The sequence below is a fragment of the Anas platyrhynchos genome, chromosome 2 (genome assembly GCF_047663525.1).
Source record: "Anas platyrhynchos isolate ZD024472 breed Pekin duck chromosome 2, IASCAAS_PekinDuck_T2T, whole genome shotgun sequence".
Classification (NCBI taxonomy): domain Eukaryota; kingdom Metazoa; phylum Chordata; class Aves; order Anseriformes; family Anatidae; genus Anas; species Anas platyrhynchos.
In genome coordinates this window covers 69,571,236-69,714,263 of record NC_092588.1, presented here as the reverse complement: position 1 = coordinate 69,714,263, position 143,028 = coordinate 69,571,236, and the positions used below count along the sequence as shown (strand labels likewise).

At 40.3% G+C, this 143,028-nt stretch overlaps 2 protein-coding genes and 2 long non-coding RNA genes across 8 annotated transcripts; 3 read left to right on the top strand and 1 right to left on the bottom strand.

Annotated features, from left to right (window-relative positions):
* Positions 1–21,541: 21,541 nt before the first annotated feature.
* RPRD1A (regulation of nuclear pre-mRNA domain containing 1A) lies at positions 21,542–63,250 on the top strand. 3 transcript variants are annotated; one of them, XM_005025655.5, is made up of 7 exons: positions 21,542–21,832; positions 32,633–32,762; positions 33,471–33,577; positions 33,660–33,754; positions 34,744–34,870; positions 34,969–35,144; positions 58,574–63,250. In XM_005025655.5, the coding sequence occupies exons 1-7, from the start codon at positions 21,682–21,684 to the stop codon at positions 58,721–58,723; spliced, it is 936 nt and encodes a 311-aa protein (XP_005025712.1). In that variant the 5' UTR covers positions 21,542–21,681; the 3' UTR covers positions 58,724–63,250. The 3 variants fall into 3 exon arrangements, with proteins under 3 accessions (XP_005025712.1, XP_071891002.1, XP_071891001.1); XM_072034901.1 differs by lacking the exon at positions 58,574–63,250 and adding an exon at positions 36,918–37,003; XM_072034900.1 differs by lacking the exon at positions 58,574–63,250 and adding an exon at positions 36,906–37,003.
* Positions 63,251–66,455: 3,205 nt separating this feature from the next.
* On the bottom strand, positions 66,456–71,374 carry C2H18orf21 (chromosome 2 C18orf21 homolog). 2 transcript variants are annotated; one of them, XM_072034902.1, is made up of 5 exons: positions 71,151–71,374; positions 70,890–70,912; positions 70,410–70,609; positions 67,121–67,329; positions 66,456–66,702 (listed from the first exon to the last, which is right to left on the bottom strand). In XM_072034902.1, exons 1-5 carry the CDS (start codon positions 71,345–71,347, stop codon positions 66,549–66,551), a joined length of 783 nt encoding a protein of 260 aa, XP_071891003.1. In that variant the 5' UTR covers positions 71,348–71,374; the 3' UTR covers positions 66,456–66,548. The 2 variants fall into 2 exon arrangements, with proteins under 2 accessions (XP_071891003.1, XP_027307592.3); XM_027451791.3 differs by having other exon boundaries at positions 71,042–71,173.
* On the top strand, positions 66,603–67,275 carry LOC110353824 (uncharacterized). Its single transcript, XR_002404876.4, has 2 exons — positions 66,603–66,733; positions 67,016–67,275. It is a non-coding gene; the product is annotated as an uncharacterized lncRNA (long non-coding RNA).
* A 990-nt stretch (positions 71,375–72,364) lies between the features above and the next one.
* Positions 72,365–122,688, top strand: LOC106018988 (uncharacterized). 2 transcript variants are annotated; one of them, XR_005263628.2, is made up of 5 exons: positions 72,365–73,183; positions 90,985–91,108; positions 113,952–114,188; positions 121,089–121,167; positions 121,766–122,688. It is a non-coding gene; the product is annotated as an uncharacterized lncRNA (long non-coding RNA). The 2 variants fall into 2 exon arrangements; XR_002404878.4 differs by lacking the exons at positions 121,089–121,167; positions 121,766–122,688 and adding an exon at positions 117,106–121,080.
* Positions 122,689–143,028: the final 20,340 nt, after the last annotated feature.

The following is a 143,028-nucleotide window of genomic DNA, read 5'->3' as shown; positions in this document are numbered from 1 at the left end:
AACTGCACTTGGAATCAGTGAGTCTCATTGTATTAACGTTACGCAAAAATATAACTGTGCATGACTGTGAATTGGTCCGCAATCAGAGAAATGGATGAAGAATGAAAGGTCCTATTAACTTTGCCATTACAGTCCAAAGAAAATGTGTGTTGATTACATCTGTTACACCCAGGCTTTTCTAGATGAATGAACAGGATTAAATCAAGCTACGTTTCGGAAAGCTACACGTGTATGTGATGGCAGGAATGCCTCTAATCATGCATTTTCATTGCCAGAAGGATTTTGGAGTTCTGCCATTCCAGAAGGGTCATCAGGCAGTATACCATAAGGACAAACTGAAAACTCATATAACTGAATTATTATAATGCTTTAGCAGTTATTTATCACTATTCCTGTCAGGAATTCACAGCAAGACAATTTTGATTGCAATATGAACACAAAAATCCATGGAAAAATGTGGCGAGAACAATCTAGAAATCAAAACAAACTGTGTCTGGCTTTCGGCGCAAATAACTTTGTCTGCAGTCTTCTTTCTTTCTTGTAAATAATAAACGTATTTCTAACACTTGTAGTATTTGGATTCCTGTTGATACAGAGCTGTAACAGCAAGCTGTGTGTGCCTCCAACAAGACATGATAATATTCTGTCAGCTCATCAGTTGGCCCTTTATACTGCAAATACCTGGCTCAGTCACTGTGAGAGAAATCATGCCAAGGCATGAAAATAATGTGATTCTTTTAAAGACAAAAGTTGTTTAAAATGTCCTATCTTGGTTTATGAGCCAAATTCCTGCACTAAACCATCCAAGAATAATTATAATACATTGGAGCTATTGGGAGGCAGATAACCTGAAAGCGTGTTTATTTTTAAATGGTATACTATGTAAAAAGCATCACACGTCTCAGTAATTTTGACACATTCCTGTTTATTTTGAGTAATCCCTTTTGCAAATTGCTTTGTAAATGCTAATGAGTGTGATGTTTTGAAATCAGTCAGAGCCAGAAAATCTGACAAAGAGTTTCAAACTGTCTGAGCGTACATCTAACAACATTTTGTGACAATGTGACTTTAGTGCATGTCAGCTGGATGCAGTTGGCTTGTGTTGGAGCATTTTTCAGGAATATGTTGATTCTCCTATTTACCTAGCTCTGTGTGATAGCTAACAACCAGTATTAACACAGTGCAGTACTCCAGATGTTGTAAGCAATGTGTGACGGGACACTGACATGGTCAGCACGTTGGTGTGGGTCTGCATCACAGGGTGATATCTACCCAAAAAGTCCTAAAAGGACAAAGTAAAGCCTGGACTGTTTCTGTCCAGCTCTAACTGATTAGACAATTGAGGTTCACACTGGAAAAAACAAGGAAGCATAGCTGGTGACCACATGGCAGGTCTTACCTGAAAACTCCCTGAAAAAATAAGACCCAAACTCCAGCTGCCCTCTCCAGTGGCTATGAATGTACTGGCAGAACCAAAACAGCACAGTGGAGCTGTTAGCAACTTCCCTTTCTTGTAACACATTTTGGAAGAGAAGCTAGAAGGTGGCAATAACTCAGGTGGTGACCAATAGTTGCCTTTAGATATGGAGGAAGAGAGTGGCCTGAAGCTATGTGACCAATGAATCCATGCATGGCTTATGGCACTGGTTAGAAAGAAAGAGATCATGAAGGGAAGGGGATGTACAGACATTCAACACCAGTAGATGACTGAGCCCAAGGCAGAACCAAGCTGACAGGCAGGACTCAGGCAAAAAGACTCATGAACTTGTGAATTTAAATTACTTTATATTCAGCTGTCTTCAGAGTGGTCTTCCAGTGTGGTGCTCTGAATCTCCCCTGGTTCACGTGGCAGGTGTCTGTAATTTCCTCAGCTCGTGTTGCCTTCTAAACCTGAGCCTGAGTTTCAGACACCTGGTGTTGCTGTGGTTAGTTCCTGCAGCCTCAGGAAAATGGCTGACTAAGGATCTATCCTCCTCACTCCTAGGATTTAAAGAAGTTCTTGCCTATCTGTCTTCAGGATGTACCCATCAGGGATATTGTCCCACATTCACATGAATTTATTTATCAATATTGTTGTTTTCAGCTATTTTCCTCTGCAGATAAGTGTCACGTAAGTTTTATTACAGTGTTATTTGTACTTCTTCTTTAGCCTTTTTCAAATTTTACAGTTGTGCTGTCAATCAATCATTGATTTCTTAAGAAGGGACTCCATTGCTCCAATCCAGTTCCTTGGACCCATTTTAAGCTGTTTGTGGTTTTCTGCTTGATCTCCAGCTGTTGTCCCAAAACAGACAGGTTTCCTATAAGACCTGTTTTGTATCTTCCAGGCCTGCACAGATGCCATAGGAGATGTCAGGTAGCACTGGGTCCCCCCATGAACCCCTGAAAGCAGGGATTCTTGCTTTCAGTCCTTCATTGAAAATAGACATCCCAGGCTTCTTGGGTGCTGTCCTATAAGAGCACTAAGTTCAAACCAGATGCAACCCTTTCTAGTCACACTTTTGTCATGATTTCCCAACAATCCAATAGACTGCCAAAAAATGGAGCAACCTCATGGTTCATAACTTGATTTTATACTTACCTAAGTCAGTGTGAGTTATTAGTATACCAGATACAACACATCAGTTGAAAATATAGCCAAAGTGCATTATCACGTGCTTACTGGTAGTGTCTTCTGGTAGGGCTGAAACGAGAATAGTCAACTAGAACAAATGCATTGGATTTTTACAGACAGATTAGGCAATTTAACCTGTGACACCTGTATGTGTTCTTCTGAAGTTTTGAGAAGTGTTGCTCTTTTGAAGCATTTGAGATGAACATTAGCATCTTCCAATGTCTTTGTCCTTCTGGAGCCACTATACATTATCTCTTATCTAGATTCTTCCGTTTCTCACCAGCCTGCTGTCTTTTAACATTTTATTTTATTTTATTTTATTTTATTTTATTTTATTTTATTTTATTTTATTTTATTTTATTTTATTTTATTTTATTTTATTTTTTATGCTTATAACTTAAAAGTCATTCATTTGGCATGTTTGTACCTCCCACTTCTGCCAAACACATGTTTTGTAGCACCCAATGAATTGAGGAAGGAGAATGCTTTGGCATTTCAGAACCTTGCTGAAATGCATTCACATAGTATTCCCTCACTATTTCTCTCTGTTCTACCTCCTCCACTTCTTATATGGGATTTATTGAAACTTTTTGAGTAAATTTGAAAAGAAACTAAAAGCTGTTATTTTTACAAATGTCCATATAATTTCAGCAGAAGAACACAATAAATTTGAATTAATAATTACACACTATTATAGCCCGACATTGACGATATCTGCAGTTACCTTCATGGTGAAACATTGTTGTATGAAATTTACCATGTATCTTTAATCCTGATACACAAATAGCATGAGAGGTGGAATGAAAAGGACTTTATTATTATTATTTGTTAATTATTAAAGAAACACTGGCCACAAAATATAGCTGAAAACTGTCTGTTCTTTCACTCCCTTGGAAATTAATTGTTTTCTGGTTGTATATCCTTATACTTAGATAAAATTAACAGGGAATAGAGAAATATGTTTTTTGTTGGTGGTGGTGGTTATTTGTTTGTTTATTAAAAATACAACCAAGCATTCTTCACACACCTAGGCATGAAATCAATTGTATAGTTCACATAAGAAATCTTAGGAAGTTCTGGCACCCAACTGTCTATACTGGTAAAATCAAATTTGTATGTCAGCTGTGTGATTCAGCATCAGACATTCTGTCATTACCCTGTACATCGATCTGTCATGGACAAAGACGGGATACGCTCATTGGAAGTCGAGTACGCAATAGAAAATTGCCTCCATTAAGATAGTTCTTTTTCACTTCTGTGTAGTCTCACTGAAATTACTAGAAATTTTACATAAGCAAACGATAGACTATTTTGACTACAGCATCACAGAGAGGAATGTTTTGTGAATGAGAGAGGAAGATATTTAACTCTCCCAGTCAAAACACAGTATTTATGTATTCTAAAGCAGACGGCATTTTAAAAATAATATACTTTTTTTTTTTTTTTTCATTTATAACTGTGACATTTTTCCTTCAATATTTTTCTAGAGAAAAAGATCCAGCTATGGATATTTAGGAGAATGATTATTCAGTATGTTGTTACCAAATGATTTATTTTCAGCTGAGAGCTAATACAGAGCTTGTTTGTGAAGAATAAGGTAGTTTCCCTAGTGATGGTAAGCCTGCAAAAGCTCTTTGTGTCATGCTTTTTAGCAACTCAGGTATGTAAAGTCTTAGGATTGAGGACAGGATGTCTCTCTCAAATAGACTGTCCTAGAATAACAGCAGAGTACACTGTCTTCGGCTTTCAAGCTGGCAGATATATCTTGTAGTGTACTTCACACCAGCCTTGAGTGCTAACAGTAGCAACACAGGAGCAAGTGTGAGCATCTAAAGTGATGTTATTGTTCGGGAATGAACTACAGGCCTTGGATAATGTTGGCATTAGCAATTTTTTCAAACAGAAGAGGTCATATTCTGAGAGCTTAAATAACTGCAGTTGTTAAAGGGAGTGACTTATTTAAAAATAACTTAGGGTCTCAACTGTAAATGAGTCGGAATTAGTCTGCCAGGTGGTTTGTGCAGCGTGAGTTATTTAGGTTGCAGAGGTTTAGTATCATTACAGCTTTTATGAAGAAAACTGCTGTACCAGATGCATATAGACGGGGATTTGCCAGCCTGGAAAAGTGATGACAGAGTGGTGATAACAGAAGTCTGCAAACAGCGGTGGGTATGGAGAAAATGAGTAGGAAATGATTATTTATGGCTTCTTCCAATATAAAAAATATGGGGGAATTAATTGAATTAATCAGCAACTTAAAAACAAACAAAAGGAAGTAATTCTTAACAGACAGTAAACTTAAACTGTGGAATCCATTCTTATAGGATAATTGTGGAGATCAAAGCAAACCACAATTTAGAAATAAATTAGAAATATTCATGGAAGAAAATCCTTCAAACACAAGGATTTAACTTGAGACTGAGGAAGGAAATATTTTGTTACTGAAATGGCACTTACACACACTATTTCAGTAATAGAAATTTGTTTTCTATTTGTTGTTAGAATATAGCTATTTCTAAAAATGGTTCACATTGTCTTCTAGATATTTTTGTATCATACATTTTTAAAGATCACCAGTTTGTATTCTGATTTCAGGTATTTCTTAAAATTGACTTTTGGGGACAGTTTTTTTGCCCTCCTCTCTTTTTTTTTTTTTTTTTTTACTGATTGTAAAGAATAATATTTCTTGCTCTTTCTTCCCATTGATTTTTACCATTTTATCTCCTCCTTTCTTAGTTTTGGTTTGGTGTGGGAGTTTTTTGGGCAATTTGATTTTTTTTTTCCAAAAAAAATTTAACTGGTGAAAGCTACCACAAGGCAAAGAAACAGGAATGTTTTTGTTGTTGTTTTGTTTGGTTTTGTTCTTGTTTGAAAACTGGATAAAATTACAGTGGAAATTGAAAAAGGAATGGAACAGATGCCAGGGAAATGTCCTAGTGGACCATTCCTAACTGTAGCAGGAAGAGCAATGCCTAAATCATAGTCTACTCAGATGTTGACAGAGAAGGAGAGGAGAGACAGACACAGTCAAAAAAGAATCTCTGAGGAAGATGATAAAAGTCTGTGGCTTGACAGGGTCCTGATCTCAGGCTCTTGGCCTTTAAACCTCTCGCACTGTAGTTAGTCATTAGTAAACAGATTGTTCAGAAGAAGCTGAGGAGGAACACGACAAGAACAGGGCTGCGGGAGCCAGAAACACAATGATTAATGATGTTCTGCAGACATGCAAAAGAAAATGCATTCCATGCTCACGGCATCAACCTCTGCTGCAGTCTAACAATGATTCCTTAATTGTTCTCTTGGCATACAGCACGTAGCTGTTTTTCTAAAAATTATTTTATATTAAAATTCCCAGTAAACCTTTTATCCAGACCAGAATGAGCTGAGTAGTGAAGCTTGCCCTGAGGAAAGAAAAAAATAACTTTGAGCAAAATGGCTGGAGAAGGGATGGAGGAGAAGAGTCAGGCTGGAACAAAGACTAAATATCGTGCTGTAGCCAACTGCACCACTGAATTGCTGGAGGAGGATGTGAACCTCACACTGAACCTCACACATGCCCTAACTAAGCAGAGCATCTTTCTGCCAGTGAGTGTAAGACTCTGGCTAGAGCAAACTTTTCTCCTGGGACAAGCATGAAGAGTAAGGTTAGAAGTGGCAGGGCAGAACCTGAGGTACTTTCCCGATCCCTAGCAAGTAGCATGATGCTATCGAATCCTCTGGTATAAAATCACAGCCCTGCAATGGTGCTAGGCTGGAGTTGAGCTCTACTTTGGGAGAAAGCTTATAAATGCTTAGTTTTACATTTGCATCCACCTTTCCTGAAAATATCAAAAAATCTTGTACTTTTGCTGTCTTTTTGTAAGTCATACTCCACCAAGTCTGTTGATAGTTGATGTTCATGGCAGAAAAAGAACTTCATCATTTTCCTGTCATGTCCCTCACCAGCATGGCTATCTCCCTATAGTTTTAAGGTGTTTGAGTGGTTCCTTTCTGAGGAATAAATTGGTGGGCTCAGGCACAGCTTTCAGATTGGGACTCACTTTTACCTTTCCCTAGTCTAGCTCTTGGAGTTCCTACCTCAACAGGGCACAATTCCAGTGAAGAAATTTAACACATAAAGCCTTAAAATATGAAAACAATCTAGATGCAGACTAGTTAGTCAGTAACTGAGCCTTTTAACTATGTCATCTTTTATTACACACCTTCATCCCTAGTTGAGGAACAAAAAAAACTCACTTTTGTGTCTGCTGTCTTCAGATAAGTGTTGCTTGTTAGCTCTTGGTTTTCTTCTGGGTTACTTTGTCCAAAGACTGCTTTGGTGTTCCCTGTTCTAATGTTCCACTATGAGAGCTTTTCTCTAGAACAGCTTTTCCCTTTCTTAAAATGTAATTTTGCATTGCTCTGCCCAAGACACAAAGGTGAAGAGAGACCCTGAGGTGTGTTGCAGGTCTAACACCCAGCCATTCTGCCACAAGGGTTAGATACGGAGGGAATGGGTTGGAGGAAACAAGGTGAAAGTACAGCTCTACCAGATGGTGTGATCAAATGTTCATCTCAGAAGATGTTATTAATGGAAAGGCTGTAAGGCTAGCAAAGCTGTAACCACAGGTACCTGCAGGCAGCAGAAATGGTCTCACAGTTAAGTTACAGGGAGCCACTCAATTCTGTGCTTCTCTGAGGTGGATGCTTTGTTTTGGCACCTACTTTCCTCTTGGACTGAACAGGACTTCTGGATTGACTTTCCAGGCATGCTGCAAGATCAACCTAAGCCTTGGGAGGGCTGTGATAGGGTCTGGAATTTACTGGTGAAGGTAATTACAGCTTGAGATTGATTTCATCTCAGTCTCGTTGGTTTCTTATAGCCATTGGTGAGAGAATAAAGCAGATGGTTTTTCTTCAATGCTGTTTTTCTCTAGCACTATAGAAAAGCACTTATAGCCCAGAAGGGATCCAATTTTTATTAATGGAAAAAGGTAAATAATTGATAAAAAGGTAAAAACTTACAATCTATAAAACAGTATTTGCAGAACAGAATGAAATTCCAACCAGTCTTCCTATAGAGATCAACCTTCCATCTAGCAGTCCTCAATGAAAATAAAATCCAGTGGACACATCTTACCTATCAAATGATAACTCCGAGCTACAACCAGAGATTCTACCTGGCTAGAAACTGGCTGCACAAAGCATTTATCTGAGATGTGCCATCAGAAACTCCTCCTTACCACACACACACACAGAGCAAAAAGCAGTCGTTAAACAAATAAAAGGAGGAATGAGAAGATTTATTCTGGAGACCCTTGAAAGCCTAACAGGAAGGCAGATTTTATTCTTATCAGCTGGGAAAACAATTGCAAAATATAATTTTGTTTTGCCTGGCTTGCAATTCACTCTCTTTCTTTTCATTTTTAAGATGATACCAGCTCTGACTTCTGTGCAACATTTTCATTTGTTTCACAGTCCATTTTTTGTTCAGAAATCCTTTCACTGGCAGGTATCTGTATGTCACTTTCAATTTCGAAGCTGACGCTTAAAATCCATTCTGTGGCACCAATACTATTAGTGGCATGTTGACTGCTATTCCTTATTTTTTTATTATTATTATATTATTTTTTAGCATTGTATCAGATAAATTTCACAGTCCAAACAGAAAATATAGAGCTAAGTGGATCTTTTTACAGCAGGCTAGAAGTACATCGTGAGCAATGTTAGTTCTGACAATATATGTAGTGTAATACTAAGGCTGTCTGTTAATCTGAGAGTATAATTTCATTTATAATCAAGACCAAAGGTAAATCTAAAAAAAAAAACAGTGAATATCAGTTGCTTGTAATTTGTTCCTTTGGATAATATTTCTTAGATTAAGCACAGTGTAACTACAAAATAGGAAAGAAATTGTTCAAACCTAAGGACTCATTAGAAAATCTTGTGCCTTCTCCCTTGGAAGGTGCTGGCATCAACACAAGCAAAAGCAGGACCCAGTGCACCTCCACGTGCAGTTCAGTGCACTGCATTGTTCACAGCATGACATGCCTATCCACATCCAGGTCAGAGTAATAATCTTCAGTGTAGGGAAAGCTCTAGTTTAAATCTAGTGGGCAAGGAAGATATACGCTTGCCAGCAAGCAACTGCACACTGATATCAGTGAGAGGCATGGGCTGTACAAACTAAAGGTGAACTCCAAACACTCCTGTAGGCCCACTATACATTGTTGATGTCTGCTGAGGTCACTGATGGTACTCCTTCATGGGTACCAGTATAAGGTGAGAACTGCCTTTGCTGTAAACAGGAAATTCAGATTGTGAGTTTAGGAGGGAATAGGTCTGGAAACCTCAGTTAGTCTTTGCCATGCTGAGAACAGATTAAAATTTCACTTGCGACAAAGACCTCTTCCCCATTCTTCCACAAGCCTGATGGCCTCATGATGCCAAATACTACTTTCAGTGGTTTACCAAACCTCAAGGTATAGTAATACTGAAAGCATTTGGATGTGCATCTGAACATCATGGGGATTTATAAAATTTGCAGCACTTCTCAATTGTTAACCTAATTCCTATGCATTAGGGTGAAAATGGACCTGCAAGACACGTTTCAGTGCCTGTATGATTCCCACTCCAAGCAGCAGATCTGTATTAGGTTGGTCAATTTTCAGCTCTAAAAGGAAAGGTCAAAGTTTGAGGGTGGAGAGGACAGCATCTTCTTTCTGGTATTTTTCATGCTGAATGGGAGATGACCCTTAGGAATTTTTAGCAGGACTTTTTAAGCTCCATTCCTGAAGCTCTGCCAGTGCACAGCTGACAGGTGGCAACTGGTAAGGAGTAAGAGCCATGATGGCAGATAGGAAAGACAGATACATCAGAGTGAGAACATTTGGCAGCCATGCACTGAATTTTGACAGCTATTATGCAGTCAAATGAGGAGCCTACAACACAGACACGGGAGATGTCAACTCAGGACAATTGTCTATGTTGTGTGGTTACCCTCAGTCCACATAACAAGTTTCAGATTTCCAAAAAAAGACAGGCTTGCAGTCATTGCAGGGGGGGATTTCAGGTCATTTTCAGTACAAATCATACAGTAACTGGAAGCGAGCATTGACTACTTAGAGTGAGCCAAATTTCTTGATGATATCATATGAAGTCTGTTGGCATGGTCCTGGTACCCTATGAGACCAATGGAGCTGATGCAGCTCAAGGCTGCTGGAGCTCTTTCCTTATGAAAGAAGCAATACAGGCAGTTCTGGCAATCAATACTTCCCTATCCTGCCATGATCTTCTGAGGCCATTTCATGTTCATAATGCCCAGATGATTTTCTTGTGCTTTTTGGAATATTCAGAGTTAGAAGGTGTGGTGGTTTTACCATACTGGGCAGCTAAACCCCACAACCGCTCTCTCACTCCCCCTCCTTTAGATGAGGAGGGGAAGAAGTAAAGCAAAGAACAACTCACGGGTTGAGATAAGGATAATTTAATTAAAGGGAAATAATAATAACAATTAAATAAAGACTACCATGAACTAAACAATTTAACTAAGGGGAAATAAAAAGGGAAAGGGGAAAAGGGAGGGGAAAAGGGAAAAATAAAAAGAAGGGAGGAAAACAAACAAACAAAATAAATGAAGGCTATATGGAAGTGCAGAGGAAAGAAATTACTCTCTACTTCCCACAAATGAGCGATGATTGACCACACCCTTGAAGCAAGGCCTCAACGCTCGCAGCTGGTGTTGAGAGGAGGACCGACGTTTTCCCAACGAGAGCCCACCCCTCCCCTCTTCTTCCTGTTTCCACCTTTTATTGCTGAGTGTGACACCACATGGTATGGAATATCCCTTTGACTGGTTTAGGTCAGCTGCCCTGGTGATGTTTCTCTCCGCACTTTTTGCCCACCCCCTAGGAGGGTTAGAGAAAGGCCCAATGCTGTGCCAGCACTGCTCAGCAGTAGACACAACACTGGTGTGATAACACTGCTGTTCCAGCTACAAGTACAGAGTACGGCACTGTATGGGCTGCTGCCGGGAAAGTTAACATTCCAGCCAGACCCAGTACAGAAGGGATGCTGAAAAGATGGTTTGTTGAGTACCAGCAAACTGTCTTAATACAGAAGAATTACCTACTTTACATGACCTTTTTTGTGTGTGCATTTTGAGAATAATATGCCTCTAAAGCTTTGTTTCATCTTAGTGTACTTATCTGTAGAAAATTTTAACTACCCATGCCATGAGGATTGTGTTCAAACACAGATTTGATCATACTTCTTTCTTAATGTGCTCTGAGAGATGCCTAGACCAGACAGTTGGATTGTTTCATTCCTTTTTTCATGAAACAAAAATGACTTTGATCACAGCTAAATAAGTCTGATTTAAAATATCAAGGAGTAGCCAAAAACTATAATGCAGAATTGCTTTTATATTATTTAAATATGCTTTAAAGTCTTTTTATTCTCTTGTGCTTCAGCCCAGACCAGAGATGAGAGGAGTATAATGAAATTAGTTCTGAGTTGATGATGATCAGCATGACTTGGAGAGCTGAAAATGTAAGGAAATGCTTAAACTTACATCACTGAATAAGGGCTCCCTTGGGACACATTCCTTCTGTCCTCTCTGCCTGGACCGCAGTGGGAGCCATATTACTGTAGCCAGGCGATAGCAGAAGTTTTGTGGTACAGAAGTTTACTCCAGATACTTCATAGCAGTGGAGTTCTTTCCTGCAAAGACAAATTATATTTATTTTAACAGTGTGAATCTTTAGTGTGCACCCACCCCCTGATCACTGAGAATAATGCTGTTATTATTCATACTGTCCATGTCACTGTTGTGTACTCTATTGAATCTGTGTATTTTCACTGAGAAGCATTAAAAATTAATTTCTAACTGCACTATGATACTCACTGAAGGAATCTCAGTAAACTATGTTTACCTGACAAGTTCTTGGCTTAAAAGAGCTGTGCAGGTCCTGGATTTCTTCTATGTTCTGATTTTTAATGATCCTCAATACCTACCTTGAAAATACGAATAAGTTATATAATATTTTTGAGTTTCAGCATCATATAGTGCTATCATTACTGTATATCTTCTGGAAGGGTAATACAGCAGGGTGCAAGAATGTAGGAAATTTCTGGAGCTTAGATACAATTCTTTAGTGCAGGTACTTATAGGTCAGCCATTGGAGGTGCTCTGCTGGATTCCTTACTTGTGAATGAGGAAGTACTGATTGAAGATGTGGTTATTACCAGATGGGTTTCCCACTGTATCTCTGTAGGAACTCAGTGAGAGTTGTAGGAACTGGAGAAGCTGATTACTAAGTGGGTGGAACAACGGCTGGATGACAAGGCTCCAGGGTTTGTGATCAGTGGTACAAAATCCATCTGATGGGCAGTTACTAAGTACGTCCCTTAGGAAGGACCTGAAGCAAATACCATGACCAAAGCTGGTTAATGCCTACTAAAGACCTAGGCAAGGAGACAGCATGCACCTTCTGCAAGCTTGCAGCTGAGAGTGTGTCGGAGAGTTGGTAAAGAAGTGGGAGGAAGGCAGTCAATGACCTGGAGGGCAGGGCAACCATTCTGATGGGCCTCAAAAGGCTGGAGAAACAGGCTGGCAGAAACACCATGAAGCTCAAGAGAGGAAAATGCAGAGTCCTGGAGCTCAGAGGCACGGGCACAACAGCATCTTGGGGCTGGGGCTTGACTGGCTGAGGAAGGGCTCTGTGGAAAAGGACTTTTGGGTCTTGTGGCAGCAAGTGAAACAGGCATGTGTGCTGAGCCCATGAGACTGGAGGACCATCCCTTACTGCAGTATTATTGCCCATGGGCAGGTCAAGGGAAGCGATTCTTGCCCTTTGCTTGGCACTTGTGAGAGCATGCCTGGGTGACTGTGTCTGCCTTTGTCTTCCTTAGTATTAAGAGAAAAGCATAAGTCTGAGAAAATCTCACAAAGACACATCATGGTGGTTAAGGTGACACACATACAGGCAAGGGAACTAGGTTTATTTGTCTTGATGAAAAGAAGAGTACAGAAGGATCTAATTTCAGCCTTCAGTTACAGAGCAAGCAAGCTCCACACTCTTTTTGAAGGTGCACGGGGAGAAGCTGAGGGGCTGTAAACGAGTTCTAGCAAAAAGAACAAGATAGGAATAAAAATTTATCTGGCATTTCTAAACCACTACTGACACCTAGTTTCCAATATAACTATTGGCAGCTACATTAGCACTGCAACTTAGTAAATGGATCTGACTGTTTACAATGCTGCTAACTCAGTAATTTGAATGAACTGTATAGCATAGTCCCAAACCTATAGATCTTGATAATAAAAACATGAACACTAAATCTCTGCTCTAATAACAGACATGAAGTTTGAGGATGTGGCTTCTTGGTGGAAGGCACTGACACTGTTTTATTGCACATCTCCAAGCCTGTGTCTGTGTTGTCAAGCTAAACCATTAATTGCTTATTAAAGACTAACTTCTTGATTGCCCAAGCATATTGACATGCACTCAGATGACCTTAAGGATGCTACTACCTGGCTCCTCAGGTAAGAAATCTTGGACTTGATGTGGAAGGCACTGTCTCATGTGAAAGCCTTCTCTCTCAGGCAAGAGAGATGTAATAGGTTTGTCTTGAGCTGCTGTGATTTGTAGTAATCCAAAGATGCTGGAGTACTACAGAGGCCTTGAGCCCTCTTATTTGGCTCCAGTTCTGACCTGCCACCTGTGTTTCCTTATTAAATGAACTTCACAGCAACATTTTTATTTCTTGAGTAACTCTTGTACTATACATGGGTAACTCTTGTAGTGCTATACTGGCTGTCCAGGTGGGCAGTTCATGACTTCCCTTCACAGCTGGGTGGCTTCAGAGAAAAGAACCTTCACTCAGGAGAACAAGAAACAGATCTCCTTGTAAGCTAAAAGAAAATCAATGAGAATGACCCCTTTGGGTCCTGGAGGACTGCAGCCATGATCTCTTCTTGGGGACGAGCACAAAGCCCTGGAACAAATGCTCATTTGGAAAGTCTAATGGTAAGGGACAGAAAGTCACAGATGAAGGAAGATATGGAACAGCATATCTGACAGCAAAAAGATGGGAAATGTCAGATGACAATGTATTTGAGCAGCCAGTTTTCCAGAATTGCTAAAGCACCCTTCCATCCTTACCTGTTTTCACTTTCCTGCCTTCTGCCCACCATTTCCCAAGAGAAATGAGTCCCTCTTCTCTAGAAATTAGGGTCATTTTCTCTAATTGCGCAGCAGCTTTGGCCAGATGTGACAGGATGGGGGAATTACCCAATGACAAAGCACGTTTTGGCCACCATCAAATAATGACAACATGTGTGTTCACCACATTATAAACAGCAGAGGTCTGAAGAAACACAGCCTTTCCATTGCATTCACAGCTGACTCCCACACAAAACTGTTAGCCCATCATCACTCTGACTAGGTTTTGAGTCGCATATGGAAAAATGATACCATAGAGAACAAGTACAGCAGAGGACCATATCACTAACTATTGGTAAAATAGAGCCATATTTGAGTCATGTTCCTGAGGATGTTGCAAAAGCAACCTAAGAACTCCTATCGCTTGCATAAGCTTCCTTTCTGCATAGCCCTCTCCGTATTTACTGTCCTTAGCTCAAAGAGCAGGCTCAGCAGTTTTAGGGTGAACAATTAAACATTCCTGGGAAGGAGCCATCTAGCACTCTGGCAATTCTCAAGTGTGCTTTCAGTGTGAGGAAGAGAGAAGAGCTGTTAAGCATCAGAAAACGTGGATTTTACCTATCAGCCCCCATACATTTGGGGAAACTGTGGCTACTGAAGTCATTGATGTTTTTGGCAGCATAACTGATGGCTAGCATGGAGAAGATATGGCTGATGGCTCTTCACACCTGTGTAGTAAAGACTGTAATAGCAGGCTTTTCCATATCTCACTCTTCCTGCTCACTGTTCAGTAGGAGTTTGGGGTGAGGCACCCTTAAGAAGACAACAGATACTCTCTTGGAGAATCAGGGTCTTCATGATTGCCTGCTACAGTTGTAGAACTGATGCCAGCTGACAGCAAAGCTCATTTTGAGAAGTCCCTTTCCTCCTAAATTTCTCTGACAACATTGCTTTGGTTTGGGTGGGGAGATCAAATATCATGTGTCTTTCTTCTTTCAGTAAGACAAGACTGGAAAAATTGCTTAGCCCTCTGCCAGCTGGTACACCTCTACCTGTTACAGAAGAGGCAGCTTGTTCTAAGGTGGATCTACTGCCTATTGTTCAAAGCATCATTGGCCTTCTCAGCAAGATGTGTATTATGGAAATAGCTCCATGTGGTCACTGATCAGCTAGAATGGACCAGTTCCCATCTGCAGGGAATACTGAAGGATCACACAGGCACACAAGTTATCTGAGATGCTTTACATGAAGGACAGTAATGTTGCATAGTTGGACAGCTATCACGCTCTGTGGATCCAACTGATTCAAGACAAACAACCTAAGCCCTACAGTGTGCGCACAACCTTTCTGGGCAACCTATTCCACTGACTGGTCATGTGGCAAGGAAAAAAAAAAAAAGAGAAGAAGAAAAAAGAAGGAAAAGGTTTTCTTTATGTCTAGTCGAATTCTTCTACTTCAACTTATGACCTTCGTCTGTCAGCCTCTCACTGTGCATAACCATGAAGAGCCTGATTTCATTTTCTCAGCAGTCTCCTTGCAGGTAATGGAAAGTTGCTAGTAGGTTCCCCCAAAGCCTTCTCCAAGTTAAACACACCCGGTTCATTCAGTCTCTCCCTTTGGATTCTGTGCTCTAATCATCTGACTGTTGTGGTAGCCTTCTGCTGGACTTGCTCAAGTTTATAAACATTTTTCCTGAAGTAGGGGACACCAAAAGTGAGTGCACTATTCCAGATGTGGTTTGATGAGTGCCAAGTAAAGGTGAACAGGCACTTCCCTCAACCCTCTGGCTAAACTTGTGCTAGTACAGCACAGTAAGCTGGCAGCCACCATCTCCAAAAGCATGAGCTGAGTATACAGAAATAAAAAGAAAAAAGTACAGTCTGATCCCTACACAGGAAAACAAAGCAAAACACCAGTGTCTGCTCCCTACAGTTGAATAGTCTCAGTTGAATGTGATCCTCTACTGGATCACAATGGTGAACTAGCCCATTTCCTTTGATTTAAAATAAAATTTAAATTTGCATTTTCCAAAATTTTGAAGGATGTTCTTCACATAGTATATCAATACATCACAGAGTTTTACTTTGGCTTGCAAAGATAACATTATTTATTGTTAGGAATGTGCTTTACAACTTTTATGCTGTGACTAAGAGCTATATGCACTTTAGGGCACATATTAATGATCCATTAATATATTGCTCAGATGTTTAAAATTACTCAGCCTAATGTTTCATGCCTTTCTGCACACCTGAGTTAATACATACCCTGGAGTGCTTTCTTGCCTAGTTACAGCACTCCCTCTACTAAGGAAAACTGGGACTTGATTGCACCCATATATTAATCACAGGGTATGTTTACACAGTATGACTTCACTTAAAAGCGTAATGATGAAGAAGCCGGATGTACATAGCTGCTCTGGCTGAATGCCTGACTTGGGAAAAGGGAAGGTTTTCTGCAGACGTCTTTACATCTCCACCACAGAAGACCAAAGAAATCACAGAAATGCTAGGGAGAATATTTTTGGATTTTACAATCTATCTTTCTGCATGAAATATGGGGATCCCTTGCTGTATCATATATACGTATCTCAGTAAGTGGTTGTTGTTAATCTCCTCAGTAACAATTAATTGCTGCCTTTAACAAATTACATTAAAAGGTGAAGTGCTTTGTGGTGGGAACTTGTGGAAAAGAACCATTATTCACCCCAAGGCTTCTGGCTCCAGTAGGCAGATCCTGTGAGTGACTTCAGCAGGCTTCTTCCTTCCATTTAAGTTTTTTTTTTTGTTCTCTGCCTGCAGGACTTAACACTGATTTTTTTTTTCTTTTTAAAAAAATTTCTGCCAGGGATATGCCATCTTGTTATACGGTTAGCAAATTGGATTTAATGTTTCTGAAGGAATTACTCAGATGAATTACCACCACTCAGTCAGGAATCATTTTACAGCTATATTTCAGAGACTTCATTTTGTGTTCCTCTGTCTTTCATGCCCTTATTGGGATATGCAAGCAGGATCATTTGCACCAAATGGTGTTGTGCACAAGTGTACTGACAGAAGAAAATATTTTGAAGTGTGAAACTTCAGAAACCATTATACTGAGATATGTTAGAGATGGTCTGGACGCTTGGAATATTAAAAAAGAACAGATAAGTCAGTGATGTGTTTTTGAGATCCAGGTAGCAGTCGGTGTGCTGACTAATAGAAATACGCAGGCAGGAAATAAGACTAGAGAAAAACCATTCCTCCTTTAACAGTGTTGCATCTCCTGGGAGGGACTATTTGAGAAAAAGCTACAAAACAAAGATAAAAATGACAAAAGGCCAGCCTCACACAGGTCAAGATCTGATCCGTTCTGAAATAAGATCTGGTTTCAATTTATAACAGGGAGTCAGTCACCAGGCAGGAGGGGGAATTGAGGAATAGATGTCCATAGCTTCTCAAATTTGTACACGGCTGATGAACAGCATCTAGTAAACCAGTATATACACAGATTGTTTTACTTCTTTATGTATTGAAGTAAAATAAGGTTTCCTAAACAATTCCCGTGAAGTATAGAATATTCCCAAAGACAAATGAATCATCCAGCTACATCTCTGGACTTCAAGAGAAAATGACATATAAAGGTGACAGCTATCTGGGGGGAATACCTGAGAAGAAAGTGCCCTCAAGGAAACAACCAAAGCTAAAATTGCCTCTGGAACTACAACACGACCATATCAATAAACCATGAAATGAGATACTTAGGCTCTGTGAACAGCAAAGCAGTAGGTGGTGCCTATATATTTTTTACATAGTATATACCTCTTGGATATAGTGGAACAGTGCTGTTCTACAGAGCAATACCACTGAATTCATGCTGACCTATGTGAATGCTGAAGTACAGACAATGGTAAATTGCTCTGGAGCTCAGTGATTACATCTGAATCTCCTGAGGGAAGATGATTTCATTTATTTGTTGCATAACTACTTTGGATCAGCTAAATAGGACTCTCTTGATCAAAGCACGTATGGATTATACAGTTCAAAAGACAACTTGTGAACCAAGGTAAACAGAGCAGCCCCCAGTGTATGTGAAATAATATTCTGAGTGACATGTGAAAGCTGGGGGCATGAGGTGTGTCAGGCCCTCCCTGCCATGGGAATGAAGGGAAGAAGTGAAAAGACAGAGCTGGGACAGAGACCCTGTGGGGGTATATCTGTCAAATCCCACCACCAAAAGAATAGAAGAGCTGGTGACTTGCTTTTGTGAGGGGCAGCTCTGCTTCTTCAGCAGTGCCCCAACACACTCAAGGGTGTGTGTTTGTGTGTTGTGACAGCGGCTGAAGTACTGCAGGCAACAGGGCCATCCCCATTTTGTTGCTCTGGGCACTCTTTTAACCAAAGCAAACTGTGTTCTTGGCCCACTCCTTTGGCCGTATCTGAGAGTTGGTACAGACCACCTGCCTTACCATCTTAATGCTATGATCTCTTTTGAAATTTTGCCTTTTCTTGCCAGTTTCATAGAAAAATACCTAAATCTGTTTTACCTTATCTCTTGTTTTTCTACCTTTTAAATGTTTGGTGTTAAAAAAATAAAATAAAATGCTCCTGTCTTGTGGCAGTTTCATGTTTGTCATGGCTCCAAGAGCACCAGGAGCTAAGCCCAGTAAGATCTGTTGAAGGGCTGTCCAAGAGTGGGTTCAGTGCTCTGATGAAGAGCTGGGGCGATTCAGGCAGATGAGGTGCACAAATACAGGCCTGTGCCTTGCAATGATTGCTTTTGGGACATCCCTACAGCAGAGTCATGATGCTGTGTGTCTCAGCACCATGGCAGAATGAACCCTTCTCTTCAAATTGACTGGAAGACAGCAGTATCCAGGTATTTATACTAAAAAAAAACATGCACCATAAACATTGCTATTTTAGAGACAAATCAGCCCTTCTAGTGCTTAAGCACTTCCCAAGGTTCCCTCAGGGTAACAGAACTTAAATTTCTCACTCGCTACTGGAGTAAAATTCCACTCTTAAGAAAGGTTTCAGGTGAATATCCTTGGCTGAGGGGAAAGGAGAAGCATGAAATCTGCTTTATGTATAAGTAGAAGTATTTTTAAGTAAAAATACATGATTTTATTAAACAATATATTTCAAATAAACATTTAAATACATATTTTATCTTAAATGTTTTTATTTATAAGTAAAAATAGCACATGTGGTGTAAGAATGCTCTAGAGCCTCTTGGTGATTGCAGTCTGAAATGTAATTACAGGTTTGAAGTACCTAGAGCCTCCTGATCCCTTGTTCTAATAAAACATCTACCAAGTAATTGCTTCACAGCCATCATCTTAAGTGTACATGGGTCTCACTCTGCTAGGAGCAGGAGAACACAGCAGACTATCACTAATCCATGGTGACCAGACAGAAGGGAAGCAGTGCATACATAATTTTGTTTTTCAGATATCAGAGGAAATATGGTTTTAATTTGAACACAGGAATTGGTGGAATAAAATTTGACATCTGTTTGCAACTCTCTGACCCTATGGATGTGGGTAAATTTTTTACAGGTAGGTGAATAATTTGTGCATCATTTCTGAATTAAAGCTGAGATTTTCAAAGCTCCACAACAAACCAGTGCTCCATTGTGAATATTTCCTGTTTGAGATTTACTTTACTTCGAGTAAGTCTCATGGTAAATTTCCATGCATTGACTGGGAAAACATAGTTTTAAAATTAGATTACTGATGTAAACATTTATTATAACAAATTTAATATGTTCTACAAAGATTTATGGGGGGAAATAAAATCTCAGTTTTGCTGTATAATATATTGTGGACTATATTATACACATAATAAATCAATCCCTTGGTATTTAAATACATTAATTTACAGAGTAAATACCTATCTGAGAGGATTTATTCCTGTTTGCAAAATGTTCAGAGAATCTGGAATGAAAGAGGAAGAGTAAACAGTAACAAAAATTGCTACAATTACTACTAAAACACTCTATTATTTTCCTCTTCTTTTTCCTTATCTTTCTGGCTATAACTTCTGAATTTTAGTTTGTTCCCAGATCATTTTTAATCCAGTCTTGTAGGTGAGATAAATGCTGATTCTTCCATAGTTACCCACAAGATTCCCATGTTAATGTCAGAATTAACATGAATGTTTGGGGAGAATACATGCCTCCCCCAAAAAAGGTATTTGAACGGTAGGTACTAAATTACCATTCGTATTTCATTTTCCTAATGCGTGCATCTCTGTCAACTCCGTATTAATGCTACTTCACTGGCCAGTTCTACTTAACCAGAGTGTCCTCTGCTGTACATAACAAAAATAGCAATGTATTACAAGTTCTCCCATTCATGATGATCAAAATGCAGTGAATTGAGAGTATATGAATCTCCTTGGAGACCTGTAAAGCTTATCACTTAAATTTTTCCATCAAGATCATTTCTGCAAAATCCCATCTACTTTCTCAAATGTCATCCATGCCACAGATGATTTTGGGGAATAGAATTCAAAGGAAAACATCTTAACACTCCCCTTTTGCTCCTACCAATATTTTTTGTTTGAAATGGAGTATTTCATCAAGAACCACTATCAGGAAAATTGCCTGAAAATAATGCTCTGTGCCATCTTATCCGAATGTCAGAATGAATTAGGGAGAACATCTCGTAAAGTTTTAAGAATACAGATTGTTTCGTAACTAGCTTTCTGCTGTTTGGTGAGGACAAACTGGATGGGTAAAAGTTTATAGGAATACTACAACCTTGTTGTAAGGGTGGATACTTAACCATTGTCAGGATGTCTCAACAGTTCAGCATATGTGAGGGAGACTTGTTGCAGTTTAAGTGCACATAAGTGCATTTCAGTGTTATCTGAAAATGTTACTCTGTAATTTTTCAAATAAGAATTGGTATAAGGCATTATTAGGTGAGAAACAAGCTAGAAATGCTCATGAAGCTGCACCTTGAGTACTGTAGTACTGTTGAGTACTGAACAGCTTTGGGCCCCTCACTACAAGAAGGACATCGAGGCCCTGGAGTGTGTCCAGGGAAGGGCAACGAAGCTGGAGAAGGGCCTGGGACGCAAGTCCTGTGAGGAGCGGCTGGGGGAACTGGGGGTGTTTGGTCTGGAGAAGAGGAGGCTCAGGGCAGACTTTATTGCTCTCTACAGCTACCTGAAGGAAAGGTGTGAGGAGCTGGAAGTTGGCTTCTTCTCGCAGGTAACTAGCAATAGGACTAGAGGGAATGGCCTCAAGTTGCACCAGGGGAGGTTTAGGTTGGAAATGAGGAAACATTTCTTCTCAGAAAGCGTAGTTAGTCATTGGAATGGGTTACCCAGGGAAGTGGTGGAGTCACGGTCCCTGGGGGTGTTCAAGGAGAGATTGGACGTGGTGCTTAGGGAAATGGTTTAGTGGGTGACATTGGTAGTAGGGGGATAGTTGGACCAGGTGATGCTGGAGGTCTTTTCCAACCTTAATAATTCTACGATTCTACATTAACACTAGAAACTGTACATATTTTCTGGAGCATAGCACATCTTCCGTGGAAGCAGGTGCTGAACAGCCTTCCACCCTTCAGCTTGAAACATCACTGAAGACGGTAGAACAGAAAACCTTTGAAGCAGGGCAAGATATTTATAAAAGTGAATCTTTTATACCCGCCACTCTCCCCTCGCCACACCCCACCCCCGCCCCATGACGGCTCCGCCTCAGCGCGGCCGGAAGTGAGGGCAGGAGGAGAAGGGGGGCGGCGCCGCGCGGCTGTGGGGCCGCCGCCATTTTGTCAGCACCGCCGGGCCGCGGGGCCGGGGTTCGGCCGGGCTCAGGCGGCTCCTCCCTTCCCCTCCCCTCCCTTCCCCTGCCGGGGCGGAGCGGCGGGGCCGTGCCGGGTGAGGGGTGAGGGTGGTGGTGGTGGTGGTGGTGGTGGTGGTAGTGGTTCCCGGCATGTCGGCGTTCTCGGAGGCGGCGCTGGAGCGGAAGCTGTCGGAGCTGAGCAACTCTCAGCAGAGCGTGCAGACGCTGAGCCTGTGGCTCATCCACCACCGCAAGCACTCGGCGCTCATCGTCAGCGTGTGGGAGCGGGAGCTGCGCAAAGGTGAGCTCCTCATTATTTTATTTTATGTTTATTTTTTTTAACCGGCTCTCCTCTGGGCCCTCGGTGAGGGGCTGGGGGCCTGGCGTGGCCCTCTCCGCTGTGGAAAGGGGAGGGAGGCAGCGAGCACGGGGTTTTTGTTTTTAATATTAATAACGGTGATAAAGGTTCCTCAGAGAGCTGCGTTTAGGCAGTGCCTCTCGCCAGCCGTAGTGTTGGTGGCTGCTGCCTGGCATTGGCTTTGTCCAGTTATGCAGGCTGCTGAGGGTGGGCATGCTTCTGGGGATGAGCAGTTCAATGCATCCCAAATGGTGTTTCCACAGTTCTTACCCAGTCACTACTACCAATTAGCATAGTAAAGACTCATGTTCCTTCACCTGTCTTCAATATTTGATGTTGAGCGTGCGTACTTAGATTCTTACGTGACTTTCCTTTTAACAGCACTGTTCTGGGGTTGAAAGGCAGAAATGGCCATGTGAAGGTTTATCTGACCTGACTGGAAAATAACTTGATCATAAGTTGACACACTTAAGTATAAGCAAATAACCTGCTGGAACTCCGCCTTGCTCTGGAACATATCACCAGAGCAGAGCTTCCAGTAGCTCCCTTTGGATCCCCATTATTATATGGTTCTTTAATGGGAAAAGTAGATATTTTTCAAGGTGGAGAGGAAAAATGGAGCAGAGTCACTTCAGAACCTACAAAAGAGAAACCACAACTTTAGTTTTGAAGAACTGGAGTGTTTGACCTGCAGGAAAGACATGTAGTAGAATACAAAGGGTATAGCTGGATCATAATTACTTCTTGTTTGGAGTGCATAAGTTCATAACAAACTGAACCACCCTTAAAATAAAATTCTTGTGTGTGAAACAATACTGAACTTTAGAGTATGTAATATGGAAATTGATTCCTATGTGCCCTGTAGATTTTCAACTGACTATTGTATTTAAAATAAGCTTTTTGCACAAAATGATTTTTTTTATTTTCAGGCCCAAGTTAAATGTTTTTCATTCTCTAGAAGAAGGAATGTCATGTTAAGGGATATATTAATCCATAAATAGAATTATTTAAATCTGTTACAGATGAGTTCCTCAAAAGGAATACATATTTGGTAGCATATTTGGTCTTATGAAATAAACTTTTTTCAGTACATGGTTGTTAGCAAGTTGTTTTTTTTTTTTTTTCCCAGTGTTCTGAGAGCAATGAATGTGTCTGCCATTTAAACCTCTGGTATTCCTGGGGGTTCGAGACAAACAGTTTGATCATCTGGGGTTCTGAATGATATCAGAAAGGTGTTTTAAACTAATTGGCACTCAGCTAGAGGTTTGGTTGCTTGTATTGATAACATGCACAATTCTAGTTCATAATAATCTATAATATCAGCTCTCAGTTCTGAACTTCTGAACTAGTATTGGCATAATTTGAATAATTGGAGAAATGAATTGCTCAAAACACGGGCTGAATGTTTGGAGGTGGCATTAAGAGGCAGCGATAACGATCATCTTAAAGAAAAGCATTTCCATGAGTTAATTTCTCAGCTTTCAATGTCTGGCGTCCGCTTTTACGCCTGTTCACAGGCTTAAAAACTTAAAAATGAGGATGTAGTTCAGGAGCTGCAGATAAGCATAGCTGCTGTAATTGTCTTTGTCTTCCATTTCTTGAACTGTCTTCCAGCTTTTGCTGCTTCAAGGTACAGTTTTTCTGGTGACCTCTTTGGAAGTCAGCCTTCGAGGGTGTGTGGAGAGCATGTGATAATCCAGCTCTGGTAGGAGAAAGTTAGCTGCTTTCAAGGTTCTGATGGGCTTTTGTGCTTTGAGGCCGGATGCCTAAAGAGTTTTTTTCATATGTTCCTCTACCACATCATCTGAAGCTGACATGGCTAAGATACGTGAAATATATTTTAATTTTCCACCTCTGACAGTAGTACCTAAGCTTCATAAATGTTAGCTTACACGTACCCAGTACTAATCTTTGCAAATTGCAGCACAGAATTTTAAGAGAGTCTCAAGTCACTGTGTTTGTACGCTAAGCAGACGGCATGTGGAAGGGGAGAAGGAAAACCAGCATGTTGTGCTGAAGTGACTTGCATGTAACACCATGAAGTAGAGTGCTGGCAGTGAGGCTGTAAGTGGACTAAGTTTAATGCTCTTGACTTGTCTATTCTGGGGAATACGGACAGAAAAATTTTTGGTTTTGTCCGCTGCTGTTGCTACCCAGTGTTGTTCTGGAACTGTATGTTGCCTTTCTGGAGTTTTAGTTTGATCACCTTTTTTTGTTACTCCCTTCTCTGGACCTTCCTTTCAGGCTAGTGGAAGATTTTGCTGCAACGTGACCTAGTTGACTGAGTTGAACAGAATACAGCATGATACTAAGTATTTCTGGATGCTTTCATTTTTGGTAAAAGTTCTCTTGTTTCAGATGAGATTGCAGGAACTTTCTAAGATGGCTTTAGATATTGATGAAAACAAGCGCTAGGATCACAATTCTTTTGTTCCCAAGTGTATGGTTCTGATTCTTCCACTTTTAAAATAGTCATTGCCTTTATGTCATCTTGTATTAGAGACAGAGGTAGCGTACCTAAAGTGCGTACGATACAGGCAACATAGATGTTGGGCAGTGTAAAATCATAGTCCCTGTTTGTCTACCTGGATAATGGCTTGCCTTCAGGTCCTGTGTTAGGGTGTTTATCTTTACAGATCATCAGTTGTATATGCCTTCATGCACAGGTTTTACACAGCTGAACTTAGAGTGATTCTCTTGGTAAAATCATGTACTTTGATGTAAACACAGATTACGGGCAAAGCTTTCACATCTTTGGCATAACTCGGAGGAGTTGGGGAACACTGGATTTGGGTAACTGAATTCCAGCGTTGCTCTGGTTGTATCATACAGGACAGTTGATGCAACTGATTGCTGAGTATGCGTTACATGCGTCTTCCCTGATACTGCTATAACTTTTATATTAAGTTCTTCTTTAAAATACTGGCAAGTATAATTCATAGGGTCATTCTTAAAAAATAAATAAATAAAGGAGTAATGTATTCTAGAATCAACTGTTTTGCCAAAATATTGAGAGCTCTGGATTGCTGAGAGACTCCTAGTAATCTTCACACACACAAAAAAAAAAAAAAAAAGTAAGGAAGGGATATCATCATCAAAATAAAGATTATAGAAGAAATTTGCTTTCAGGGCCTGAGTGTAGAGAAGGGCATGCTGTTTAATGACTGACCTCAAATATGTGCTAATGAAAGATCTACTTAGGAACTGCACTGCTGTGGTGAAGCTCAGTGCCTTTGCCTGAGATAATAAGTATTCCCAGCTCTACCTCTGTGCAAAATCACTCAGGTGTCACCCCAGGTACTCCATGTTTTGCTGTATGTAGTTGTGTTTGTTTGCTTTCATTTCTGCAAGGTATTGACTGTCTGTTGCTGTGATTAATGGAGAATAGGTCCTGTAGTTCAGTGATCTTTTGTTTGTTGTGGAATGATGATAAAAGATGCACCGAATGCATTTAACTTAAATTACTACTGTAGTGATATAACAAAGATTTTTCCTGTTTTGACAGATTAGCAGAGGTCTTCAGTGACAAGAGAACAGCTTGTTTTCTGCTCTGATGGTGGTTAAATATTTGTTGCTTTTTTGCTGACAGTTTCGTGTGCAATGCAAGTGCTGGAAATCTAACAAACCCAGTAATTAGTTTCTAAATAGATGAGTTCCCTGATGGAAAGCGGGTGCTGGCGCAAAGGAGACTGAGGACAGTGTTGCAAGCTTAGGCCACTGCCTGTGTTAGTACTGGTGTATGCTGATCGTGAGTCTGCATTATTTTGAATTTCATAATTGATTTATGAAGTAAATATTTTGGTCAGGAGGATGCTCTTTCAGTACCGCATTTGTACTATGTCTTGCTTGAATTTCTGTTCTAGAAAAAGTGGGAGATTTTTTTCTGGTACTTGGCAGTTGCGTGATTGTTTCACTGTAATGGGTGTGAGTTAACTTGAGTGATAATGTTGCCACATCATCTAATTATTTTTATGGAGACTATTTGATTTGGGGCTAGGGAGAATTTTGTAAAGGCTTGGAAGGTGTGTCCACTGAGGGAAAAGATCCTGCTTCAGCTGTATTTCAGATGAAATGTAACAGTTGAAGTAACATAGTTAATTACATAACTAATCAGTAAGCTTATGGCTTCTAAGCGGTACTAATTAATTAACCAAAATGTGAATACTACAGTCAATCTCAAAATGCAAATGGTGGGCCTGTTAAAACCTTTTCATGTTTTGTCCATAAAGAGATTGTCTTGCAGGGAGTTTCTTAACAAGGTAGTGCATTTTTATAGTTGTTTTAAGCCTGCAGCAACTGAGTGGCTGCTAAAAACAAACAAAACAAAAAAAAACAACCACACCACACTTATGAACAACACATAAGAGTCTCTTCTGAGATGGAGACTGACTTTTTTTGTATTTGCAAATTAGGTATGTTCTCTCGCATCCATCTGTTGCTCCTGGATTTCAGGATTCTTTGCACCTGCAGGTTTTGTTTTGTCTATTTTCGTAGTGTTTTATTTTTGGGCTTGTGGTGTATTTATTTTTGTGTGTGTGGTTGTTTGTTTTTTTTTTTTAATGAAAACGTCAATCCCATAATTCAAAGCATCAGCCTTCCAGGAGGCTCCATCTGATACTCATTGTGATGGGTTAAAAATATGTTCTGTTTAAAGTGGGGGAAATTAAGCGTTTGATTTCTGTGAACAGTAATATGGTGCTTTTTATTTCAGGCTCCAGTTAGTTGAACTTCATTTCTCCTTTTTACCTGTCAACTCTCTCTGTTAGCTTTTCCGTGTCCAGTTATCACTTGGAATTTACGTGCTAGTGATTTCTTAATAGGCCTGTCGTGTGGTGTCTTTAATTTCACATTCAGGTACCTGTTTCCTGAGAGCTTGACATAGCATCTTAGGGATAAATCAGTCTCAGAAACTGGTGCTGAAACCCCATGTAAACACCTGATTTCTTGTTTTGGCTGTCACCTCTGTTACCACCTGTGTCACACCATTCTTTGTCTTCACTGCAAAGCTTACCCAGGTTCGCAGAGTCAGTGTATATCATCTTTGAGACAGCTACAATAATGTGAGTACACTTGTGCCAGTACATCGGGATATATTTTTAGCACTTGACTGCCATTTAACCTGCTGTTCCAGCTTATTCTGCTCAAAGCTCTTTTCTTGGTATGAGTTGAAGCCATTCAGTGGAAGAAGAAGCAAGTATTTTTGCTTATTTGTAATTTTTTGTTTTTCTGTTTGTCTATAGTGTTTGGGCCCTCACTCGTTCTAGCTGTTGGCATTGATGCAGTGCATTTTTCTGATCCTTGTGGTTGTAGCACTTGCTTGACGCTACAGAAAATTGTAAGATAAAAGATCTTGGTAGGCAGATTGAGAGGGCCTGGCGATACCAAAACTGCATTTGAAATTTGTTCTGAATTGCTCAGAGTCAGCTGCTTTGGTGCCAGGCCACAGACGAAAGTGATGGAAATACTTTGCCCTGCAGATGTGAAGTATATTTCAGGAAACAGGTTGCTGATTTTAAAGTGGTTGTTTTCAGTAGTAGGTAGTGTAGTTTTTCTTCCAAGAGAGGGAATCTTTCACTACTGATGGTTTTAAGGTTGCTTTACCTAATGGTGGCATTGTATCATTGGTTAATGTGGTAGGCTTAAGAAAATAAATGGATTTTTGCTTTCTTTTATTAAAAAAAAAAAAAAATCTGATCATAGTGTACTGATTTTCACTGGTTAGTAGGTGATATTGAGGAGGTAAATAAGGTACTTAAGATGGTGTTGCTTGTGGGAGTCCAAATGAAGCTTCCCTTTGCAAAAAGGTTCAGAGATCAACCAGAATCAAATGTTCAAGATGAATACAGGTTGTTGAATTAGAAAATCATATTTGTAACATGTGCTTTATAAAATGACCTGTGTTCGTGAGCAACAGGTTGCCAATGTAAGAAGCTTTTGCACATTTGGATGTGTAATCCAACCTGACTAGTTGAATCTCTAATATAAGTTTCTGTATGCTGTGTTCCCTTCCACTGATAGCTTCCAAACCCAAAGTCAGGGTGCCTGGACCATCAAACCTTGAACATATTGTGTAGGTAATCTCCTTGCCCTCTTTGATAAAGAAGCACAGGAGTTCTCAAACCTTGGTGAAATTCAACAGGAGAATTAGGTTATTGTGCGATGTTGAATACATGACCTAACTTTTCCATGACAGAAGGTTAATGAATTTTCGCATTGTACAATGGCACTTTTATGGGTAATCTTATCTCTGAATTGTCTTCGGATGGTAGCCTCAAGTTACTTTTTACAGATGTACTTGTAGTCATGTCACCAGAAATCATGCACCTAATCAGCTTGCATAAATGCTTGGTTAGAGCGAAGGGTCAGTGATATTGCACTCAGGTTTCAGTGCTGCTTTGCTTAGATAACACCGGGACTTGTAATGAAAAGCTTGAAAGCTTGCCAGGTTTGTACAAAGATGTCACGTAACTTACAGGTATGAAGCATGTTATGGCACAGGAGGTATCTAATGGGTTTTGGGAGAAGTGCTGACGCTCATACTCTGCTCTTTGTAGACTAACGTAATTCCAAAAGAAAACTGAATCAAATTCTTACCTAAATCCATATTAGGGAACTTAACTTAAAAAAAAAAAACAAAACTGTTTAGAGCTGGTAACCAATGCAGGATTTTAACCTATTGATGCTCATTTTCACAAAACCTCTTGTTCAGTATTACTTGCATTTGAGGTCTGGTGATGCAGCAGAGCCGGTCTGTAGATATTTAAAGCCTGACTTGATGTTTTTCAGGTGGGTCAGTGGTCTATTCACTTGTAGTGGGATGTAAGTGAAATCCCTTGTTGCCTGCATGTTTTCTGAAGTTTCTTGCAAATATTCATGGATGCACTGGAAAGAGCCCAATGGAGGGCCACCAAGATGATCACAGGACTGGAACAGCTCTCCTGTGAGGAAAGGCTGAGAGAGTTGAGACTGCTCAGCCTGGAGAAGAGGAGGCTCAGAGAGGATCGTGTCAGTGTGCACACGTTCCTGAAACGCTGCCAAGAAGACAGAGTCAGGCTAGGCTCCTCTCAGTGGTGCCCACTGTCAGGACAAGATGCAGTGGGCACAAACAGGAACGCAGGGGGTTCATTTTGAATATCAGGAAGCTCTTCTGTACTGAGCACTGGCACAGGTTGCCGAGAGGCTGTGGGGTCTCCTTCTCTGGAGATATTCAGAAGCCACCTGGACACAATCCTAAGCAGTCTGCTTTAGGAGGCCCCGCTTGAACAGGGGGTTGGACCAGACAGCCTCCAGAGCTCACTGCCAACCCCAGCCATTCTGTGTGTGTGTGAAACATCCATCACTCCTAGGGTAGGGGTGTGCAACTGCGTGACACTAAAAGGCCTGCTTCTGGTAACCTCCATGGGAGCTCAATTTCTGGTGCCAGGAAGTAACTTGGAGAAGAAGAACCTGGGTGATTATGCTTGCCAGAGTTAACCTCGGTGAAATAACAAGCTTCCTGCATTACCAAGTAGTCCTTCCCAGGCTGATAGAGTTTCTTGCACTAAAGTGGTGGTGACTCTTGGGCATTAGAGTTCTCTAAGTACTGTGAACTCAAGCACACGATTTCAGGGTATCTATGTTGGACTGGAAGAGAACCAGGAACGCTCAGATCAGATTAAACTGTGCTCGCAAGAGTCATAGATTTCCAAAAGCTGCAACTTGGTAGTGAGGATGCTAAGTCAGGCACGGTAGATGCCTGATTGTCCTAGCTGCAGGTGAAATACCATGAGTTACTGCAGAATATTCAGTGCAATTGAAATGTCAGATGCATTTGTGGAACAGACTAAGTTTCAGTTTGTCAGGTGCTGAGCCCAGTTAGCGTCATTATGGATGCTTTAAGGGGAATCTTATTATGGCCCTTAGACCAGCCAGCACTGTGGACATGGTAAAACATTTCAGAATCTGATGTTTCTGGGAGCTGCTTTGGCGACTGTGGAAGCAGATTAATAATAAATTTGAGACAAGCAGAAAAGTTGTGTGAGCACTGCACAGAGCTTTCGAAAACCGGAGTCAGTCCAACAGGGATACTGAGCAATTTCGTGTTTGCAGCCTGCACTGTTAGTGTACCGGTGACGCTACCAGCTAGCTACTTCTAACAGCGCTCTGGCAGTACCTGCACCTTTCAGATCCTCCTTTAGCCTAAAATCAGGCATACTTTGCTTTCAGTTTCTTTTGATGGTGCGTTTCTAATAACCTTGCCCAGCACTGAGGACACTTCTTTTTGCTTAATTTGTCTGACTGCCGTGTGATCCATCTTGGTGTTCTGATGTGTATCAAAGCCCAGGGCTGGAAAGTTGGTGCCACTGCTGCTGGAGAGAGATGCTTGAAACAGAATTTTTCAGAACAGGTCTGGAATTGAGCTTTGTATTTCAGGTTCAGTAGTTAATTTGCAGTCCTAATAGCAGTAGGACACCGGGGTTCTTTGTCAGTTCAGAGTTGCAAGCCTCATTTGCTAAAGGTTATGTTGCTCTGGAGGCTTGTGCGTAAGGTGGGATGGTAGGAGGCCAGTGTGTGACTCCTGAAGACTTGTGAAATGGAAAGGAACGGTTCTTGAAGGTAGGCAGGATATTTAACTTTGGTATTGTGTGCAGAGCATTCTTGAAGCAGGAAGAATTAAAATGTACCTTGCAATATTTTTATGAACATAAAGGCAGTATGTTAGTTGAATTTCTTACCAAAGCCAGAGATGACTGAAGTGCTTTAAGGATTTTTTTTTTGTTCATTAAATGCATCTTCAGTACTGTTAAGTAGCAGAAGGAGGCTGAAAAGGTAATGTTAGTGGAAACAAGGTCAAAAGTGACTTTGAGTTTTAGCATGCTTTTTCCAAATGTTATTTGTTGATCTCTTTATTGTAGTGAACAGACAAAATCTGGGCTTTGTGGGAATTGCTATCACCTGACTTGGTGGCACTGCATACGTCTCCAGATTTTGTGACTCAGTTGATTCGTTTCCTTGCTGGAAGCATGAAAGTTGAGATCCATCACATTCACTGGAACTGGAGTCCTAATTTGGGGCTCCTTTGAGAAACTGGGGGCAGCGGGGTCAGGTCTGCTGAGAGGCCTGGTCTGGTTCGTTTTGGTGCAGCCATAAGACAAGCTGTTTTTTCAGATTCCCGTTCTTTAATAATTCAAACCTTTTTGTGTTAGAACTAAGTTACCTGAAGCATGGGTAGGAGATGTGTTGCTATATTATCAATCAGTTTTTAATACAGAAATAAGGTAGCATACATCTATAAAAATATACATTTTACTTTAAGGAGATTTTGACCTAAATAAATGAATGTGCTGGGTGCTGATGTGTAGTGACTTGCCTGATTGGGGGAAACCTTTAATAGATCGACCTGTGTCTAGCACTTCCAAACTAGTTTCTCTTTGCCACTTGTTAGTTTTCCTCATTTCTGAAAGATGGGTGTATTTTTACTTTTAATACAGGTGTTTTTCACTTTGTTCAGACTTGTTTTAACTTCTTGGGTATGTCTGTCCAAGATGAATTCAGTATTCAAAGTAGAAGTTCTTTAGAGGATTTCTTCTGTAGCGCAAAATTCATATTCAGAAACACTACTTTAGAGTGGAAATACCTCGACACTGAGTGTGTGTGTGTGTAAAGGGGGGTCACCCTCTGGCATGTTTAAGAGATGGGAGTGGAAGTGAACAAAATGAAATCATTTGGGGAACTGAGTACAAGTTTAGGATGACAATAATACAAATTCCTAGACTGGATTTATCGTGGTACTCCTTTCTCTAAGAGGACAGAAAATAATAAGTCTTTTCATTCAAGAGGAACTTCTTTTTCAAGTGAGAGCATACACACTGAAGCTGTGTGGCTGTTGCAGATACTGAAGATTTTTCTGGTATTAACGCAAGATTAGAAGAGTTACAATAAGAGCTGCAGCTCTGAAATTCATAGACTAATAAAGACTAGATGAAGTGTGAATGGCAATTTAAAATTGCTGAGTAGCAATGCGGGATACAATTTCAAAAATAACCTGTAAGGTGGAAACTTTAATTATATTGCAAATTGATGGGATTGGGGTAAAATGCTTAAGATGCTTGGAGAAGAGAACTACAGCAGACAAAGTGATTTTTGAAAATGTGTTTTGTGAGATGCCAGCTGCAGGCACATGAATATTTTAGTGATTGGGCAATGAGGGGTGTAACAAATTGGTGTGGAGAGGTTGATTAGGAATTGGCCATTTGGTTTGCTCAAATCTGAGGAGTTAGGTCAGAGTGAAATTCAAACCAAAAGAACGAGGTTCTTCATGTGAATGATAGCAGACCTGTGAAGCTCCTTGTTAGAGGACTTTGTGGGAGTAAGGAACTTATGTAGACTCCAAGAGATGCTGAAATACTTGGAACAAATCCATGAAGGTTTCCAAATAAGTCAGTCACATCAGGCTCAGAAAAACACCTGAAAGTATGAAGAACACTTGGATATCATGTTTTTATATAATTGCTTTCAAAGATGGGGCTAGAGGGAACTTGTGTCGGCTTATGAAGGAGGAAGAATCTGAGCAAAGAGTTACAGCACAAGAGAGGGAAAAGCCACTGCACAGCTTTAAATACAAAATTAAAGCAAAATATAAGTGGTAATGAAAATAAGAAAAACATATTTAATTCGTCTTTTGCATTTACAGTAGATATGGAAAACAGTGTTAGTTAGAAGAACTTACATTTCTAATTATTCTGGTTTGTTCTTTTTTATTAGCAAAACCAAATAGGAAGCTGACATTCCTGTACTTGGCCAATGATGTCATACAGAACAGCAAAAGGAAAGGACCAGAATTTACAAAAGACTTTGCTCCAGTAATAGTGGAGGCTTTTAAGCATGTTTCAAGGTACAGTAACTGTTACATGCAGTGTCCTTCATCACACTCGATTTGAGGGGGATTTAGAGCAGCCTTCAGCTCATCCCTTCTGGTCTGGCTAGTCCTTGTGTGCTAATTCTGTGTCTGAAGTCATGTTAATTTATTTAGTGTTCATTTGATCTTGGAGAGTCTTAATGCTATTAGATGAAGTTACGCTGTAAATTCATCTGTATTCAATCATTTTTGCCTTCAAGTGTTAGCTCTGCCTTAAATTAGGTCTTACTTCTCAGTCTGCATTTATATGCTACAGCAGTTTGGTATGTCTTGTTACTAGTATTCATGATTTGTTTTTCCCCAGCAGACATCCCTCTTGTTGTATGACAAGGACACTCAGGTCTTGATGCAGAATTGTTTTCGTATAAAGCTTTAGAGCTGATAAAGCAATGCAAAACTATTTACAGTGTTTATATAATAAGGGTACAGACCTAGTATGGATTGAGCAAACAAATAGAAATGAGGGATTGGGCGCTGACTTTTTACTTAGTTGTGCTTGTGAAGACATCTTGAACTGGTCTCTTCTCTGTAAAATGTAGTTTTGTTATTTTCTGAGGTTATTAAACTTACTTTGATGTTGATAAAGTATGCCGACATCCTTCAGTGAAAGATAGTCATGCTGTAGTAGTCTGATTGTGCTGTATTTTTACTTGGTGCTGATCTCTGCTTTTTTCCTTGTAACAGTGAGTCTGATGAAAGTTGTAAAAAGCACCTTGGCCGAGTGCTGTCGATCTGGGAAGAAAGGTCTGTTTATGAAAACGATGTGTTAGAACAACTTAGGCAAGCATTGTGTAAGTATTTTGTGTGTGTATGAAAACTCAGCCTCTTGTTTGAGGAGTCAGAGAAATAACATTTGAGTTTGTTTTCATTTAGATGGAGACAGAAAGGTGAGGAAGCGTACATATGAACAGATAAAAGTTGATGAAAATAACTGTTCACCTCGAAGTTCTCCCACTGACCCTCCACAGGTAAAATAACATCTATAGAACTCTTTATTTACAAATGTTTTGATACAAATTATTAAGCTGCTCTTGTTTTTTTAGTGGGTCTCTGCTTTTCTTTTTAATTAGTTACTTTTTATGAGCAAGGGTGACTAGACCCCTTTCTTTAGTCCAAGTGACTGAACTTTGCCCCAGTAGGATGCAAGATTACCCCAGTACTGTGCTCAGTTATATTTTATGACCTGTATTAGCTTTGTAAGGAGAGACTGCTGTGCTTTTTTACCTGTCCCTACAACCTTCTCATACCAAGGTAAGATGAATCTTATTGGCAACATAAGTTTATTTCCTAAAGATACCTCATACTGGGAATCTTCATTCTTCTATGAAAAGGTAGTTTAACATTACATTGATTTTTTTTCTTTTTTCTGGACTACAAAGGATCTGTTGGCATTGCAACACTTTCTAGTTACAGTTTCTGAGCAGTAGTTAGAAAACTATCCTGTCATTTACTATCCGTTTGTGAGGTGTAATCCACCAAAGAGTTGTAGACAGTATTCATCTTCAGCCCTTGTCAAACTTTTTTTTGAAGTATTTCAGGCTAGAAGTTGGAGTTCAGACATTGAGCATGCTGTAACTTCAGTCAGTTTGACACTAAAGCAGAATGTATGTACTATATCTTGCTTTGCCTGTACTAGGATTTTAGCATTAGTTCTGATTGGTTCTCATTTTATGTTGTCATTTGGTTTCCAGTGTGGGAACAAAGATAAGTAGAATTTCAAAGAATTTCAGTGAAAAGTCTGTTTTAGGAAAGTGGTCTTTAAAACTAGGAACACTGAAACATTCTTCTGAGAACCTGTATCTTTTTTTGTCTGAGGGGATAGAATGTCAATATGATGCTGATGCCATAAATGTTTTTAAAAATGCCATCAGATTGATTCCATAAGCTTGTGATACACTGCTTTTTTACTAGAATTTGTTTACTTAAACTAGTTCTTGATCTTCCATGCTTTTTTCAGACCACAGATCTCATTAGAGCGTTACAAGAACTAGAAAATGCTGCCTCTGGGGATGCAGCAGTTCATCAGAGAATAGCCTCTTTGCCTCTAGAGGTCCAAGATGTGTCCCTATTAGACAGGATAACAGGTGAGGGTTGGGGATCTAGTAAATGAAATGCTGTTATGCAAACTGAACAACATAGAATGAAATCATGCTTTACCTCTTTCTCTCTGCTTGCTTTTTAGATAAGGAATCTGGAGAGCAACTTTCCAAAATGGTAGATGATGCATGTATGTTGCTGGCGGATTACAATGGCAGGTTGGCAGCTGAAATAGATGATAGAAAACAGCTAACTCGAATGTTGTCAGACTTCCTGCGATGTCAAAAAGAATTCCTTGCAGAGAAAGAACATAAGCTGGAAGTGCGTAATGTTTTGTTTTAGTCCATTCTTTACTCTAGCTTGATCTTGCAAATGTTTTCAGTTTGCCTAAACAGCTTTTTTTTCTCCAAAGGTAAATATTTAATTGCCAGTTAGGTCTTTGTTTCCAGCATGTTATTAATGAGACTTATTTGGTTCTAGGATTCTAAATCTATTAAACCAGCTCAACTTTAGGTAATATTACCACTTCAATCACTTCAGTGTTCGTCTTTTTGTGTTTTAGGATGTTTGGTCTGCGCAGTATGTGAAGGCTTAATTTTACTTGTGCAGGTAGAAAATCTTACCCTTAATGGTACAAACTTTACTCCATGCAGAATTAACTTTTTCTTGTTCTTTTTATTTATTGTTGTAAGTCTTAACTATGTATTACATGGTATAATATCCTTTGTGTGAAAGGGCTTGATCTTTCTGGTAGTCAAAGGTTTGTGAAGTCATGTAAAGGATAAGAATTTAATTACTGGCTTCTACATAACTTTTTAACCTGACTTGGGTATCCATTAATCTTAGTAAAACATAACTTTAGGTTCTATAGCCTCTAATACAACTGATTACCAGCATTTTTAGCACTGGCACCAGTAGGATAGGACAAATCGTTAATAAAAGAGGGAAGCCGAGTGAACAGCTCACTGTGAGTGGGTGATCTACTGAGTTACCCCATTCCTCACTATTACCAGTCGCTTGTTTTGTTTTCCTATTGAGTAATACTGCCAAAACCCCTGGTGAACATTCTGCCTTTCTTAAACAGTTCTATAATTTCACATCCATTGCTTCCCAAATCCCTTCTCTAAACTATGAGACATAGATTCAAGCCCTGACTTGGGTAATAGAGCAATAAAATTGAAGCTGCCTTGTTTTGCAAGGGGGAAAATAGCTGTACAGTGCCCTGTAACTGCAGCATATGTGCATAATCTTTATGTTCACGAATTAATTGCTTTTCAGGTTTCATGTCATACAGGCTTATCATGAAAACTTTTTTCACTTTGGTTTCTTCATGCTTTTGTAACCTCATAACTTGAGTTCAGTCAGGTGCTGTGTCCTGGCTTGGGAAAATGCTGTTCATGATGCATCTGAAGTTATTTCTAGGCTGCTCTTGTTACCTGACTTGCTTTGCTCTGTGCCTCACAGAAAAGGAATTGATGAAGCTTTTTCCTGCTAACTTCACTGTATTTATCCTCACCCAAGGGGGAAGAATATCAACCAACTTCACATAAGATAGATGGCACTCATGGTAGCGTTGATCACACTAGCAACTGATCCAACTGCACAAAGGAACCTGAAAGAACAGGAAACCTTAAATGATTGCATTCTTAGTGAAACCGAGAGATGTTACCTACTGTTGACCTGGTTTAATAGGATTTGAATTTCCAGAGAATTCTTGGTGTCTTTAAACTCTAGACTGGAGCTTTAGACCTAAATTTGCAGGTCTCTTTTCTTGTGAGGAAAGTTTACAGGTGAGTAACTTGGAATAACCAATCTTTGCATTAGTACTTTTTTTTTTTTTAATAGTTGTTGCTATAATAGTTATTTCTAAACAGAACTTAATGATTCCCACCAAAATCAAGGTAACATATGCATTAGCATTGAACCTTGACAGGAAATTTTGGCAACAGATAAATAATATGAGCTATTATGTCTACACCAGAAGCTAACCATACTGCTTAGTAGGTGACTTTCATAACTCTGCTCTGGGTAAGTAGTGTCGTTTTTAACTCTTAAATTATGTTTTCTTTAACATCTGTCTAGCTTCTGTTGCAGGTGGTGGACATGGACCTATCTCCTAATGATGTCACCATCCATTAGTACACACATCCTGCTAAAAATAAATTTAAGAATCAAAATCTTGTATTGTCTGTTGTTTTTGAAAACTGAAGGGGAGGAATCCTGTAACTACTCATACTAAACCTCTGCTATTGTCATCTATCTTCTCACAAACATTACTGAATTTATGCCTGAGATGGATGAGCGTTTATCCAGTGCCATTCCTTTTTCTTCAAACGTAAAACTTTCACGTGGTTGTTCTTAAAATTCACAAGTCCTTTTGGTTAAATCATTCCAAGATCCAAATGCAGGAGTCTGGGTGTCACTTGCATTGAAGTTGCCATAACCAAAAGCAAAGAACTGTGAAAACGAGACTTTGTCAGACTTCAGCTTTTTAACTTACACTGTAGTTACTGGTCTTATATGAACATCAGAAATGATGGGTGGTGGATATAGAAGTTGTCCTTCACAAGTGCAGTAAAGAACTTTGAGGTAAATCTATGCAGGTAACAGAGGAGGTATATTTTATAATTGCTCTTATGCCCCTTCAGGAACCCCCTCAAATTTAGGATTGCCCTAAAGGGCATTTTCCCTTCACGTTTGTAAGTTTTAAAGAAGTATAAATATTTGAGATTCAGCGTACTACAGTTGTATCTGGAAACTTATCTGGGATTTATAGCTAGGTGTATTTCTATCTTAGAGAAAACAGACACTTTTGCAGAAAGATTTTGTAGGAACATATTTTTTCCAGAACCTCGAGGATTAATGTTTTCTATTTTCTACTTCGATTCATTCCTTTCTCTCTGCCTCCTTGTTGCACCCCTGTCCTGCCCCTTTGCCCATTCTTTAGTTTTTGTTGGTTAATCTGTCGGTCTCACTGAAGGCTGGGGAAGAGATATTTATGTTGTGCAGGAACAGAGAACTAGCTATACACAAATCAAGGTGCCCTTATGTCTGTGTGATAAAGACCGTGCTGTAGGTTTTCTAGAATGAACGTGACCTTAAAAATACAGGGATGACATAAACAAGAGAAGTACTTGATTTACTATTGCTTTGCTTTTGCTACTTCACAGTCTTATTGTAGGCTCTTACTAAATTTCAAATAAAGGCTTTGGTAGTGTGGAATCTTACATGACTTACAAGCGTGGGCGGGAGGTAATACTACCTTTTTCTAGAAAAATGCTTCAAGACAGCCTGCTCTCAACTTTGTTTGTTAGAAAAAACATAGCGTTGCTACACTTCGCATATGCTGGGTGACTCAATTTCTTACATAAGGTTTATAACTACTTACCACCTTAAATTTGGCAATATTATTCTCACAAAATCTGAGTTTTTATGGAGGAAATGCTATGCTAGGAGGCCTGCTGTGTTTCAGCAGCTTGCATTTAATTAAGATGTTTGATGTTTTCTTGCATTCCTTATTTTATACAGCTATATAAACAATATTCACATCCCTGCACTCTCACATCTGGTTATAATTGTGGTTTCTTAGTATGTTTAGAGAATAGAATACGTTCAATGCACTTTTATTTAATGGTTGAGCTTTATGGCTCAATATAACTTAACTTGTCTTCCTAAAAGTTTTAATTCTGTTGTTGAATTTTATGGGTAAACAGCAAGCAGTTTCTCATCCCAGCCTGCAGCCCTGGAGTTGAAGGCGCTTTGCTTTGTTCAGTTCCAGCTTAATGGTTTCAAATACCTTAAAGAAGTCAGGGGTGGTAGTGGTATATCGTAACAGGCCTTTGATGTTCAGGTTTTGTTTCTTAGTGCGAGACTGGACTGATGCTACAGTCTGTTTTCACCATGGCTTTGGCTAACAGTAAAGGCATCACAGGTAGTGTAGTGCTTTCATTGCAGTTTTTTCTTTAGACCCCTTATATTCACCTAGTACATTTTTGCCAGCTTGTTTCATGCAGTGCCACATGAACTTAGGGTGATAGATTCAGTCATTAACTTCTTAAGTCCACTTGAAGTAATTGGAATTAATTTGTAACTTGCAGCTGAACAGCTGAAGTCTTTTGCTGTGTTTTGCTCGAAGTTGAGGAAGATTAACTTGTTGTATGAATCCCACGCTGCTTTTTGTTTTAGGATGGAGTTTGCTGTGCAGCATTGTAGGAGATCTGCAAATCTCTATGCATGGCAGAACCACAGGTTAATCTTGAATTGGAACCAAGCTGTACTGTAACTGTTGTTAGTAGTGCAATGATTACAAAATGGTTAGCTGGGAAATAGCAGGGTGTTTTCAAGAAGGCTTATCCATACTGGATCTGGGGATTTAAGGTCCTCTGATACTATCTTGGCAACCGAAGTCTAAGTAGGGATACCAAATAGTTGTTCTATACTGTGGTCTCTTTTGACGTTGTGAATCATCATGTTTATTTCTATTCAGGATTAAAGCTGAGGGAATTGAATCTGGATTGAGAATGCTTTCAGTTCAGGGTAGTACGACTTCTCCAGAAAGAGGTGGTCAATTCAGATACTCATGGGCTGAGGAGAGCATGAATTTGGATCTCTATAAGGAAAAAAACGAGGAGACGCTTCACTAGGACTCTTGTGGGCCAATGTCAAGTCATCTTCACTGTTTTTCTTTGAGAAATGTATGTTACTGTTATCCATCAAGAGAGGATTGTAGACTACGAATCTCTGGTGAATGGATTCACTTCATTGTAGTTACCATACCCTGTACAAAATGAAATAGGACTCAGAAACAGACCCCTGTGCTTGGAGATTGGTGTAGACCTGTTCAAAGCCCTTCCTCGTACTGACCACTTGAGATCTGTCATGTGGTGTAAATGTCTTGAGGCTCTATTCCTCTTGAGCTGCACAGTGCAAGTCCTTTACTGAATTTATAATCACTAATGTTCAGTGATCAAAAAAGATAAAATATCAAGATCAGTGAGTTCGCATTATCTATCTGAAGGCGATTGGGCAGAAATCAGCCATCACAGCTGTACTCATCTCTTTTTAAGGTTTAATAGATTAGAAGTTAAAGAACGGGAGGGAAATGATCTCTTATCTGCGCTACAATTAGGCTTGCTTAGCATGTTCACAGATTGATAATCTGTTTTTCAAATGTAGCTGTTCGTATGTTTCCTTTCTATACGAAGAAATGGCAGGACATCCAGTTGTAAAGGTTAACTTTTGTAGAAGTAATTTGCTGGACTAGAGTGGAGGACTGCAACTCTGATGTCAAATGCACCAAAGTCAAGCCATCAGTGAATTTTGTTCTTCTGTGCTGTGCCTGTTTTATGAGAGTAGTATTTCTTAGCTCCATTTCTCATAACCACCTTATAACCTGTCTGTGCTTGACCAATAAAAAATGTTTTTATATTAACCAACGACTGGAGTCTGAGATACCATGATGCATAGTTTGTCGATTTGTAGCCGAAAGTGTTAGGCTTCAGAGTTCTGTCACTCAGCACAACAGACATTTGAAGACTTCTACTTTTTAAATTGAATTACCAGTAATTTTGAGTATAAATCCTTGGCTTTTTTTTTTTTTTTAACAGATTGGACAGGTTGTAGGTTGTACTTTGCTCATCCTTGTAAAATAAGAATAATCTTTTGATTATTAGGGTGGTTTTCTAGAACTTCACTCTTTAGCTTACACTTTATTTAAAACAAACAAAAACCAACCACCAACAACAAAAAAACAAGTACAGGTACTTATACTCTGAGATGCTTCTTGAATTCCACACTATAAACATACAGGGGGAAGATAATGGTCATACCTAGGTAGGACTTGCTGTTTATGACAAGTCCTTTAGACAATGTTCCTGGCTGTTGTAAGCCAAAACCTTGATCCTGTTAACCAAAATGAATGGATCTATTTGTCATCTTCAGAAGAACAATTTTGCAGGTATGTAATGGATTCCTTTTTTTGTGCAAATAAACACCTGAGAGGATGGGAAAGTGAAAATGGAATAATCAGTGCAGTGTGTTCCAGCTAGAACTTCTCCTTCAGTGTTGGAAGGACAGCTGGAGACTGGACAATTCTGGGTGCTTTCTTCAGCAGATGTTTTGTGTTAACCAGCTACTTATTTGCTGGAAGAAAAAACAAAACAAAACATTTAAAGATTGAAACTGTAGTGCATATTTCTGTCAGTGCTGGCCATGTAGTTCTTGTAGAAAACGTGTAGTCTTAACTACAAGTTTTAATTTCCCACAATAATACTTTTTTCAGATGTTTTTCTCAATAGGGCTGAAACTTTTAGGAGCCTTTTTTTTTTTTTCTTTATTGTAAATATGAAGTGAACAGAACTAGAAACCCTGCTTGCCCACCCCTCCCCTCCCTGTCCCTGTCCTCAAGTGTCTATATGCTGCAGTTGAAAAGGAAGCACTGTACTCGAGTTACTCTTGACTGTGACCTCATGTTTCACTGCACTTCTGATAATGATCTGCTTGGCTGTAAGGGCTGATGAGAAGTGCTACTAGGTATCTCTGACAGAAGAAAGAAGATAAATGGCTAGAACATCAGCTTCCTTTCTCTGTCAGCCTTGCTGAGACAACAAAAAGCAGATTTCGTTCCATCTTAGATCCAAACTTGAGATGTTTCCACTTAAAAGCAGTGTGGTGTTGGGTACAAAAAGTGTTTCGCCTAAAATCTGATTCAGAGCTTAAGAGTACTCACGTTTGTGGACGGGGCTAGTAACTCTTTGAAGAATTGTGCCCAGCAAGGAAACAGTCTACAGTCTGTGCTTGAGATGGCATTTTAAAGAAAACTTGCATCCACTTTAGATCTTGGGCAGGGTGGTAATATTTATGTGTCTTCACATACACATAGAAGCAAACGGATTATTTTCCTGTGAGAGCTAGAGATGGCAAATAGCAAATATTTTCAAAGCCTATAATGAAATAGGGAATTACCTCATATTATTGGGCACATCCCCATGTCTGCGTAGTGGGAACTATTTGTGTTCTTGTTCTAGAATACTTCATTATGTTGTGGTGTCAATGGACAGTATAGTTTCCCTGTGTTGTTTTTTTTTTTTTTTTTAAATGCTGGGCATCAATTGAAATTAGTCTGTCACTCAGTCCATCAGTTATGTGCAACCTCTCACCAAAAATAAAAATTTCAAAGAGCTCATTTGAATCTTGCATGACACAGATAAGGATCACATGTAATAAGGATCAAATTATTTTGAACTCATGGTTGACCTGTTTTAACCGTGTACCAAAACTTTTGTTTTCCTGGTTCAAATTCATGACTAAACTACTGAACTAGTCACAAGGTTTCTTGTGACCATTTCATACATCTTTTATGGTCTGTATGTGCTTTTCAAATAGCTACTCATTTTCTGAATGACACCTTCAACTTTGCCATCACTAACTAAAAAACCTAACAGGTAGTTTAAGACATAATGGTACTGGGGTCGTCATCTTAGACCAGTAGCTCTCCAGAGGGCTTTTGTTTAGGAACAAATTCCTCTGCTAATTCCTTTAGTAGCAGATTGTGGAAGTTAGTACCTTCTGTATTCTTTCAGCTAGAGTTCAACGTAGAGGGCAGAAATACTGTTTAGTAGGATTCAAAGCAATTTTTATAAATAAAAACCATCACATTTACACCAATGTCTAAGTCGCTGTTACCCCTGAGACATTTTACTTAAGTAAAACCCATGCGTGTAATAAAATAATCTCCTGGTGCTTAAGGAGAGTTCAAAGAATAGTGCTGATGAAGTGGGTCAGTTCATGAAGCAGTAGGCTGAGGGTGCCAGCTGTGAAGATGAGAACTCTTAGGGCATGTGATGGTTCCCCTAGCTGGGCTCTTGCTGAAAAATCCAGCTCTTAAAATCTGCTGTTATCTTTCTGTTAAAGCTTGCAGATGAAATAGTTTTGAAGAATCTCTCTTTTTAGCTTGTTGGTAGCAACTGGAGTTTAAGACCGACCTGATTTTGAAAATCAAATTCCAAGAATGATAGTCTTTTTATCCTCTAGAAAAGTGCATCTGGAAGTCTTACCTTCTTACTGGAAATGCACACAACACCTATTCTGAATCAATGCTGGAGGAGGTGGCCTAGGGAGGAAGAGAACTGCAGGGCTTTCAGTGTTGCTGCAACTACCTGGAACAAATGTTCATTTTTGCCTTGATTGCAGTTGGAAGCTGAGATTTTTATGATGATATTTATGTTTATCCATACAAGCATTTTTCCTAGCATCTTATTTCAAAATGTGTTGCCTTAGGTGAATTATTTTCTCCATACCTGTGTTTGTATGGTTGGACTTGGTCTAAGAGGTCTTTTCCAACCTAAACGATTCTATGAGTTCCCTGATCGAGAGGAGTATATACCATACAGGAGGGAGAGTGGGGAGAACAACTTGGAGGCTATGAATTGAAATGTGGTTGAGGACCATGTAAAAATACCAGCACTCATTACTCTTGAATAGAGTTAAACTCATCCTGTACTCATTACTCATTGTCTTGAAGCTGTATGTATTGGTTACTCTAGCGGATGTAATGAACAAGTAAGACAATTTCAGCAGCAATGAGGAAGCCATATATTCCACAAGAACACTTGCTAAGTTAGTTTCACAGCCTGGCTGCTGTGTAAAGGGAGATATTGGAGCCTTTTTTCATAGGAGTGCTCCCCAGTACCTGGTAAGGGCATAAAATGGTCTTTATGCTTGCCTTAAAATTTAATTTTCGACCAAAAGAAAGGCCAGAGTGCATTTGCCTCTGCTAAATCAGTTGAAACGTGTTTCAGTTTTGCTAAAAGAAAGCTGAATTAGTCTACTTCTGAGTTGTTCCAGCTTTTCCACTGTCAGAATCTGGAATGCTGTGGGCTAATGGTGAAATAAGGCAAAACAGAATACAGGGAAATAATGCAGGATGACATACAAATTCTGTACATTGTCTTGATTTTTTTTTTCTGTTACATAGTATGAAGAAGTATTTCCCAGATAAAAAGCACATGAAGTTGACTTGGTTAGAGAGTACAAAGCATTTTTCTAGCACATTCCAGCTGGTGTTGGCAGTACATGCTGGACAAGGGAAGTGTGTACTGTTATTATAGTAGGCTTGTAAGTGTTGATTTCTCAGGAGACTAGACCAGAGCAGTCATGCGGACAGTCCATCAATTCTTCTTTCATTTGACAGGGAAATAAAAATAGTTTATTTCCTTATGTTTGGCAAATTTATTTTTGTGAGTAGTAGAGAGGCCCAAAGGACTATCACAGTAGCATTTCTCTCTTAGTTTCCTCTCCAGGCATTGTGTGTAGCTTAGAACCAGCCATAGTTTCTGATGGTCTTTGCCAAAACAATCCTTATGGGATGTAGAAGACATCAAGAGGTTGGGTTGAGGAGGGTTGGATGGGGCACACTGGCTGGGAATAACGGTGGGATGGAGAGCTGAGCTAACTTGTGTGGGATTAGGAGGGTTAGCTGTTTGTTTATAGGAATCAAAAAACATCATCAGTCACTAAACATCCTTTTACCACTGTGCTGTATCATCTTGAAAGATAGTTCAATTGAGGGCGAAAGTGTTTGCATGCAATAGGATGGAAGCAGTATTCCTCTGACAGCGTTAGTCTGAAGAGCTGGTGGTTTGAGCTGCTTTCTCATGCCTGTTTTCAGTATTAGCTGAAATCTTGTTGTTTTTGTTTAGTTTAGTCTTTATTTTAGTGTATTTTCACAAAACCCCTTTCTGATTAATTTTCATTGTATGTGAAGTTGACCTCACAGCGTGCTCTCAGTGCTGTGGTACTTTAGAAATACATCATGTATTCGAATCGACTTGGAGAAACTTTCAAGCAGCTATCAAATCCATTCCACTGGTCTATCAAGAAAATGAAGGAAAATAAGTTGTAGCTTTTTCTAAATGAAGAAAAGCTTTGTTATGTGAAGTGGGATAGTACATATTTAAATGGGAACATCCAGGGGACATTTGAATGTCTAAGTGTTACAAAGGAGATTTTAATGACTTGGGTTTTGCACTTGTACACACAAACAAAAACCAACACGAACAACAAACAAAAAGAAAAGCACTTCTTAGGCCAGTGAGAAGGGTATTTTTGAGGTGCATAGGCAGAAGAAGAAGGTAATGTGACTTTTTAGACAGAAAACTACATTTTTGATAGCAGTCATAATAAGTACTCTGAAATATAAATGACTGTTTAGAAACATTATCTGGTTCCAGATTCAGAGTAGTTTCTTGGTGCAAAAGTGATCATCAGTTCTCTCTACGTAGTTGGGCATGCTTGCCACAGCGTTTTTAATCTCATTTTTAAGTGGGGGTGAGGGGGAAAACAAAGAAAGCAGAAGAATGCACATACTTTTAAAAGAAATGTTAGAAGTTGCAGTAGATGCACGTTGGAGGGCTGGAATATTAATCAGTATCATTAGCACAAGTCCTGAAGTTTTGAAGGTAGTCCTTGAGTCCTCGATTTAGATGTAGACAGCTGATAACTAATAGAAATCATTGGAAAATTAAGCCTTTGATCTGCTGCAATTCGAATGTTTCCTCTTTTTTTTTTTTTTTTTCTTTTATTTTTATTTACATATATAAATAAAAGCTTGTATTCAGCTCTATCTTCAAGGCCCTGCAAACTGCATGGGGAGACCTAGTTTTGCAAACAGCACATGCGGTGGTTTAAAGCTTTGCTGCACACAGAGTTTGAATGTGGGAAATGTGTAGTGGCTGCTTCGTCAGTTATTACATTGCAAGGGGATGTTCAGCTTTCAACGATGCAGAGCTGAAAGTTTGGTAGGAAGTGTTTGAGCTTTGAGTTCACCATTCAAAATGCTTCTATTTTGAAGTCGCTTCTGAAAATAACACGTTAACAGCATGTCAAAAATAGCAGTAGAACAAAATGAAGAAGGTTGGAGAAGAAAGATGGTTGGAGAAACAAGATTTACATCTAACTACAGTCTTAAGGGTCAAGTAGATGCTTCCTTTGCTCTAGTTCCTCAAATGTTAGGCACTTATTATCTCTTTCCACTCCTAATAACATTTTTTATTTCACCCTTTATTTCTCTGAAGTCAGTAGTATTCAGATAAGGTTCATTTTATTCCAGCCCAAATACTTATATCATGAGACAGCAAAGGAGGTAGAAGTCTAATGGATTTGGGGATTCAAGAGTTCTGCCTGTAAATGAGTTCCTTAATTCTGTGTGCAGTGTTGAGCTAATTGCAGCTTCTTTAAAATGAGCCTTTGAGCTGTCCTGATCTGAGTAAACGTAAGCCCTTCTGATTACTGGACAGCAGAAGACGTAATGGACAGCAGAAAGCCTGCAAGATTTATGCTTTGTAATGTTTCAAACACGTTTTAATGTAACTTATATCTAGGTTGCTAGCGACTACCAGAGCAGGAGGAATGATTCTGTGAGGGCAGAAATAGGAATTCAGTTGTTTGCTGCATCACATCCTAATTCACTATTTGTAATTTGTCCCACTGTGTTATTTTTCTTCTGTCACTTATTCTGCTTTTTCCTCATGCTGCGGCCAGTGAGGAAATGCTGGGAATGTTTCATTCTTAGAGAATCTCCTCTTCCACCCCCCTCTCCACCTTGTTTTTGGTTGCCATCCTACATATCAAGACAATAGTGAAGCAGAATCGGGTGCTGTTTGTTGCCTAAGAGACCGCAGCATCAAGATGAAACCTGGTTAAATTCTGGAGGTGTTCTAGAAATGTAAAATCTCCCATTTAAAGCTGCTGTTATCTTACGGAGATAATTAATGTCTGTCAGCCGTAGTGAACCATGGTCAGAAAGTGGTGGTTCATCCCTAAGGTCAGTACATTTGATAGATAAGCAAGCTGGGCTATCGTTGTACTTAACTTCCTGCAGGGTTGCTTTGCCTACCAGATTCTGATAATCATTGAACATAAAGGGAAAAAAAAATGCAACAACAACAGGGTTTTAGTTAAACTGATAGTTGATGAGTAGCTTCCAGCCGTATCTTTTCAGTCTTTCACTCGTTTATGATTCCATACTAACAAATCTAAGCAACAACTGCATGACAGCCAGTAAAAAGTTTTCTTCTTTCCTCATTTTCTGCCTTCTGTCCTAGGAAAACTTTGTTGTTGGGGCTGGTGGTGTCAGCGGCATTTATTTACTTATTTATTTATTTTTAAATCAGTGATAACTTAAGCAACCTTTGGTTTTAAACAGCTTAGGTATGAATATTGTGCCACTCTCATCAGCATTGCATATGCTGCCTGCTTAACAAAGCAGTTTAGCAGACAGTTTTGAAAGCCAGGTATTTCTTGTGCTTGCTGTCACAGGCCATGTGGTGAAATGAGTGCCGTTTCCAGTAGAGAAACCCATCATTTGGCATAGAAAGATAGTGGGTATGACCTCTGCGGAGAGAATTAAATTCTGTCTATGTACATACCCATTAATTTGCTCTCTCAATCACAACACAGTTACTGAGCTTAGCTATGGCATTATCTGAAGATGCAGGAGTGACAAGGCCTTATTTATAATGTCTGTGGAAGAAACCAGGTGATCTTGCTAAGACATGTTATCTCAAAGCCTTTTTACCCGCGGGCTGAAAGATTGTAGAATAAAGCACAAAATGCTGTTGCAGGTACAAACCCAAAGCACGGTCACTGTGCATGCTGGTTTGTTGCAGGGGAACCTGCGCAAACTGGCCGTGCTCCACCATCTGAGAAGCTAGATGCATCCTACTGCAGTTTCTTCCAGTGCTCATCCACATCCTTTTCAGACTTGTTCCTCTCAAGAATATGCTGTCTTCTGGATTTCTTACTGTGCCATTGTGCTGTCTCAAAATATGGATTGCAGCAAGACATTTGGTGTGGCCAGGCTACCCTCCAAAAAGTAATGTTTAAATCACTGCTCCTTTTGTTTTCTGACTCATCTGTGATTTATATGGACTGTTAATGTTTTTTCTTACTGCAATGGCTGTAAGAGAAAGTCATTCCTGTGCTATTGAAAATGGAACAGGCTCTTTCTTCTACAATTTTGGACCCCTTGTTCTCAGCATTTCCAGAAAGAAAGCAGCACCTATATATATTTTATCCTCCTGGCTGACTAGTGTCTTCTGCCACATCCCAAGAAGCATCCAAGTCATTTTTGTGGAACACAGAGATCTTCCTTTATTCACAAGCCCACAGTCCAGTAGATTTGTTATGCTTAATGCTAATTCTTGAGACATAGAAGAATCCTTCTTTAATATCAGGCTAATCAGTGCTAGTAGGATTGGACTCCGCAGGATCATGCAACTGCTTTCGAGCCAAGTAGTTTTTATATATATGCAAAACAAAACAAAGTGTTTTTTTGGTTTTTTTTTTTTTTTTAAATCTTAAGGTTCAACATGAAGAAGCTTCCTGTCGCTGTGCTGACTGGGAGCATCTCATTTATTCCATTTCTGTCCTCTGCGCTCTGCTTACGCTTCTACAACTTGGCAAATATCCTAGCCCCAAATCCTTGAAGCTGTGCTGGATAACAGCCACTGTAGTCAGCTGAGGAGTAACGTGCTTTTCATGCAACATGCTCAGGGAAACTGTGCTGCATGATAGCAGCTGTAGATTATAACTTTACTCTTCTGTTCAACAGTAAAGATTAATTCTTAGGGCGATGAGGGTATTTCTACATCTGGGCTGTAAAACAATCTTGATGACTTGAACTTCAATTTTGGAGTTGTCTGTAAGTATTTACAGTAGCTGCTCTTAAAAAGCAAAAGTAATAAAGGTTGAGATATGTTATCTATGTTTTAGCTATCTTTAGTTTTAAAATGCTGAGCACAAGCTCCAAATTTGCTTCATTAGATATAAGTGGTAAATGCTTAGCATTTAAATACGTCTTTTTATTATTACTTTTAGAAAACATAATTATGTGACTTAAGGTTTAGAGCAAGCGTATCTTCTGATGTGAGCAAGTGCCTGTGTATCAGTAGGAGAAAGTTGCTTAAAAATACTGAATGCAATTAGAGCTCCAATAAAAACAGCAATCAGTACAAATGTAAATGTGAAGATGAGCTGCAGTGAGGGACAGCGGGCAGGCTCACAGTCCAGCAGTGGGTGGGAGCAGTGCTGTACTCATCTGACAGCTATGCGAGGTCTGAACTTGCATTAAAACCTTGTCCATGGGAGGTACCACCTCCGCGTGCAAAATGTGCAGCAGCAGCAAAGATTTCTCCCAGGCTGTTGCATACAGAATCATCTGCTCAACTGTGTTGCCGGCTTTTTCAAGGCACGTATGTGTTCAACAGTACTTTTTCTTCCAATAATCAAGTACCCAGCAGAATTTTAGGCTATGTCACACAGCTTTTGCCATATTGCTGACAAACTTTCTCCTCCGTGGTTCAGTTTGTTGGAAGTGTTATGAAGTAGGCCCTGCGCTGTTGCAACTTTCAACGTAGGTTTTAAAGACTGTTGTGAAGGGGCTTTTTTATTTCAGCGTGTCTTTGCAATACCAAGAATGTGCCAGAGCTCCCCGGTGTGACCGAGGGCCTCATCCAGCCTGCACAGCCCCTTCAGCTTGCTGTGCCTGGATAACTTGGTTTTCCACTCAGGTGGCCTTGCAAGGTGCGAGTAGAGAGATCACTTTTTGCTTTACAAGGTGAGGCCTTCCAAAAAAATATATATATGTATATTTTTTGATTACGTAGTGACTTCTACAGTTGCTCTTGAAGCCTGCATCTCAAGATTTGGTGCAAGTCTTTGTTTTATCATCGATCATGTTTAAATCATTTACCATAACCGTACGTTGGATTTAGAGCTCTTCGTTATCACGTTTCCCCTTTTACACAGGGCCCTTTGTGTGAGAGTTGCACTGCAGAGTGAAAGCAAAGTGACATACCCATGCCTGACACTCAAGCCCCTTACCTCAGAGCAGGTCAGAAACATGTACCACATACCCATTTATACGTTAGTCATAAACTGGTCATGTCCAGCAGACCACAAATCTTAAAACATGCACTGGCAGGTTGGTTTGGCTGTGCCCTAGAGCTTGCCAAGGCAGCATGCTGGCAGAGAAACCAACCCTGTTAACTCTTGCCTGAAATTTAGACTTGTTGGTTTTCTTCCCCTTGATGAAAGTCCCAGAAAACCCAGTCATCGGATCCTAAGCTTAGTTTATTTTTGTCTTTTTGTTTCGAACTCAATGTTTGTGAGACATATGACACATTGTGAGACATAAGGATGTGGGGTCTTAGGGACTGAATAAGTAGAGAAGAGATGAATAAGTATTTTTAAAATTCTTAAATAGTCCTAGATGACTTGTATATTTGTCTTCAACTTGCCAAAAATTGAAGGGTAACCCCCTTATTCAGCAAGAGTCAAGCCTACGTTGCTACTTCAGTTCTTGTTTTCTCCTCAGGGAATTTGAAGCTTTTCTCAGCAGAGGAATGAGGCAAATGTAATTATTTATTTTGTAGTGTGGACCTCAAATCTGATTAAAAAACAAAAACAAAACAAAGCAAAAAACCTCTTTTCTACTTTCCTAAGGGACAGTTTAGAGGATTGTAATTTTTTGAGTTTGTAGAAATGAAAGTAGAGACGGAGTTGTTCTGGAGCCTTTGATAGAAATTTAAAATAGCATCAAGTTTCTGAGAGTGGATTTTGTATGAATAAGAAATTTGGAATGTCTGCCATAAAAAAGAAGAAAACAGGATACTAGGTAGTGTACTACGTGACTTGCATACTGATATGCAAGAAACACACGGCAAAACAAGGAATTTAAGCCATTTACTACTTTGTATAATTCAATTTTTTTCAACACCGTGAAAATCAAAAGAATTAGTTTAGGCAATGCAGTAAGGGAACCAATGAAAAATAGTACCAGAGTCTACTGCATAATCGGAAATCTCAGTTCTTGGAATCTTTAACAGAAAGATCTGAAACTTGAAACTTTGCAATGACTCTTCCCTGTCATTCCCTTCATTCCAAAATGACACATTTATTAAAAAACGGGATGAGAATGGGAAGAACTAAAGAATCTTTTCCATTACTTGCAGTTTACCTCTGCAACATGTCTATTGAATTACTCCGATTTTTTTAGAGACACCTTAGTGATTAATTATTTAGTTATTTTAACATCATTTAACGGTTTTATCCTAATGACCTGATCTTCAAAGGTCATTTACCCATGACTGGATAGAAATCCAGACCTACAACACAAACAAACAAACAGAAAAGCCACAGGTGACTTGAGCTTTTACATAAACAAGGACAATCATTTTAAAGACCTTTTTAACAAAGTACAGGTGGCTTGAATGGATGAAAGATGCTTTAAAGAGCTAACGCATTTTAGATAGAAATGACTGCTAACCTTTGATACATGTTTTCTTTCATCAGTGGATCACAGAAAGATGTGCATTAGTGGGGTTATTGCTAGCTGTAGGCTTTTGGAAGGAAAATAGTTCATAATGGGAAAGAAAACTTCAGGAAAAACACTGTAAATGTCTTTTTAAAAAAATGTTCTTTATTTCTTCTTTGTCCTACTTTCTGATGTTACTTTTTCTTCTGTTTCTTTATTTTTTATTTTTTTTACCCTGACAATCTCTTTTTGTGTCCTTTTAGTTATAAAATACAACTAGTTACATGAGCAATTCGGAGTTGAGGAAAAAATGTAAAAAAAAAATAAATAAAAATGGGTGGGTATGCCAAATTTGCTGCCTGGAATTGTCTTTTTGCAGGTTTTTTTCTTTCTTTTTTTTTTTTTTTTTTTTTTTCTTGCAGCTCCTCCACGCTCTCAACTGATTTTAGTTCCCTTACACACAACTTTCTCATTAATTTAAAACTAAAGCACCATTGTTTGTTTGTTAGTTTTTTTTTGTTTGTTTGTTTTTTTTATGATGGAACTTTATACCTGTTGTTAGGAAAGATTTTTCTCCTTTCTTGTTGACTGTGAGTTGCAGTTGCATTTTTGCCTCATATGTAGTAAAGTTTGCATTGCATGTTCCCAAAGGACATTAGAGGGGCAGTTTCAAGAAGAATACCTACTGCTGCTGCGTAGTATTTCCATTCCACCCAGTCCTACCTTTCACACACTCCCAATACCCATCACTGAGCTGTGCATTTGAAGCATCTTTTTCACACTCATGAAAGGAGAGAAAAACAAAATTACTGTGCAGTCTGTTTTACACATGCCATTATTAGTCATGTAAACTACAGTTTCATTTCTCAAGCAATGCTGAGCTCTTTCAACTGCCATTAAAGTACATCAGACTCCTGAGCGCTCATCGTTCAGCTGCCACTAAATCTTTAGAATCCACGTCTATAAAATGGCTGTATCAGCCTACTTAATGAAATTGTGCGATGAATTGACACACATAATAAGATGTCTGGCTGATCAGATTTACTAGTATACACACATTGGATGACCCCCTGGCATTTCTTGGCTTATTTTGAGAAGCACTCTTTAAAATCTGTTAAGAAATAGCCATATGCTCTTCAGGTAAGACTTTCCTGGAGTCGTATGGTGGCTGTCCTTCACAGCAGTTTCTTCAGGTTTGATAGAAGTAGTTTATAAAATGGGAAACTAAGAAGGAAGTCGAAAAAAAAATAGTTTGAAGAGCTTGTTCAAGATGTCCTAAGATCAGTTGTGTACAGATAGTCCCGCACTGGTAGGCCAACAATATTTGGTTCAATTGTAGCAGAAAGTCAAGGTCCTCCATCTATATTACTGATGTTTATTCCACTTGAAATACAGTGAATACCCAATCTCAGGTCAGCAGAATGCTTCTAATTCACATACTTCTCATTGATTTTTTAATTTAATTTTATTTTTTTGCCTTGCTCACAGGTTAATATTTAGTGGCTTTATAGTGCAGTTGCAAAAACTGTGTATATTACCTTGTTTTAAATTTGCTGCTGCTCAGATTAGACTGCTACTATTACTTAGCGTTGCTGCAATAAACCTAGGTCTCGCTACTTCTACTTTATATATATGCCTCTGACAAAAGAAGAGATAAGGACCTGAAACATTTGTCTCTTGGCCAGCTACAGATAAAACCCCTACTTAGTAAGGTGAACTGCTGCTTTTGTTTTCAGATTTACTTTTTGTATCAAAAACAGTTACTTGTAGTTTTGGCTTCACAGAAATTTCGTACGCTCAGATGTCCATTTGTCTCCATTAAATAATGAACATCAAAGTCCCCGTTTTTGCAGTTGGACACCCACAGCATTGGCTTTAGAAAGATGAATTGCACACGTGGAATTTGAAACTGAGACCTTTGTAATGACCTGCACATAATGGTTACATGAAAAGAGGAATGCGTGTGATACACAATTTGTACAGTTCAGCTACTTGGTGCAGTAAATACTTGAGCCTGAGGACTTTACACAGCTGTTCCTAAATATATTGTGAAGGACATGTTTTTTCCAATAGACCACAAAAAATTGTCAACAAAAAATCAATTTGAAGTGGAACCCTGATATCCTTTAATTTGGATTTCTTTCAGATTTGTTTTTGAGTAGGTGAAACTTTAAGAAGCTATCTTGAAGCCTGAGGCCATTTCATTTTTATTTTCAAAACTATTCTATTTTAACCCATGTGTGTCTTAATCTGTAGAGTATCTGCTTGAATATTTGAGCTCAGTTGTGTAAAATTTTACAGAAGTGCCTGATTCCTTGTCATCAGAAATTCTTCAGAACTTCATGCTATTAGCCAACATTTGAAACGTAAGAATTTAGTGTAATTTAAGCATCTCTTGGAAGTAGGTACTTTCAAGTTTATTATAATGTCTAAGTTTTCAGAGAGATAAAAGTTTCGTATTGGATGATAAAACACCAAGACCAAATTTAACTTCAAGTAGGCATTGTGAGGAACTGCTACTCATATCTGTCATCCTCAAATGCTTTCACTTAAATTACTGTCCTGTAACAGATTCTCTAATTAAATCAGTATCTTTAAATAGTAATTTATTTTATAAATCAATATATGCTACTTTGGACCTTTTCTGATAGAGTGAAGGTAAATATAAACTAAGTAAGCCTGGTGATACAGCCTGTAATTAAGCCTACATGTCCCTGTTTTAACCAACTTTTTTCCAACACAATTAATCTTCAAGAATAAAGTTTATGTAATAAAACAATGCTAAAAACAACAACAACAAGAACTTTAAACCTTTTCTTTGAGATGACATTAATGTTATTTCTCAAAGCATTGTGGTGTGGGGAAGCTATTCTTTCTGTCAGGGGCATGGATTTTGTTATACTAATGGAAATCAACCTGAATTTAATGAAATTACAAGCCTTTAGGGGAAAAAAAAAAAAAAAAAAGTCTTTTAATATGCACATCAGAGGCTTCTTAGACATCACTAACTTCCATGAAGAGCTTTTCTGCCAGAGTTTCTTTTCCAGCTTGGGCTAAAGACGACTTCTGTGATTGCAGCTATAGATGGCTGTTGCATGAGCTGACCATGGGCCAAATGCCTGGTGTGAGAGCTGAACACTTCTGTGGGTGGGTTGTCCTTGGTTCCCGTGAGTCTAAGTAATGTGGAGGTGAAGCCAATGGGTTTGAATGTGCAGAACTTGGACAAGTGTCTGTAAACGTGGCACCAGAGGCCACAGAGGTTAGGAAGGAGTCTAGGACTAAATGCTACAGTAAGGAATGGAGTAGGGGACAGGGCCTGGCCATGGGAGGAAAAGAGATCAGCTGGCTGAGAAGTAAAGGAGTGACGGGTCAGAAAAATGCAACCTCATGTAGGATTGAAATGGGAGGAACTGAAAATTATTTGGACAAAGAGAATGGGAGCAAAAGGTGGTATGAGGTGAGAGAGAAATAGAGATACCGTGTAGGCAGAGAACAGGGACAGGCTGAGTAAAAAGGACGGGGGAGAAATAGGTGGAACTGGAACCAGGAGCAGCTAAACCTATAGACAAAGTAGTAATTGTAGACCGGGATTAGAGGGAGGAATTCAGACATGGAGCCAGAAAGGAAGGCAATCAGAACAGTTAGGCAAAAAACAATTGTGAGTGTATTGGGTGAGAATACAGGCATGACAGTGGGGTGAGAGGCACCAAACAGCCTTGCTGGACAAATACATTGGTTCTGGGAACAGTATTTGAGGAACAGAGTTGGAGACCAAGGGTCAAGACTAGGGTGAGTGAGGTTTGAGACCCGAGTTTGGGTTGGAAGGAGCTGGACAAAGAAGAGTAGATTGGGACCACTGTGAAGGATTTTGCATTTCTGTCACTCACCCTTCAGATGGGAAATGTTCTGGTAAAGTACTTTGTTCCCATTTACTACTGCTGCAATCAGAAATGCACAGTTTGAAGATCTTCAGTGGTACCAGTTAATGGTACCATCTATGACAAAGTCATTTAAATCCCGAGATGGTCACAAATTTAGTTTGTGGGCTTCAAAATTCTGAGTTCATTGTTTCCTGTTGCTTCATTAGCACACAAGCTGAGGAGTCTATGATATTTTAAGTTAATTTTAAAAATGTGATTTGAAGTGTTACGTTCTTGGTAATTTTCAGCACTGGGAAAAATCCAATATTCAAAATTGGAGGATGCATTTGATTTTGATTTCTCATTTCCTGCCCAAAGAAGTTTCCTGAAGAATCAGTTATGTTTACGAATGGTGAAGTATGCCATTAGCAAACCTGTAAGGATATTGGTAGATCTGTGTACAGAGCAGAGTTTAAATAGCGTGCAGTAAGCAATGCCTGAGGCAATGCATAGAGCAAGAAATGAACAAAGCAGTCACTGGCTAGCTTGTAGGGCCATTTACGCCAGTTGTGGTAAGGCCTAATGACAAACTGATAGCTTCTGACGTATTGCTAAGTTGTAGAAAATAGAAAACTCATTTCAAGTAAAGAGGGCAAAATTATAATGGAAGGTTATCCAAGTCACTCCTTCCCTAAGCTTGTCATGACTGTCCTCGATTTTTTAATTTTTCTTTTTTGTGTGTGTGTGCGTGTGTGTGTGTGATGCACATAAATGTATTCAGACTCTGTTTAGTGCTTTAAATGCTAAGCTGTTCTGGGATTTCATTCAACCTTAGCACTGACAAATAGCATGAGTCCTTAATCATGTGGGTGAAGGATGTGAGCCATGGCAGGTTTTTAAAGACAGCACAAAATTTAGCCCAGCTATTACATTTTCTGGATCGATAGAGAGGCTTGCCTGGCTCCTCTAGTTCTAGCTGCCAGTCTTCCATGCACAAATACCCAGGCTGGGTGAGGCGTTATATTTTAATAAGGAGGAGCCTATAAATAAATTCTGTGTGTCTGAACTTTAAAATGTCGATATCACATGCTGCTTGCCTTCGTCTGAGCCTTTGAAGATTGCTAGCAATGCCTGTGCTGTTCAGACAGCCCGTGAGAAGCCTTTGCTCTGAGACACAGCACCCGCATCGGCACCTGAGCCTGTAAGGTTGGAACTGGCCTGGAAAGTCAGGGATCTCAGTTCTAAATCCGATCTTACCAGCCACAGATGCCTCTGTATACTCATGCCCTGAACATTTGAAAAGCCTTTTTATCTTTTTCTTTATATTTTTTTTCCTTTGTGTAATGAGAGTGTTGCTTTCCACCTTACCTTTTTTTCTTTGGCTGATAATGCAGATTAAATATTTGTGTTTTCTGTGTATCTTCTATTCTTGCTTTGCAATCAAGCCTTTTTTTCTCTCCCTTTGCTATGCATTAGTATTTTGATGCTTGCCATAGTGTTAGTGATCAGATGAGAGATCAAAGTCATCTTAATGTTGAAAAGGGAAGGCGTACTCATTAAGTTCCAAGTGGTTTTAGCTGTAGCCCATCTGTAAGATAATTGTAGAAACTCTCTATCAAAATCTGTTTCAACCTATTTCAGTTGAAAGGGAAAATATGATATGCAGGGCACAGCCTGTTTGGGCTTCCCACGTTTTTACTATTCATAATGAGTGTGGTATCTGATCAATCAAAAATTATTTGGCTTTTTTGCCTGGCACTTACTTGATAGAGAAATGCTGTTGATCTAGATGTGGAATCTGTAGATTTTAGCATTAGTTTCACAAAATATTACATTCGATGCTGGCAAGTAATGAAAACTGTAGTAATCAGTGGGATTCTAATTAGCAAAATAAGTTGTTCTAATCATCTCATAAACCTGCTCTTATGACTGGTAGTGCCAAAAATTATTGCTTGAAAGTAGTCTTATCTTAGGCCACTGAAGGAATTAAAGTGAATTTAATTCTGTACGTCAAGTTGCCCACATATCCCAGGAGTGAGGTTCTCCATAGGCAGCCAGCAATGCAAATTATGCTCCCTGTGGCAGGAGAAAACAACATGCTTCTGCTTGTCCTTGTCTGTCTGAAGTAAATAGCTTAAATCTAGCCTTGTTTACACAGGGGTAATTTGAAGTGTATGTTAAAATCAACATAATGAAAGTGAAATTGAAGTTCTCCAGCAGGATTTCTGTAGTTAGGAGCGTCAGTGGTGTGGGTAAATGGTTGCTCAGTTGCACAGCATCCAGCATTTCCAATGGAGCAAAAATACCAGAAGCAAAGCCTAGATATCCCCATTCCCAGTCTTCTGTTTTAATTGCTGAGTCACACCCCCAGCATATAAGTTGGGCAAAAAGTATGTATATACATGTGCACAGTATTATAATAAAATAATAAAGGCTGTACATATAAATATTGTTTCTCTTGAATTCCTGATGTCTGCCTTCCAGTCAAGGACTACTTAGGTAATGACAGGACTATATCAACAGCCTTCAAAATATATAAGCAAACCCTTTCAGAACTGACCTTTTCAGAATGATTTTACATGGAATTAAACTCTAAAAAAAAAAAAAAATCAGCTTTGAAATACCTCAGAACTGCTCAATCCCTATGTTTTTAAAACCCTTTCAGACATGCTCATCAGTCATGAAAACCGATCATCTTCAGTGATTTCTAGAATGGTTTTGAGAGGGGCAGGGAAATTATGGTGCTCTGGAGGAGGTGAATCTCCATACCCAAGGGGGAGAAATGTCATGGAAATGCAATCTCTACAATTACAAAAATTGTATAAAAATTACACTCTGTAGCTTTTAGTGAATTCTAAAGCCCTATATCATTTTTGATACACTCTAGTCTTGTAGTAATAGTAAAACCTTGACTCGATTTGCGTTGTGCCGTAAAGGTGTTGGCCAGGGGAAAAAGGCAATGTTGGTATATGGGAGACCAAATTTCCGAGAGCATGCGCCTTGGTGAGAAAAGGAAACACACTGTCAGTAATATTGATCGAGCTGATATTCACAAGGCAACAAGTCCCAGCTGAAATTTGTATGGAAAACGCTGGATGTGAGAAATGTGATGTTACTATGGAAATGATTTATTATCAGCAAAAGGGAAGCTTAATGGAGCCAAGCAACTGATAATCTCATTTAAGGCACATTTCTGGTTTTGGAGTAAAGTCTTGAGAAAATGTAGCTGGTAATGTGCATGTTTGCCTAGCATCACACTTTGAACCTATGAAGGGGTGCCGATTTGCTGCTTCACAGTTCTTCGTGGACAGAGAATGTATTTGGCCAGGATTCAGCTGATTCAAACACCACTCAAGAATTAACTGCTGGAATGAGATTTTAGTATTTTTATGTTGGTTGGTTGGAGGTTTTTTGCTTGTTTTGTTGTGTTTTCTGCACTAATATTGGGTTTAATACCAAATACCTACGAATGGTCAGCTTGGTAGGACATATGCAGCTGGCCATTTGTTAGGACATGTGTTAAGTACAGTAAAAAAGGGGATGGTATTTGTTTCATGATGAATCCTTCTCCCTTACAGGAATACAAACGCAAGCTCGCCAGAGTGTCCCAAGTACGGAAAGAACTCAGGTCACGCATCCAGAACCTGCCTGATCTCTCTCGACTTCCCAACGTCACGGGCAGCCACGTACACCTGCCGTTTGCAGGAGACATCTACAGTGATGATTGATTAGAAGAACGCCCTTCCATAACCTCTACTTTTCTGTGAAATGAGGGGTAGGTCAGACTGATTGGTACTCTTGTAGTATTATTTTTGTATATTGTTGGAGAGTGTCAGTAAAATACTCTAATAATTTATAAAAAAAAAATGGTTTAAAAAGTTGATTTGTTTACTATTTTATTGGCGAGTGAACATAAGGGTACATTTATAAAAAGTGTCGTCTGCATCTAATACATTAAAGAATGGGTAATTATCTTTTGTACAGATTTTGGTTGGGTGCGCTGTAAAAAACATGCTAAGATTTTTCCTCTGTACCCTATATTTAATGTAGATCAACATGTAATCGAAGCATACTTCTAACTTGAGACATTTCAGTTGCTAGTGAGGGAGTGAAACATGGAAATCAGAAGTTTATGTCTGCAAGAAAGTTAAGACTATTTAATGCGAAGTTAAAAGTAATCCTACTGTCCATTACATTTAAAATACCCAATCTCAAAGCAAGTCAGGTGGTTTATTTTGAAGTAAATGTTAGAAACCAGTTTTGTATTGGAAAACATAAATCACGTTACAGAGAGTACATCTTTGAATGACTCAAAATGTTGCAATATGTTAGTGTAATTTAAAAGTCAGTGTAAGAAACTATACAATTGACCATTTTAATTAGGCTTCAGAATTGGAACTTTTCTTGTTACAGCTGCTTAGTTTCTAAATTGAGGGACCATTCATTTGTACTCTAATCCGTTTCTGGAACATCCATCTCCATCTAAAAAGGTTAATCCCAGAAATGCAAAGCCATTTTACAGCTTTAATTAAATTGAAAGGTCATTCTCTGAATGATCCCAATTGTTAAATGTCCATTACTAAATCCGACAACCCTATACACAATCTATACATGCAGTAGCATGGTTCAGCCAGGTTGTAAACAGTATAGAAGCTTTGGGCCAAGCCACCCCCCTCCACTGAGAAACCCCAGAGGCCAGTATAGGCTTCCAGCTCCCTAGCTCCAGCAAACATTTCTAGATCTTGATGGTCTTTTCTCATGAGGAAAGGAGGAGACAGTTCAGGACTGTGTATAAGTTAAACCGTGGAAATTTATTGCCGGGTGTTTTTTTTGTTTTGTTTTGTTTTGTTTTTTAACAACCCTTTGCATGGCATGAAGGTGATATTTGTTTAAAGGTAGCCAAACCTGTGAAAATTCCTTGTTTCTATACTATGCACCAGCTTTTAATTTCACTTAAAAACCTAAAGATATAGACAGGCACCTAAAGGATTGCCAGAAAGCTGAGGCTTTTCAGTCAATTGAAATTAGGCACTCAGTTGTTGAGGAGTGATTTAAAAATGTCTACCTGTACCCTTTGGCATTTAGATAACCTTAAAAACCTAGTCAGCAAGTGTTTTGAGTTGGATGGATCATCTGAGTATTTAATGATAACATTTTGTTCATGGGTTTGCACTTGTCAGACATTGTTTTGCGTCATTTAAGTTCAGAGGTTACGGGTCTAACACTCCTTTTCACATGAAAGCAAACTTTTAAAAATAATCTATACTTGTTTTCAAAAACTGCAATCATTCAGAATAGTCCTGGAGTGAAATTGTTGAAGCTAGGTAGTAATTTGTCACTTGTGTTTGACCTCTATAGGGGCAATCCCTAGAATACTTGCTGTATTCTATGTGAAGAAAGCTCTGTCTCTTTAAAATAGTCACACTTACATGTAAGCACCCCAGTCCAATTAGCTTTTCTCACAAAAGACGTGAATTAGACCTCAGTTAAGTAGAGGAAAATAAGCACAAGCTTTGACCTAGCATTCCATAGTATGCAATGTAGAATATTAACGTCATCAAAAATTCTGACTGTCGGGTAGGAATGCTGAAAATATCTTACCTGAGCTCACTGACTGTCTAAAATTTGTAACTATAATTAATTCAGAGGAGTGTTTCTTTAGTTCAGATCTAATATGTAAAAATAAATAACACTTATTGCCATCTTTTCTTCTTGCATTTATGCTAAGAAAATGAACATCCAGATGCAGTTTACATATTAAATATTTCCGTTCTAATATGCTAAAACTCAGCTCATAAATTTAGAATTACATGTGTGTACATTACTGCTGCAGCTAAAGTTCAGCTTTGCTAAAGAATAGCATCAAATTAGTTACAACAGAGCAATCCATTAAGAACTATAAACCAAATCATAAACCAGGAAGGAATAATAGTGCATTTATTGTTGAATCTCATTCAGGGATTTCTGAATTTGTTACCCAGAGGTGATTCTAAGTGCAGTGGAATGGCTTGCTTAGAGTCCATTGAAGGATCTAAGTCATGGATACTCAAAGCTGTAGGGAATGTATTAAGCTTAAATAGCTTTTTGCTACCATAATTAAGAACAATTATAAAAAATAAAGCTGAGTGCTGAATTTCCTTGATCTCTCAAGAGAATTAAAAAAGACACAACACTTACTTCACTAGGCTCGTTTTTCCTATTCATACCATTATCTTTGTCATAATGTTGCTTATCTACAGATAATGTAGAGCTGATGAAAGAATGAGGAAAAATCTCAACGTTTTCTTGGTGTATATAAGTTTTAATTTTGAGAGAGTGCTGTTTTCTGGATGTATTTTTTCTTTATTGTGATAATTGTTTACTTCAAGGAGTATTTCATAGCTGGGTTTTTGGAAATTGTCTCTCAAAATTCGTTTGGAAAAGAGGACTTGCTGAAGGGAAATGTCACTCTTACAGCAAGTGTTATATATTAGTGGCTGAACAGTACTTTTTTTTTTTTTTTTCTATGGGAAAGGCATCATATATCAACTAGTTAGAAGATTTATATTGTAGCTGTAGTAGTATAGCAAGAGATAACATGGTACGATACAAATGCAGCCCTGTAGTGTCAAAAGATACCTCCAAATTCTCAGGTTCCAAAGCTTATTGCATATACGTCTGACATCTCAGGAAGAAAGGAGTCTGGGTGGGGAAAGAGTTGAGTGCCTGGGAGCTAAAAGGGGGAGAAAATGTCTGAGTGGAAATGAGAAGCAAAACAAATGTCAACGCTTGTCAAAACAGAAATCACAGTGCGAAACTGTGAGCAGCACAGTGATTACCTGCAGCTGGGGTGATACAACAGGACTGCTTTGGGGTGTTGCAACACTGGGGAAATGTGTGCGTGTACCCTGCCCGTCTCTTCTAACATGGTCTGACTGTACCCAAACCGGAATGCCCACCTTACAAAATGCATAAATAGCATCTGAACATTTTGCAGCAAATAATAATAAGCATAATAATCAGATTATTCGCTTCACTATATTGCACTTTTATTGAGCATTCTTTGGAAAAAAAATAAAAAAAGCAAAGACAATCCTGCAGCTCTTTGCCATATGAGAATGCTTACCTTGGAGGTCACTGGGACTGCTTGTATACTCTGGGGGCTGCAGGATCAAGGTGTATTTTTGCAAACTGTTTTGAAAACTACCCAGAACATTACTCCACTTCTCCAGTTTCAAAAATAAACGTGGAGCCCTTAGTTACAAAAATAGTTGTTCTTAGAAATCCTGTTTCATTGCTCTTTTTGAAAATTAAAGCATACACTGCAGTAACGTTAGTTTGTCTGTCTCACTCAGGTAATGTTTGTAGTAATACATTGAAGCACCTCAGCTAATCCCTAGGAACACAACCCAGACTACATACTTAATATGTATTTTATCTGAGTAGTCTTCTGAATGTCAAACTGAGAGCTTTCATTATAATAAAATTACATTCCTCTTTTCCTGAAGTTTAAAAAGACATTGTTTTAGTATTTTCGACAGGCTAATATTCCTCTCCCGAGCCAGTGGCAGCTCAGTCTGGTAATTTAGTGATTACCCAAAATACATACTTGGGATGTGGTAGTCCCCTGCACAGATGAACATGGAGATCACGCGTAGGCTTGATTGGCCCTCTACACAAGAGCTGGGTTTTGAAACGTGAACAAACTGATTCCTGGCTTTTCTGCTGTGGAAAGGTTAGTGAAATAAGAAACCAGTACATCTAAAGTGTGACTGTTACATTGATAAATATTTAGGGCCAGTTCTGCTTATTGCTCATGCATATAATCACACTGAGTATTCCTGCAAGTAAAAAAAGCAGATTCAAATGTACTGTCTGGAGTGGATTTTTATTTTTTTTTTTCATTTTAATGAATGACCAATTTTGTCTCAGCTCCTATTTCAGTGTGTCATTTATCTTGATTAAGTAGTAAATCTCTTCCACCGTGTTATTTAGAAACCTAATTCTGATTTCATCTTTACAACATTTAAAGTATCCTACTAAGCATGATGTTTTTGTGGGAATTTGCAAAAGTTCAATAGCACTCTTGTTACTTGTTTGCAACAGAAATAGACTCATTTGTTAAAAGCTAACAAGAAAAGTTTGAAATGTAAAGATGTTTCATTATTGTGCTCTTCTGACGGATTGTGTAATCCTTGTGTAATTTATGTCCTTAAAATAACACCTGTATGTATGCTCTTTCATATTTAATAGAATAAAACATTGTTGTAAAAACATCCATGAAATCAGTTTATTGCTTGCATATTCGATCTCATTTTGTGCATTGGTCTTAATGTAAGCTGCTCCCTATACCTAAGAGGAAACCAAAATCACAGAGCGATGCTGAGGAAATGATCAATACTAATTTTGAAGTTTGTTACTCTCTGTATTTGTATTTTGTACAATAAACTGAAATTTTTCAATGAGGAAGCAGTGCATTAAGAAGTCTGGGGTCATATCTCTAAAGCTGCAATTTTTTAAAAAAGAAATATTGCTGATATACCATCAGGTTTGGCCAAGCTTTTTGTCACTTTGGGAGGGAGGAAGGGTTGGGTTTGAGGTACCGTTTGTGCTGTTCCAGTCCAAGGTTCCCAATATACAAAAATGTGAAAATGTCTCAAAATGGTTTCAAAATAAATAAGCTTTCACTGAGGAGGTTATATTAATCTATTTTTTGTAACATTTTCAGCATGTTGTTATCATCCTATTAGTATCAAAGATAATGCAGTGTAATTGCATGAGTAGAATTATATGAGCTGGGAAATACTAACTCTCAATCCATAATTAAATACTTGTACCCAGAGTTGCGTGCCTAATAGTGAAACTTCTTGGGTTTGCTTTACGAAGTCTTGGTAAAATTCTGGCCTCACTGGTATCAGTGCCTTTTCCTCTTGACAGAGATGTTCTAGCTCTTCACACATAAATGAGTAATGCTGCATGGCAGGTGTTTGGCAGGGGGGCTCAGTGACAGTCTGTTGCAGCCAGCAAAGCCTTGTACAGGGATGTAATATACTCCAAAGCATGCATCAGATTATGTATATGTGTCTATGTATGTATATATACACAACTGATGTGTTTGTGTATACATACACACGCATATGCATGTAGTAAGGACACAGAAATACATATATATATATTATATACACACATTCTTAGAGGCTTAAGAATAACATAAAAGCACTTCAGATGATAAAAACTATCAAAGCTACTACTGCCTGGCATTTGGAAGTATATTTGTAAACCAAGGAATGGCACATACTTACTTTTCCCCATGGTAATGTAAATTGAATATCTCGCAACAGTGATTCTTTCTAAGAATGCATCTGAACTTTTCTGACAACTCCTGCTGTCAGTCTACACAGAAGATGTGGTCTGGAGCATTAACAAATACCATATTGCAACAGAATTGCATCTGGCATGCAAAATACCTGAAGCTCAGTGCCTGCCATCCACAACACCCTTTTTGGGGCATGTGAACTTCAGATTAACTCGTGGGTTTATGGGCAGATCACCCATTAGTGGCTGGACCACATCAGTTGTGCCCCCATAGCATGTCTTACCTGCTTTTATCCATAATCTGTTTTATCCCAAAGAAATGTCATTGACATACTCTGATACCATTCAATGTTGCATAAAAAGCACAGTGAGAAGGGGCGGTTGGGGAGACAAGCTTCAAAACCATACTCCTGATTTGACCTAAAACATTGACATTGGTGCACCTTGCACTAGCATATAGATACCCATGCTGTTTTTTCATGAGCCTCAAAGGAAGCAGAACAGGAGATTACCTAATGCGCATGCTTTAAATATAAAAAATTATTCTAAAATGTGTTTTACAAATACATTTTTGTAATACAAGTTCTCCATCACCAAGATAGCAGTATTTTTACGCAGGACTAGATCATAAACATTGTAACAGATGGCTTAATACAAAGTTCTACACCAAAATGGTTTAACTAACTCCAAGGTTCACATTTCAATCCAAGAATGACAGTTAATTAGATCGTACCTGCATGTAAGAAACCAACTGGTGAACCTTTGAAACCTATGGTGTAAGTGTATAGGAAATACAAAAAGGTTACATGCTGGCCTTTAACACATTTGCCAGACATTGCAACAAACTATTCTCTCCTGCCTCCAATTGTTTTTAAGTCTGTCAGCTTGCTGGTCCTGTTTCCTAAATGGTGCTCACTGAAGCTGAACATGCTTATTAAAACAAACTGAATGTGCTATTTATCAAGAGGGGAAAAAAAAATGTTTAAAAAGGGAAGACAAATCTTTAAGACCAAGAATTTAAATGTTTTTTACTGGTAGATTCTCTTTTCAGAGGAGAAACCATACGCATGCTTTGCAGAACTTTCACTGCAGACTGCACGCAGAACATAAACCCAGCCCTCAACAGCAACTTTCTGCTGTCCTATCTCCCCTCTGTGCAAACTGAACACGCAAAATCTGACACTAGAGACCGCTTTAACCTTCACAATCTAACTCGCACCAAAGTGTTTTGTCTGCAACAAGTTGACTACTGTGCAGTGCAAGCACAGCTTTCCAGACCAAAGTTCAGGAAGGAAGGAATTGTGGAGCCTGGTGCCTGACAAAGCTGAAAGACAGCTCAGACAGGCAGTGTCTCTTTAGCTATTTCTGAAAGAGACAAAAGTGACCCATTTCAATAGCTCCAGAGCAATTAGAAAAGAAATAGCCTGCGTTCTTTATGGCCCTGAAACTCTCATGGCAGTAACAAACCGGGGCACTGACAGTGATCTAGTGCGGATCTGTGAGTAGGTATTGAGAGCACCCACAGCACAGTGCAGCCTTAAAAGGCTCTGCGTTACCTTGGGATCAGTCCAAATCACAGGGAACATTCATTAGAAAACGAAGATACTTAATCTGGTGATAAACTGTTTTATCTTTCTTTGTATGCAAGTGCTGTCTACAAGGTTAAGTTATTCCGGAGCCTTCGTAAAGGCTGTGTAATACACTTAAATTACCACACATATCAAAAGACAGTGACACTCCTGGACAGTACATTAGACCCTTGAAAATATTGTACCTGCAAACAGTGCTGGTGAAAGCATCTTTGTGTTAAACTTGGGAAACAGGGCTGAGATCTTTGAGATCTTCTAAATTCTGTCGTTATGCATTGTCTTAGAAATAGTGGGATAAGTGGAGGAAACCACACTCAACTCTATACCCTCCCCCAGTCCTGGTCTGCCAACTTATTTGTTGGTCCTACTGGACCACCTGATGTATCCAGTATTACCAGCTTCCACAAAGGACAGATCCTAACTTAATTCTTGGGCCACCAGTGACTGCAAAACACATTCCAGATTCCCAAGCACATTAGTCTATTTCCTCATTTCCCTCCTGTGTACAATCAGTCTTCATAGGGAGCTAGATTCTTAAATACATGATCTACTCTTACACGAGGTACACGCTGTTAGCTTGAGTTTTAACAAAATCACCAGTTGTGTTTATTTACCAAAATCAGAACAGTGCTTACTGCTCTAATCATTATTACTTTGAAACAGTGAATAATTAAAGTAAAGTCAAGAAGGTTTTCAAATCTGCCTTCTGGCTTTTCTCTTTTTCTTCTAGGTTGAGCATCCGTTTTAGCTTAGAAAAGTGAAACTTGGAGTTTCGGGGGGTCTTGGAACCAGAACTCGTTGTCACCTGTCCGGATGCATGCGTTCTGAAAAACAAAAGACTCAAATATCTTAAAGGTGAGAAATCATAATTAATATCAACTGACTATAAAAGTGGACACACGTAGTTTAAGCGAAAATTTCAAATGTACACAGTGTGTTTTCATATACAGGTGAGCAGTTGGAAGTAGAATTTTTTAATGCAAATTTTAAGCCATCTATTTCACATTAATGGCAAAAACATTATTGTGCATTCTTGGCACATGGTCACATTTCACTGACATCTTTTAAAAGTTAGGAAGTCAAAATGGATCTCCTTAACCAGTCCACTAAGGAAAAACATTTTGTTATCAATTACAGGTTTACTAAATGACTGATCTGCAATCAGCATGCCTCCCCTTCCCAACAAGATCCATTATGGTCTACTCAGACCAGTGCCTCTTTAAATAGGAGAGAAACAGATACCTGGAAAGAGATGAGGGAGTGTTCCCTTTGGATCCCAGCCCACTGCAGCTTACAGGTGTCATTTTTTTTGCAGACTGAGTTTTCACATCTGGTGTCCTGAGGCTAGATTTAACAGTTGGAGTGCCAGAATTTTGTGTCTTGGTAGCCAGAAAATACCTGCTTTTACCAAAATGTCTTGTTGTTTTGTTGCATGAGGTGCAAGTAATCAGCTACGGAGAGAATAAAGAAATTATTAACCACTTTATCAGTCCTTCCCCTTTTATTTTTTAAAGCTATTGTAAGAATTATCTAAACCATTCTATCCTAAGAATTATCCAAACTCTTTATTAATATCAGTTAAATATTTACCTAAGAGAAACACAGAGGTTTCAAAAAGCAGTATTTACTTTACACCTAGAGCAAGCATTTCAAGCTTCTTAAGCCAAACACGTCCCATGGATTTATCTAGAAATGACTCCAGTCCTAGCAACTGATTTCAGGAGACCCTCAACCCTGCCTTAATATAGTTCACTGAAATACAGAAAACAACCCTGTCAAAACCAGAAGGTGAAACAGCACCTGAACTGGATGTATGGTATGTGTCAATATTTAGTAGTGGTATTCATATTTTGCTAAAAAATGTGACACACAAAGTGATCAAAACTCATAAAGCGTACACAAACCCCAGTGAAGTTATACTACACATTTGCAGAGTCTTGAGATAAATATGTAAATTGCCAAACTCTCAAGAAACACCCATCCCTAACTAGTAACAGCAAGTCTTGGCGAACAAAGAAGGGTCTTGTTAATAGCACTAAAATATTTACTACAACACAGAGGAAGTTCTATTTTCTACCTGTCTGTTTACTTCTGGTCTGCAGGGAACCTCCAGCAGCACAGTACGTTACAGAGGTGCAGCACAACAGGTAACATGGGAGAGGCACAGAGACTGTCAGATACTCCTAATATCCCTTACTACCATGGCAACTACTCTTATTAAGACACACGGGAATAATACAGTCAGACAAGTTTTGAGGCACACAATTACACCGACTGAAAAACACAGTTACGTGATGTTTCTGGTTAAAAACATACTCAAAAGGATGTCACAAAGAAGTCCGAGGGGTTTTGAAAACATCTATAGCACATCATTCATTTCAAAGTGCATAAATTTACCTAAATTCAGAGTGCTTAGAAAGAATTCAATTTAAAAATGCTTAAATGAAGTGTTTTCAGGTGTTTTGACTATGTCTAGACATTATTTTGTCAGACTAACAAACTAAAAGAGAGAGAGATCATTAACTGACACAGCCTAGGTATTGATGTATTTTTAGCTCTTCTGAAAATCAGATGGGGAAAAAACACAGCACCACATGACTGTTTAGCACTCCACGGAATATAAATGGAGGCCAACACTTTACAGCGCAGGAATCAGTGGAGTAAACATAGCAGTGCACTGCTGGTTTTTGCTCCCTGGACAGCATACACACTTAACTCCAGAAAGGCATCACAGGCACAACCTGTCATATTGCTGTTGCTTAGTTTAATTCTCAACCACACTTGAATTCTCATTTTCACAAAGCTCAGTTATTAGCTTACAGGGATCTACATTGCTAATTTTGAAAGCTGACAGTTCCTGACAGTATTTTAAATACTTAATACCAGAAATATTTAAATCGTAATCCACAGCACAAATGCAAACAGAACTGAGCAGAACACAAGTGCAGCAAACTGTAACTACATCCCAAGATTAGAGTATTATCCAGAGTTTAAACTGGCCCTGTTTAAAACTGAATATTAAACGACTCATATAAATGCACAACACATCCTAAGAATCTCTCTAGCTACAAAACTAAGAGCCCATCATAATTCTCCAGGACACTGTTCACCAATCGTCAAAAGAGACAGTTCTCAATGCACGCTAAATGTTTGTGATCCTACAGCAGAAAAATAAAGCAAAGCATCCATCTTCCTTTACCTTGCTCTTTTTTGCTGGTCATTTATAATCCAGAATTTGGAAAGAGTAATAACATGGATGCCTACCAGGAATGTCTTTTTTTTTTTGCCTTGAGGTTTGATAACATCTATGGCATTTCATCAGTTTGTGTCATTGACTCCTTAATAATTTTTGGTTGAGCAAATTTTACTCCCCAAACGTTCAGGCTCTGATCTGAGAAAATGACAAGAGTACTGGGAACTGCTGGGCACTTTAAAGACATCCATTTACAGAACCTGTTTTCATAGTAGTGCATGCCTTTGCAACACTAGATTAAACACATGCTATTGTTCTTCACAGCATTAAATCTTATATTCTTCAGTAACTCTAGGACAAAAGAACTAAAGCCTATAGAGCAACGTTAGCTTGTTTAAATTTCAGAAGTGGTTTAGTTTTGAAAGACCTCCTATAAACACTAATACTCAGTCAAACATAAAAAATTCAGCATGTTCAGAAGGTAACAATAATCTATTGTAAAGTCATGATGGTCTGCTGAGGTAAATGAAGACAAACTTGTGCATTGAGCAAAAACTTTTTTAGAAGACTAGTAAAACTTAAAAGCCCTTCTTCAAAGCTGAAACAAAGGCAGTAAACATGAAGCTATGCACACTGGCAAAAACTGCCTAACTTCAGTCAATGGAATGTTTTTCTTCTTAGGTATATTTTGGGGGATTCTTAGCAATGGATTCCTACAAATTGTAATGGATTCTTAGGATCTACACTGTTGTATTAAAGCTTTACGTCTAATAGAGTTGCCTGGTCCCAGTTTTACCACATTCACATGAACAGGGAAAGAAAAAAAAATAAAAAGCAGGCAAAAATCTGCCACTCCTGCCAGTTTGACAAAGTTATGCAAATGATACAGTAGTTGACAGTGGAAATGCTGGAGCTTCCTGGCAGGAAGAAATGACTTAATTTTCAGCCAGATCTCAGACATCTGCACAGTTTACCCAGATTGGTGCTAAACAGATCACAGTAAGAGCCGAGTTGTTTCCTCTGACGTGAGGGTTTTTTATTGGCGGGGGTGGAGAGGGGGAGGAAGGTGGGAGAGAGGCAAGAATATAAGATATCTGTTCTTGAAATTGCACTCTTGATCTCTTTATTGCAGAAGTTTCTAAAACTTTTGATTGTAAATGTAAGTAAAAGCTGTACCAAAAGGAAAAAAGAACTATATGCTCATGAAAAAAAGAAATATGCAGGAGTGAGCTCCACTTCTAAAAGAAAGATTTCATTATTTATTTTTTTTCTTTTTATGGCACTGAAAGGCTTCAGGGAAACATCTAATATTTGGCAGTCCAAAGTGAACACCCTTACCAGGACACTTTTGGAGTCCCTGTACTTTTTCAAAAGCTTTGTTTGCCTCATGTTGAGCTTGTAACTCTTTGCCTCTCGCTTAAGGATCTTCTCTATCTGCGGCGTCACCTTCATCTTCGGCCTGAGACGCACCCGGCGGCTATCGGGCAGCAGGAACTGGAAGCAGTGAGGACATATCCTCTCCTTCCCGAATTCATCGTCTACGGGTTAACAGAGAGTAAAACTTCAGTAATCATGGCCTATGGGCAAAAGAGTAAAACTTCAGTAATCATGACCTATAGGCAAAAGAGTAAAACAAGTGAAATAATCACGATCTATAGGCAAAAGAGTAAAACAAGGGAAATAATCACGATCTATAGGCAAAAGAGCAAGACTTAGGTAATCACGATCCGTAGATAAGCGTTATAAAGCATGGCTCTATAAAGCATTAGCAATGTTTTGCCTCGCGTGGTTCAGGTGCTGCCACAACCCCTCACTCGCCTCGGCGCCTGCCCAGCGTCCACCTGCAGGGGGAGAGAAAACAGAGGGGCACTAAGTCACCGGGGGGAGAAGCCCCCAGCCCCATTCCGCCCCTTTTTTCTCCCCTGTCCCCTCGTCCCCTCTCCCCTCGTCCCCCCCGTGTCGCCGCTCACAGCAGGAACCGCGCCTGTCCCGGGCAGGCGGCTGCCATCTCCCTGGCCGCCGCCTCCAAGAAGCGCCCGTGCACTCCCATGGCCGCCCTGCCGGAAGGGCTGCGCCTGCCTCTGTGTCTGTCTCTGTGTGCAGGGGGTGGCTCCCCGCGCCCAGCGCCATGGTTCCGGGCTCTGACGGGACCCGCTGCCTCTCTCCCGGCGATGAGCCCCGGGAGGACGGCGGCGGGGCGGCCCCGGGATGCCGCCGGGGTGCCGGTCCCGCTGGGCGGCAGCCGCCCGGGGAGCCGTTGGGGCAGCGGCCGCCATTGGGGCCGCTGAGGGGAGGCGGCGGGGGCAGCTGCCCGCCCCTTGGCGCCTCAGAGTTTCCCTGAGGGGAAGGGAACTTTACCTGAGGAGAAATATACATATATATGTATATATATACACATATATACACACACACACACATATATATATATATTTCTGCCACCTGGAAGATTTCAACCAGCAGCCCCACTTAATGTTCAGAAGCGCCCCTGCGACGCGTCCGTCCAGATTGTAGCAACGGCATTACTTGGCCTCGTCATTCCACAAATGTGCTCCTATCAAAAATAATAAAAAAAATAAATACAAACAGCTCGGCTTTTCATCGTTTGATGTGTGTTTTATTAATTCCCCCGGCCCCATTCATTTGGTAGGCGTTCATCTGCTTTGATCTGTTGGTAATGGTGTTCATTTAGGAGAGGTATTCATCTGAGCAGGCTTCAATATTCTATTAAGGAATGTGAATAAATATAATTATTTCTTATTTTCTAACACAGAGGAGCCGAGGGCTTTAGAAGTGGACAAGAATTGCATTGCTGGGCTTTCTTTAACAGGAGACCTTGATGGTACAGTCAGTAACTCTGAAGGCGTTAATAAAATGTTTGTAATGGCTACAATTAGAGCTTCTGCTGGCTTTATTTTGGAATTATAATACATTTTTCAGTGGGCTCTTTTTCCCCCCCTCAGTGTCTTTCAGTCTCACTGAAGCACACATAAATTTTATTCTTCTGCTCCTGCAGCTAGGCTCGGCCATTCCCCTTTTTCCACTAGTTCACTTTTTCCACTGTTTTCTCTTTGTATGATAGATCCTATCGTAAAAGCAGTGCAAACAGCACCTCCCAGTGCCTTTCAGGTGTAGCGTTTCGTGTCCCACTACATGCCTCACGAGACACAAACTGCTCCGCATGCTAGGTGTGGTGCTACACAAATAAAACTCTGGAAGCAGAGGGGAAAATGACCACCAAGCCTTGGCCTGCAATTTCGGGCTCTCTCGGGGTCTTGTTCTGTAGAGATCCCACCAAAAGCCTGGATTTCTGCACATGCAGTGCTGCCAGGACTAGACCCTTAAAATCAGCTGATGCTCAGCTCCCTGCTGCCGTATTTGTGGCATCACGGGGGATAAATCCACCTGCATTTCAAAGCAGAATACATTTGTCTCTGCTTTTTCCTGGTTTCTGCTCACACAAAGCACATTAGCAGACCCAAGTTACTAACTGCTTCCTGCTTCTGCTCGTATTCGGTGTTTTGTAGTTACCACGGCTGACCAACAAGCTGTAAATCTTGCCTGGTGTTTTGTAACGGAGGGAAAACCAGGATGATTTGTGTCGACTTTTGGGCATCGTGCATCATTATTGATTCGAGGGAGGGCGGTGGGAAGAGCGTAGCGCGGAGCTGCTGCTTGCAGACCGTCCCAGAAGGTGGTGGTAGCTAGCAGTCAGCAGAGGGCAATAGAGAAATACGGTTTGTGATACCTACAGGGTTTGAAGCACTGATTATGTGTTTACAAAAAAAAAAAAAAAAAAAAAAAAAAAAAAAAAAAAAAAAGGAAAGAAAAAGAAGAAAAGAAGAGCCAGGAGGATAGGTTGTTCAGTTTACTACTGAAGACCTGACTGTGACAGACCGCCGGGAAAACAACATTTTCAGAGAGAGGAAAGGAGACCTTCTGTAGCATCTCTCCGAGTCTCTCGTTTTTTCTTCAGAGTTACATAGGATAACTTAGCCAGAACTTACTGATGACTGCACGCTCGGCGCACTCCGGGATGGACGGGGAGATGCAGGGGAGCACTCTTTGCAAGGAGCAGAAGAGGAGGCATTTCAAAGATCCTGCAGGTGACCGAGGTGAGCAAACTCGGCTTCTCTTCCGAGTGAGATCATAGCTGTTCAGTCAGCTGTATCAAAGTCAGGAGGAAACGGAGTGATTGAAATTATGAGGGAATTTTGCTTTTTTTTCAGGCATGCTGGTGCACGACTAATTTTATCTTGGGAAAAAAACAGCTAGTGATGCTACAGGGATAAGCACTTCTAAGTATACGTTATTTTGGAGACGAGCTGAAACTGGTGATTGTTTTATGTGCAATATTTTATATTAGCACTGTTTGAAACATGCTCATCATTTCGTGGTGTTTGGGACTCTAGTTTACAGGGAAATGTGTAAAGAATATGAGGCTACTGTTGTTCCTTTCAGAGGGAATTTTTTCTAAGCTTTTGGAAAAATGTGACTTGGAGATTTGGAGAAATTTACTAAGAGATTTCAGATGCATGGTGAGAACCCCCTCAGGTTTTCCAAAGGCTTTATTATCAGAAAGATACTGAGAACTGATAACAATGACTCTAACAACAGCAGAAAGAGTTAAGCTACAGAAATAAACGGGCTGACAGGGTTTGAAAAGCAGGGAAAAAAAAAAAGAGAGATAGAGAGAGACTAAGTTAGGAAATAAGCATACGAAACACTTTTCTATTGCCAAGATCTCAGCTGGTGTCACCATAACACTTGGAAAATATCCTCAGGATGCTAGGAGCCATTAAAGCAGTAGAGATTATCAGAGGATAAACTTCCACTTCAGCTGCCACTGATACCAGAAGTGACCAATAAGAAACATTTGGGAAATGAAAGATGAAGAACTGAACATTGACATTCTGGGGATATCACAGAGCAAGTGCAAGGGTATCTAGAGGTCAGTCAGACAGTACCCATCTGAAACAAGACAGGCTGATAAATAAGAGGGATAAATCATATTCTAAAAATTACTATCAGCTTCAAAAAGCTAATCAAAGGAAATGCTATCTACTGTTCTTCATGAGCCAGGATTTATTTTGTAAGTGGTGTGATAGGTAACGAAATGGCACAGTGATCTGTCTGTGCTTTGTGTGCCAAAACGTGTAGAAGATTACTGTGATGATTGTTTGTTTATTCATTGTTTAGGACACAGCTTCCTTGCAGCATGTGCCTGAGGGAGGTGAAAGATAACATACATAGAGCTTGTCACTATTTTCCATGGGTTGGCAACATCTATCTGACAGGGAAAGGACTCAATGAATGTCAGAATCCCCCTGATCTTGAAACCTACAAGTTCCAGTTCCAGTCTCCAATTTTTTCTTTCTTCATTCTTTTTTTAATCCAGTGCTCTAGGTTTTCTTGTGTACCTGCATATCCCCCAACAAGGTAACAGAAATCTTAACAGATGGTCTTAAACAAAAACCCCAGAGAGCACGGTAACTGCAGTTTGAGGAAATCCTCACTTACGTACTAACACCTCTTTAAAGCTGTCTCTGGTGGGAGTGATTAGTTCTTGATCTAAAATGTGAAGCTCTGGGACCATAAACATTCTCTTATAGCTGGTACCTACTTTCAGTGAAATTAATGTGAGTGCTTGCTGTTGTTTGCTGAGGAGTTTTCCCTTGGCTGCTATCACAACACATCTGATCAAAGGGGCTCTTGTAGTGGGGAGCCACGCGGGTCAGTGGCTGAGAAATGGGACTGACAGCTTTTTGTGTGACTTTGGTACTTTTGGCTTCTTTATGGCCAGCCTGTGGAGTGGCAGAACTGGCACCTTGCTATATACCCCTTGTATATAAGTTATGGGAAAGTCCGTGGATGCCAAAGGTCTGGATGCAGTGTCCTTCAGGATGTTGACAAAGATGCTCCTGTGCCTGTTCTGGACATAGGTCCTTGCTACCTTGAGTCATAAGAAATTATTTCTTCATCTTCACTCACAAAACAGTTGTCTAAAAATGTTGAAATCTCAAGCCCAAGTTCCCGTTGCAAAAAAAGGTGCTGCTAGTTAATGTGCTAATTGTCATGTAAACCTGTTTGGTTAATGGGATGTGAAATGGTCCCTACTGTCAGGAACATCACCGTGCACAGGAGTTTGTCCCAGGCACTCGGGGTCATCTATTGCTGTGCTGCATGCAGCACAACCCAGAGCTGCTATTTCAGCCTTTTGCCAAAATAGGAACATTTTACTTTCTGATGAGTCATCTGGGTTTCACTCAGATCTCATAAGATTCCCCCACCCTGTTCTTTGCTGTGCAGTCCAGCCCCTGCCCCAGAGGCCTTGCTTTCCCAGCTGAGAGCTGGCTGTACCCTCTTCAGCAGCCCTGGGCTCCCATCCTTCATTAACTTGGAGGGGGCTGCCCATGAACGATGTGGAGCATTTTCTCTGTCACTGGAGCAGAACATGCAGCATTCCTGGCCTTTTCTGGCCCCGAGTGTGGCAGAGCAGTGCTGGCAACTGAGCTGGAGTTCGCCACACACTGGGCTAAGTGCTACCTGCATCAAGGCAGATAGGGAACTAGGTCAACCAAAGGGGGCAGCTGTACACTTGTTCCATATCGGTCATATTTACTTATGAACAGCACAGAAGAGCTGTATGTTTCAGGAAAAAGGTGCCTTTCTTTCTTTTTTTTTTTTTTTTTCTTTTTTTCTCTTTCTAATGCAGAAGGGAAACTAGGGGAGTCTTCATTTTTTAATTTCTTTTTGCTTTGAACTTTTTTCTTGTCCTTCTAATTCCGAGCGACCTGCCCTGAGGTGGCACAGGTTTGAGCAGGAGGCTGGCTGGATCTGAAGACCAGAGGTTTCCATCCTCAACCTGTCATTTTCAACACTCGTGCTGTTCTTTTTGATTCTTCCTGACTACATATTATCTGGGAGAAAAAAAAAAATAATAAAAAAAATTAAATCGTTTCCCTAAGTATGGAGCAAAGAGAACAAACCCCAGGTGCTTCCCATTGCTAACTGTGCCATGGGATAGTTATTTGCAGTTGCTGGCCTGGGTGTTTGTGGGTTTTGTCAGAAAGCTCTCCTGTTTAGGCTGCTTAACAGAATTGCTATTATGCAGAAATATAGTCAGCTGAGGGATAAACAGTTTGAAGGCTGTACTCCCTGCTGCAATAGAAAAGTGGCTTCTCACACCTATTTATAGTATCCAAAGTTGGTTGTGTATCTGAGAAGCTGCCTCCAGTGCTGATTCTTCCGGTTTTATTCTCGGTGAGTCAGATGGCAGGAAGGGATGGAATATTTACTGCTAAATATGTGAAATAATCTGAACTTGAAAGATTTCTATCAGTTTGTCGGTAATTCGTTTTGGCTGAATTCATTCAAAATTAAACTGTTTGCCCAGCTGATATCTTTGATTCATGTCCTAGCTGAGACAGATCTTCAGAACCATTTACAAAATCTAGACAAACATATCTTCCTCCAGCTCCGATCATAAAGCCGGTAAATACGCAGCAAATCTGACTCTTTAGAGGTGACAATGATGGGTATAATTTAGACACAAGGGAGGTAACAGAGAGAATCAGGCTGCTGCTCGGAGCGAACTTAAACCCAGAGTTTCACAGCTGAACGTGGGTGGGTGGTGCAGCGCTCCTCATTTCCTTCAAAACTGTTGCTGAGGCACAGTGGTAGCACAGCATATTTTATCCGCATCGGGAAAAGAGCTCACAAGTCTTCACTGCTATTAATGTGGCATTGCCACCAAAACTTGTTCCTGTTTTGAAGGAAAAACTGGAATGGGGAGGGTGCTCAGGGGCACGGTTTATGGGTGGACTTGGCAGTGCTAGGGTGACGGCTGGACTTGATTTTAGAGGTCTTTTCCAACCTGGATGATCCTATGAGTCATGAGCCTGAAGCAGCTGTAGTAAGGAGGAAAAGCTCCACATGAGAGTAATTTAATCAGACTGCAGAATTACTGTCCTGACTGGTCACAGAAAACAGAAAACATCTTTGGTGAGGTCTGTACTGTAGCTGCAAAGTCCTCCAATGCCGAAGGGAGCTGGCCTTTCCGAAGGTGGCCTGTGTGCAAGGCTGTGCTCCTCGGAGAGTTTGCACAGAAAGCAGAACAGCAAGGGGTAGATGATTCAATAGCATCATTTTGCCTAACGCCCCAGAGGTCCCTGCCTCAGCATCCCGAGTCAGACAAAGCTCAAAGCAGTTGCACGCACATCTGGTAAACAAAAGCCAACATCAAAATTGTCATTCACTCGCTGCTTATTTGAAGCATGAGGAGGGGCTGATGCAACCTCCAGATTTTATTTTATTTTATTTTTTTCAGAAGGCTCATAGCCACATGTTTTTATATGATCTTTTCATTATTATTAGACAGTGTTAACAGCAGTGCTCACATATGGCCTGCATCACTCTCCCAAAAGGTCATTTCGGCCCTCAGCGAGGGAAAGATTTGTTTTCCCTCTTTGGAAAAGCCATTTTAAAGTGGCCATGCTGATGGCATGGTAGGCATAACAAATTTTGTTGATTCATTATGGGCTTAGTGCAAAAGAAAACATTTTTTCCCTTAGTGTGTCCTTAGGAAACGTTTTCCCGATGTAAATATTTGTTATATTAGTCCCACCCTTCCTCCTGAGCTGCTCTGAGATCTCTGCATCCCTTAGCACTGTTTGGAGAACAGAGCTGCTTATCACGGGAGCGTGGGGGAAAGATAGGACGGTGAAAAGCCTGAAGGGGTAAAGGTCCGGGCAGAGATATAGCGGCAGGTCCATAAAGAGCTTGTCACAGTGCCTGGTGGCTCTCTGCTTGCTTCATTTGCTCTGCTGGTTAATCATTCATTTATTGGAGTGCCCAGGTACCACGGTGATGGACACGCTACCAGTGCCACAGGCAGCATACCCCATGCAGCATATCCATTAAAGAACTATTTTTGAAAGGAAACATGAAAATAAACACAACTTTTGAAAATGCTCAGCATAGCAGTTTACTTTCCTCTCAATACTCATTAGCATGTCAGGATATAGGCTTCTTGCTCCTGCTTTATGTTTTTCTTTCTGCTGTCGATATCTGCAGCTCTCCCATGAAAATGTGAGCACTCTGAACGGCTGCAAATTCCTTCCATATGTCAAGTGTTGCACAGTTGCGTAGCATCACCCTTTCTGTGTAGCTATTGTGGTGTTTGTTCCGTTGTCATCGTTATTAGGGTCGGAGAAAGAGCCCTGGAATGAGAGCCAAGCGCATCTTGGATCTATCAAGCCCCACCAGTTTGCTCGCGTGACCTTTGTGAAGCGAGGGGTATAAAGTGCAATGCTGGAAGTGCTGGCCACCAGCTAAGCGTGCTGACTGCTGGAAGGCCAGCTGGCCAGCTCTTCTGCCTCCTTCTCCAAATGTGAAGCCCTCTGCCCGAGTAGCTGCTGTGGAGCATCTCTCCTGGAGCGTCACATTCGCAGGTCTGATCCTCACGCAGGCCACTGTTGCTGCTTTTTATCGTGCCGTGCTATTTATTTATGGCTCTGTTTGAATATTTATGGCGGCCGCCACTGGAAAGTTTGCACTGAGGGCAATTCTTCCGCAGAGGGCATTACTGCGCTCGCATCCCTCCAAGATAACTGCATCAAATATAAAAACAAACATCACATCTTTATTGGGACTACCTTATGAGTTTGCTCCTGCTTTTGGCATCTTGAATTGCTTCACAGTGCTTCTCTCTGAACGCTGGTGCCTGGAGCAGATTGAGCTGGCAGTCTGTGAACGCCCAGCACATGACATGCCCAGGAGACAGACAGAGCCACCGAGGAGGAAAGCAGAGCCCGATGTGAGGTATGCACTCACTGGAGCTGGATAATTGTTCCTCAAACTCCATTGATCATAGAAACTACTTTTAACTTTTGTTACAGCCCTCAGGAAGTGGAAAAAAACCACACGCACACATCCTTTCTCTCCTATATTTCCCTCACATGATAAAAAAACAACCAAATATTTTTTCAGGCCCATCTTACCATCTGCACTGTCAGCAATTAGCTCACCAATTGGTGTGGGCTGAGTTCCATGAATATATAGTAAAAGCGTGCAGAAAAGCTCAAACCTCAGACAGTGAGGCGGAGAGGCTGTGCTGTTTATGTCTCCCTGGCACGGGGCAGGAAGGGCCTGCGGTGCGCTGCTTGCTGAGGGCTGGAGACAACGAGCAGTATGAAGACAAAGCAGCACCATTCGAATCCACCATCATACTGATACCGCCACCACCACCAACAAAAAGTGTAGTAATGGCACCAATAGGACAATCCTGTCAACGTTTCAGAGGAATACCTCAGCAGTTCTGGTGCCTGCAGTATGATTGCAATACTGAGCTGTGGGATCGGGATCAGCAGATTGCTGCTTTTGAGATGACAAACAGCTACAGTGCCGGAGTTTCCCTTCAAAAAGCTTTTCCTGCTGTGTTGTTGCCAGCCATGCTGGTGATTCTTCTTGCCAGTCACTTCTTCTTTTCCATTATTCTGCTGTAGTTCCTTTGGTGTTTATTTGCATTAGACCTGGGGATATTCAATGACATTCACAGGTACGGTTCAATCAGTTCCCTCATCCTTCCCTTCCCAAGGGAGCTCCATTTTTGACAACCACCCTAGGAACACACACGCAAGTTGAGCCTGGATAGAGGCATCTCCTCCTGCCAGCAGATCTATGCACTTGTTTTTTCCATGGGCTATTGTCTGGAACTTGGCAAGCCTTTGCAATCTTTCCTGGATGAACAATTCTGGTTTAATCACTTTTTTTTTTTTTTTTTCTTTGCGTGAGCTGAAGTGAAAATAAACATGAACGTAGGATGCTGAGCTCAAACTCAAATCCAGTATTTCCAGTCTCCAAATCTTCCAGTCTCCCAGTGTGAGACCAGAACTGATGGTTTCAATTTGGCCCTTTATCGATTATGAGCCAGCTAAAGAATTAGGTGTTGAATCTGAATGGCATCCAGGTTCTGGGTTACTCATGTAAATATGCTGGCCTAGTGTCTGTAGTGTGTTTACCGCCTGTTATTTATCTCTAACTAGTGGCATTTTCCTTTTTAGCTACAGAGGGAGAAGCTGTGCTTTTACCGTTGGTATTAGGTTGGATACCAGCTGCCAGCAACAAAATCTGAAGATGTAGAAGCACAATAAACATTCAGATATGACAATCAGGTGTGAGTCTATTTCTAATCAAACTTAAATCTGCTGGAAAGAACAGAGAAAGAGTGTTTGTAGTTTGCACAAGCTCAACCATTCATTATTCACTTTTCTGTCCTCAGACACTTAGCAGTTTCAGCTCAAGACAGTAGGCCCACATTCAAGCTGAGTTCAAGTTTTCCAGTTGCCCAGTTAACAACAGGCATTTGTACACCTGAAATTAAATGCACATGAGGAAAGGAAAGCAATAACCAAGTCTAGTGCTGAAAAGGTCAATAAGGAATTAAGCAAAATAAAAAGCTGCTGAAGTTGTATTCAATTTTCCAGTCTCTTTGCTGTCTGCCAGTCCTTTAAAAGAGTGAAAAAAAATTAAAAAATTAAAAATATATTTTAAAGACCAATTTAAGAAACAGAACATGTAATACCAGCTTTGGAAAATGGTGACTCTCTTTTCTGACATCATTTTCCAATTTTAGTTAAGGTAAAAGTCCATTATTTCTGTGGATTGCTGGAGAAGTGGATGTGAATCTCACTTGATCCATTCTCATCCTGACAGGTTGACTTGGAAACCTTTAGTTTCAAAGAATATACGGGTGTCCAAGTGAGTTCACATGGAACAGATGGGTTTTCTGGAAAAGGTCTCCAATTTGACAGACTTTCAGAAAAAAATCACAGTACTAGCAGGAGACAAAGTGCCTTTGTTGTGAATGTTTGCTGGTCCCACTGAAGCTGATGCTACTTTGGGAATTGACTTCAGCTGAGATTATGGCTTTGGTTATAAACTCGTGTGAGTGTTGCAGATGAAGGCACTGATCATTAAAGCTGTGTCAGCTTCTCAGCAGTGAACTGATGCTCTTTTTGGCTTAAGTTCAGTGCTCTTTGAATGAGAAGTCTTGATTTACTTTAAGTGTTTCTCAACTATTCTTGTGGGGATATTAAGCTGATGTCTTGTGCTGTTTGTGGAGCCACCAAAGAAACAAGAAAAAAGGAAAGGAAGAAAAATAAGCCCAAACTAGAAAATATTGATTTAAGTCTGGTGGTTGCTGTTGAATGTGCTTGTCCTTCCCTCTTGCAGCTGCAAAACATACTGACACTGCAGGTGGGTCATCCGACAGCTCCCTTTCAAACTGTTGCCAATCTTGCGTCATGGATCAGCCAACAACTACGTCCTGAATTGTGCTTGCACCTGTTTCCTCTTCTGGAATAAACAGTTTTGTCTGAAAAGGGCATTGACAAAGGCCAAAGTTGCACACCCAGCCTTGCCCAGTGATATGAAGGAAATCACATTTTCTTGATGCTTGTGGAATGGAAGTGGCAGCTGTTACCATGGAAATAGTCAATTTCTGAAGGAAGAAGTTTTGAGGAGGCTGAATATCACCACTAATCTAAGAGACTGCAGTCAAGACAAAAGGTTAAAGTTGGAGATGCACTAATTAGGAGGTTGTTGCCTCTCTGGTAATGTGAGGATGGATACAAAGGTATTCTATTTGGTAAAATGCTGTTGTCCTGCCTGATCCCATGAACCTATTATTTTGGATACAGAAAGCTGATTAATCTCTGATGTAAAACCAGTAATTTGTGTTAAAATAGGTTCAAATAGGTACTATGTCCTGGGAAGATTCTTTTGAATACTCTGTTAAGAAACATTTTAAGGGTTAAGTGTTCACATTCCCCTTTTGGACACATTTTCCAGGGTTTTGTTTTGTATTTTGCAAGTACTGATGTCTTCTCTGTCCTTTTCTGTGTGCTCAATGTATTTTCTGAGGTGCTGCAATTACTGTGGTTCTTCAGATTTCTCCTTAAATGTGCTAAAAATGTTATCAGCAAACAGAAAAAAAGCTTTGTTATTTCCGCTGCACTTCCTCTGTTGATTGACTGTGCCAAGACAAAGTGAATAATACAGCAAAGTCATCATCTGCAAACAGGAATTTTGGGGCTAGATTCTCTCAGCTGTTACCAAGTGCCAAATCTTTACTGACTTCAGGAGGGTTACATCTCTCTGCAAGAGCTGAAAATATGGCAACGTACTATTTCTGTTAAATATCTCAGCTTTAGAGCACAGAAAGACCATCTGACAAACTCCGTTCAAGCATCTAGTAACAATTTTAAAACAATTCCACAGTTTTCCCTGGATTATTTCGCAAAAGGCTTAATTTTTCTTAATTAAAACTCCTGTTGATTAAATTCGTGTGAGCTCTAGCTGTTCAAATAATCTTGGGCCCTACATTCTTCAATTTATTTATTTGCTCTTACAAGTAGCCTGCATTATCGCAAAAGCCTTTATCTGTGTAATTAGTTTTACATGGATTTTGTAATGAAGCCAGTACGTGAAAAATGGAATAGTAAATGTTGTTGGATGTGTCCCCCAGAATGACACCAGCAGCATCAGAAGGCGGTAAAAAATATCACCACCATGCTATGCTTGGAAGAGCTGAGGGATGTTCTGTGACCTGTGCACATAAGCAATGCCTCTGGACGGCTGTAAAGGGTGTCATATAATGTGAGACTTCCAACTGTATATCAAGGTCCAACTTGAAGGCTGTAATTTTGCCCTGACTTTTCTAGCTTGGAGGGTGTTGGAGAAAGTCACAGCCTTATTGCTAGGTCCCTTCTTTACAGCCTAAATGAATTTGTGGTGTGAATACTGTTTTTGTTTGTTTGTTTGTTGGTTTGTTTGTTTTTTCCCCCTCTCTCTTTTTTTCTTTTTCTTTTCTCTCCCATTCTATTGCTGCTCTTTAAATTAAACAGCACTTATCCCACCCAGAGGTCTCCTCCTCAAGGCATGCCTAGGCAGCAATTATACCCTTACTTAGTTGTTGTATTGCAAGACTAAACAGCTTAGCTCTGTTAGGATACTTGGATGGAGGACCTCAGAATCACACTGAATAGCTGAGGTTGGAAAGGACCTCTGGAGAGCATCAAGTCCAACCTCCCTGCTCGAGCAGGGTCCCCTAGAGCACACTTACCCAGGATTGTGTCCAGGTGGGTTTTGAAGATCTCCAGGGAAGGAGATTCCACAACCTCCCTGTTCAACCTGTGCGAGTGCTCTGTCACCCTCACAGTACAGAAGTGCTGCCTGGTGTTCAGATGGGACTTACCGTGTTTTAGTTTGTGCCCATTGCCTCTCATCCTGGCACTGGACATCACTAAGAAGAGTGGACTCCAGGCGTGGTATGACCATGCTTTGGACACTACCACTGATGTCTCCTAGGACTTCTGGAAATCTCGCTGCTCGTGTCGCAGAGGCCCATTTGCCTTTTTCTCTGAAGCATCACTGTTACAAATTTAATCTCATTGCCAACTGCAGTCCTCATTTGGCTCTGCCCTGTTATCTCCTCACTTACCTTTGAAACTTCTGCACGTGACCTTACTGATTACCCCCTTTCTATGGCTCTCATCTTCAAGCAGCTCTGTTTGTGTAGTTTCACTGCTTGTCTGCATTGACAACAGAAGAGTAGCCTGGTACAAGAGTACCTGGATCATGATGATCAAGAGCTGTGAAAGGGCATCAGAGAAGCCCCAGAATGAATCCCGAAGACCCTCACTGCTAGACCCTTGCTTAATGGACTCTATAAAAACCTTTTTAATATCACTTACCTGTATTTTCTCCTCCTTTTGCTGTTTCTTAACCACCAAGTCAGTCTCTTCCTTAGTCCTCAAATTCCTTAATAATCTATATAACACTGTGTCAAATGCATTCCTAAAGTTCTGAAGGATGAGATCTATTACACTGCCTATATTTAGAAAATCATTTACTTCATTGAAGAAAACAACATGGCTAGTTTCTGTGGTGTCCCTTTGGTGAGTTTCTGTTGCATTTTATCCCCTTTTTCATTTATCTCTGTGTCTTTATGTATTGTTTCCCTCAAAATGTGTTTTAAGGCCTTTCATACTAATGAGGTCAAATGAAATAGTTTGTCATTTCCCAACTGCCGCCTTGCCTTATTTTTCTCATGAGTTCTTCTATAATGTAGAGACATTTTATTTCCATTTTTTTTAGCTTCAATCCCAACTTGATGGTGCAATTAAAAACACTTGCCAGTGGATCAGTACTACGTGTCAGAATTTTTTAGAACCTGCAGACAGCAATTAGCCAGACTTCAAACTTGGTGTGTTTTAGTTTTTGAGTTAAGTTTTCATGTTATCTGTGGTAGTTTCTATTTGCACACCCACATACTCCTTGTTCACCCTATTTTTGTCTTTAAACACAACTTGATCCTTCCTATTGAAAACTATGGCAAAATGCTTATTCAATGCCTTTCCTTACCTTGTCTTTAGTTTCTGCTCCACAGTGGCACAGCATATTCCTTGTCTTTTCAGTCTGTGTTGCTGAGGAGCAATTCTCAGCATTTGTTTCATATCCTTTGCCAAACCTAACTCAGTTGGGTTCTTGACAGTTCAAACTTTATCTTTGTACTTCCTGACCTCTCAGGTGCTTTTAGTTTGTGGCCGGTACTTTTGGTGTTCTTCGTGGACTCTGCTTATTTCCAGTACCTTCTTTTCAACATGGTTATTCGTTCAAGTTAGGCCTGGAATCTCTAAAAGGTCCTGCTGGTTGCACCTTCGTAAAAGCTGCTTGTTCAATTTACTGACCCTTTTCTGTACTACAGAATAGACATAATGAGAGAACTTAAATGGCCTTTTTATTGCCATCTTACAATGTTTTGCTATGTCAGTGTGATTCCTAAGTTCCTATGCCAATCTTGCTTCTCTCTGACATAAATAATCCTACTAATGTCATAATCAAAACTATGAAGGTTATTTGTGTGAGAAAAGTGTTACAGATCAGGTTGTACGTTCCTTGAAGTACTTTCACCAGGTGCAGTATTTTCTCACAGTGATGACTTTTTTAGCTGAACTGTAAAAGCTGTTTAAGAGATCCACATGCAGTATTAATAGAAGAGCAGAATATTTTGAAAGGTGAGACTGCTTGGAAATGGTTCCACCGAAGGATGCAGAGACTCATTTAGGTGTCTAGTATTTCACTAATAACCTTTTTGCCACTTGACTCGGGTTTATTTCCGTCTTTTAACCATATTGTTAGATTTTCTTTTGTCACCCTGGTGATTTGCAAATGTACAAGTACTGTACTCAGTGCTCAGGAAAATGGTCTTTAACGAAAATAAACTGTTATATGGAGGAAGATCACAGACTCACAGAATGGCAGAGGTTGTCAGGGCCCTCTCAGGGCTGTCTGGTCCAACCCCCTGCTCCAGCAGGGACACGCAGAGCAGGGTGCCCAGGACCACATCCATACGGCTTTTGGAAATCCCCAAGGGGGGAGGCTCCACAACACCCCTGGGCAACCTGTGCCAGTGCTCAGTCACCCACACAGCACAGGAGTGCTGCCTGGTGTTCGTACAGAGCCTCCTGTGCTCCAGCTGTGCCTATCGCCTCTTGTTCTGGCACTGGGCACCACAGAAAAGAGACTGGCTCCATCCTTTTTTTGCACCTTCCCTTCAGATATTTAGATATGTTGATAACTATTAATTACTTGGAGTTTTTTCAGGTCTCAAGATATGTCATAGCAGTGTTGCATGAACACTGGAAAAGCATGTTCAATCTCTGCCCCAGAGACCTTGCAGTTAAAATACATAAAATGCATTCAGAGCCAAAGGAAGCAAAATTTTTACAGTCACTGTGAAATGTGAGAAATAAGCTGGAGTCTAGCTAGGGTACGACCAGTAGCTCACCCAGTCTCCTTGACTTCTCCGTCTCTCTCTTAATTGCAGAAAGTTTTTTCTAAGTTTCATCTACTACAGTCATTAGTAGGAGTAGGAAATTTCAGCATAATTCCAGGAATGAAAAGAGACAAATATTCATTTTTTCCCCTGCTGTTTCACTTACTTTAATAATCTGTCACCGCATGACAAAGTAGTTGGTAGAAGGAGAAAGCATGGTATGTTCTTTACCGATGATACATTGCACTTTTTAGCCAATCCAGTCGAGGAGTATATATTATCTACTAATCAGTTACCGAGAGAAGGCAGCAGATGGGTAAAAACCTGATTTGGCTGTTAATTTACAAATTTTGAACAATAGGTATAAAGTGAACAAAGAAGTAGATGACGATGCAGAAAATATTTTTTGCTGTATAAAAAGCTTCCCTTTATTAGATTGAGTCTATTCATAAGTAATGTTGCACACCATTTTGAGTAGATATTAAGAAGTCTCAGTGCATTTAGATTTTCAGATTAGCTGGTGAGCTCCAGAAATGTGACCTGAATTATGACTCTCCTGTGGTTTCTATTTATAAATCCTTCTTTCCACTACAAATAAATTATGAAATACATTTAAAAGTCATGAGTTAATGAAAAAAGAATACAAAAAATCTAATGGGCACAGCTGCTTGGAACAGTGTCATTTTTTGCTGTCAGGATAATAATAATAATAAAAGAGCAAACCTCTAAATCTCTGCCTTATATAAATATACCCATTTGCTTCATCAATCAGCATCTCAGTGAATGTAAGTTTGACCAATAAAATTTATCTGCAATGCCACTTCTGTGTGTATCAGTAAGATTCAGGAAAGATTAGTGAGGAATCTATATGTGATTCAATACATAACAGTGTGTCAGCTTCACAGGAAAACAGCATCCTGGGTCATAGGAAAGAAATGGAAACAGAGTTTTGAAGAGTGTCATCTCCTGTACAAACAATGCTGTTACTTCTCTCTCTGGCAGCAAAACTACCAGTCGCACTGTAAAAAGATTTACATATTGCATTTACCAGAAGAACAGTAACAAATCTGATAGAAGTAACTCACATAAATGTTGTATTTAAGGAATTTAAAAGAAATTTTGGTCAAGATGGTATTTAGGCTACAAGTACCTACATAACTGTCAGGTACCAGCTCTGTGTTGTAGAAAGTGTTACAATGGGGCTCCCACTGGCACTGGTGTTGTGGCTACTCACAACAAATCTTGTCCTCAGTAATTCCTCTCAACAGGAAAAAAAATCCAAATAATTTTACCACTGGAAATCATAGAATCAAAGAATCATCTATGATGGAAAACACATTCAAGATCACCAAGTCCAACCACCAACACGACCTACTGACTGTCACTAAGCCACATCCCTTTGTGCCACATCCACACGCCTATTAAATACCTCCAGGCATGGGTACTCCACCGCTTCCCTGGGCAGACCATTCCAATGCTTGACCACCCTCTGTGTAAAGAAATTCTTCCTAAATTCCAGTCTAAACCTCCCCTAGCACAACCTGAGTCCTATCACTTGTTACCTTAGAAGAGAGACTGACACCCTCCTTGCCGCAAGCTCCTTTCAGATAGTTGTAGAGAGCGATGGAGTCTCCCTTCAGCCTCCTTTTCTCCAGACTAATCAATCCCAGTTCCCTTGGTAGCTCCTCATAATTCTTGTTTTCTAGTCCTGTGGCCAGCTTCATTGCTCATTTCTGCACACACTCGAGCAACTCAATATCCTTCTTGTCGTGAGAGGCCCAAAACTGAACACAATACTTGAGGTGAGGTTTCAGCAGGGCCACCTACAAGGGTACAATCACTTCCCGTCTCCTTCCTTGTACTCCTGTGTTGAGCTTTTCAGCAAAACAATTCTACCACATCAAGTACACACCCTCTGTTAGCAGTCTGTTAGAGATGTGTATTGATTAAAAATCCAGAGAACGAAAAATAACTGGTTTAATTTTCAGAAATGTAAAATGTACAGATCACTAGTCGAAAAAACATATAATTTATTTCAATGCTTATTTGTTCCAAATAATGAATATTTTTGACTTGGCTTATATGCCTGTGTTGATTTTTCTTCACTGTGGAGAAAAAACTACAGTACAAATAATGTGGCACGGATATTTACTCAGCAGTCTATCCAAACAAAGTGACCTGATTAAGGTGAAAATTTTTCATTGCAGCAGTTTTCTATTGGTGCATTAGGGGATTTATAGTGAAAAACATGTTCTTTTGGCAGGTTTCTTTTAATAAGAAACAAAAATACCTTCCAAAACCAAATATTCAACCATGAAATCATACTATTTTTAATTTCAAAAGGGCTCCATAATACCTTCTGAATAGTACGATTTAGATGCTTCTTGCTCCTGTCCTATTCAGGAGCCTGCTTTCCTGCCTGGACCTAATCTCCCATGACGTGCCACTATCTCAGCTTTATGCCTATGGACATAGCCTCTTCTCTGATGAATTGAGGAAAATACAGTCTAATAATGTAGCTACACAAGGGAATGAGAATATGAGTCACTCAAACTTTAATATCGGTGAGGGCCAAATGCTTGTATTTAAAGCTCCCCTGGAAAGTTGAATTCTTCTCTGCAAAGAAAAAGAAAATCACAAATATTTTTAATTAGCTCTAGACACCTAGATCTCATTTACTTTTGAATAAATATGGTGACTTCAGTAAAATTAGCATGTAATTTCAGCTGTGTAAAACCTAGTGATGCATGTGAATGGCTTGATCCAAAGGTTGTATACAATTGGCTTCATCTGATTAGAGAAAGAGAGGGGCAGTGGTGTGATGAGACTGAACAGGGGCTATTGGTATGCTTAACCCATACCGTATTCGTATGGAGAATGGATATGTTGATGGATCTATTAATCCTTTCAGTTGGTAGCATTTGAGACGAAGAGCATTTTTTACACCAGAGTTGTGCGTGTGGCATGGCCCGTACAACTGAAATCCATCTGTGAACTACAGTGTCAGCCTGACATCAATTACTGCCTGTGCTTCCAGGATAGGTATCTTTAAGCATCAAACAACAAGCAGAAGTTGTATTTCAAAGCCTTGAAACCAGCTGCCTGTCTGAAAGCTCTCCAATTTGGATAGAATATTCTCAACTTGGATCGCTTAATCAATGCTCTGTCTTCACTTCATTGGCGTAAAATAATATAAAAATAAAGCTTCTCCATTAAAAATTTTCTTGTCATTTCCTAACTGGCTGCAGAGGTCTGTGCACACGTCTGCTGAACTGCAAAATCTTTATGCCTCCTCCTCTTTGGAGAGTCATTAAGCTTAGAAGCCTAAGCCTCTACAGGGCTGATAGGATGGCTTGTTTTAAAACATGTCAAAACTGTTGGACGGCAGCTTGTTAAAAATTTCCACATTATTCCAATCATTCTGACTGACTGGCCATAAATTAATGCCAGTTCTCTTGTTATTATTTTTAACACACATGACAAAGATACTTATACATCATAACCGAGCCTTTAGTGTGGGCTGGCACAGGTATTTAATGCATCTCAGCTTCTATATGATCTGTGTATTAATTAGAAATCTGAGCAACTCTTCTTTCATGTAACTGCAAGACATCGAGAGCCTGATTTTTGGAAAGGCTGTTCACCTGCATCTTCATTGGCTTTAGCTCAACTCAGCAGTGTCACTGCTCTTTGCATTTAGATTTGTACAGGGGAAACCACAGCTCTGCAGTTAACTTATAGCCCTGCGAGGGACTGTTAACTACAAGCCAGCTGTGGTGGTTTTGCCTTGCTGGGCAGCTGAGCTCCACCACAGCCACTCTCTCAGTCCCCCTCCTCAGAAGAAGAGGGGAAGAAGAAAAGGAAAAAAAAACAACTCATGGGTTGAGATAAGGATAATTTAATTAAAGGAAAAATAATTACTAAGGGAAAATTATTATTAATTAAATAATTTAACTAAAGGGAAAAGAGAAAGGAAAAAAAAGCAAGCAAACAAACAAACAAACAAAAAAAAAACAAGTTGAGGCTGTGCAGAGGAAAGAAATTACTCTCTACTTGCCACCAATGAGTGATGCTTACCACGTCCTTGAAGCAGGGCCTCGATATGCGTAGCCGTTGTTTGGGAGGACAGATGTTTTCACAATAAGAGCCCATCCTTCCTCTCTCCTTCCTTTTCCCACCTCGTATTGCTGCGTGTGACAGCACGTGGCATGGGCCCATTGAAAACCACAGTGCCAGGAGTCATCTGAGTTCATTCATGTGAACCCCTCAGGCTTTTGGTGAGGATGGGGAGAGCAGGGGTGAAAGAGAGAGGAGTTACCATCCTCCCTTCTGCCCCTGTATTTCAGGAGCAGTAGTCTTTGTCATGGAGAAAAGAGGGAATAGTCCTTGTCCACAGCAAGAACTTTTTTCTCTCTGCCTTTGTATGCACTGTGAGCATACAAAGTGTATGGTGTGAGCCATGTCTTTCCTCTCATCCCCTTTCTGTTATAGCTCCAAGACAGACTGTCCACATATAAGTAGCTTGTCAGAGCTCAGGAGCAAAGGTGCAGAGCCAAGTTCTGCCAGAATACGACTTAGTATTTTATTGGTGTCAGAGAGAATTGGACCCTAGTGCCCAAGGGTAGATTTTAGGTCTTTTGGTCTTTTTTTTTTTTTTTTTTTTTTTTTGAAGGCTGTGGTCCAAGTTAAACTGTTTTATGTTCTGACCAATTCATAGAGAAGAATGACATATCTATTTCCTGTCTTGTATGTTGGAAATATATGGTTCCAGTGTATTATATGATTTGAGTGCATTATATTTATTATACTTTGAACTTTAAGAATTTCCTGCAATTTTCAGGAAGCCATCATTTAAAAAAGAAATACTCTACTGACCAAGAATTATATGTAGAAATGATTTGGCAATTTGTTTTGAGTAATGGAGAAAGTCCAAGGAAAAAAAATCGTGGTCTACTTGGGACGATTTATAAGGAAGAAAAAATAGGAGGAAAATCATCAGATAAATGACATCATATAATTCACCCTGATATAATTTGGGACTTAAAGATTTTGAGCATTTCTTAATCTGATTTTCAGGTGATGATCTGCTGCCAGAATAAATAAATCTTAGGAAGTGCCAAGACTCAGCCATTTGCTGTGATACCACTCCCACATAAGGAGCCTGTATCATCACCTTTTTTCAAGCAGCTTCTCCACTGTGGTAAGTTTTTCTTAGATGTATGACCTTCTGTGTCAGGTGTTTTACAAAGAGTGAGGTGAATTCTGGAAGGTCCATCTCCAGTCCTAGATTTTGCTGACAGACCTGGAAGCTCGAGTCAGTAAACCCAGTCATCAGCATGTTAAACATATGAAAGATTTGGTAAGGCTGTGGAGTACAGTAAATAGCACAAAACTAAATTACGATTGTCACTAACTGTAGTTTGTATTTTCTTCATTCCTCTGAAGTGGGGATCCCCATTTGCGGTGTGTAAAATTTTATCTTATGATCTAAAAATATATTTTTTTAATATTCGCATCTGTATTTGCACCTTTGGTCTTTCAAATTCAAGTCAGTCTCTTTTAATCACTCAAAAAAGAACCCCTCATCCAATATCAAAAGCAAACAAAAATCCATAGATAATTCCAACCACTAGGTTTTGGAATAGAGACCTAATTAGCTCTTATTGAGCTTGATCCAAAGTTCACTGAAGTAATTTGGAGACTTTCCATTAAAGTTAATTAACTTTAGAACAAAGTTCTTTCTCAGACACACCAGTTTAGCAGTAGCAATTAGTCACCCCATCAGCAACAACACCCACTGTGTGTCAGGTGTTCTGTTTGACACTGTTTCTAGGAAAGGTGTTGCCTACATTGATGATGGCCCCTGGGCACGTAGAGGACATGGAAAAAACTTTATGTCCTGAGGACCCATCTATTTGGCAATCACCAAAGCCTGTAGGTTTCACTCATTCTGGCTTCACTGCGGCGTTTTCATCAGAAGTGTCAACATTAACAAGATTTTAAACTGCAGGCGAATATAGAACATCATTTGATCCTGGCAAAGAACTGTTTGCCTCAGCACTTGTGCGATAATGTAGAGTAAGCAGCAAGTCATTGATGAATCTGTAAAGCAACAGCAGTCCCAGGAGTGCTCAGGCAAAATTGCTGCAAAGAAGAAGGAAAGACACCAAAAGTGATTAAATGCAGCAGGAGGTTCAGACCTTGGGAGACCTCCAGGGAGATTTGGAAAAAGAAAAAAAAAAAAAAAAGAAGAAGAAAAAGGAGAAAGATAAAGGGAAAAGAAAATGGGGTGCAGAATGATGTGCTTAACCCTTTGGTTCTGGCTTAATAAAAACCAACAAGAGCCAACAGATGTTGTATGTTTATGGAACCTTATCTGGCCTGGAATCATCCTTGCAGTTACCCTAGTTTTACATACATGGTAATGATGACTTCTGATCATTCCCTATGAGTTTCCAGTGAAATTTTCACACATTATTTCAGGCCATTAACTTTCACCAGTGTTAAATGCCTTATTTGCTTTTGCTGCCCATAGAGATAATTAACAAACATACGCTAAAATCTGTATAACATTCATAAAGTTAGGTGGTTAATCTTGCTTTAAGTATTTAAATGTGCAGCAAATTCACCAACAATATCCAGCAATACTTGAATGGGGATTAGAGATCTTCAGCGGAGTAACACATCTGTCAGCATGGACAGTTGGTCCTTAGAATAACGTTTCAGCAGATGCCTACTTGTTCCTCATCTCTGTTTTGTCTCATATCTGACAGCCAAAGTTCAAAAGTGAAGCCAGTAGAGTCAGTGCAGATCCTTCCACAGCGATGTTTGGAGACTGGTCCCATCAATACTCAGAGATACATGCTCATTTTACATTTTTGTTATATATTTGTGCCGTGAACATGAGCGAGTCACTCTTGGGCCAGACATAACAGGGTTGACAGAGCTTCTCTCACATGCCCTGTCTGTTTCAATAACCTGCTTTGTGACAAGGCTTTGTCTCCTACTATATTTCTGTACCCAGAAAGTAATGCTCGAATTCCACTTGGTACCCCAGGTTACTTAAAATAACAAATTCAAGTTATTTTCAAGTAATGACATCAAGATAAAAACAAACCAACAAACAAACAAAAAACTCCCTGTTGCATTAGTAATCCCCAGAGTATTCCACACACTTTATAAATTTATTTCAGAGACTAAGCAAGGTTATACTACAGCATGAAATACAGTGATCTGTTTGGATAAAAGCAGTTGCAAAGATCTGGCTAATACACACATAAAGTTGAGATTAGAGAGTACATTCCACCTGCTGATAACAAAATTGCCAAGTCTGTGTACCAAAAATAAACATTCATTTAAAGAAAACAAAGCAGCTTCTAAGTGATCATTGTGAAAATTTCAATGCCATTTTGCAGTCATTTCTGTTGCATGATTTGTGCTTGAAAAGTTATTTCCTACTTGTTCTTAAACACACTTCTCTACTGTTTAAAAGTAAGATGCCTTTTGCTTTGTGTGGTTGTTGATTTTGGAGATAGATGGTGATGGTTGTTAGTCTTTTATCATTTACAGCAGTGTGGATGGCATTTCAGACTGTATTAGCCCTAGATGATATAAAGATCTTTAGCTACATGCTCATACCCAAGCTAGTGGACATCCAAGAGAATTTTAGCCTCCAAGGCACCATCACACAAATGGGGAGCAGTGTAGATGGGCAAAGAAGCCCATATGTGGCCAATGAAGCCCTTCCTGTTCCATGACAAAAAGGCACCGTAGGACTTTTCCAATCTGCAATAAATCACATGCTGAAGGGATTGGACAGAAGGGGAGAAGGAAATATACTTTTTCTTTTTTTTTTTTTTTTTTCCAACTCACAGAATAAAAAATGTTCTCTCCTGGGCATAACCAAGGTAGCAGGCAATGCCTTGCTGACAGAGAAACATATTTAGCACCACGATTTGTTGGCAGTGTTTGTACTTGTTTCCTGAGAAATACATGGAGTGTCTTGATAATGCTAGACGATAGCATTCTGCCCTGTGGGCAGATGTGTGCATAATAGATGGTGCCTAAGGCACATCTGCCCACATTTGGTGGACTCTCCTTTGTTTACGTGACCAGGTGGCTTAGTTTTATTATATTAACTGTTGAGAACAATCTCTTCTTAGTGTCAGAAATCAATACTTTATTTATAAGTATGCAGATAACAGTAATGATTTTTTTTTAAGTGTATGGAAAAATAGTGTGTCACTTTTTATTTTTTTCCTGTGATTGAAGATACTTTAAAATGGGTGGACTGGTCACACTTATTTTGAAATAATCTATTTTTGCTCTTCTTCCAAATGATGTAAATTCATGGAAAATTGTGTCAGAATCTGGCTAGAAATTGCTTTTACTTGTTTGAGAGTCTGTGTAGTCTGTTTGAGAGTTTTGCTCTATACTTTCACCTGAGACTGAGATGAGGTTATTTTCCTTGAAGTTTTTGTTGTTAAGGTTCTGGATGAGTCCAGGTCTTATGTTTGCATGTGTTCAAGCACACGAGCTGTTCTGAAATCAGTGGATATAATCCTGACTCCACTGATGTCAAAGCAAAAACTCCTACTCACTTCAGTTTTCACTCACTTTTCAGTGGAACAGTTTGTGGAAGGGGAAAGAGGTTGTTGTGTTTTGTTTGTTTGTTTTGTTTTGTTTTTACCAATGAATGAAGGGTAGTTAATATTTCAAGCTTTCATAACAGATGTGATACAGATATCCATGGAGAACTGTCAGAAATAATTATTTCAGTTTTGTAAAGATCTTCTGTTTTAGTAATGCCAGTTCTTTATTTCGTCCTGACTTTTACATTATATATTAATGGTAACTATATTATTATGCTGACATGAAATGTAATCTGAAGTGGTTTCAATAACATCGAGATACAATTGATGTAAAGCTTCTTACTACATCAAACTAAAACCATTCAATCATATAAAAATAAATTGACTTGTCATTATCAAAATGCTTTTGTTTTAGATTCCTGAATCTATTTTCTTCAAGACATTTGTTTAATGGGAAATTCTGAAGTAATAGCATTCTTTCTGATTTAGAGCATAATCAAACTCTGAAGGGTCAAGATTTTCTGCAGAACAGAAATGTCAGTTTTGACTATCTTTAAATGAAGCTGTTTCTTAGCTCACTGTGGCTTTTTACCAACTCAAGGAAAATCTATGTCCTAAAAGGCTATGAAAATTTGGAGCTTATTAGTCAGATGCTATTCTTGATCAAAATGACCTGAACATGTTTGATGGGAACCTTTCACGTACAGGCTAAATGGCAAGTAGCACCATAAAACTTCCTTTACTTTTGTAAGGGACCTTGAAAATCTGGTAAGTCCAGGAGGACAAGGGCGGTCAAGGGCGGTCAAGGACAGGCAGGATGCAAAAAATAATATTTAAACACATCATAAGCAGAAGCAAGCATAGTGAGTTTTGCATTTAAATGAAATTTTATATGCTCACAGGAAGCATCGTCTAGTGGTTAAAGTATAGAATTGGGAGCTGAGCAATGCCACTTCTATTCTTGGCCATGCTGCTGCAGATTTTCTTCCAAACAGAGAAGAGCAGAGGTCAAAAATATACCTGTATAAAAGAGCTTTCCATTTTTAATAATAGCATGAGATAAGGCCATATCCCAGAGCATTAAAGAGAATCAGAACTTTGATTGTAGATAAGATTTTTATGAAAACCAGCTCAGAATTTCAAAACAGGGACCGATCAGAGTTAGATGAAAATGGGTATGAGAGGAAAGTCATATTTGGTCTGAAAATCATGTGAAGAGATGTATGTAAGCATAGTCTGGGGTCAGCAAATGTAGAAAGCACAAAGGATAGCAATGACACAATAATTAGCCAAGGGGTCATAAAATGTGTCCATCTCATACACCCACGAGATTTCAGTAGCAGGCTAGCATAGGATGTTAAAAGACTCCTTTTGTATGAGTGTAAAAATTACCTATAGAGACGGATTTGTGCAAAATTCATGGAAAAAATTATGGTGTCCACAGGGTTCGTGCCTGCCTCTGAATGGGAATGAATTCAGACAAATTCAGCTGCTGAGCTGCACAGGTAACATATACATGTGAAGTTGCCATGTGAAAAAATAAAATTTCAGGTGAGACAGCTTGGAAAGTATGACTGTAATTATGCAGAGCTTTATCCTCATTTACTATCTCCTAGCACATGTTCATGCCATCACCAGGTTCTTCATGTATCTGTAGAATCCAGGATCTTATTGAGCAGCTTACTTGTTAATTTACAAAGCCCAAATTAATGTTGCTTAGATTTCTCTTCTGTCACAGCCTGCTGCTCTGTGTTCTAGATTCTGAAGCTGATGGTGCTTGGACATGCTGTAGGCACAAAGGTATATATTTCCAGGATAAGAAAATATACATCTTTGCAATCACTATTGTACAGAACAACTTGTCTCTAAATGAACACCAGGTGTAGTCTAAGTTTCTAATGTTAAGGAGTTCCATGTATACTTTAAGTCTTGGTCCTCTACAAGCCCAGAATGTTTCCAGCCTTGACATCACTGAAGAGTTCATCAGGTTCTGCACTTCAGGTGTGTCATGATTTCATGCTTAGAAATGCATGTGTTACCTGCAGGACACAATGTCATAGACATTCTTTGAGCGTGGTGTTGACACCCTCTGTTTGGCCTAATGGCATTCATGCAGCAGGGAGATCCCATTTCAAATCCCACTTCTGCCTGAGTAGGTATGAACTTGCATTTTCTGTCTCTCTTGGGAGCAACTTAAACACCAGGCTATGGAGTAAGCTTTGAGAAGGGGTAATGGGACATAAAGCTTGGGATTTCCATCCTTCAGTTGAAGCTCTTCCAATTTCCATGAAGTGATTAAACTTCCATTGGATTGAAGAGAGAGAGAGAAAGAAAGGTGAATGAATGAACTGTACCTAAGAGTAGAGGACAAGGTGCCAAATACCTTCAGATATTTGAAGAATTTGAACCTGGAAATCCAGATCCCAAGCGAGAGCTCCAAGTATATTGGAGATGATCTTAAATCTATTTTGTTAGCAAAGAATGGCTAAAGTGTCCAACTTCAGGAAAGCATTAATAACTATGAATTGCAAGAGAAGAGAAATGTCAGCTGCAGCTCAGTCTAATAGCTATCCTGGGGAATAGGGGGAGAAAAGGTGCACCTCCATCTCCAGCACTGCCACGTGGCCAGCCTCAGGAGGCTGGTTTTCCACATCACACTCTGAGGCACATAACTGTCCCCATGTGCTATCTAATAACACATCATTATTCAAGTCAGGATTTTTGCTGAAGCATCGAAGCATCAAGAAATACGTGTCTTTCTGACAATACAGGCCATCACACTTTTTCCATCAAGAATCCCAGTGACATCTGTAAACTTCTCTGTAAAGCTATTTAAAACCTCTGAATGAAAAATGAAGTGGCAGTAGTTTTTCTCTCGAGAATGGATTAAAAATCTAAGAGAGGCAAGGTTTTAGGAGAGAGATTATCTTTTATTAGATCATCTGCTATATTTGAAGAAGCAGGCCAGCTTTCAGAGTTAGTCCCTCTCCACTGTAATCTTGATCACCGCTCATTACCACAAGGTGTTACAGAAATCAAACCCCTAGTTGGTCTCTACCTTTGTATCTCTTTCTCAATTTATTGCAGGAAGTTATTTTTTTTCCCTTTCTGTTGCTGATTTTGTGATTACTCTAGTTAGTCATCTTGCCTGAGGTACAGTTTTCAGAAGTTGGACTGCACTACCTTTACAGCTCCAGGGACATCATTTCAGCAGCAGAATACCCATCTGCTTTGTACCATCTGGTTTCCACTTCTGCCTCTGCCACCTGAATGCATGGATCCAGAGAAGTAGGCCTGGCATTTTGCAGTTTAGCATGCATACATATAGGAAGTATATTAAATGATTAAATATTTAATAGTTAATTATTACATTTTAAAAGACGGATCTCTAAGAACAGCTGATGCTTATTTTATTGAAATTTAGGTACCCCAAGGCACTTGGGTTCATGGCTAAAAAGGTGTTAGCTCCTTGAAGGTTAAAAAGAGGAGAGAATTTAGGGACAGGGAGGGAAAATAATGAAAGTATTTTCTTCTTCATTTCTATAGTGTCAGTCAGCTTTCTCTGGAAAGTCAGTTTGCAGTGTCAGTCCCTGTGTCCATTCCCTTGTCATTCTTTGACTTCAAAGATTCTAGTTAGGCACCCACTAATTTCTGCAAGTGATCTGCAGAGGGGACTGAACCTCTTCATTTTCTGTTTTCTCTTTAAAATCTTCACTAGCTTTCAGAATTCAAGCATGGAAATGCATTAATGAGAAAGCAAAGCTGGTGAAAAATGACATGGGTTTTCAGTGAAGTTTGGCTGTAGCAGTTATACCCAGCAAACTGGAAACTGTTATGCTCTACTGAAAGATGTCCCCAGGATCCAGTCCAGTTTTGCATCTGCCCAAATTCAAGGGGTTCTGAGAGAAGCTTTTTTCTCAAGCCGAGTCCTCAGGCTGGGATTTAGCTACTGAAGCAATAACATACCTGTGCTTTTTTTTTCTTTGTAAACAGTTCTCTTAAAATTTTGGTTCATTTTGTTGTTTTCAGCAAGTCTCCTCACAATCTCCAAGGGTTCATAATTATACTGGTTACATTCATAGGAATCTAAATTGTGGCAAGCTAACACCTGTATCTTACACTGTGATTTCAACAAGTTAGTTACAGAGTAGAGTCATTCACAGATGTGAATAAGGGTAATGATACTCTTGACTTTTGTTTTCCCATTTTCTTCCTGATCCTTCTAATAAATACAGAAAACATAAGGGAAGCTTAGATACTCAAACTTTAAAGGTTTGAGTACAAAAATCGGAATTGTGAAGAGGCAACCTGAAAATGGCCAGTGAGAATAATAGGGCATAAAAAGTCAATTACTTGCAAGGCATTGGGATCTTGGGGAGAAAGTGTCATAACAGTACCACATAATGGCTCCATTATAAGACTATAGATCCTTTACAGAGCAAGGTTAATAAGCTCCTCTAAAACTTTGAGGAAGGTTACAACAGTCTAAACTCACTTGCTGCCTTGGTCTAATTTAAGCATACATGAATGTTTCTACAGTCACTTGATGCTGAGTAGTGGAAGGAAACATTGTAATCCACTAAATGTGCTGTTGTAATAACAAAATTTATCAGATTTAATACTAATTAGTAAAACACTTTAAAATGAACTAAAACTACAAAATGAAGTATAATTCAGTAAAACGAGATAATGTAAAATGCAAATCAGTAAAAATAAAATGAATTATTACATTTAAGGGTAGAAGATACTGAACATTAACATTTTAAATTTTATTTATTTTTTAGATATTAAAAATGAGGATTTAGGTCTTGATGCAAAATGTATCTGCCTGCAGTTCTTTCAGGAGCAATGCACCACTGTTTGTTCTAACATCAGTAAATTCATTACAAAGAAGCATGAGTGTACAAAATTTCTTGGTATTATTGAGTGCTCTGTGCTGAGATGGTGGCATCAGTGGAGCCCTCTCCACCCGTTCTCCCACCTCCACTCTGTTCAGTATTGTGGATATACTTCTGCATGTCACCAGGAGATATTAAAATGTAGCACATTTCTTAAAAGCTATTCAATTCCTTCTCTTTTCTGCAGGTGCATGAAAAATGCTTTTGTTGGCTCAGGCATTGATGTAGCAGCAATTTCTGCAAGCTTAACCATTCAACTTCATTATTTATTTGGAGAAATTTTATGGAATGGTGTAGGGAAAGTGAAACTGAGGGAAATTTATTGCATTTTAGTGTTAAAAGAATTTGTTAATTAGCATGGAATAAGAAAGAAAAAATAAACAGAACATTCCCTTATTTAGATACAGATAAGCTTTTTTGATCGTTTGTTGTTTTGTCATCATTGTTGTTGTTTGTTCACCTTAATAGGAACGTCCCTTCTTTCCCCTTAGCAGATTTTTCCAGTGTGTAGCCAATACCTCTCTGAGAGTCAGAGTGCTGCCCCTAAGGCATCTGTAGAACTTTGCTAAGAAAATCAACTCTATCGTGAGTAAATTTTAAGGAGCTACAAGCAAAAAAATACTGAAAACTAATGCTATATGGTAGAACCTCTATAAACTTAATCTTTTTTTTTTTTTTTTTTTTTTTCTAATATCATTATAAAGCTCCCAAGGTCTTATCCTAAACACCATGAAGTCAACAAGAAAACTGCTAATGACTTCCAGGGCCTTAGGATCAACACCTCCGTTTATTGGGGTTTGTTTGCCTTTAATGTATAAAATTAGAAGAAGATGCTTGAATGGCAAGGATTGGAGTTTCCTGACGTGGTCATTCAGCAGACAAGAGGCACTAGAAATTGGCACTGCTGAGTGCTGCACTCTTTTCCTTTTACTTGCTGCATGACATTTGCACACCGGCTTATCCCCTCAGCTTCCTTGTTGTTAATCTATTGTGAAGAGCCAGAAATAAGAGGAATCCATTTCTTTTCCTTCCAGAATCCAGCAGCTGTTAAATTTAAAGTTAAGTATCTTCAGGGGTTCTGAGACAATGCTTGAAGGCAGCAAAGCAGGCATTTCTATGTCTGCAGACAGATCCACAGTGGCCAGAAAGAGAGAAAAAAAATAATATGTGAAGATACCTGCAAAAAAGATTTCTCCTCAGAATAATAACACATTCTTTCAGGTACAATAGAGTATAGGATAACTCTACTGAAGATAACACTGTTACTGCAAGAACAGAGCTGAGTTTGGCTCATGAGGAGCAGAGATCTTTCCCCTTATGAAAACTGCCATTCGCAGGAAGACACACGGAGGAAAAAGGAATGATGTTAAGGAAAAAGGAAGTTATGGGAGTGGGAGGCTGCCATGGTGATGACCAACCTTCCACTGCTTTAAGTCCTTAAGTGTATTACACTGTGTGTTCTGGATTTAATTACAGAGCTGGGAAGTAGCGCTAATAATGTTGCACAGTTTTGTCTTCTCCCTCTGTCTGATCCGCAGCTAATTAAAATAGACATTAATTAATATGTGCTTTGGGGTTCCTGAACTTTAGGTGATTTAAGTGTTATAAATAATATATTATAACTTATAGCACATGGATCTGAAACAGTTTAAATTAATGTCACTAACTAAGATGTGACTGATCTTTAATGCCGTGCATTGTAGGGAACAGAACACCTACATCTCCATGTGCCAGCTCCTTGGAAGAAGTCAGTTCAGCTGTCAGTCCCTGGGCTGCCTTCTCAAGCCAGCTAGGGAGGGTGTTTGTGGCAGAAACTGTCCATCTTTGATCTCACAGCCTTTTTATGATGTAAAGACTTCACCTTTTAGGCAGGTGCTTAACAGGCTAGTGCCAGTTTTATATCTGCTCTCTATAAGTTGCAGGTTTTGAGCGTGGCATTTTTTAATGGCTTTGTGCTTTTAGTTTTCAGTCCCACAGCATCTATGTACTCTTGTTGGGGTGATACATGGGAGGCAACTAAAAATTCTGAAAGCGTTTTTACTAGCTTCACAATTGCTTTTCTAAGTTTTGTCTTTGCACCCATTGCTGCCTTTTTATGATGGTTAGGATTAAGAATGTGCATTGTTAGCAAACCAGACCTCTTGGTCTTGTGGACTTATTTAGAAGAAAAATCAAATGGGCAGTAAAAATGGTGGTGGATGTTAATAAAATCTGTCAGTACTAGGTATATGCAAGAGTGAAGGATCCATTAGTGTTAAACAGGGAAAGTCCTGGTCAAATTGGACAGCTTTTAAATGATCAGCACAGTGGTGCAACCCTTATACACACCTCATGGACGACAATGTCTTCTCCTTCACATGTATGCAGAGAGGAAGAGGCTCACCTCCCTGCTAGGAGTAATCTCCTGCAGATCTCCTTCAGACAAATCTTTAAGTCAGACAGTCCTTTAGTTTTCAGGAAAAGGTTAAAGATCTGCTTTTCAAAATGACCTCTCTGTTCTGGCCTCCCACCCCCATGCCCTCCATACACATAGTAAAAGCCTTCTGTTAGAAAGGATTCAAATCAAGTACTCTGGCTACTCACAATTTTGAATGTGTCTGGATTTCTAGACTGCTGTTGGGTGCTGATTCCTTCTTATAATCACCATGGCAGCAATACTTAACTCATTCTGTTAAAAAAAAAAAAAAAAAAAAAAAAAAAAAGCTTTTTAGGCACTTTGTCTATGAAGCACCATACCAATAAAAAAGGAAGATAAATTTTGTAATTTATTTCATGACAACACAAAATTGGAAGCCTGCAATCAGTGGGAAGTAAAAGCTTTCAGAAATAAAGCTACAAGGTGATAAGTTAAAATTGCTGGTTGTCACATCTATCCTACTGCTTTTATCCATAACTGCTCTGTTCCTTGTATAAAAGTGTGGCGTTATTAGCATCCACTGGGGGCCTTCAGATGCCATAAAGACCTTGGGGCTCCCAGGTTAATGACTGGTATTAATTACTACCGATGTACAAATTTCTAAGGCTACATACCAGTTGCTATGTTTTATCTGAGGTATATGTAAAATTCCAGTTTCTTGCCCCATTTTATGTCACTGGCTCCAGCACTGAGCTCTACTCTAAGACAAGGCTATTTACAGGTGCCATGGAGAGTTGGATTTGAGTTTGACTGCTAAAAGGGTCAGAGCTTTTGCAGCGAAATGGGCCTTCCCACAGGCTTCCAGGGGAAAAAATGGAGCTGCTGCTTTGGTTTAGCCTCCTCTCTGAAAGCACAGTCATCCCAGCTCTTGCAGAAATGAAGGAACAGGGTGGGTAATGGCTTATATGAAGGATAAAGAACAAATGTACAACTTCCCAGCCTTTTTCCTGGCCCAGCAGTATCTCTCTGTATTTTCTTGCATTTGAAATACAGCCTGTCTCCATGCTGCTCCTTCTTTAGTGCTGTATTTGCACAACCAGCCATTCCTTGAAAGATCTGGAGCAGAGATGGGTACCATCTCCCCATTGGCAACCCCATAGGTTGGTCCAGCCTGCATGCCCTCTTCTGCAGACTCCAAGGTTTCCAAACAGACACTCTGAAGTTTTCTCCTCTGTTGTCCTTCATGCTGGGGGACTACACTCTGCAAATATCCATCAACATCTGCCTTACCACCGTGCCGCAAAACCATTTTATTCCGTAGCTCCATTTATGAGTTACCAGCTGCATATGTGACAATGCTGATAGCCAGTGGGCTGGCGCTGTAACTTCTCACTGGGTTAGCTTTGCCTCATTCTGGTCTTCCCACAATAGGTAGATGACATGTGAAACTCCTTGCCAAAGGGCATGGTAGATATAAAAAATTTAGAAGGGCTGACTGAAGCTCATGAAAATAATCTCCTAAGCATTACTACATACATAAAACCCACATTCAGGTGAGAAAGATCTTGAGCTAAAATCATTAAAGACAGATAGATGAAGATAAATAGAGAAGCAAGAAAGCAAGGAGTTTCACATACGGTTGTCTTGTTCTTACTGTTCCAAAAGCATCCACTTTTGGCTGTGCTTTGTCGTCGTTGTTTTATTTTTTATGATTATTGAGGCACCAGAACAAAAGATTGTCAACAGTCCTAGGAGCAAAAACTGTGTTCAGAGATCTATCAATGTCAATTCTGTAAAAGCAGAGTGAGACAAAGGCCTCCCTGCTCTACTGGAGTGGAAAGGTCTTTGGTCTAGCCCACTGTGGCTACTACTTATGGTGTTCTTTTATGTATCTAAAATGGGAATCAGAATCACTGTGTTTATCTATCTGTTACCCTTTTTATTGTTTTCCCTGTAGCACAACTAAATTACTTACACACACACGGAGTATTAAAACAGCAGCATCCAGGACAAAAAAGTAACTCGAGCCTTGCCCCCACATCTCACTGACAACTGAAGTGCTCTGATAAGTGTGAGTTAGAGGTCAGTGACATCTTGAAACACAGTGTTGTCTTGAACAGTAGTCTTTTCAACCAGAAGAGGGTGAAGCAGACCCCAGTGCATCTTTTATAAAGAATTTTGTGATGTTTTCCCTGTGATTTCTTCAATGAAACAGTATGAGAGATACAGCTGTGGGTTTTAGGTATTTTGTCCAGTGCATTTTCTACCAGTAGAAATTTAATAGAATCATTTTCTGCCTTTGAAATACCAGGTACTATATTGATCTTTCTCTTATAAATGCTGTTATTATGGGTTTTGATGCCTCCCTGCTTATAACAAGACAAGGAGATTTGTTGTATAGCATGGTTCTGTATATGTTTTGTAAATGAGCATAATTTTGAAGGATGAAGATTGCTTTTCTTTTTCACTGAGGTTTGAGCGAGGAAACCAGTATTTACAGGAGGAAGAATTTTTGAACATTTGAACCCCAGAGAAGGTTTTTATTTAATAGGTAATTTCGCCTTTATCTGCATTCTTTTATGTGGGATTACAAAGGTAATTTATCTGTCTGAATACTAGGACAGCTGCAGGGACTAATTTTACCTGACTATTGTCTCTTAAGGAGAAGTACAAGTCCTCATTTACCTAATACCAGCATTCCCTTTATTGTAATTTTTGTTTGTTTGTTTATACAAATACATTGCTTTACAAATTTCCCAGACCTCCATCTTCTCCCAGCTCTATAATCAGTATTTCCCAGGGCAGAGATGAAGACTTCCCTGGGTGGACAGATGACTTCAGTAATACCATTTTATATCCAAACTCTCAACGAATATTTAAGCACAGATTCTCCTCTTGAAGCCAACAGGGCCTTGGTGCCTGTTGGCTCTTAGCCCTGCTACACCAGAGCGCTGGCAAAAACTGGGGTATATGGCTCATTGCCAGCTCCCTGACAAGGCCCAGCTCCCAGCATCACTTTTTCCTGCTGTATCGTAAGCACCCACAATCTGCAGGCAAGTCTGGCCATGAAGTGTGCTACATTTCACATAAGGACAGCCCCAGCCTACTACGAACGTCTCGTTGGAAAGCAGCAGTTACTCTCCCATGCTTTCTCTCATACGTGTAGAGCTGTAGACCTTGTTCCTCTCTGTCCTGTTGTCTGATTGAAGGCAGAAAACAGACAGTGCTCCAAGTTTGTATCACACCCCGCCAGAAACATCCCTGCTGTCCTTTGGCATCCAGCCCAACTGTAAGTGCCATCGCTGGACAGACTCTGATCTAGGGTTTGGCCTGTGCTGAACCAAGCATTTTTAGACTGCTCTGACCACCATTTACAGTCTTTTAATTAATTTTCAGCCAATTCACTTGATTTACTATAGGATCACATGTTGTAGTCTAGATTTACTCAGAGACACTTTATGCAGATAACATATCTAGTCTGCGCAAATGCATGACACTGATTAATCTAAGCCATTTTAATTAACTTAAATACAAAATCCAACCAAAAGATTTTTTGTTGTTGCTATTGTTCTTTACTGACACATTGCAGATGAACTAACAACACCGGCAGCAACTAAAGACTACACTGCCGAATGATTCCTGTAAGGAATCTATAGAGTCTCAGTTTCTTCGTTTTCCTTTGTCTTTTTTTCCATCTTCACTCCTGCAGCTATCTGTGGGAACCTTGTGTTTTGTTATCTGTTCATTTCATTCTCTGTATTGAAAACATGATGTCCCTGATGCTGCCCAAAAACAACTTTAGCCTTAGGAAAATCAGAAAAACAATAAACAATATTCAAGAGATACAGGTGAGTGTCTTTGATCTATCTACATCACTCTGAAAGGGTTGTTTCCAAAGTGGATGCAAGACTGATGCCCTTTGCCTCTTTCTCACCTCTTTCCGTGTGGCTGCATTAGAGGCAGGCAGTGGACAATGGGCATGAGCAGGCTGTGGAAGCCATGCATAATGTGCTGGTCTTGTGAGGACACATGTTCTGGAGGGCATTTCCCAGCTGTTCCAGCGAATGTACTATCAGCCTCACCCCCTGCACTGTGGTCATGTTTAGTTTTGAGAATATTTAAGCTTTGAGGATGCCCTTACTAGATGCTGTACCCATGGTCTGTGTCAGCTTGGACTACTTATTTACTACTTCTGCATGACTGTGCTTCTTTTGCAGTTAGCTGCAAGAATTGAAGTATATGAAGTGCTCAAATACCGCACTTCAACAGTTTGAACTTAAAAAAAAAAGGAAGAAAAAAACCCACAAACATAAACCCAACCCTTGTATGTTATTCCTTTCTTATGTGAATGCTTTTGTTCTCTTAGACGGCTGGATGTCTGGATGGACAGGGTGGTTGCATAGTCTTTTATGTTCTTAAGAACCAGAAGGATATACTTGTGCTCTTTTGGAGTCAGAAGGAATTTGCATCAAAATTTCACTGAATTAAAAATATTGAAAGACATGGAGGAGAGAGCAGGATGGTTCTGTCAGCCAGTTTCACTGTGCTGTATCTGCCTTTGTCCTTCACTACCAAGCAAATGTAATTAATCAGAACACTTATGCTGAACAAATAGGTAACAGACACATCCAGTGCAAACAGTTTGTTACTAACTTTGCCCCTTCTCCAACATGGTACAGTGGGACCTATTCAGATACAGGTACTATAGTCAGCTGTAGGTGCTTTAGTAAATGGCTACACCTGTGTGCATGAATTAGTACAGGCACAGTTACAGCCTAGCATGCCTAAGCAGCAACTAAGCTAGAACTAATGTGTCCTGCAGGTAGGATTCTGGATGCAATACTTGTATGGGGTAAAAAATGACTGTATTTTTGTATGTTCCATAATTTGGTATGTTCCCACACACTTCAGCATTGCTAGCGCTGGTGGAAAATAGAGGGATAAGAGCTAGTGGCATTAGAAGCTGCTGCTGCACTAAATTTGGTAGCAGGAACCCACAGGGGTTTGCCATAACATTGCTGGCAAGTCATTGTGTAAGCAAAAATTATCAGCGGGGGTGTTGTTCCTAAATGTATCAGTCAGTACCTGGGTAAACACGCACAGCCACAGCCTGGGACTTAGCTATGCTCCTTCAGCGGAAAAAGGGACTGGGAACACATAGACAGCAGACCCCCTCCTTGACAGGACATTTCCAGCTGATATTCCTTTCACGCTCCTAAACACACTTTCCAGGCTGGTGAATGAAACAGAGCTTGGAGAGTGGAACATATATATATGTATTTAATCTTGTCCTTTCCCCTTCTTTGTGAATTTCCTCAAGGAAAGAGACTGCAGTCCCAAGTTCTGGAATGGATCCAGCTATCAAAGTTCAGTGGTGTAGTGGCAGCTCACTGCTTTAATTCAGTTTGAAGTTGGAGTAATTTAGCAAGAAGGGAATGTATCGCAAAGAGCTATTGAATCCCACACATACATTAGACAGCAAATGGACTGTAGATTATTATTATATCATTTCAAATTTCTGTCAGTTGTGCTGTGGGAACAATTTTTTCATATACAGTATTTAATTCTGGAAGCAATAGTTAATGCTTTGTACTGGGGCGAAGTAGTAGTGGACAAAACCACCTACAGAGCAGCAAATTTAGAGCATCTATAAATCCATCATCGGCTCCATTATTCAACATGTTTCAATTACATACCACAGGCAGCACTGACGGGAGCTTAAGAGTGGATATGGAAATCAGTTTCTGGGGAGGTGAGTTTACGGGCTTTATTCGTGCTCCTGGTCCCGAGGCGGGCTGGGAGGAGCTGCACGTGGCCGACACCTCTGAGGCCTGGTTCATGTCGTGGTGCGGCCTTCATCCAGCCCTGCCTCCTGGTGCCCCATGAACACCAGCTCAAAACCTGCAGACATCAGCAGATGCCCACTCAGACACAGTTTTAAAATCTTGTTTTCGTTGCGGATTCTGCCCCACGTTTTGTACATGACAGAAGATAAGCCGTGAGCAGCAGCACTGGCAGACATAGGATGCCTGCAATAGCTGCCTAGCTCTCAAGGAAGCACTATGCAGCAGCACGTCCCCAGCCCTTGGAGACATCTCTCTGAGGGTCACTGTATCAGCAAACAGGATCACTAGAGGAAATTTTTATGTTGGTCCAGGGGTATAGCCAGCCGCATGCCTTCCCTCAGCATTATTTCATTTTGTTAATTAGGTCAGTTTTAATAACCAACTACCTAACTCTGCTTTGAAAGCCGGTGCCCGCGAGGCATCAGAAGGAAGGTGTTAAGTGTCTACGAGCAGCAAGCGGGTACCGGTACTGTATTTCTGTAGGAGAAGGACAGCTCGAATCACAGCTGAATAAGAGATGCCAAAAAAAAAAATTGCAGCCTGTCATAATGACAACAGCAGCGTCCTTGTGCATCCTGAGGCCACAGGAGCAGGAGTTGTGTCCATGGGAGGGGCCTGGCCAGACAGAGCATGTCTCAGTGGCTCTGCTCCCACACTGTGCCGGTCCTGAGGCACACGTGGAGGCTTGGTGGGATTTCTTGGGTGGTGAGGAGTAGTTAAAGTGCCGGGCCAGCTTCCCCCCTTCCTTCTCCCTTCAGAAAGAGGTACTTTTTGTTGAGGAGTTAATGCCTGGCACAGTTTTGGTTTGTCTGTGGAGACAAGTTCTCTCTGTGCTGTCTAAGCTACACAGTAATGAATTGCAGCCCACTCACAGCATAACGAGGGATTTCTTGCATGGGGACAGATCTTTTACTTACTATTGCTGGAGAATCACTAGCACAAAAATTTTCCTCTTGACCCAATGCTCCACTCTTCTGGGCTCCTGCAATAGCTATGGTCTTGATTGATTCATGCATTTTGTGCACGTTTGCTGTGCAGATGGAGAGCAAGCAACTGATCTTTTGACTTTCAGACTTTCTTTATAGGCTGACATAGGATTTGGACAGATTCTCCAGAAACACAGTGGCCAGAATGATTGAAGCCATCAAGCATAACAACAATAAGAGATATCATGGGGATGTGATGCAAACGTTCTCAGTTCAGTGGTGATGGCTGTCAGTAGAAGCCTCAAAATAAACACTTGATTTGTTGAGACTGTGGGCATTTTTTGGGCCTGTTTCCAGAACTCAACATACACAAAGAAAATAGTCAAGCAACCTGCACAAATTTGCAAAGTCACGATGTATGAATTGATGGTAAAAAATGTGAAGGCTAACTTCATAGACACAAAATAAAATATTTGGAAAAATCATAATGGATACAGAAAAAAAAAATAAAAAAAATACCAGAAGGAAATACATCTAAATCAGCATAGAAAACAGCAACAGCCTTTAGTATTGTGTCTGGTGGTACAACACCAGCTTAACAGAGTGTGAAGCACAGCAACCCATCCATGGCAGTGACAGGGCATTTCCATGCCACGGATTGTATGCTCCAGTAGGAACAAGAAATATCTCCCATCTTATCCTTGGACCACAGCTCTAGAGTAACCTCTGTGTTGAGCAAGATGCGTCGAATACGAAGCCTGAAGGGAAGCTGCTTAAAATAAAGGCCAGATGAGACACTTACCCTAAAGCTGCGAGAGCCATCGAAATAATTGCTAGCTCCTTAACCTTTCAAGAAAAAATTAGCTGAACTGTAGAAAATGAAGGATTAAAAAGTGAAGGTGGGGGGGAGGGAGAGAAAACTGGGAAGAGAAAGATGCTTTTAATTTGCAACCTGCTCTCTTCATCAGAATTACTTTAGGATAATCAGGCAGATGCGGATGTTTCCTCAAAGGTAATGCTTGAGTGGTGAAGGTAAAATGCGATGGTTGGATAAAACACGCTTGCAAATTTGACAGGTTACATTATCTTTTATTGACATCTGAACAGAACTGCCAGACTCTAGAGGCTTTATTTTTGCATCAGCCTCTTTTTTTATGACATCTGCCATCTTTAGAAATTAAACAAACTTTTTATTGTAGAGTTTTAGCAGATTATCTCAAACAGACTTGACTGCTTCCTGATAAATTGTGTGATATGTGATGTACCACTGGCTTTAACCTGTATTTTTTTTTTTATTTTTTTTCCCCTGTAAAATCATTCAAAATAATTTATTAAATTTACTCTGTGTTATAATCTAACTTTGATCTGGGAGACAATACCAAGGCGAAATAGAAAAAGATGGATTATAGTTCCTACATTAACAGACTTGTGCCAAAAAAACCCTTACACTTTATGAAATGAGAAAGATAAGAACATGAATTAATAATGCTTTAACAGCAGTGGCACAAAATCCTTGAACAGTAATGCTCCAAAACTACTCATATTGATTTAAAATCTATATTTAAGATGGTTAGGTCTAGAAGTCCCCCCTTCAGCCACATCAGATATAGATTTTCAATTTACAGAATTGTTTTAAATTGCAGTCTTTAATTCAGAAAATACCCTACAAAGCTTTTCATGTTTAAAAGTAAATTCCTTGCCTTTTGCTCTCTCAGATTGTTCTAGTTAAAGTTTAGCAGTCACCATTGATAAATGGTTGTGCAAGACTATGTGAAAGCAGAGCTGCCACATGTTCTGCAGAGGGCTTGTCCCATGTTGCACAGTTGTAAGGCCTTGGAGCCTGGAATGAGGGAAATCCCATAGTGAATACAGATTAGAAAATGATTGGTCTCATGGAGAGCTTAGGGTCACCAAGGGCCAAACTGTGCCTGAGGTGATACGTACCTATTGAGTACAACAAGGGCTTGTGTTCATGCAAGGGCAGAGTTTGTCAAAAGTGCTTTGCTAATAATAAACAGAGATTGATGGTCTTAAAAATAAAGTTAGACAATTCTTCACTTTATATTGAAGTAGCAGCAACAAGAGAATTGATTATTGCTTTCTTGCATTTCAAAACAGTTCTTGAGGACTTTGCTGGCAGTTTGCACTGTTCATTCAAAGGGAAAAGATTAGAGCCTGCAGCACCATTAATGTGCTAATATGTAATTAGTACAGTGTCACCTTAAACACCAAATTAATTCACAGTGGTTAGGTAAATTGTTGTGTGTACTCACATTTATTTTTCTACAAAATGATTGAAATTTTAGCGTGTTCCAGTGAGACTGTCCTCTCCCAAGAGTAAGATGAACTGGTGTGGAACAGATGTGAAATTTAATTAGAAGAACAAAAGGGTATTTGTCACAAGTCCAAAAAATGCAACAAATAATGGGGGCTGGGACAGAAAATTGATTCCAAGAGTGGCAAAAAACGTCTCCCTTAACTAGTAATGGTAATGGGTAGAGGAGCCAGTACAAAAATCCAAAGGGAAGTGCTAGTTTACATTTAATGGCTTGAAGATGAAGACAAATCACCCTGGCTGAAGTTCAAATTCACATGTGGTGGCTTCAGCATCCCTGTGATGTGTTTCTGAAACTGGAAAATAAACCCTTTCCCATCTTGAGTCCGGCCATACCACCAAATTTTAAGGGTGGCTTTGGTGGTGGAAGGCAGAGCTCCTTTCAAGCCTCCAATCTAAAGGTGGGTTTGACATGTTTGTGGGATCTGCACTGCCAGCTCCTCACCCCTGGGGCAAGGACAGTAAGATACCTCTGTAGCCATTTGAGCAGCTATATCTGTTCTTGCTCCTTACACAGACCACAGAAATAATGACAGCCTGGCTGATGATATCTCCACTAATTGTTCTTGAATGGCTCATTGTGAATTATGCAGACCAGCTCAGCAGAGAAGCCAAACCTGAGTGAATGTTCACGGTAGCTAGCCACACCAGCTTCCCACTCTTCTGGGTAGAGGGAAGTGAAATGCCATGCAAGAGGTGATTTGCAAACCTCTCCCTTGCTCTCCATCCCATCAGTATTCATCAAGACTCAGAGTTTATAGCCATGGAGTGAAAGATGATTGTCCTGTCAAACCAGGGAAATTAATCCTTAGGAATGAGCAGGTTTCCCATTTATCCATAAATTGACTTGCCCCTGTTGGTAGTATAAAATGAGTGAAAGGATGTGTTGGATAGAGCATCCTGCTCTCTATGTGAGACGCCTCACAGAGCAGACAACCACCCTGTTCCGGAGAGGCTTGTGAACTCAGAGTAACTTCTCTTGGAAATACCTTCAGTGAGCAAAAATGAGGAGACACAAAAGAAGGAAATATAGACTAATTAAGCAGAATCTTCTCTAACCCAAACAATTTTATGCTTTTTCCACAGGGCATCAGCAAATCTTTAAGGATGCAATTTCAGCTCTAGCCTTGAATTTCCTTGCTGTAATAGGGATGGAGTGAATCTTTTAGCTTCATCTGAACATAATTTTTCTGTAAAAAGCAGATTAATTCTGAGTCCCAAGTTTCTAGTACTCCGTGTTTTGATTTCCTTTTAGTGCCTATATAGGTACAGCTTAGGGAATTGGTTAGACAGATGGAGTTTGGCATGAATTTTTATTTTTTTTTCACACTGAATGTAAAAATGATATTTTTTTTGTTCTACTATGCAGCTGAGATAAGAATGGCAGGTGGCTGGAAATAACTAATTTCTAGATAAATTGTATCATTCATTGCAAAACTCTCAGAATACATACATACATACATACAAAAAAGGGGGGGGGGGGACGTTCTTCAAGTTGCAGACTAATGGCTGAAAACTTGTTGCGTTAGTCATTGGACAACCTTAAAAGCCATGTTATTGTCAAACATACATTCTTTTTGATGCCCTCATGTGGAAAGCTCTTTTAATTCATAGCTTTGTCCTTTGCCTAATCTGATCCGTGACGGGTTGAACTGTACTTTATTCCATGCGCGATAAGTCTGTAAATGAACAAAGCTGATAGCTGTGGGTTTTATTTGAAGTAGATAGGAAAGTTTAAAAAAAATAATAAAAATCTTTTGAACAGAAGTTTGACATTTTAGAGCTAACAGCTTATGTAATTTACTAAATTCTATTAATGTGAGTACTTATCATCAGAGTGCCTGAACAGGCATGCAGTGGGTCACCTTCATAAAAATAGCAGCTAAGTACTCTTCATTTCATCTCCTGCTTCTTCGAGTTTGTTTGGAGAAGCAAAAGTACCAAAGGAAGGAGTGACAACATAAAAGTCATATGTAAAGAGTCAGGGACAAAAAAACAATAAATCTGCCAAAGATATTTTGAACAGAGATAGCAATAATCTTGTCTTGTATACCTGACTCCAAATTGCTGATCTTTATTGTAATACCCAGCAATGTACTGTACTGGGCTGACATTTATAAAAAAAAATCTTTTCAAGCTCTGCCTCTCAAAGCATTTCAGCTGGGAATGAATTGTAAGTCCACAAGGAAAAGAAGACAAGCAAGTAAATACTGTGCTCATAAGAAATTCAACAACAGCTCTGAATATTTTCGTTAGCATTAATTTATGATTTGAGATGAACAAGCAGTTAAAAAACAAGCAAAACAAACATAACAAAAACAAAACAAAACAAAACCAAAAAAAAACTCATGCTGTCCTGTGAGTATCCGCTTAGATACATAGGCAAATTTCATTTTTTTTGAACCAATTCAAAGGATTGTATGAAGCTTTATTAGCAGAAACTATTCTCCCCAATGCCGATTTTGAATGTAATAGTTTGAACATTTACCAGAAGTAATTTCTTGAGCTGCATATCCACAGTGTCAGTTAGCTAATTAGGCAACTAACGTCATCAGGAATGAGTCTTACATGGTTTATATAATTAAGAAACGCAGTGTGATTTGCAGATATTCACAACTCTGTACAAGTGATCTGCAAACCTGGAATTATTAATTATAAAGGCATTCATAAACAACTGTGCATAACAAATTTAGAAATGTTGTGATCCCTGTAAGGGCAATTTGCAAACAAGAAACAAAAGGCAGAATTTGTTTAGACATGATTAGGAGCTAATTATTTGCTTAGCTTTATTTGTCATTGAAAGCATAGGCGCTGGCAAAGTTGCCAAGGCTCTGAGCCTCCAAGTTTTGGAGATCTCTCTGGGAAGGCAGTCAGGCTCATTCACCCTACTGTGAGCTGGTGTGGCTTTATGGAGGTCAACTACATGGCAACTATTAACTCCAGGTCTGAATTTGACCCTTCTGCCCCAGGTTGGCGGCTACTTGGGTGTTTTTTTCCATTTGCAGTGTTGACACTAGCAGCCGCACACAGTGTTATCTGCTCGCTGTCCACAAGCACCTGATTTCCATTCTTCTCTGCTTCTCTTTCACAGATTGACACATAGGTTGAATTCAGAAGTGCAGGAAAAGAGCTCTGTCTGCGAAAGGAGCCTGCACTCCAGAGGGTTTGCTCTAAACTATTGTGAGACCTCCGGCTACAACACAGGACATGGGAGCTTTTCTGAACCCTCGTGTCTTGTGTTGCAGCCAGAGGGGCACATCTTTTCAACCGAGTCTGAGACAAGTAGAAGAAACCAACATGAAAGAGATGAAAAGAGAGTGAGAGACAGGTACGGGCATGGGACTTCACTGAACGTCTGAGAGAAGCAGACTCAGGAATGTGATCCTTGGCATTAGCCTTTGGAGCTTGCTCCTAGATCCAGGGACGTCAGATTTCTGCCAGTTCTTGCATGCTGATTGAGAGTTTTGAATCAGGTAGTAAAAGTTACTGTGCTTACAATGCCACTGGCATTGGTCTTTTTGTTTCTGTGAATTTGACTAGCATTACTGAATTAACCTCTAGATGGTTTGCAAGTATTTTCATGAACTGCCTGTTTGAAACTCAGCGCTTTGGTTTCTGTACTTCAGCAGTTGCGGGCATGAGCTCTCAGGAAGAAGAGAATTAAGTGACCTCACATACTTTGAGCAGAGAACATGCCTGTTCTTAGCACTGATTTTCTTTTTTTTTTTTTTTTCTCATTGGGCCAACTTTTCCCCTTCTTCAAGATCTGGCTTCAGTGTGAGCCTCAGCTCGAGGAGGTGCTGCAACGTGTTTTCTGTGGTTTGGCTTAGCTTTGCTGCTTGTTCAAAATATTGCATGCCAGTATGTTCCATCTAATCAATTATTAATGTTTACTCAACTGAAATCTTCCTTTTTAATACTTCATTAGACTGGATATTCTAGGATATGACGTTTTAAATAGCTGCATTTAAAAATGCTTATGCCGCTGAAATACCCAGAAGGTGACTTTGAATTTGTATTTGGGGTTGTTAAAATAACATGGGAGATTACAAATGCTCTAGTTCCAGTCCTGCCATTTTCTACATCTTGTAGGAAGCAACAAAGACGTGTTGACATGTCTTTGCAACAACATGTGACAACAAACATGGTTGAGTTTTGGGATAAGGTCTGAAAAATTTAGATTATGTTTCCAGACTGTCTATGGACATTCAGACTCTGCCCCATTCTGTATTCATTGATTTCAGTGGCAATACACACAAAACAAAGCTCTTCTCGAGGGATTAAGAACAGCAGAAGCTGGTCCTTGGATTTCATCACAAGAGTGATTGTTTTTGAAGATTCCCTTACCTGATAAATAATGTGGTTTTGTAGTCAGTTTTAGATTGCTATTTCCCATGGGCCAAACAAAAAAGCAGTTATAAGAAAGGTAAATAAATATTCTCACCTTCACTTCTCTGATCAGGCTCAGTGTTTCCTGCACAGTTTGTGTAGCTATCATTTAAATGAGAGCGAGAGAGCTTTCATTCAGCAAGCGTCCTTCTGGTTCAGTGCTGCTGGCTTAGTTTTCAATGCCATTCACAGTATTCAGTGTGATCTTTTGTGCAAGTCAGTGGAAAGAATTTGCAAAATAACACCTGGGAGACAGATGATCCAGTGCCACCACTGCCCCACTGGGTTGAAAAACCCAGTTGTCACCTTCCCTACCCCACACATCTCTTGCAATCCCAGGAGCATGAAAGCTCATATTTGAAAACTCTTGCGAGAGAAGCTCAGCCTCCCACTATTCCCCTATTCTCAAATACATATAATGTTCAAATGTTTTCTGAGGAATAGGGGAGTGAGAAAGGCATCCCGGTCCCAGTGGAAGAGCTTGGAGGAGAGAATGCTTCAAGAAAAAGCAGGGATATGTGTACTTGTACCGAGATGTGGAGGTCTGGGTACAAATCCCTACAGTTCCACTGGCTTCATAGAGCTACACCAGCTTACTTCAGTCCGGGCAGTTTACTAAGGGATTTTTCCCTTTTTATAGTATCCCATACAGCAAAAGTTCCAACAGTTTCTAAACTACTCACACTCAATGATGTACTTTGGGGGAAGGGGGAGAGGTATTAGTGATATGCATTGAAATTCTTTGCTTCCTGTTGCATACATGAAGTATGTATGCACTAGGAACACAAAGCAAATAGTTTGACAGTAAGATACGTTGATACCATGGGATAGGGGTATTTTTTTTGCTCTGGAATCTGCCAGTTAAATTGTACCAGTGAAGAAGATTTTTGGAAGTAGTTAGCCATCAGACTGTAGCCAAATCTTTAGTTTAAAAGAGAAAAAAAAAAAAAAAAAACAGTTAAGTATAGTTTATTTTTTTTTTTCCAGGAAGTATTGTTATTATAAACTATAATTAGTGGTTTTAACCCAGCAGTATTTCATTTTCCTTAAAGGAGAAAAAGGCTCCTAGCTGAGTATCTTTGTTAGAGCTGTCAGTGTCTGCATTCATAAAAGGAAAAAGAGCTGTGATCAAAAACGGGCAATTTCTTGGCAGTTTAGGTGCACACCCCACCAATCAAGAAAGCCTAGGCCTCCAAATGATATTAAAATAATAGAAAATGGAATTTTGTCAAACATTCAGGTGTTTTTCAGAGAACCCATTTGCTCAAGTGAGAAGTTTATTTGTTGGTGATGGCTGAATACTTAATTACAGTAGCTGTGCTAAATATCACTGCTGGCGCTTGAGATATATTTAGATTCATCTCTGTCTCAGAAAACACAGCAATTAAAATGCAGCACTGTAACGTAACGTAACTGATAATAGGTATAGGGCTGAGGAAGGCTTGAGATGTTGCCAAACGTGCTATGGAAACCATAGATGAAGCATGAAAATGGTGGGAGATTTTCCTGCCTCTGCTAGTCAGAGCCCTTACTCCGCTCCACCAGTGCAGCATGCAGCAGATTTTCAAGGGGATGTAGAGGAGTTAGGTGCCTCTGGCAGTAATGATCACCACAGCATTAGTCTTACTGTCTGTAATTTACCTGCTTCATAAGTTTTGCCTCAAATAATGACATGAAACTTAGTCCTGAACAGATCTATGGCATTCCATTAAAAACCTCTTTTCTCTCTCCTGCCCTTTCACGTGCCACGTGTACATGTCATGTGAATCCTGAACCAGAGCATGGGATTCCCACCTGCTCTGTCTTCTTGCACAAATCAGCATCAGTCAACACGATCCTGGTATCTCTCCCTGTAGGGGCTGTGATTCCACCTAGTGCTCCCAGATGGTGACAGAGGAGGAGAGTCCATGTGGGATGCTGAATCTAAAAGTTTGTCCCAAGCATGCCTGAAAACTCAAGTTGTTGAATTCTATTAAGTCCTGGACCCTAAGACAGTGCCAGAAGAGATCACAGAGCAGAATGCAAGCACATCACTCCTGGATGTATTTTTAACACTGCTGTGTCATGTGCAGGAAACCAAGCACAGCACATCTTCAAGGACAAACTGGGTAGGCAACGTCTGCTTGGCACACAGTGTCTAACTTTGCTGGAAGAAACCTGATTTACAACATGTATGGAGAACGCCTGCATTGTTATGGGCTCTGAACTTCCCAGGAGTTGCATTAACCTTGAAACAGCAATGTAATGAAGAAGTATCCTTGTCCTCATTTAAGCTCTGTTTATGCTTTGAAAGTCACACACAGTTCACCGAGAGAGTTTCTCCATCCCTCCTCAAACAGGGAACGCATTGATTGTCAGAGCTCCAAGCTGACAGTATGAAGAAGTGACTTACCCCGTTGATCCATACAGCAGTGGCAGTGGATAAGTTCCTTCAGCCAGTGAGCCACTTGGAAAGCAAAGGGGCTGGTCGTGTTTGCGGGCTGATTCATCCTGTGATCACTGTGTAGGAAATGCTAACAAGACTGGCAATTTATTCAAGCCAAAATAGAAATAGAAATAAAATTAAAACTCTTATCTTTCATTTACAGCACCATTCTTAAAAGCCCCTTTCTTGCGGTGTGTTTTTTAAATTGAATTATTATACGCATGTTGTACATGTCTTTATTTTCACTGAGAATTTAATTGACAAAAAGCTCATTTTCGACTGAAAAAGATGGCTTTGCTGGAAGCATAATAAGCCATGCACCATTAGGCCTGGTTATAGTCAGAAAGGAGCAGTAAAAATGTCACCTCCTAGTTCAGGTCATCTTCCTGAGAGGATCACAGGTGGTGTTTGTTCACTTTACTGACTAAAATAAATCTTATTTCCCTCAGCTGCGAGAACAATGCAGTTAATGGAGATTGAGCTGGGCTTCGGGCTGCATCCCATATATTCAGCAGAGATTAATTTTATACTTTAATGAAGAATGTTTATCAGTAGTCACGGCGCAGGGGAAGCATCCATTAAGAGCCCCGGGTGAACTTCCAGTAGCCAGACAAAGAAAGCGCCTTTGTAAAGCGAGCCAAGTCGGAGAGGAACCAGGAACATGGGTGCCGGTCACCCGGCACATTTGGGCAAGCAAGGCCAGCCTGCTGGCATCCAGCCTGCTGGCATCTTCCCTGCAGACAGAGGACAGCAGCAAGGCAAGGTCTTGGGGAGATTTTCTGTCACCCTGACCCAGAATCTGCCCACTGTCGCCCTGGGAGCTGCAGGACGAGCCACACCGGGGTCTGTGGCATCAGGAAAGGCAGAGGAGAGCCCTTTCCTCTTTGTGCTGGCCCGTAGGGATAGCTGGCTGCAGGAGGGCATTTCCCAAAGGTGTGTACAGTTTTTAAAGGCACTGCTGCAGCTGTTCAAGCGCTGCTCCCCTGCTTCTGCTCTCCACAGATGAGGTGGGACCTCCCATGCGATGCCAAAGGTGCATTTTTTCTGTGCCGTCGCAGTGCCAGGGAAGACCTCTTGAACATACAGTGCCAGAGAAGATCTGTGGGTCACACAGTGTGGCTTCAGCAGGAAGGGAACGTGCTGGGACTTGGGCATCCAGTGCATGTCAGGGAGCAGAGATGCTCAGGACAGACCTTAGTGCTCTGAGAGGGGTGGGGGGCAGACCCTCAGCCCCCACATCTGTACTGCCTCCTTCTCCGGGAGGCTTTGCGGGTTGTGCTTCTTGTACCAAGGTACTATTTTGGGATCAACTTTATAATTGTTTCAAATGCCATTGGCCCTCAACGTCTGACTCAGGAACAAGAAACCACGATCTGGGCTGTAATTAGAGAAAGTGGCTGAGGCTGTTTTGGCTTCTGAAGCCATAACATTCAAAAAAATATATAAATAAAAAATGGAAAGGAGAATGGTGCAGAAAAGGAGAGAAAACCAGTGCAAGTGTGGTTGTGTGCCTGTGTACTCTCCAGATTGTGGCCTGAGGGATCTGGGAGCTGATGCTATAGATGCCTGTTGCCCTCATGTTTATCCTGAGCAACTTCTGCTGAGGCACAGCAGAAGTTTCACACCAGGTTGTTCAGGCAGCGCTGCAATTCAGCATTCTCAGTTGGAGTTTGGTAATAAACACTGGAAAAGGCAAAGGCATTTCCTTCCACCCTACTAGCAGGGAAGAAGCAAGGAGAAGGAAAAGGCACAAATATAGGTGCACCCATCCGATGAGGAGCAAGCAGCACCCAGAACAGATGGGAAACGCTCCCAATGCCGTGACAGGGCAGGCTTCCCTATTCCCACACGTGGCGCAGCATGGCAGCTATGACTCGCACAGGCATCCTGAAGGAGCGTCAAATCCAGCTGGCAGGAGGCTCCCGACTTTCCATGGTGTCAGCCTCCCCAGAACGAGTCCCGTTGTGCTGCCTGGGTGCCCGCCAGGCAGGAGGAGGCAGGGTTCCCGTGCGGCTGTGTGCCTGCAACCATCAGGACATTTTTTGCTGTGCATCGGCTCACTGCAGCATGAATGTGGCTGTCGCTGTCCTAATCCCTCCTTTTTGCTTGATTTTGTCAAAAAAAGATAAAAAATAAAAATGTCTTCCTTCCTTGGCCTTGCGTGGACCCTGTCTGTAGCAGGAACCCAACGCTGAAGAACTGCAAGGCGCTTGCTGGCTCTTCTGCTCTTTCTTCATCAGTGGGCTCCACTATAAGCAAGTTAATCAGGCAAAACACTTTAGCAGCCAGCCGTGTGTACGCTGCTGCACAGGCTAGCTTATATAGTAAGGGCTGACTATAGTAAGGGCTAAGAAAGGGCTTGCAAACTATTTAAAGGGGGTAGTCAGTAACTCCTGCTACGCGCTGCCTCCTTCTCTGCCACAGATCCATCCACACAAATTATAAGAAGAGCTGAATCACTGCGTTATAAATAGACTCGCTACGTATTTTTCCTCCCTGAAAATAATTTCAAACTGAACATGCCTACTCTATTCACTTTGAATTACTGTGCCTAAGAAAAGAGAAGAAGACATTTTCTAACTCCTTCTAGTTTCCCTATTATTAGTCTCACTGTTAAAAGCCTTGACTGTTAGCCTTTGGGATGCAAACCTGCTCCCGTTTAAGTCAATGTGAGTTTTATCATTGACTTAATTGGAAGTGAGATTGAGCCACTGGGCATGTGAGTGGCTTTGTGTAGAGCTGGAAACAAAATAATAAAGGAGACTGAGGCAAAATGTAGTGCATTTTTTTTTTCTTTCTTTTTTTTTTTTTTTTTTTTTTAACATCTAAGCAATAACCCAGCTTTGCCCAGCCTGCCCACAGTCATGCTAAAAGCGAAGCCTAGGCTGAAACGAAGTGCTCATAATATTATAGCTTAATTAGTTTATGGGAGAAAAATGCTGAAGGGGAGAGGAGTTCCTGTTGTTTGTTTTTTATTTTATTTTTTTATCATTGCTAAACTGACTAACATTGTCTGCTTGATGCTAACTTAGCCGGAGTCCTTGCCCTGTTCCTCTGCAGCCTGCCCAGGTTGCTGCTCCCTCTTCAAGCCCAGGTTTTAGTTTAATGACTGTCATGCTGGGTACCTCTGAAAGCACAGAAAACACTTCTTTTCTGTGTATCTAATTTGCCCATTATTAACATTATCCCCAATCTTTTAAGTAGCTGATTATTAAGCAAAGAAATAGCAGTGAAGCAAGGAAAGAATGCGATAGGGAGATTTACTGTGTGGGAGGCAGAGATAAAATTAGATTTCTTTAAGCTGTGTAGTACAGTTATTAGGAAGTTAGGCTAATTTTTCAAGAAGCTGTCACTTAAATAACCTCATCTTATTATTCATGCTGAGGTATTTACTACAGAAATTCTTTCCCCCAGGTCATCGTCTTTTTCCAGTGGCAGAAGTTGGGAACTCAACAATTGTTTACGTGCCCGAATAATGCAATCCCATGTTATGGTAACGCATATAGTAGATTATAAAAGGATGTGATTTAAAAACACTCTGCCAGTGCTAGTGAAATTGTTTGCTTGGCCTCTTTTAATGTTTTCACCATCTTTCTCTACATTTTCAATCCACAATCTCTAAGTAGAGACAGCAGTAAATTTCCCTTCCCTTGATTTGTTCTTAATGTTGCTTCTCGGTATCTGCTGCCTTTTCTAAAGGTGTTGAGCAGCTCCAGCGTCAATCCCACTGACTGCTTACAGCACCCAGTATCTCCACCAACACAGGGCTCAAGGTCTATTTTTCCTCTTGGTGGCTTGCTTTTTTTTCCCAGCTGTATTCTGTAGCTCCAACCTCAGTGTTGCTCCCTGTCTTGTCCTGCGAATAAACTTCTCAGACTGGATTTTTGGCTAATCTATGGGCTCTTTAAAGTATGTGTAACTCTTAACTTGGAGTGCTTTTTCTAAGTTGTGAACTGTCTCAAACAATTTCTGGGCTAGCCAGTCCCACAGCTAAGTTCCCAGACACTGCTTGGCAAAAAAAAAAAATCTATTTACACTTCTTTCAACATTGTGTCTCCAACTCTACCCCTCTCTTTCCCTTTGCTTTACAGGACAGTCTCAGCATCTACTTCTCAACTCCACTTTGGTGGCACATCAGCCTGCGTGCTCCTCCTGAGTATCTCGGTAAACCAGGAGAGTTCTGCATAAACTCACGTGGCTTTTTACTGCAGATTCAACCTCTCAAACCTCAAGGGGACTTTGAGTCTACTAAATATGAGGAACTTAGAGGAGAACAGCAGCTTATTGTTTTTATAGCACAAAACACAATAAAGGGATTGAGTAGGGGGGAAAAAAGTACATTTATCATGCCTCCATTATTTACATTGTTAGCTTAATCTCTTGCTGCTGGTAGTTTGCCAATAAAAAGTGTCCTTCTGTTTTTAGAGGGGACATCATTGTCCTCTGTTGTGTGACTTCACATGCCAAATTCTCAAGGTTCAGAAAAACAGTCAGCACACTGTGCAGAGCTGTGCTAGCTGTACTAGGCTGTCCATTGCACACGTCTTAATTTGAGCACAGAAAACCAAAAGATATTGAAATTATGAGGTCCTTCAAAAATGGCTAAGATTTGGGAGCCTTCTTAAAGTGGTAAATCCATGTGTGCCCAAGACTCATCCTGATTAGACAGCGAGAGACACTCTTGGTTCCGTGGCAGTATCATTGCTGATCTCCTGGGTTGGAGTGTGCATAGCTGTTCCTCTAGAGAAGTTTGGGGAGATCAGAGCTACAACAGATTTCAAGTTTGCTTGTTTAAAATGAGAATGATATGAACTTCATGGTAGGCAAAATATGGCCTTAAAACTTGGATGCTGTTCTAGTAGGGGAATGGAAACCTAGAGAAGATCCCAATCAACTGCTGAGGATGTGACCTTCAAAATAGCAACTTACCAGAAAAATCAGCCTTTAAAGCAACCACTTTGATTCATAAAAATAGGTATAAAAAATTATAAGGAAGCTTCAAGACTAGACCAAAAAGGATGAACATGACTGGTTGAGGCTAGAGTGGCACATTTTTGACAATTCCAAGAATAAGACAATGAAAATATTGTTATTGGGAAATGAATTTCTCTTTGAAACCTCATACTACAGAGTAATTAAGTAGCACGAAGGAGCTTGTTTTCAAGGTGGGTACAGAACTGGTGGAGAGCTAATTTAGGACAACGTGCTACTGATGTATGTACATCATATGTAGCTCTTCTCACCCCTACCAACTGCTGCTCTAAATCTACGTGCGTTCCCTTCTTCCTCCTTCCTTGTCTCCTGTACTTTCTCTCTCTCTCTCATTTTTTTTTTTTTTCTCCTTCCCCTTCTTCAAACAAAGCAAATACATGTTCTTTTTATTAGTACTGATAGGTGAGGCAGCCGACTTTGAACCCGCCTGGTAAATTTGCATGGCAATTTCACAAGACCATCAGGCTCGTCTAATTCTCAGAAGCATCTGTCCTTAAAAACACTTGTAGCAGAAGTGACATTGTAAACAAGACAAGCGTCCCCAATGAGCAAATGAAGCCTTTCAGAACCGAGTTTCATTTGATAACACACGTCAACATTCAGTCAATTGTTTTCTTAACCTGATTATGGCATTGTGCTTTGTGAGCAATAAACACTACATTCATTTTGCTCTTTTATAAGAAAAGAAAACTTGGTGGTAGGGAATTATAACTTGGAAGTGCAAAGACAGGCAGGAAAACTGCAACTGGGACATTGATTCAAAGCGGAGTGTCTTGAAAACATTTTTCAGACCGGTTTTTGTCTCCCTTGGTGAGCTTGACCTGTTCCTTCAGGCTTCTTCTGCTGCAGTACGTGTGACTGTAGGACAGCAGGGAAAACCTCCTTCTACATCATGTGAAAACAAGCTTCCCCAGTCTCCAACACACACATACACTGTCCTGCTCCTGAATGAGCACACTGCACACCTTCTGGGACTTTGCAGATGCCAGCCAGTTGTTTTGGCAGCTGTGCATCTTCTACGTCTTCTTCTACATCTTTTTTCTTTGCCTGGCTCTCAAGGTGCCCCAGTTGCTGTGAGTTTCTTTCCAATGTCCCAGATTTCCCTTTGTGTCTCTCCACAACTCCCTCACAGCCAGTCTTTCAAAACTTTGAACTGTTCTGCCTTTGTCCCAGCCCTTTGCAAAACGTGATTAGTAAATATTTACCTGGCTGAGAGGCACACTGTGGGGCCTAGGGGCTGGCTCTGCAGTACCTGCTGTGATGCGAAAGGTGAGGAGATAAGGAGGTGAGCTTTACTTCAGCTAACCCTCAGACTAATTGAGCTACTTTCTAAAAAAAATATGCAATGTGAGAGCACAACTTCTGTAGGGCTCCAATAGCATTTTGGGGGCTGTATTAGTCAGATGGAGCCACACACAGCATCCATCAGAGGGTATGTTCATTACTGTTGGAGCAAGCTGATCCTCCCTTCTTATTTATGCCCTACAAAGTGTAAATTTCAGAAATGAATAGTTGATCTACTCTCTATGCAATGACACATTGCCCAAGGCCGAGCCTTTTTTTTATTTTTTCCCCATGTATCTGCTTGCTCCATCGGATCATGCCCACATACCGCTATTTCAGTTCCTAACCTAGCAATTATCCAGCTACATGCATGTGCAGCCAGCACACTGAACACGACTTCCTCCCTGGTGAGTTAAATGAAACTCAGGTATCTTTTTCCCTCCTTTTATCAAATTGACCCTTTGTAAATTATCCTGTATTTTTTTGCTTTGTGATTGAACTGTAGCCATTTAGAACTAAAAAGATAAATCCTTTTAAACCCCAACTTTCTTCTCTTGACAGTTTGCAATTCTTTTTTTTTTTTTTTTTTTTTTTTTTTTTTTTTTTTTTATGACTAATTAGCTGGGGGCTTTGTGGATAAGCTGTTGGCTTCAGTGCCTTGCTTCAGGACCCCTTCCTGCTCAAGTGTAAAAGGCAGAGAAGCTGCAATAGCACTGCTCAGCATCAGTTTTCCCCCCACTGGAAATCTGTCACTCACCTCTTTACCTCTGGGCGTGAAAAAAAAGAAGAAAAGGAGCAATATGTGGGAGAAGTCCATGGTGTGTTGTCTGGCAATCTGACATACTAATGTTTCCTTCACTGGGAAGAAGCTGAAAAGAGAAAGGACTTGTTGACTTGCTCCTCGTGCCATCCACGTGTCCATGGTCAAGTAGAAGTTGCCACGCAGTGGGAAACCAAAGCTGGCACAGGCAGTAAGCTCTGCAGAAGAAGAGAGAAATCCCGCATCAACATACAGAGGAAAACTGGTCAGCGGAAAGTTCTCAGGAGGTGCTGAACAACAGCCAGGCTGGGAGAAGACAGAAGAATGAGGTGGCGCTGGGCAGAGTGTCTGGGAGCCTCAGGCCATGGGGGGTGCCTCCAAGGAGCCCTACCTCCAGCACAAGGCCAACATTGTACTTGAGCAGAGGATTTCAACTCACAGGGCTCCCTCCGAGTCTCTGTCAACTTTGTCTGATGGGAAATTTTCCAATATCATATAGCAGAGCCTCTGCGGATTGTCCTCTTTCTTCCTGGGGTGAAAAGGTGAAAAGAGTCAGCAAAATTATAGACAGTGGCACCTGGTGTGATGAGGAGTTGCTATACATGCAGTGGGATTTTAGCTATTTAAACCTCTAGATTAAGCAATAGTCTAAGCGTTAGTTGAACATAGTTAACAAAAAATGTTGGTTTACCTCCTAAGAATAAATAGAATTCCAAGGAATTATGAAGACTTATTGGAGAGTGACTTGGAGATTTGTAAAGGTATCTGTGGGTTTGGGTGGTCAGCCAATAGATTAGATCTAGATTAGGTCTACCTAATTGGAAAATAAAACAGTCAAAAAGAGAGAAAGAGAGAAAGAAAGAGAGAAAGAGAGAAAGAGAGAAAGAGAGAAAGAGAGAAAGAGAGAAAGAAAGAAAGAAAGAAAGAAAGAAAGAAAGAAAGAAAGAAAGAAAGAAAGAAAGAAAGAAAGAAAGAAAGAAAGAAAGAAAGAAAGAAAGAAAGAAAGAAAGAAAGAAAGAAAGAAGACAATTATTAAAAATGGAAATGTAAAGTTTATCTTTAAAGGAAAGCCATATAGTCAGCTCTGGCATAAGACTAATTGATTTGCACATATCTTTAGGAATTTAAAGATTATTTCTTCTAGTTCATATTCATCATGATTATAAGATATATTTCAGGGGAAGGAAAACATTTAAGTAAGGAAATGAAATTAAGCCATTCTTTACTTTTTCAGGGTCACTTCCATTAGGAGGAAGAGTCCTTGGAAAGAACTAATCTTCTCTCACTCTGTCCCTTCTCACCACCCCTATCTGTGGTAGAAATATTTGCCGTGACACAGATGACACTACAAACACTGGGGTTCAGCTTAGGCAAGTGAGATATCTAGATAAATTGCTTTTTCTCTCTGGGGATGAAAAAAAAAAAAAAAAAAAGCATTAAAAAGTGTTATTTAATGTATTCCACACTGGAGGAAAGGTGTTTTTCTAGGGGGACTGCTGTTGTATTTCCAAGCCACCCTGCCTGTTTTATTCTGTGTGTTTATTTATTTGATATAGCCACTTCCTATTCTAATTTAATTTCAAGAAGCTGCAGCTCCTTAGGGAGATCTATTGTAGGTGTGATGGCTGCAGACTTTAAAAGGAAGCCACAGGTGATTTCAAGAGATGAGATAAACTTTCAAACACATCAAAATCCTTTTGGAGAAAACATTAAGATGAGCTTGATTTTATCAGGATTTTCTGCAAATGCCCAGATTAGCTTTCACACTGCCTGGAGGGGCACGGAGGCCTGGGGTTTGCCTTTACAAATCTGAGGACTTGAGCCAGCTAGCCCTTGGTGTTTGACTGGGAAGCTGAACGTTTTTGGCTTTGGATACAGCCCACATTTCTCTAGAGCTATACTATTTTTTTTTCCATCTGGAAACTTTGTCCTGGCAGACTTTGGAGATTTTGGCTGTTTGTCAGGAGTTTCTGAGTACTACACAAATGAGGTTCGCCTGTGGGACAACATTGCACCTCGTGGTGCTTCACAGATGGCTCATGGCTCTGTGGTGAGGTTTTGGGCTGTATCAACCCACCCAGTTAATGCAAAGAGAGGGCTGAGGTGCCATGTGTGTGTCCAGGCTGTGAAGGACAGGTGAATCTGCAGAAGAAGCAAGACCTGCACTTAGCTCAGAGACTGTCTCTGGAAGCCACTTTAGCTGGGACTGGAAGAGTTTCTCACCACCTCTGTCAAATATACAGATGGCTGTGAATGCCTGCATAGGATGTATCCATGCATGTTGCACAAAGAAAAAACATCTAGTCCTGCTTTTAGAGAAAGTTAAATGACAACATCAGAAGCAATCTCAAAAAAGCAAGTGTCTGGGAGGTAATACATCTTCTGTGTTTCCTGCCTTGGTTCTCTGCTGCAAAATCAAAGCTACCTCTGCAAACAGCAGGCTACCAAGAACCTAAAGAGGCAGCTCCAGAGAAAGCCTAATCCCCCACTAGCTAGTGCTTGCCATTTTGTGGTAAGGTTTGTGATGTCTGGTGTTTTCCCCAAAGCCCCAGTTCTCTGAGTCACACAGTTTGTTGAGAACAGTTTTCTCAAATGTTAATTTCTAGAAAAAAAAAGCCTGAAGATGTGATTGGAGTCCTCCTTCCACAAAGAGAAGTGAAAAGAAAAAGGGTCAAAGTTATTGTTTTTAAAGCAGTCTCTAGATATTTAAGCTAAGTTTGAGCTTTTCTGAGATTTAATGTGTGATTTTTTGAGGCGTAGCGATGACAACAGCGCATTACAATTATGCAACACAGTATAATGATTCTCAGGGCTTCCTACCACGATCACTTTTTTTTTTTTTTTTAATGCTTCTCCATCTTCTTCCTCTTTGAGTTATTCCAGACCTGGCTCCCCTTTCCCTGCCCTCTCTCAGGCTTTCCTCGCTCCTCACCACCTCCCCGTGCTCCTTCCAGCCCCTGCCAGCACCCAGCCAGCACCAGCAGCTGCAGGGCTTCAGTCCCTCAGTCCCCTCCTTGTGTCCCCTCCACCAGAGCATCACTTTCTCACCCCATGCTCCTGGTGGCTTTCAGGATTGCAGAGGACAACGTGAACACCCAGTCCTTGCTGCCTCAAGTTAAGCACAGACCAGGTGGGACAGGTCTGGCACTGGGGCAAGAGGTACCAGGGGGTTGTGACTTCCAAAATTGCTTGGGAGATGAACTCTCAGCCATCTTGCTGATTAAGGAGCCAAGAGTGGGCTTTGCTCAGGGAAACACATGTCTAATAAAAACACTTTTATCCTTGGGTTGTGCTTAATGAGAGAGATGAAGTAATGCAGATGAAGACAACAGTCACAGCCAGGTGGGTCTCCCAAAGCAGGAGCTTACTTGTGGCCACCACAGCTGAAGTTGGTGGAAAAGCTAACCTCCTCTAGAGGGCAATTCAAAGCAGACAATTAACTCCACGCTCTCTCTTTTCTGCCTAAGGCAGGTTAGGGACTAAGCCAAAGTTCCCTTTTCTGAATAATCCCCTCCTTGCTTTTCTTAACACGTTGCTTTGTTGGATTAAGTGTGGCACAGTGTGTGAGTTGACCTGGACAACTGCTGACAAATGCATATAAAAGCTACACCTGCAAGGAACAATTGCAAGGAATGCCGTCATGCAGCTCCACAGGCTTTTTTGGCTCAGAGCAAAGGAGGATTGGCAGGAAAGAGTGATGGCTTTATTCATACACCAGCTTCAGGTGTAAACAACAACTGCTTTATGCAAAACCGTCTGTCCACAAAGCTCTTCTCCTGCCTATGGAACCGCTGATCAATTACCAAACACTGTTTAGGTGCAGATGCTTTTTATTTTTATTTTTATGAAGATATATATGTTTACTTTTGATGATTTACTGTTCTTACCAGCAGCCCTCAATGCATCTGCCTGAAATAACTCTTACAGCCCGTTTCTCTCCCCTGCTGTGTGTTGCCATTCCTACTGAAATCCCACGTAACCGCAGGCGGCTTCGGCTGGTGGCACTGGGCTAACCACGAGTCAGGTGTGAAAATGTGCCTGTGCACAAGCAAGCAACCTTCAGGCATGCCATCAGGTGCAGCTGGAAAGCAGAAATGAGCTTGTTGTGCCTTCACTGAAGGAGAGCCCCTGCTGATACTCAGTTTTAACGCCAAGGTGAGGTGCTGGTTGTCTTCAGTTCCCAGGAGTTTCTAGGGCTGGTGAGGCCATGAGGTTTGATTCCTCCTAGAAGCTTTACCCCTTATAGACTGCTAGATCGAAACCACAGCATCTAAGCTGCACTAAGCACTGATGTGAGTGAGGAGTGGGTGCCCCAAAACAGAATGGCAAGGTCTTATATGCACCTTTGGGAACATCGCTCACAGCAGGATGCATGTTTTTGTATAACAGAGGCCACAGAGTTGCAAAGCCTCCAGAAAACACACAAGCTCTTGCTGATTTTTTTGGGGCATAGGGTGCAGTGTGTGCAAGTCTGTCCAAAATCCAGGACCTGAACTCTGGTCTCTTAACTCCTCCTTCCATACTTGTACTGGCTTCTGCTTCCCTTGGCACAAATATGGGAGCTCAACAGGCTCAAGCTTTCCATTTCCCTAAGAACCAAGAAAGTTAACGCTGGAAATGTTCCTTTTTAAAACATTTGTAATTGGCAGCTCCTGCCAAGTATTAGCAGGCCAGTAAAATCTCTCTACATAAATTGTGTTGTAATTAGTGTGATTTGTTTAATGTCACCTTGTCTGGCTGTCTGAGAAACTGTCTCAAAATGTAAAAACACCACATTTTTTCAGTTGAGGGAGTGGAGCATGGCTGCACGAAGACATTTTTATTTCTCTATTATTTCACAGTGGCCTTTTCAAATCACTCAGGCTGCTGAACTTAAGCAAAGTTAATCAAGAGTTCTCTGATGATGAAAACTACAGCCATAAGACATAGTAACAATGAGCACCACAATTTTTCTTAACAAAGGTAATATGCTAATAACAATTGATGGATATTACATTCAGCACAGAGGAAAAGGCAGTAGAAACAGCCCAACACACTAAAAAGACCTGCCGTATGTGCAAATAAGCCATTTTAGGGGAAGAAATAGAAAGAGTGACAGAAGAAAATAGCTTGCTTGTTGGAAAGAAACGCATGTCCTTTAGTGACAACTCTGAAAATATTATCTTGGGGGAAGCAAGACGCCAAGACCCCATTATTTAAATAATGCTTATTTAAAAGCTAAGAGAGAAATGAATGTGTAGGGAGGAGAGAGAGTTGTGTGCCTAAAGGCCTTTTGGTGCAAAGCTGCAGGGTCTTACTGTGCTCCTGAGTGGATGTGACAGCAGCCTGCCCAGCCTGCTCTCTTCTTTGGGCAGCATCTTCTGTGTAAAGCCACTTTGGAGGGGTGTTTCCGATCCTGATGACAGCTGAAGAAGCAGTAAATAGCAGCAGGAGATGTTTCTTCCCAATCTTAAGACATCTACAGAAGCAGCAGGGTGGGGGTTGTACTTAAAACTGGCCTTTTATACATTTTATAACTAACCATGCTAATACGGGATTTTATAACTAATCATGTTAATATGGGTAAACATATCTTTATTATTCATGGAAATATTTAAAAGAGCTTTGGATCTTGCTGAGCCCCTCGGTGATGTCTCCTGACAGGCTGGTTATGCGAGCAGACCAAAGGAAAAGCACACACTCTGCTTTAATCCCTTCCTTCGTCTGCTCTCTCCAGGTGGGAGCAGAGCCTTGCGAGGCAGGGTTACATGTTAGGGGCTGACCAACCTTCTCTGTGCCCCTCAGACCTTCCTGGTGTCCCTCAGCTGTTACATTGGCCTCCCTGTGCTGCACACCCCGGTCCAAAATACAAATACAGGTGAGCTCTTTGCTCCTGTTAGTGAAATAGGCAGTGGTGACAACCTTGCCACCAGGTGGCAAGCAGGAGAGTAATAGGAAACAGCCAGGGAAAGCAGTCGAAGGGTGCCGAGAAGACTGGAGTAAGTATAACTGGGAAGCACTGGGGTTTCAAAAACCTCTAATATTTTTTTTAAATCCCAAGCTTGAATTTGATCCCGTTGTTTTCCATCAGTGACCAGAAAAAATTGCACGAGGCCTTCCATTTACCTGGATGCTGCATCCTGATAAAATGACGCCTTCCCCATCCCATGAACTTCACTAGCAGTTGGAGAAACATAAAGAGAGAAAGAAATACAAAATAAGGGAGCCTTCCAAGCCTGAGAAATGTTTCAGGGTGAGAAAGGTGCAGAAGGAGCACCGAATGCTGAGCTCAACACCAGCATTTTTCAACTTTAATCTTTCTTCCAAATGCTCTGCTTTTATTCCGACTAATTGAACGAATGTCTTAAAATTCACAACACAAACTAAATTTGATTAAATCTAACTTGGCTCATATGATAAAGCACTGCAGTTAGAATGCAGCTAGAAAAATACATTATGCTAGGACAAATAAGTACGGTTAACTTCAATAAGAGCAGAGGTAAATTGCTTTTTGCGTGAGATGTGCAATTTTACCTCAGAAGAGCTTTAATCAAAGTAAAATATTATAGGGAAAAGGAAAAAAAAAAAACTCACAATGCAACATTTTGTCTACTAACTGCTCAGTAAAACTCAAGTTTAAATTTGCTAAATAAAGCCAAATCTGTACATTAGCTTTCTCCAGTTAGCATGTAAACCATTAAGGCAACATCCAGCTATAAACTAAATTATATTTATAACAGATCTCACACGCATAGTCAATGTCCATCAGAAATGTATCTGCCACTGAAACTCTCATTGGACGGGGAAGGGGAAGAATGAAACCAAATCCAGATATTTAAATGGAGATTGTGTTCATGCTTATGGCAGTGTTTTCACAGCCAAATGAAAAACAATGCAAATTAAGCATAGCTAATAAATGGGAGACAAGGTATTAACTTTGCATTTGTAGGGAAGGAATCTTGCTCTTTGATCTTTGGTGGTCCATAGCTGATGTTATATGAACAACTAGGTGCTGCACATTCCTGTTTGTGGTGTATGTGGTGTATGTGCTTTTTTTTTTTCTTTTTTTTTTTTTTTCCAACATTGATATGCTGCTGTACCTGTATTAGTGACACTGAGTTGTAGCACCATCTAGGACACACCAAGCCAGAGGAGGGTGGGGTAGCTGTGATGCACCGCAGCTCAGCCCAGATGCTGGTTGACCTGTGATTATACCTGGCGTTTCTCTGCGGCCAGGAGGGGAAGACACTGATAAGACACCTTCCAGTACAGCCTCAAAAGGGTTTCACACTTGTGAACTTCTGCGTGCTGCAAGAATGTACTGCTTAGCATGCAGGTGGGGGAAACCCACAATCCATATTAGAGGTGGGTGGTACACAAGACGTACACTTCCTTGTTCACTGCAGGGTTGGAAAAGAATCGTCCAGCTCCAGTACACCTTCTCTTTGAGGGTTTTCTCCTTAGCTTGCCATATGGGTACCCCATAACCAGGCCGTGTCACTTTGGAAGAGGAGACAACACTGGAGGCTTGGAGTCAGCAAACTTTGTGCTGGTAAATCAGCAAGCTGTGGGCTTCTGATTAAATAATAATAATAATAATAAAAATAATTAATAAAATCAAAGCCCTACACACCTGCCTGGACTTGAGGAAGCTTGAATGAAGTTTTATGACACAGCTCACGATCCATACTGTGCTGCCTATGGGCTGACTTGAGTGCATGGGAGAGCTGAACTTGCTTTCCCAAACCTGAGCAAATGTTGTACAAGGAGCATGGGTGTCTGCTGCACTTACCACTGTGGTCACTGCTTTCCTTCCAGCCCCCAGCCCCCAGTCCAGCTGAGGGGGGACGCAGGAGGTGTGTTTCACCTTCCAGTTCTGAAAAGTATCCATTTGACTGCACCGTGGTAGATGTGGCAACCTGGAGAGCCAACAGAAATCTATCGGGAAAACTAGCAAGGTAGTTGTCCACCATGCTGTGTCACCTAGAATAAGAATAAACTGAAGCAAATGTATAAAGCCCAGAGTTTAGTTAAATTTTTTGTAGATGCAAAGATGAGAGTTTGTTAGACAGAAGACAGTCTGGAGAGTTTAGCACCAAGGACCTCATTGCAATCACTGCTCAGTATGCATAAGGGCTTTGTTGTCTCATCATTCAGCACACTTTTTGCTGATTATACAGCCAAAAACATCTTAACCCAGTTTTTATGTGAGATTTTTATCTTTCTGGGGGCAAGAAAAGGAGGCACATAACACCCTCTGGTCTCTGCAAGTACAAAACTGTTTGCACAAAAACAAATTCTGGCAAGATGGAAAGGTCCAGTGTGCTCCACCTCCAACTGACTGTGGCCACTCTCTGCTACCTAGTACCCTAATTCTGGGACAGTCTGTCCCAGATCCCATCCTAAACACTCCCCAGACCCAATGAGAAGCACTCCTTAGGGTAGGCCATCAGAAAGGGACGGTTAGCTGGTTCTCCACCACTTGGTCAGCCCCCTCAAGGTGCAGAGGCCCTGCAACAGCTCTTGGCATGGCTTCCGTGTCCTGGGGCTGGCAGAGTTAGGCCTGGCTGCTCCATAGAGTCCTCTGCACCCCACTGAGCCAAAAAATTAGCATAGGGTCAGCAGGGATCTGATGTTTCTGCCATGGTGTAGGGGCATCAGCCTGGTTAAAATCATTTTCAGTAACAGCTCCTCCAAAAATGTGGTGAACCTGGTGAAGCCTGGTGAACGTGAGCAAGAACTGCAACAGGGGAACTGCAAATGCTTGTGGCCTTCACTTTTATTTCATTCTAGAAGACAGTTGTGTTACTGATGAGAGCATTAGAGTACAGTTTCTTGCTCTTCACTGGTGCAAGGAGTGAGAACAGCACTCACAGGGCTGAAGTCAGCAAGGACAGATATGGTAACAACTTGGGCTGGTGCTTTAACATCCACCTTCCTTCTACTCTTTTTAGATACTGTCTAAAGGGGTGGAGCAGATGCACCTAACTCCAGATGAAATTCAGCAAATCTCCTTAGCCTTCAGAAAATGTTTCTTGTGTCCATTGTATCAAATCCACAACATCCAATGATATTCAGACACTTCTCACCTCTGATACTGCTCACCTTCAGACTGGGAAGTCTTGAGTGCAGACATGGATAATTTCCTCCTCCTCCTTTCTTCAGCAAATGATCTACCATCTCTGTCTCTTGGAGATCAATCAAGATTTTCTATTCCACGTTTTCAGCTGCTATTTTATTGACATCCTTCCTATTAAACCCAGAAAGTCCAAACTTTCCTTTCCAGCCCCTCAGTTTTATTAGTACTTGAGTTTGTTGCACAGAGCCTTGCAAGTGATGGGATTTAAATGGAAGTATTTCACCCAGCCAGATCGGAACCTGCCTCTTTTTGACTGCACACATATCACTGCCTCAAAATGCAATACTTCAAGTAATTTTGATTCTGTCAGTAAAAGCTCCATGGAAAAATCTCATCTGGGCTTGTTAGTGATATATTGACTTAAAATGCCCAGTTTAAAGAAGGCTAGGAAAACAAAACAAGAAAAACTCAAGTCCCCCAATGAAAGCCAGTACTTTCAAGAAGGAATGAGCAATTTGTGGAATACAAGTATTTTCAGTCCAAGGGAGACTGGTATCTCAACAAAGCCGAAATATTTCTGGATTATCTGGTCTTAATAATTCAGTTTTTGGTACATGTATTTAGATACAGAGACTGAAACCACGTCAGTAAAAATAGATTGCTTACCTCAGGCTGCCTATAACCAGGTCTTTGTTGCAGCCCCCAAACAGTTTAAGCTATGCCAGTGGTGAAACAACTTACAAAATTTCCCCAGTGCAGGCAGGCTTGAAGAAGAAAAGAGTCTATTGCAATTCATGTAAGTGAAAATCTCATGACATTAAGCTGCTCCCTGGAGCCATTGCTAAATGAATAATGCATAAGCAGTGTCAGTGACCCTCCCTCCCCTTAACTCAAACACAAGAAAAAAATACCAGCAGCTGAAGGTTTCATTCACCCTGGTGTGAAACTACCCAACAGGATGAGTCCTAGGCTGAAAGAGGTGTCTGCCACAACTTTATATGAGGATTATTTTCCCTATGACCACTCACTCCCCTCTGAATTTTTTCTGGTCTGTGGATTTACACACCAAAAATATGCAATAAGGAAGGAATATAAACTCTCACTTTGTGGTATCACTGGCTTGCATATTGCAGCTCAGCAGTCATGGACAGCATCCAGCATTAGCACTCAAAGGGAGCTGCTGTATTTACGACTGCTCCAGCCTCACAAGAGCAAGGAAGGCTGGTAAAGAGTGATTGAAGCAGAACTGAATGAAATGTATACTATAAAGAGGACAAAAAATGAATATTTTTTGAGCCTGAATTCCTAAATAAATTAGGTTTATGCAATCTTGCTCGTCTGGGAAAGGATACGTGTGGCAGGGTGTTCCTTCCACAAACCCCCACACCAGGGTTTGATGCTGCTGACCTACTGCCAATGACTTTTGACAGAAAGGTAAGCAGTTTTGGAAACAGCTCAGTTTTTTCTTTTCAGATGGAAACAGATGCTTATGCCTTTTGGGTGGAAAAGCTAATAAACTCACCCATTGTTAGGCACGAGACTATCAAAAGAAGGCAGAGGCTTTTCAAAACTGCACTCACATGCTCTGCAGCCCACAAAGCTCCCCTCCATGGTTTAAAATGGCTTTTGCCAATTGTTTGCATTCCACAGACCAGTAACTGGCAAAGCTGTTTTTTGGGAGGTGGGAAAATCTTTCAAAGATGTGCTCATGGAGGACTGTTTTGCAAGATCTACAATGTCATACGTATACCGATGGCAGTTTTTCTGTTAAAACGATCCCCATATTATGATGATTTCCACAATAGGCAAAGAAGTACATAATAATGAATGGAATGACATCAAAGAGAGTCAATTATCTGTGTTTATTAGCAATGTGATTATGGTGTAGCAGTGATAAGTGGATATTCACTGCATCTTATTGCAAAGGATAATGGTGTTCAGGTTTTTGCATCCATGCTCATAGCATGAAAACAGAAGAGGAGACAATTATCATAACAGCGGCTAATGCCAAATGCCTTCATCCAGAGGAGGCTGTGAGCACGCTGCCTGATGTTCAGAGGTGAAAGAACACCAGCAGCGTGAATTTCATCACTCTGGAAATCAGATCACTCACTCAGGGGCAGCTGTGATTGATAATGCCACTGCTTGCTTCAGAAATGTCCGTGCTCACACATCTGTGAAGAATATCTAGAACAGTGGTCCAGGACTAGGAAAGAAGTTTTGGCCTGCAGTGCGTCTGAGCACCAGGGTATTGATTATTTCTGTTCTGTGGAACTGAAGAAAGACCTCTTTCCCCACACAAAGTATCAGCTTCCACTCAAAAAACCTCCCAAACAGTAAAAACTTTTGACTTGATTGCAGCTGCTAAAGCAAGATTAAATGTACAGCCAATGTGTAAACTGAGATCCCTTTGAATCTGAAGAAAGCCTGAAGCAATGATTCAAAACTACGTGAACTTTCAACTTCAGCTCACTCAGGGCTGTGGGCTCTTCAGTTCTGAAGCTGTGTTTTTTCAAGCTTTTTTTTTTTGCTTTTTTTTTTTTTTTTTTTTTTTTTTGGCTACAGGGTTCATTATTTTGCAGAAGCCAGGTCTTTCTGCCCTGCAGGGATCTATCTATCACTGCTGACTCTCTGCATCTTCTCCACATGGAAGAAGTAATTGGATTGTACTTTCTGCACACGACCAAGACAGCAGGGAAACCCAGAGCTGTAGGCTGGAGAACCGAGCTGTATAGACAGCAGGGAAGTATCTGGTGCATAAGAAAACTAAATGTCTGAATGTAACCAGAAGATCTTTCCTTTATTTCCAGAGAAGAGCTGGGACATGCTGAACTGTGTTGACCAGAGACTGCAATGGAACTTGGGAAGATCCGCGAAGCCTTCAGAGAACTTAACCACCCAAATAATCCCCACAGAATATGATCCCAGGGGCATTAAATCTCTGTGAATATACGAAACAATAAGGTGCCAGGGGATGCTAACAGTAAGTGACTTTTCTTAAAAGTGCAATAGAGACATTACTGCATAGGGGTGCTGGGACCTCCATGATGGAGCCTCCATGTGCTACCCCATAGCTGGTTACATGATTACGCAGGAGCAACTGCAACACTTCAGACTAGTAAAAAGAAAAAAAAATCCAGTTATTTCAAAATTTTTAGAACAGAGTTGTATTTATTATTATGCTATTAGAAAAATTAGAAAATAACAGAAAATATTATCTTAACAGTTGTGCTGTTTCTTTGTCCCTACAGAGCAAAGAATCCCATTGTTACCAAGTTCCTTGGGCTGCCCGGGGGAAAGAGATTAGATTGCTAAGACTTTATACTGCAAACCTTTAAGTTTAGCAGGCTCATTCTTCTTTAAATGAATGTGAGCTTGTTGTTGCCAGCTCTCCACTCATTGTAGTGTCACCCCTGCCTCAGATCCAAACTTAAAAAAAGAAGCTGTTTGGAGCTTGGTGTGTTGCTCATAGCTATGCTAGAGAAACTAGTATTCTGGGAGCACTCAGGCAAACAGCTCTTCCAGCTGTAATATCATTCCTGGTTGTCCTTTCAGTTGTAAGATCTTTGACCCCTTTGTCTCCAACCAAGCCCCACCAGCCAAAAACCAAGTGCTGGCTCACCTTCTACAAGGCCTGAGGGATGTGTCCTTGTGTGAGTGGTGTGTGTGTCCGCCTGGGTGCATTCACACACACTCATTCGTCCTTGTGAAGGAGAGGCTTAAGGTCAGTTTTGCAGCCTTCCAGCCATGTTACAGCAGATTTGTCCTGGTGGTCTGATTTAGAACCAGTTCCTGTCTTGCTCTAACCTGCTGGAAGAAATTCACAGACCTGAACTGACTGTCGCCAAAAGGTGTGATAACAAGATGTGTCTGCTTTGCTCCAGACAAGCTATCGTCTTCCTCCTTTGCTGCAGCAGAGGCAGAAGAGGGTGACACCTGCCCTTATGAAGGCCTGTGCCATGGGGAAGCCTCCACATAGGATTTGTTGCACTGGACTTGAGCAAAGGCTTCGTTGCACAGTGACTGCATCACACCAGAATGGCACCCCAAAACTTGTGCTTATCAGTAGCAGAAGGATTTCTTATGCAGGTCGATTTGTGCTTTTATCTGAAATAAATATTTGTATCAGCCTTGACTGGAATAACAGCACTGACACACAGGGAAAACTGTCTGCTCTTATTTTCTACTTACAAAGAACACAAATCTGCATGATGAGTCAAATACACCTGTTGCAAAGATTATTTGCTACGTGAAACAGCTAAAGCAGCAGAAAGAAACTGTTCCTGGAATTTAAGAGGAAAAAGATTGTTCTTTGCAGCTCTGAAACACAACCATTGTCCCACTCAGCATATTAAAATTCACATTAAAAGATGGCAGTTGCAAAATGTGGGGGAGTACTATCAAATCAGTATTTTTTAAACAATTCTGGAGCATGCAAGTTGATATTTTGGAATAATAACATAGAACCTACAGTGTTCTGAGTTGTCAGCGTTTCTGAGAAGGCAGATTCAAAGGTCTGTGTCCTAAACTCCAGCTGCATACAAGATGAACAAACAGGACAACTCAGGGTGTTGTACATAAAAGTTGGATGAGTTTTTCTTCTCTTCTCCTTCCTTTATTTTTTCTTTCTTTCTTTCTTTCTTTCTTTCTTTCTTTCTTTCTTTCTTTCTTTCTTTCTTTCTTTCTTTCTTTCTTTCTTTCTTTCTTTCTTTCTTTCTTTCTTTCTTTCTTTCTTTCTCTCTCTCTCTCTCTCTCTCTCTCTCTCTCTCTCTTTCTCTCTTTCTCTCTTTCTCTCTTTCTTTCTCTCTTTTTCTCTTTCTCTCTTTCTCTCTTCAGAAAGAGGACTTAAGGTAATGAATATCATTGTGGAAGCCAGAAATAACTTTTAAAACTTCACCAAGAAGATACTGAACATCAGAGAAGTAAAATTGATCTCCCACTTTCCATCCCAAACATCACTGCTCCAAGACCATGTTCCTTTTCTATATACTGACAACTACAAAATATTTCTTGTCCCCCTCTGTGCACACTGTGTGCCATCTTTGTGAGCACTCTCTCTCACTCTGCACTCCTGAGTTATGGTCAAAGCTCAGGGCTAACAGGAGTGGAAATCTGAAGGGGCAGCGATGCTGTGAAATGCAGTAAAACCAAAGAAACCCGGGCTTGTAATGTGTGAGCAGCCGCAGGCACTGGAATTCGAGTATGCAGTATGGCTGAGGCTAAACTTGGTATCATAACAAAGCGTGGGTCTAAATAAAAACTGCCTTAAACTCCCAAGAGGCTTGCTTCTTCTAAGTGATGACAGTTGTTAGAGAGTAGCTCTGCTACAGGAGCAACCACACCAAATATAGTGTGCTGGAGTAAACGCAGGAGGCAGTGCTGGAAATCTCTCTCTGAATGCAACCCTACTTCTGCAAGAGGCAGTGGATGCCATTATCTGTGGGTATTTGTCCCTTTAGTACTGTGAGTCCCTACTTTTAACACTGCGATTTACAGCACACTGGCTGCTCTCCATTATTAGCACAGCCTTTTCCTGAAGCTCCAGGTCTGTATTCAGGCCATGCTTTCATTTGCATCAGCCAGTCAGCAAAATCCTATCCCAGATCAGTCCCAACTTTTCCAAAGGGAGGTCACAGGGAGACTCTTACTTACGTCACATTTTCTGTTGGTCCATTGTTCATCATTTGTATAGCCAATCTTGCTTTTGTTGAATATTTATAGAATCATCACAGAATCATTAAGGTTGGAAGAGTCCTCTGAGACCACCTGGTCCAACCATCCCCCTACCGCCAATGTCACCCACTAAACCATGTCCCCAAGCACCACGTCCAGTCTTTCCTTGAACACCCCCGGGGACAGTGATGCCACCACCACCCTGGGCAACCTGTCCCAATATGCCTAATAAAAGGCAGGCAGCAAGATGCAACTAGATGACACAGCCAGACACAATAATACAGACTTTTGCCCACTTTATCACCATGGTGTGCTTTCTGGCAACTTCTCTGTTGTCTTGCTCCTCCGGTTTTGCTCAGAATGGCTTGTGGGTAGCTCATGGCACGTCATGGTTTTGGCTGAAGCTGTGCTAGCTTTCACCCACCCCAAGCTATAACCCTTTCAACAACCCCAAGGGGTGCTGCTATAGGAATCTCCTGTTGCTGGTGAAATCTGGTGTGGGTTATTTTGGCAAAACCACGGCCATGCTGCTAACTGCTGCTGCTGGGGTGTGAGAGGAATAAGCTGAGTGGTTTTGTGCCACTACAAAGCAAGTGGCTCCACCTGCAAAAAGTGGGTCTCACTTCCTAGGGGACAAAGATGGAAAAAGCAGCCCCAGCACTGTTGAACAATGCCTTTCTCTAATGACCCTTGCTGCAACATACTGATGTGGGTGCCAGTGGGAATTTTGCCTGAGCAAGAGCTGGATTTTGGACTGCTACAGAAATGGAGATGGCCCAGGGGAGCTTGCATGCCTCTGAGAGACCTCAGCACAGTCCGTGCCTGCTGTAAAAGCCAGCACTGTGCTGCACGCCTGGCACTTAAAACATGATCAACATTCAAGGTTGTAAGCCCACACCATTTCATTTTAAAATTAAAGTCATTTTCTGAGTAATAGGAGCACATTCGCACTTGGAAACCGTAGAGCTCTTAGCTTCTTTTTCAATTTCAGTGCTAGAAAAAGGAAAGGGACAAAGTGCCAGGAAATATTGTTTCTTGGCTGAACTCTTGTAGACCAAGTTTCAGTCCAGAGTGGATTTTTTGCATGACTCAGTGGTAAATTTCTGAACAAAGAGCTTTATGATATAGCAGCAATACTATAAAAAGCATTTAACTCTAGCTGTGCTGGAGGCAGTGTTGAAAACTTCTGGCATCTTTTCTTCCCCTTTCACAGCAGCACTTGTAAATGGATTGAAACTTCCTCAGGGATTTCTGTACAAAGTGGGTAGAAATTTAAGTGCTTTGTAATCTCAATGGAAGACTTAGTATCAGGTAGACTAGATAATTTGACTTACTTAGAGCAATCATGCTTTTGAAAGCTTTACTTCATTCCTGTGAAAACTAGTTTGTAGTAAAATTACCTTCCACAGGCTTCGTTGCATGCTCCCCTAACGAACTTCTGATTTACAACTAGTTTGTAGATATGACTTCTTTCTCACATTGTAGTTTTCTTCCATTTATTAAAGGCAGAATTCAGTTTTAGGTGGAAATATTGTATAGTGTGGATAGCTGCTGCGGAGAAACTATTGCAAATATCTCATTTGTAACACTTTTGTTCTTCCACTCAGAAACTCCACATTTTAGTCCTCCGTGGAGAAGAGGATATTGTGTTTGATGCATTACCAACCCTAAAGCATTGTTAAGATTGACTGCAGCTAATCACTAAAAAATGCCTCTTGATTTTGGAACAGTTGTTATTCCTCATCACGGGAAAAATACTTCTTATTTCAAAATTTATTTCACTTCTTTTCTTTCTCCTTTCCTTCTTCCTTCTTTTTTATTTTATTTATTTTGTTTTTTAAATATATTTTTTCCCCAAGGTGAACTGCTTCCCTCATCTACATGCCCATTAATACCATCAGGACTAAAGGCATGAGGAAGAGGATGTCTCAGGTGCCCACCAGTGAAATGTACAAGGCTCAAAACCAAAACAGATAAGATTTCAGACAATGTAGGGAAGATGCTGAGATCTCAACAGACAGCTGACACCAGTCCCACCGAGGCAGGTGTAAAACTGTCTCGTGGCTCAGCTTCTTCTTCCCATTTCCGAGGATACAGATTTAACCACAACAAGTCCCATCCTTGACTATCCAGATAAGGCTGGGATGTCAGTATGAGTATTGGGCAATTTTTATTTTCTTTTGACAAATAGCAACTTTACTGGGCTTGGCATTCTGTGCTTTTTTTCTTTCTTCTGTATATTTGTTTGTTTTGTTTTTGTTTTCATGACAGCCATCACATTCAAATATCCATGGTACAAACTGCTTAGGTAGTGTTTTCACATTATGCAGGTCTATAAGCTGGAATGAGTAGTTTATTGAAGGATAATTAATACTGAAGAAAGGGATGTCAAATACTGTGCTGTGGTATAGAAAACTGGCCAGTCATCCAAGATAGTTAGCCAACAATCCATCCGGAGTTACAAGATGGAATAAAAGTTGTTTTAAAAGAATAAATGAAATAAACTTGCACTTCAGGGCATAAACAAGCTTTAAAAAAGGTTGGTATATGAATGATATCTCTTTCTGTCATATTACTTTATAATTACAGGTTATGGAACTGCTTGCATGTTTCTTTGAGGGGTCGAGCTGGCACATTTAGATGCTAGGTAAGTAACTTAAAATTTTTTTTTTTACATCTTTCAACTTCCTTCAGTGGCTGCAAGGACATTTTACATAGGTCAGTTGCGATGTAGAGACCAAGAACTTTGTTTCTTCAGTCACATTTCATGCTTGCATTAGAGGTAGTCTGCAGATGCCGAGGAGTGACCAAAGCACCGCAGGATGAAAAATACAAGATGATTCAGACCAAGAGACAGATTCTGTCTGACAGTCTTCTAACATGTTATGTCTCTAAATCAAAGCTTGATTATTTTTCTTTTCAGAAAACACTTCGATTCAGCTAGAAAATATAAGGTTGAGGAAAGAACTTGAAAGTCTGTGGCAAGTCTGATGTACAACTTGATTATAATGTTTAATTCTAGCTTGAAAATCAATGAATCGACAAATTTTTCATGTTTCTGTGAAAATAAAGATGTAAGTCGACAGCTATGTTGGCAAACAATGAGCAGACTTCTCCTGAGGAATATCTGCCAAGAAGACCCACACCTGTGGGCAGGGTGTTCCCACCACCACGTCACCCACATGTATCAGGAAGGAATTTTCTCCCTCACTGCTCAGGTGAGGGTTTTTAATGATCGCCTCCCACTTACTCCACAATAGCTTCACTGCTGAGTAACTTGAGATTTCTTCACACCGTTTGAGTCTGTTGCCATGTGCGAGTAATGAAGAGACCTTTCTTTCCTGGGGGAAATTAAGAAAATAATTCATTCTTTCACTCGGTAACTCAACTGAATCCAATCTGGGTTCATTCTTTTAGGAAATGTGTTTAGCTAATTCTGTCAAATTAAAATACAAAAGAAAAAATGCCAATAATACTGACCATCTTTATATCACAATTCTCCATTCTTTCAGACCATGCTTCCTCTACTGACAATTTTATTTTGCAAAAGGAGACACTAAGGTAGAGTTGTAGAAGGATTAAGTAAC

Bases quoted from the DNA above. Each gene is read 5' to 3' on its own strand.
- RPRD1A (XM_005025655.5), top strand. From the start codon at position 21,682: ATGTCGGCGTTCTCGGAGGCGGCGCTGGAGCGGAAGCTGTCGGAGCTG. The intron at 32,763-33,470 runs GTACAGTAACTG...TCCTTGTAACAG, and splicing joins GCTTTTAAGCATGTTTCAAG to TGAGTCTGATGAAAGTTGTA. The intron at 33,755-34,743 runs GTAAAATAACAT...TGCTTTTTTCAG, and splicing joins CTCCCACTGACCCTCCACAG to ACCACAGATCTCATTAGAGC.
- C2H18orf21 (XM_072034902.1), bottom strand. From the start codon at position 71,347: ATGGCGGCCGCTGCCCCAACGGCTCCCCGGGCGGCTGCCGCCCAGCGG. The intron at 70,913-71,150 runs GCAGGCGCAGCC...CTCCCCCTGCAG, and splicing joins ACACAGAGACAGACACAGAG to GTGGACGCTGGGCAGGCGCC. The intron at 70,610-70,889 runs GCGAGTGAGGGG...GTTAACCCGTAG, and splicing joins GACGCTGGGCAGGCGCCGAG to ACGATGAATTCGGGAAGGAG.